The following is a 106618-nucleotide window of genomic DNA, read 5'->3' on the forward strand; positions in this document are numbered from 1 at the left end:
AACTTAGCTGGGTTTCAATTTCAGGGTCTCTCAGGCTTCAGTCAAGGTGTCAACTGGGGCTGCTGTCATCTCAAGGCTCGACAGGGGAAGGATCTGCTTCCAAGCTCACTCACATGGGTGTTGGCAAGATTCAGTTCCTTGTGGGCTGTTGGACTCAGGGCCTCAGTTCCTCACTGGCTGTTAGTTGGAGGCTGCCCTCAGTTTCTTGTCACGTGGGCCTTTCCATAGGGCAGCTCACAACATGGCAGCTTGCTTCATCAGACCAGTCAAGTGAGATGAGACACAGAAAGAATTGCATGAGTCCGAGATGGAAGTCACTGTTTATGACCTAATCTCTGAAGTGACATCCCATCACTGTTGCAATATTCTACCCATTAGGGGTAAGTCACTAGGTCCCAGCCACTCTTGAGGCAAGGGGATTATATAAGGGTGTGAATACCAGGAGGTGAAGATCATTGGTGCCATCTTGGAAACTGACTAGTTTATTCTCTGGCCCCCAGGGGTTTATGACTCTTGGTTTCAGCTCAGGCCATAATCTCGCGTTTGTGAGATGAAGCCCTGCATCAGCCTCTGTGCTGACAGCATGGAGCCTGCTTGGGATTCCCTCTCTCTCTGTCCCTCCCCTACTCTCTCTAGCCTCCTCCTCAAAAATAAACTTATTTTAAAAAGAAGTATGATCTCAGTCATGTGGAATTTAAGAAACAAATGAGCAAAGAAAGAGACAAACCAAGAAACAGACTCGACTATAGACAACAAGCCGATGGTTACCAGAGGGGAGGTGGGTGAGGGGATGGAAAAAATAGAAAAGTTTGATCCTACCAAAACCAGATAAAAGACATCACAAGAAAAGAAAATTACAGACCAATCTCCCTTATAGATGCAAGAATTCTCAACAAAATACTAGCAAACCAAACCCAACAGCATGTAAAAAGATTAAGGGCACCTGGGTGGCTCAGTTGGCTAAGCATCCAAGTCTTGATTTTGGCTCAAGTCATGATGAGATCAAGCCCCATGTTGGGCTCCACACTGATAGCGTGGAGCCTGCTTGGGATTCTCTCTCCCTTTCTCTCTGCCTCTCCCCTGCTTGCATTCTCTCTGTCTCTTTCAAAACAAATAAACATTAAAAAACAAGATTTACACTATAATCAAGTGGGATTTGTCCCAGGGATGCAAGAGTGGTTCAATGTCAGAAAACTGACATTGTTAGTTAGTCCATGGCCATACAACCCTGAACGTGCCCGATCTTGTCTGATCTCGGAAGTTAAGCAGGGTCGGGCCTGGTTAGTACTTGGATGGGAGAAAACTGATTAAAGTTATACGTTACACTGATAGAACAAGGAAAACCCTACATGATCATCTCGATGCAGAAAAGGCACAGAGCTAATAGAGCAAAGTTGCAGGGTACAAGATCAGCACATAAAAATCAGTTGTGCTTTTATACATTAGCAATGAACAATCCAAAAATGATGTTAAGAAAGCAATTCCACTTAGAATAGCATCTAAAGGAAATACCTAAACATAAATGTAACCAGGGAGGCCAAAGACTTGTATATTGAAAACTAGAACACGAACTGTGAGATCATGACCTGAGCCAAAATCAAGAGTCGAATGCTTAACTGACTGAGCCACCCAGTCATCCCTCCATTTTTCATCATAGCCCAAAATGGAAAGAAACCAAACGTCCATAACTGACGAATGGATAAATCAAATGTATATGCATACAATGGAGTATTATGTGGCAATAAAAATGAGTGGGGTACTGAGCCATGCTACATTACATATGGATGAACCTTGAAAACATTTTGCTAGGGGGCACCTCGGTTGAGTGTCCTGACTCTTCATTTCGGCTCAGGTCATGATCTCGTGGTCTGTGGGATCCAGTCCCGCACTGAGCTCCACGCTAACGGTGCAGAGCCTGCTTGGGATTCTCTCTCTCTCCCTCTGCCCCCGCCCCCCCGCTTGTACATGCTCTCCCTCAAAAAGAAGGAAAACATTTCATAAAAGAGAGAATCTAGACACAGAAGATACTTATTGCATGATTTCATTTCTATGAAATGTCCAGAATAGGCAAATACATAGAAACATAAAATAGATTAGGGGTTACCAAGGGAGGTGTGTGGGGGAGGGGTTGGAGGGAAATGGGGAAGGACTGCTAATGGGTACAGGTTTTCTTTTTGAGGTGATGAAAATATTTTATACTTATATTGTGATAATGTCAAACAACTGTGAATATGCTGAAAGACACTGAATTGTACCCTTTAAATGTGTGAATTGTATGATATGTGAATTACATTTCAATAAAGGTGTTATATATATTATCTACATTTTAGAAGTGATTGTATCTCTTTTTTTAATTTTTTTTTTTAAATTTATTTCTGAGAGGCAGCATGAGCAGGGGAGGGTCAGAGAGAAAGGGAGACACAGAATCTGAAACAGGCTCCAGGCTCTAAGCTAGCTGTCAGCACAGAGCCCGATGCGGGGCTCGAACCCATGAACTGTGAGATCATGACCTGAGCCGAAGTTGGATGCTTAACCGACTGAGCCACCCAGGTGCCCCTAGAAGTAATTGTATCTCAGTAAAGCTGCTATATATAAACATATTGCCGATATACAAAATATATCACCTATCTATCTTCTATTTATCTATCAATCATCATCTATCTATCATGTATCTATCTAAACATATTACAGCCTCTTTGGAGAAATGGTTGATTCCAGGGCTGGGAACAGAGAATGAAGGGCTTAAAAATGAAATAAACATCAGAAGCACAAAGAAGCCAACTTGAAAGATCTCCTAATGTCTAAATCTGGGACAATTTGAACAACACAATAAATAATGGGTGAATGAATTATAATCCATAAAATAAAATAAAATTTCATGGGGCACCTGGGTGGCTTAGTCGGTTGGACATCTGATTCTTGATTTCAGCTCCAGATCATGATCTCGTGGTTCATGAGTTCGAGCCCTGAGCTGGGTTCTGTGCTGACAGGAGGGAGGCTGCTTGGGATTTTCTCTCTCCCTCTCTCTGCCCCTCCCCACCCCTGCTCATGCACACTCTCTCTCAAAATAAATAAACATTTAAAAAATTAAATTCATGAGTCCATATAGAAATATACAAATGAATGAATAAATCAGTGAATGAATAAATAAATAGGGGAGAAGGCAAAGTCTTCATCACAGAACTCTAATAAAATCTTCATAAATGTAGAAGGAATGATTGAAATAGAAAATCACTATTGAACCAACACAATAACAATTGTAGCAGGCACGAATCATCAGTGGATGCTAAAATTAGTGGGTGAAAGCTTGACGAAAAATAAGATATGTGGATAAATACTTTGAGTATCTCCTCACAAGTTAGTTACTATTTTTTTTTTACGGTGGCGAACACCACCTTATCAAGTGATAAAGGTTAACATCACTAAAAATAAGACATATAGACATCATATACCCTCTGTTCTGGTGGACTAAAACCATCATGGCTGGTGTGAGGGAGACGAGAGAGAAGAGAGCTATCGTGTAGGAGGACTCTCACTAGCACTAACAGAATCACTGCTATCTATTGACTCAATGGAATCTTTTTCTGCATGGGAGCCATTGTATATATCCACACAGGTGTTGCCTACAGTACAGTATTAATAAGCTCTTGTCATAGACTGGATTTAATGTAACTGGCAATAAGGCAGCAGGGGAATGGGTCTATATGTGCAGGCAGCCTGACCTAGAATGAAGCAAAGCATTCCTAAGCTTATTCATATGGAAAAGCAAAGGACTGTCCATAGGTGCTTTGAAGTGACAAAAAATACACTAGTGCCAGTTGCGGGCACCTTCCAGTGTTCTGAAAAATCGCTGATTTCTGGCAAACACCGCAGCCTGAGACCGAGCATTTGAGCATGGGAGATGATCATCCACAATCCCACAGAGAGAGAGAAGAACCATTGACTCGGTTGTGATCATATGACATTCGGCGTAGCGTACTACTATTGCAAGACATCACTCGTTTATTAAGTCAAAATTTATTAGAAATATTTGCTTATCTTGCAGAACACTTGCGGAATAAGCTGCTCGCAATCCAGAGTTTTACTGCACACACAAACACAACAGTATACTTTACCAGAACACATACAAATAAAAGGTTATACACTAAAACATTAGCTTGATTCTCTGAGAATGGCGAATGGGAAAAAGGAGGAATCGAACATTCAATTTATCAGGAGAGGAAACTTAACTGAGACCCTAGCGGCTTTTCTAGAGGGGGTGGGATTAGATTTGGACCTTGCAGGATGGATGCAGGGACTTAGGAGAGTTAGGGGGTGGCCTGAAGTCACGATAGTGGCAAAATGTAGGAGATGGAGCTAGATGGGACTGGGAGGTGGTGCCAAGAGCCTGCCTTGGTCTGAGAGGAAAGACCAGGTGCAGAGGGATCGGGAGTTGAGGCTAGTTACAGTGGGGCTCAAGCTCTGGAGATGCCTTCAGGGCCAGTCCCATCTCTGGCCATGTCATCTCCTCAACTACTGCCAGGAGGCGCTGCTGGCATTGAACGCTTTCCTGCCCTCTACCTGGTAATCAGGTCTCATTCTCTTCTAAACATCTCCCTTCTAGGCCTTTCCTGCCCCCCTCCTGCCTCCCCCAGATAATGGCATCCACTGTGCTGGCCTGTGATCAGTTCCAGACAGCGGGGATAGGAAAAAGGCCAGGCCTTTCTCCTAGACTAGGGATTAGGGTCAAGCCGGACCAGGGGCTGGGGCTTCCATTACTCCTTGATTCCCCTAACTATAGACTTCAGTGTCCTCGGCTGGGCTGGTCCTGGTGCGTGACTTATGGTGGTCATCTGTCCAACCTGTAGCGTGGCCTGGACAGCCCCAATATAGGCTCCTCTCACAACCAAGCATTGGAGATGAACAGTTGAGGCCCAAAAGGAGCATAGAGGGGCCCAGAAAGAGCAGGCATCATAAGGGGTTACAGGAGCAGCCACCCACCCAGGGGCTGCTGAACTGCCTGAGTGCAAATCTTACCTCCATTGATTACTGGCAGTGGGGGTTTTGTTTTGTTTTGTTTTGTTTTGCAAATCACTTAATCTCTTATAGTCTCAGTTCCCACATGTTTATATTGAAGAAGAAGAATGGACTATGAGTACCTACCACAGAGGGTTATTGTCAGAATTAAATGAGATTATGTATCTAGTGTCTGACATAAAGTAAGGCCTCAATAAATGATAGCTGCCATTATTATTATTACACGTTCTCAGTCCTGGTCCTTGGGCTTTCATAGCTGGAGTGAGACATCACCCTGGCTGTGGCTATGGCCCCAACTCAGAGGAGGTACGGGGTACTGAGAAAGGGATGGGAAGTGGGCTTGATGAAAACTTGTACTCCTTTGTATTTATTTTATATAGTTATGATAAAAAGAAAATACACAGTATGGGAGGAGATAGTAAATCTTTAACATATATCACTAAGTATTTTCATATTTTTAATGATATAATGAAGCCTCTTCTGTGAATATACAGTTTACATAAAGTTTTATGCTGGAATATATACATAATTCCTCATCAGGACTTTTCACTTAACATTTTTTTTTAATGTTTATTATTTTTGAGAAAGACAGAGAGACAGAGAGTAAACAGGGGAGGGACAGAAAGAGAGGAGACACAGAATCTGAAGCAGGCTCCAGGCTCTGAGCTGCCAGCAAAGAGCCCGACGTGGAGCTCAAACTCATGAACTGTGAGATCATCACCTGAGCCAAAGTCATGACACTCACCTGAATGAGCCACCCAGGCACCCCTCATCAGGACTTTTTACTAATGACCTCTTCAAAATCTTGATTGTTACTATTAATGAGAAACACTTTTTTTTTTTTCCTCAAGTAGGTATGGCTAGTTGGAAATGGAAAGGAGACTTCCTCCCCGCCCCCCATTAACCAGAATTTCTATTTCATCCTTGAAATCATTTAAATCCAGTTGAATATTTTAATAGTTTTTAATACAGCTTGAAGTCCAGATTGTGATGACTCCAGCTTTGGTCTTCCATTTCAACATGACTTTGGCTATTCGGGGTCTTTTCTGGTTCCATACAAATTTCAGGATTGTTTGTTCTAGCTCTGTGAAGAATGCTGGTGGTAATTTGATAGGGATTGCACTGAATGTGTAGATTGCTTCGGGTAGTATCGACATTTTAACAATATTTGTTCTTCCTCTATTTTCTTTCATAGTTTATTGTCAAGTTGGATTCCATATAACACCCAGTGCTCATCCCATCAAGTGCCCTCCTCAATATTTGTTCTTCCGATCTATGAGCATGGAATGTTTTTCCATTTGTGTCTTCTTCAATTTCTTTCATAAGCTTTCTATGGTTTTCAGCATAGGTTTATTCCTAGGTATCTCTTGATATTAGTTTTATAACTTTTTAAACATTTCTTTATTTTTGAGAGGCAGTGCAAGACAGAGTGCAAGCAGGGGAGGGACAAGGAGAGAGGGGAAACACAGAATCCGAAGCAGGCTCCATGCTTTGAGCTGTCAGCACAGAACCCAACATGGGGCTCGAACTCATGGACTGCAAGATCATGACCTGACCTGAAGTCAGACATTCAACTGATTGAGCCACCCAGGCCCCCCTATGATATTAGTTTTAAAATAATGATTGTTTTCTTCAAGTTATTCACAGATGTTACTCTAATTCTTTTATTTTGTTTTTTTTATGATTCAAATTATAAAAGCAACATTACCAGGGAATGATTTTTTTAAGCTCACTTATCTAATGTTGAATTTTTGCTTTGAACTCTCAAATCTTTGTCAGTGCACATTCATCTATTTTCACATGGTCCTTCCACATTTCTATAAAGTATATTCAGGGACCCAAAAAAGTCAGCTAATTGTTCTACCGATATACCACGTAAGAATTTTTCATGGATAAAAACCTCAATTTTTATTTTTGCTCACAAACTTTTGAAAATATTCTTCCTTTGGATCAGCTCACACATTTGTGAGACAGCAAAGAGGGATGTTCTGATCCTTGGTCTTAAAACAAAGGTGAAAACAGGTGCGATGTTAGTGCCTTGTATTTAATTAGACTTACGCGAATAATACCATTTCCCATGGAAATCAGATCAAAAGGCAAACTCTTACAGATGAGGGCTTTTCTGTATAAGACAATAAAACAATATATTACTAGAATCTCAGGGTTTTCAGAACAAACTCTAGATGCAAAGCCTTTACATCTTCTTATCACTGTGGTCTCACTCACTACACCAATTTATTTATTTCAAAATATTCATAAAAATGCAATGCACGATCCTGGATTGGTCCTTTTGCTATAAATTATAGGACATTATTGGGAAAATTGATTAAATATGAGGATTAGGTGGTAGTGACTAACATTAATTTCATGACACTGACAGGTGTATTGTGATTATGTAGGAAAATGTCCTTATTTGCAGAAAATCACACTAACATATTCAGAAGTGATGGATCTGCAACTTGCTTTCAAGTGGTTCAGGAAAAGAAGTTCTCTATACTGTTCTTACAACTCCTCTTTAACTCTGCGATTGTTCCAAAATAAAAAAATAATTCGTGAAATATTTGCTTGACTATTTTAACCTGGAATCATTTGCTTGACATTGCTGCTTCTCTCAATAATTTTCCATGCAAAGCAGGCAACTGGGCTGAGGAATGAGGGTTTCTTGGGCACCCAAATCCAAACTTGAGATGATCCCCGTGACTGAAACATCATACATGGGCACAGAGTTGGTCTTGAAAATATGTTGACATTGCAGCCTTTACTCCCAAAGTTGTTCATTAGGATACTGTGATGATTAATTTCATGTGTCAACTTTGCCGGACCATGGGTTGCCCAGATATTTGGTCAAACATTAATCCGTGTGTATTTTGGATGAGGTTAACCTTTATTTAAAAAAAAATTTTTTTTTAATGTTTTATTTATTTCTGAGAGAGAGAGAGAGAGGGAGAGAGGGAGAGCGTGAGCAGGGAAGGGTCAGAGAGAGAGAGGGAAACACAGAATCTGAAGCAGGCTCCAGGCTCTGAGCTAGCTGTCAGCACAGAGCCTGACGCGGGGCTCAAACCCACCAACAGTGAGATCATGACCCGAGCCCAAGTCGGGTGCTTAACCGACTGAGCCACCCAGGTGCCCTGAGGTTAACCTTTAAATCAGCAATCAGTAGACTGAGTGAGGCAGATTGATCTCCTGAATGTGTGTGGGCCTCATCCAGTCCGTTGAAGGCCTGAATAGAACAAAAAGGCTGACTCTCCCCAGAGTAAGGGAGAATTCTTTCGGCCTGACTGCCTTTGAACCAAGATGTCAGCTTTTTCCTGTCTTCAGACTCAAATGAAACAATGACTCTTCCTGGGTGTGTTGGCCTCTGGGCTAGAGCTACACCATCAGTTCTCCAGGGTCTCCCCTTGCCAGCTCATCCTGTAGATCTGTAGATCTTCAGGCTTGTCAGCCTCTATAAGCATAAAAATAAACCAATTCCTTATCATAAATCTCTTTATATTTGCATCCTCTTGGTTCTCTTTCTCTGGAAGACCCTGACCAATACAGATTTTGGTACGGAAAGTGGCTAGAGGAACAGAATATTAAGGATGAGTGTTTTGAATGGATTCTGGGGTTTCTGTGTGGTGGGGTCCCCTCTCTAAGGAAAGAAAAAAACCCCTCAAGGCAACCTGGTTACACACGTATGTGACAACATCCCTCACGATCCTGTAACATGAGATCACTTAATTAGACTGCATGTTTGTATGTTACCATATATAGGCGACAAAGAAGTGGAAAATATATTTAAAAAACTATGCCACATGATGTTCGGGGCTCAGTTCTTCTGATACAAACCCAACTGAGCGGTGCCAGGAATAAAGTTGCTTCCTGGAAAGAAAAGCCTCGGTGTCACGACTCTCTGTGCGAGAATCCTGCGACATCTGGAATTGAATCTCTAATACGATTATATTTAAATCTTTTGATTTAAAAATTTTTAATGTTTTATTTATGTTTTTAAAGAGAAACAGAGTGTGAGCAGGGCAGGAGAAGAGAGAGAAGGAGACACAGAACCTTAAGTAGGATGCAGGCTCTAAGCTGTCAGCACAGAACCCGATTCCAGGCTTGACCCATGAGCCGTGAGATCATGACCTGAGCCGAAATCGGACACTTAACCAAATGAGCCACCCAGGCACTCCTAAATGTTTTGGTTTTCTTAACGTTTCATTTATTTTTTGAGAGAGACAGAATATGAGGGGCGGGTGGGTGGGCAGTGACACAGAATCCATGAAGCAGGCTCTAGGCTCCAAGCTGTCAGCACAGAGCCTGACCCATGATCATGACCTGAGCCAAAGTTGGATGCTTAACCAACTGAGCTGCCCAAGTGCCCCTAATCTGATTATATTTAAAGACGCTAATGACTTTATCACAGTGCTAAAGAGAGAACTGATAGTTCATGGCATGAATTTATAGAGATACACAAAATATCATCATGTAATATTCCTATCAACCACTTAAAAGAAGCAAGGATCTGGATGAGTGTGTATATACTTTTTAAACATTTTTAACTTTCTTTTTGGTCAAATTAACAAATATAATAAGATTGGCTGATTGCTCCTAATGTTGCTGGACAAAGTAGGAGGGGAGGGGAGGATGAGCTAAAGGATTTGAATTCTCCCCGTAAGAGTCACATAAATGACCTGAAAGCCTCTATGTGTGCCCTAGAGACCTTTATCTCCTGTAGCCGTGGGGCTGAGATAATTGAAAATAAATCCCAGAACCTCATTCTACACCTGGTTGAAGTATAACACAACTGAACTCATAGCCTCACAGGTTGTCTACTGTTACACATTTTTTAAAGTTTATTTTTATGTTTGAGAGAAAGACAGGAGAGGGGCAGAAAGAGAAGGAGAGAGAGAATCCCGAGCAGGCTCCGCACTGTCAGCATGGAGCCTGATGTGGGACTTGAACTCACAAACCATGAGATCATGACCTGAGCCAAAACCAAGAGTCAGATGCTTAACCAACTGAACCACCCCTAGGGTGTCTACTGTTAAAGTGAAAACATTGATGGGAGAAGGAATAGGATCCTGGAATTTGGAATGGTGAGGCCAAGTCTCCTTGAGGAACACTGCCAAAAATTTATATTGCTGATCTTTCTCTTAGCCTTCCCCAAAGGGACCTACAGCCTTTTACCAGGATAACAGCACTGGGTAAAAGAAAATAATAAGATCTTTGGGGGATTACTGGACACTAGCTCTAAACTGACACTGATTCCGGGAGATCCAAAATGTCACTGTGACGCTTACTTGGCAGGGAAGATACCATGATCACCAAAATGTCACTGTGACCCACCCCCCACCCCAGTCTGAATAGGAGCTTATGGAAGTCAGGTGACCAGTGGGGTTTTATTCAGTTCCATCTCACAATGGGCCTAGTGGGTTCCCAAATCCATCTTGTGGCTATTTTCCCAGTCTGGAATCCATAAGTGGAATCTATATACTCAGCTGCTGAATACATAACCTGGGGAGTGGTGGGGGGGGGGTTCTTATAGTGGGAAAGGCCAAGTGGAAACCACTGGAACTGTACCTACCTAGGAATAGAGTAAATCTAAAGCAGAACTGCATCCCTAGAGGGACTGCAGAGACAAATGCCATCATCAAGGGCTAGAAAGATGCAAGGGTGGTGATTCCCACCACTTCCCCATTCAGTTCTCCTACTTGGCTTACACAGAAGACAGATGGATCTTGGGGAATGACAGTGGATTATAGTAAGCTTAACCAGATGGTGACTCCAATTGCAGCTGCTGTACCAGGTGCAGAGTCATTGCTTGAGCAAATTAACACACCCCTTGGTTTCCCCTGGTACCTGGTGCACAACTATTGATCTGCAAAATTCTTTTTCTCCCTCCATACCTGATAATACAGAGCACCCAAAGTAGTTTGCTTTCAGCAATGCATCTTTACTGTCCGCCCTTAGGGGTGCATCAACTCCCCAGCCCTATGTCATAATTTAGTTCACATATATCTTTATTACCTTTCCTTTCCATGAGATACCACACTGGTGTATTGCATTGATGACATTTTGCTGCCCGGATCTACTGAGCAAGAAGTAGCATCCCCTCTAGACTCACTGGTGAGACACACGGTGTCAGAAAGAATTAAATCCATCCAACAAAAATTCAGGGGCCTCCTGCCTCGGTGAAATTTCTGGGGATGAGGTGTTATGGGGCAGGTTGAGATAGCCCTCCCAAGGTAGACAGATAAGTTGTTGCATCTGGTCCCTCCTAGAAGTAAAAATGAGACACAATGCTTAGTGGATCTCTTTGGATTTTGGAGGCCACATATTCCTCATTTGGGTGTCTTATTCTGGCTCATTTACTGAGTGACCATAGAAATTGCTCATTTGTAGTGGGGCTCAGAACAAGACGAGGTTCTGTAACTGGTCCAGGCTGCTGTGCCAAGCTCTGTCACTTGGGCCATATGACCCAGCAGATCCAAGGGTACTTGGTGTCAGTGGCATACAGGGATGCTGTTTGGAGTTTGGGGTAGGCTCCTGTAGATGAGCTGCAGTGCAGGCTCTTAGGATTTTGGAGCAAAGCCCTGCCATCCTCTGTGGATAATGACTGTCCTTTTGAGAAACCGCTCTTGGCCTGCTACTATGGGCCACCAAGCTACCATGTGACCTGAGCTGCCCATCATGAACTGGGTGTTATCTGACCCAACATGATGGGAAAATTGGTGACAAGGAAATTGGGGGAAGAAGTATGTGGAAAGACCTCTCTGAATGGGCAAAAAACATGAAGATCGTTGTGTTTCATGTGAATGCTCACTGGAAGGTGACCTCAGCAGAGGAGAACTTTAATAATCAAGTGGATACGATGACCCATTCTGTGGATATCAGCCTCCTTCCCCAAGCACCCCTGTCACCCAATGGGCTCATGAACAAAATGGCCATGGTGGCAAGGATGGAGGTGTGCACAGGCTCTGAAACATGGGTTTCTACTTATCAAGGCCAACCTGGGTATGGCCACCCCTGAGTGCCCAACCTGCAAGTAGCAGGGGCCAGCACTGAGTCCCTGATACGGCACAATTCTCCAGGGTGATCAGCCAGTGACCTGGTGGCAGATTGATTACATTGGACCCCTTCCATTAGGAAAGAGGTAAGATTTTGTTGTTACTGGAATAGACACTCTGGATGCAGGGCTGCCTTCCCTATACTTAATGCTTCTGCCAAAACCACTATCTGTGGACTTACAGAATGCCTCATCCACCTTCAGGGTATTCTACACAGCATTGGTTCTGATCAAAGAACTCACAGTGCAGCAACGGGCCCATGCTCATGGAATTCACTGTTCTTACCATGTTCCCTACCATCCTAAAGCAGCTGGCTTCCTGGAACAGTGGAATGGCCTTTTGAAGACTCAGTTGCAGGGCCAGTTAGATGACAATACTTTGCGGGGCCGGAGCAAGGTTCTCCAGAAGGCTGCATGTGCTGAATTAGCATCGGTGTGTGTGGCTATTTCTCCCATAGCCAAAACTCAGGGGTCCGGGAATCAAGGGCTGTAAATAGAGTGGAGCCACTAAGTATTACACCTAGTGACTCACTGGCAAAGTTTTTCCTTCCTGTTCCGGTGACCTTACTCTCTGCTGGCCTAGAGGCCTTAGTTCCAAAGGGAGGGATGCTTCCACCAGGAGATACCACAATGATTCCATGAAACTGGAAGTTAGGTCGGCCCCCCAGCCACTTTGGGCTCCTCCTGCCTCTGAATCAATAGGCAAAGAAGGGAGTTACTGTGTTCGCTGGGGTGACTGATCCTGTCTGCCAAGGGGAAATTGGTCTGCTGTTGCACAATGGTAGTAAGGAATAGTGTGTCGGTATATGGATGATCCCTTAGGGCATCTCTTAGTGACACCATGCCCTGTGATTAAGGTCAATGGAAAAGTACAACGTGATCCAGGCAGGACTACTAATGGCCCAGACCCTTCAAGAATGAAGGTTTCAGTTACCCCACCAGTAAAGAACTACGACCAGCTAAGGTGCTTCTTAAAGGTAAAGGAAATACAGAATGGGTAGTGGAAGAAGGGGTTATAAATACAACGACCATGTTACCATTTACAGAAAGGAGGGCTGTAACTGTCGTGACTATTTTCTCCTTATTTTGATATGAATATATTTGCGTGTGTGTATGTGTGTGTGTAATGTTTATCCCGTAGCCTATATCTATCTATCTATCTATCTATCTATCTATCTATCTATCTATCTATCTACCTAATCTTTGTTTTTTCCCTCCTTTATCCCCTTATCATGTAACATAAGATGTACTGACTTTATATCATAGTATTTAAGTTTTGTTAACTTTACATCACAGTATTCAAGTTATGGAATATCAAAGAGAAAAGTAAACATCAAAGATTTTTACCTTCTCTTCTGGGGAAGGGGTTAGTGCGTTTTTGGTTGTATGCAGGATAGTTGTATCATGTTAGGTGGAAGTTTGACCTTGTTATTGTCTCATTTGGAGATTAAGTATAGTTTAGGGAGATTCGTATGAGTGTCAAGTTGATGGGGGTAAACTTGTGATGGTTAATTTAATGTGTCAACTTGATTGAGCCACAGACTATCAGTTATTTGGCCAAACAATATTCTGGGTGTTACTGTTAAGAGTGCTTTAGGATGGTATTAATATTCAAGTTGGTAGTCTGAGTAAAGTAGTTTGCTCTCTGTAATGTGGGTGGGACTCATACAAATTCACTGAAGGCCTGAGTTGAACAACAACAACAACAAAAAAGGCAGACCTTCCACCAGAGTAAGGAAGAATTCTTTCTGCCTTACTACCTTTGAACTGGGACATCAGCTTTTTCCTGCCCTTTGAATCATTTCCTTATTTGAAAAGAAATAGCAGCTCTTTATGGGTCTTGAGCCTGTCAGCCTTGGGACAGGAAATACACCATCAATTCTCCTGGGTCTTCTGCTCACCCCACAGATCTAGGGACTTGTCAGCCTCCATGATTGCATGAGCAAATTCCTTATAATAAATCTATCACTTCTTTTTTCCTCTCTCTCTCTCTCTTTCTCCCTCCCTCTCATGTATATAGGTTCTGTTTCTCTGGAGAACTCTAATACAGATTTGGAAATAAGTATTTGTATAAATTAAATCTATTTGTATGTTACGGTCTCAAAAATGGTTTTTAATATCAGGATGCATTTAAAATGCTTTAAAATAAATTTCACTGAAAATTTAAAAATTCACATGTGGTGGGGCGCCTGGGTGGCTCAGTCGGTTAAGTGTCCAACTTCGGCTCAGGTCATGATCTCACCGTTCGTGGGTTCAAGTCCCGTGTTGGGCTCTGTGCTGATAGCTACCTCAGAGCCTGGAGCCTACTTCAGATCCTGTGTCTCCCTCTCTCTCTGACCCTCCCCTGCTCACACTGTGTCTCTCTCTCTCAGAAATAAATAAAACATTAATTTTTTTTTTAAATTCACATGTGGTACATAAAATATTAATTGTTGGTTAATTTCATAATGAAAACTCTAAAAATTCTAAATATTCAGGGCGCCTGGGTGGCTCAGTATGTTAGGCATCTGATTTCGGCTCAGGTCATGATCTCACAGCTCGTGGGTTCGAGTCTCGCATAGGGCTGTGTGCTGACAGCTCAGAGCCTGGAGCCTGCTTCGGATCCTGTGTCTCCCTCTCTCTCCGCCCTACCTCCAATCGCCCTCTGTCTCTGTCTCTCAAAAATGAATAAACGTTTTTAAAAGATTTTTAATTCTAAATATTCAAAATAAATGTTACTTATGCTCATATATGAACATATTTTGAATAAGAGATTTTTCTTTGAAGCTGCAAGGGCTTATAATCAGCCCACTCTAATGAACTGACTTAATTAAATAATTCCACTATTATGTTTTCATATTTTTTGTAAAAGGAAATAATTCAGAATGCAATTCCATCAAAATTCAGCATATGGTCAATTATTAACATAAAAATCCAATAATACAGAAAGATGAGGAAAAAGAGAAAGCTGGGAGACAGAGTTACAAAGAGAAAGTAGAGAAGGAAGGAAGGAAGGAAGGAAGGAAGGAAGGAAGGGAGGGAGGAAGGGAGGAAGGAGAAAGAAAAAACAGGGAAATAACAACTTAGAAAATAAACAAACTTGGGGCACCTGGGTGGCTCAGTCGGTTAAGCATCTCACTTTGGCTCAGGTCATGATCTCATCATTCCAGAGTTCAAGCCCCACGTTGGGGCTCTGTGCTGACAGCTCAGAGCCTGGAGCCTGTTTCAGATTCTGTGTCTCCCTCTCTCTCTGTCCCTCCCCATTAACCCTCTGTTTCTCTCTCTCTCAAAAATAAATAAAAACACTTTTTAAAAACTTAAAACATTTTATAAAATAAACAAACATAATTATGTTCCTTTAGCAGCACCTAACAATACATGCTGGTGATTCTGATAACAAAGACAGAACGTATATAGCTTCTGTGCTCCTCGAAAAAATTGTTAAAAACAACAGATTGCATCTCATAAAATTTTAAATATTATACATATACACACACAAAACAGGAGCAAAGTGAAAATCAGATCAAATGGAACAGCTCCCAGAGGTCAGGGGAGAGCTACTGTGTGTAACCTGTACTGAGCTGCACATCAAGTCTTTTGTGTCAGCATAATACCCATGGGATCTAGAGATCCTGTTGAATACTGTACTGTTCAAATATAGTTTCAAATTAATAAAAACTATTTTAAAAGGGGTTTTAAAAAGTTGTAAATGTATGTTGGAGATATTTTTAAAACATTTGTCATTATTTTTTTTTTTTTTAAGTTGACTTATTTATTTGGAGAGAGACAGACAGTGCACGAGCAGGGGGAGGGGCAGAGAGAGAGAGAGAGAGACAGACAGACAGACAGACAGACAGAGATAGGAGAGCCAAGCAGGCCCCGCAGGGTCAGCACAGAGCCCGTTGAGGGGCTCGAATTCAAGAAACTGTGAGATCATGACCTGAGCCGGAATCAAAAGTCAGACACTTGACCAACTGAGTCACCCAGGTGCCCCCAAACACTTATCATTACTTTAAAAATTACAGCTATCAAGGGACACCTGGGTGGCCCAGTCAGTCGAGCGTTCGACTCTTGATTTTGGCTCAGGTCATGATCCCAGGGTCATGGGATCCAGCTCTACATTGGGTTCCGAGCTGAGTGTGGAGTCTGCTTGGGGTTCTCTCTCCCTCTCTCTCTCTCTCTCTCTCTCTCTCTCTCACTCCTTTGTCCTTCCCCCCTCTCAAAACCGTTAAAAAATTACAATCAACACTACTATCAAAAAATTACTATCAATAACTCCTACCTCTGGAACCAATTTGCAGCACTGTAGGGTAGGTACCTGGGCACATGGGTTAGAAAACTTCACTTTAATCAGTGAGGGCTTGTATTTTTGCCCTTAGAAGCTTTGTGTTTTGCCTTTTCTTTTTGGGTTTAATGCTGTGATGAACACCTTTACGTATGTCCCTTCATACATCTATATCTTTCACTGGGATTTCTACCCATGGGCAGAATTGCCAGTTCATATTAGAATATGCATATTTCACTTGACAAAGTACTGCCAGACAAGCCCTTCAGAATGGCTGCCCAAGTCCACACTCCCCCAGACAGCCACACAGGTGGGTTTGTATGTCCTCACATCCACACCAGCACTTGTCATTATCCTGCTAATTTTGGCAGTTTCATAGATGTAAAGTCCTATCTCTCTGTTATTATTTTAATTTCCCAGATTTTCGGTGATCCCGAATACCTCAAGATATGCTGTTGGCATTTCAAATGTCTTCATCTGCAAATTGCCTATTCTATACATTGCTCAATTTTATACTGATGGTCGTGTTCTCTTCTTGTTGATTCACAGGAGGTCTTTGTATATTCTGGATATTAAATCCCTGGTTGGTTTAGACATTGCAAATATCCTCTTCCAACCTGTAGATGATCTTTTGCCTTTGTCCACAATGTCTCTCATCAAGCACGGATCCTTAATTTTGATGCAATCAAATTAATCAACTTTTTACTATATAGGTTAGAGTCTTGAAGTTTCATCTCAGAAGTTATTCCAAACCTTTACGTCACAAAAATATCCTCCTACAATTTCTTCTATTAACATTAGAGTTTTATCTTTCACATTTAAGTCCTCTATCTGGAGTACATTTTTGTTTGTGGCAGGAAGAAGGGATATGGTTTTATTTTTCTACATGTCATGAGCCAGAGTTTTCAACATCATCAACCAAACAACTGTCTTCTCTCCATTGATATTTTTTATACACTAGGTTCCTTTATATACACAGATCTGTATCTATTTTGTTCTATTGATCTACTTTTCTGTTTTTGTGCTGGTGATACACTGTTTATATTGCTAAATTCAAAGAAACAAGAAAGAAATTGTAAGAAGGCAGAAATAAATGAAATAGAGAACAAAGGACAGTCGTGAAAATCGGCCCAACCAAAACTGGTCTTTAACAGTCTTCCAATACTTGTCACCTCCAGATTTTATGTTATTATTTTCACTTACTCAGAAGTTTTCATTTCATTTTATAATAGAACAAAACCCTTATGTTTAAATTTTAAAAAATGAAGAGACTATTAAGGGAGACAGACCTCTGGCAAGAGTGCTTAAGAAAAAAAAAGAGAAAATTTAAAAACAAAGATACAGAATAAAAAGGGGGCAATAACTGTGGCCAAAGCAGATTATTTTCAAAAAGAAGTATGAATGATATGCCAATGAATTTGAAAACCTAGATGAAAAGGATACACCCTTAGAAAACTAGAGTATCCTGGGGCACCTGGGTGGCTCAGTCAGTTAAGCATCCGACTTTGGCTCAGGTCATGATCTCGCCCTTTAGGAGTTCAAGCCTGGCATCAGGCTGTCGGGCTGTCGGCTGTGGGCCGTCCGCGTGGAGCCCGCTTCAGATCTTCTGACTCCCTCTCTCTCTTCCCCTATCCTACTAATGTGCACTCTCTCTCTCTCTCTCTCTCAAAAATAAACATTTAAAATAAATAAAACTTTAAAAAATTAGAAAACTAGAATATGCTAAAATTGACACAAAAACAGAGGTCTTGAATAGTCCAGTGAGTATTAAACAAACAGAAATGGTAGCCAAAGAACTCTTCTTCAAAACCCTAGCTGGTTTGTAGGTGAGTTGTAGCAAACTTTTGAGTTTCTGATCTTATGCATAACAAAAGGGTGCAACATATCCATTTTACTTTTTGAGCCTACTGTAACCTAGATTGCAAAACCAGGTAAGGAGAACCCAAGAAAAGAAAATCCTAGGGCTATTTCATTTATAAAACAAAAATCCCAAATAAAATATTGGCTAACAGATATTAACAGTATATTCAAAAGCACAGATGATGACCAGGGCAAAGTTGACCTCAGGAATATAAAGACATTATGGTTCAACATCAGAAGTCACTGTATAAAAAAAAAAAAGTCACTGTATAAATGGTCTAAAGGAGAACAGTCATAAATTAGCTCAACTGATGCAGAGCAAGTATGTGATATATTCCTTTTATGTTGAAGTTAGTGCATTAGCTTTATTTTTAAAAATTTTTTAAAGTCTATTTATTTATTTTGAGAGAGACAGAGACAGTACAAGTGGGGGAGGGACATAGAAAGAGAGAGAATCCCAAGCAGACTCCCTGCTGTTAGCACAGAGCCCAACGTGGGGCTTGAACCCATGAAACGATGAAACCATGACTTGAGCTGAAACCAAGAGTCGGATGCTTAATGGACTGAGCCACCCAGGCTCCCCGCATTAGCTTGATTTTTATGAATTGTGTGTGTGTGTGTGTGTGTGTGTGTGTGTGTGTGTGTGTGTTCCATTACTATTGAATTCCATTTCAGGATAGTAAAAGGCATACTGAGGCTTATGTGTTGAGACTTACTGCTCTCAGGTGCCACTGAGGCATACTGAGCACCAACAGAAACAGTGTCTAGTTCCCTTAGAGATAGTGAGTGGGGCCTCGGAAGGGACAGTCCAAGTTATCTGTTGCTGATGGTAGGTGAAGGCACAATTTGGGGGAATTGGGGTGTTCTGAGACAGAGAAACAAAGCGTTGGTCAGATAAACCTCAAAGAAACCTGAACTGGAGTCATGGTGGATGAATGGTGGGTTCAGCACTCTGGGATGGAAGAGGTGACACATTCATTGATGTGGTGTGGGTCCTGATCATGGTGGCAGACCTGTCTGCTCTTAGAAATAAATTTGCCTTGCTCAGGGCACCTGAGTGCCTCAGTCAAACGTCCGACTTTGGATTGGGTCATGATTTCACGGTTTGTGGGTTCGAGCCCCGCGTTGGGCTCTGTGCTGACAGCTCAGAGCCTGGAGCCTGTTTCAGACTCTGCGTCTCTCCCTCTCTCTGACCCTCCCCTGCTTGCACTCTGTCTCTCTCAAAAATAATAAACATTAAAAATTTTAACTAAAAAAAGAAAGAAATTTGCCTTTCTTACCAGGATAGGGCCATGGCATAGATTCTGAGGTGGCATTAAGATGCCCTGTTTGAGAAACACATGGGTAACAGGATCGCTTCCCTCTCATGCCAGTTCTGAAAGTGGGCACTGGGACAAAAAGGTGGCAACATGTGCTGTGTAATTTTGACTTTAATGGGAGTGTCCCAAGCAGCTGTCGTCCCTTGTTAAGATCAGCTGTCCATAAGCTGACTGGGACTTCTGCAAGGACCCAACATAGCAAGTCAGCTATTGTGGGTCAGACCAAGTCATTACAGATCGCAGGGGAGGTGATATAACCAGTGGAGAGCAATTTCCTCTACCTTTTGGACTTGAATATTGAATGTGATAAAAGCTGGGCCTTATTAAATCTAGTCTAAAACCAATAGGTCAAATCACATGAATACCCAAAGGATTATTATAATCAAGTAAATGGTTTCATTCCCGCCAACAGTGCATGAGGGTACCTTTTTCTCCAAAACCTCACCAACACTTCTTATTTCTTAACTTTTTGATTCCAGCCATTCTGACAGGTTTGAGGTGATATCATCTCATTTTGGTTTGGATTTCCATTCCCCTGATGTTGAGTGATGTTGAGCATCTTTCCATGTTGGCCATCTAGATATCTATTCAAGTCCTCTGCCCATTTTTTTTTAAAAATATTTTTATCTATTTCTAGGAGAGAGAGAGAGAAACAGCGTGAGCAGGGGAGGGACAGAGAGAGAGGGAGACACAGACTCTGAAAGAGGCTCCAGGCTCTGAGCTGGCAGTCAGCACAGAGCCCGACGCGGGGCTCGAACCCACGAACCGCGAGATCATGACCTAAGCGAAAGTCGGACGCTTAACCGACTAAGCCACCCAGGCGCCCCCCTCTGCCCATTTTTTAATCAGATTGTGGTTTTGTGTGTGTGTTGAGTTGTAGAAGTTCTTTATATACTTTGGATATTAACCACTTATCAGATATATCATTTGTAAATATCTTTTCCCATTTGGTAGGTTGCCTTGTCATTTTGTTGATGGCTTCCTTTGCTGTACAAAAGCTTTTTATTCTGGTGTAGTACCAGGAGTTTATATTTGCTTTTGTTCTCCTTGCCTCAGGAGACATACCTAGAAAAATGTTCAAACAGCTGATCTCAAAGAGATTACTGCCTGGGTTTTCTTCTAGAAGTTTTATGGTTTGGGGGCTCACATTTAGGTCTTTAATCCATTTTGAGTTTATTTTTGTGTATGGTATAAGAAAGTGGTCTGATTTTATTCTTTTGCATGTAGCTGTCCAGTTTCTCCAGCACCATTAAAGAGACTATATATTCTCTATTGTATATATTTGCCTCCTTTGTTGTAGATTAATTGACCATATAAACATGGGTTTATTTCTGAGCTCTCCATTCTGTTCCATGACTTCTCTACTTCCAATCTTCCCATGACCTGTTCCCAACAAGAGTTGATGACAGCAAATAACTTCTTTGGGTGGAACGCGTGTACACACCAGACCAGGTTGCTGCACTTGGAGGGGTGTGTGCAAGAGCTTTGGTGGCAGGTGATCAAATTAGCCAAGTACAAATACTCCAAGCCAGGCTCACCTGGACATTCTGTCTTCAGGTTAACAGAGAACAGGTGGGGCTATCTCCTCCTTCCAGAAGCGCAGATACTCAACGATGAATCCTATGGGAGTGGGTGACTGAAAGCAAAGGAATATAGTTCTTTTTTCTTCTTTTGTGTTTTATTTATCCTCTATTATCCACTCTCCCACTCCTCTTCCTACCCTGCCAAACAGACATCTCTTTGGATGTGTTTAACTTATATCCTTGTTTGTGTATGTTTCTGTAAGACATATATTTGGTGTGTATGTGCATGCATTTGTAACTTATGTGAACAGTGTTTATTATATGGCTTTTTCCCTTCAGTGCTATGTGCTGAAGATCATCAGTGTTGCTCTGTGTATATCTAACTCACTGTATATCTAACTCACTGATCTAACTGCTGAAAGGCTGACTGTGGGGTGCCTCTCTTGCTATTTCCCTGTGCACCCCAGAATGCACCCAGAATGCCTCCAACTCCTGGTGATGGACACCCAGAATGCCTCCAACTCCCTACTGTTGCAAACCACACCATAATGAACATTCTCCTACATTACCCTTTATGGGTCTGTGTGAGAATTTCTTCAGAGAGTCCATAGGGATAATGAATTCAACTATGTACTGACACATTCAGCCCTGGGATGGTTGGTAAAGTCTCCACTACCATCAGAAGTGCATGAGGGACCCTATGTCCCTGCATTCCCGCCACAAGATTTGGCATGATTCAACTTTTTATTTTTATTTATTTATTTTTTTGAGAGAGCATGTGCGCAGAAGTGGGGGAGGGCAGAGGGAGAGGGAGAGAGAAAATCTTTTTTTTTTTTTAATAGTTTATTGTCAAGTTGGTTTCCATATAACACCCAGTGCTCATCCCCACAAGGGCTCTCCTCCATGCCTATCACACCCCCTTCCTCTCCCCTCCCACCCCATCTGCCCTCAGTTTGTTCTGGCGTTCAAGAGTCTCTCATGGTTTGCCTCCCTCCCTCTCCCCCATTATTTTTCCCTTTCTTTGGGAGAGAGAGAATCTTAAGCAGGCTCCACACCCAGTGCAGAGCCTGACTCAGGGCTTGATCCCATGACTGTAAGATCATGACCTGAGCCAAAATCAAGAGTTGGACACTTAAGCGGCTGAGCCACCCAGGTGCCCCATGATTCAACTTTTTTTTAAAATATTTTTTTTATTTATTTCTAGGAGAGAGAGAGAGAGAGAGAGAGAGAGAGAGAGACAGCGTGAGCAGGGGAGGGTCAGAGAGAAAGGGAGATACAGACTCCGAAATAGGCTCTAGGCCCTGAGCTGGCAGTCAGCACAGAGCCCGACGCGGGGCTCGAACCCACGAACCGCGAGATCATGACCTAAGCGAAAGTCGAACTCTTAACCGACTAAGCCACCCAGGCGCCCCATGATTCAACTTTTTAAAATGTTGCCCTCTGGGCCCCTGGGTCGCTCAGTCGGTTAAGTGTCTGACTTCGGCTCAGGTCATGATCTCATGGTTCATGAGTTCGAACCCCCCGCATTGGGCTCTGTGCTGACAGCTCAGAGCCTGGAGCTTGCTTCAGATTCTGTATCTCCCTCTCTCTCTGCCCCTACCCTGTTCATGTCCTGTCTGTTTCTGTCTCAAAAATAAATAAAAACATTTTAAAAATTATTTTAATAATAAAAATGTTGCCTACCTATGAGATCTAAAGTGAAATCTCATCATAGTTGTATTTTGCATTTCTCTGACAGTAATGCATTTGAGGATCTTTTCTTATGCCTGTTAGCTTTTGGGGTTTTCAACTTCAGGAAATTGCTTGTTCGTATCCTTTGTAGACCTGTTTGTGGAGGCCTCTCCACTATTTTCCTTTCTATGTGGGCTCCATTGATTGTCCTAATCCAAGGCTTCTGTACTTTGTATCAGGCACTACAGTGCCTTAGTACTTCCATGTGAATTTTCGGATCAGCTTGTCAAGTTCTGCAAAAAAGTCTGCTGTGATTTTTTTTTACTTAAAATTTTTTTTAATGTTTTATTTATTTTTGAGAGAGATATAGAGACAGCATGAGCAGAGGAAGGTCAGAGAGAGAGGGAGACACAGAATCCGAAGACAGGCTCCAGGCTCTGAGCTAGCTGCCAGCACAAAGCCCAATGTGGGGCTCGAACCCATGAACATGAGATCATGACCTGAGCCAAAGTTGGATGCTCAACTAACTGAACCACCCAAGCATCCCTCATCTTTATTAAAAAAACAAAAAAAAACACTTTTTTTCTGTTTAACAGTATTAATTTTTTTTCTTTTTTTTCAAGACCAAATGACTTACAGAAAATAAAACATTTTACTTGAAAACATCAAAGTGCTTTCAAGAAAATGAATGTAGAAGTTCTTATAGTCTCTTCTGTGATTAGTGGTTCCTGACTACTTTCTTTTTTAAAAATATAGTTCATTGTCAAATTGGCTAACATACAGTGTGTAAAGTGTGTTTATTTTTGAGAGAAGGGAGGAGGTGCATAGAGAGAGGGAAATAGAAGATCTGAGGCAGGCTCTGCACTGACCCACCTAGGCACCCGAATCATTTCATCATTTAAAAAATTTTTAACGTTTATTCAGTTTTTTGGAGAGACAGAGTGTGAGCAGGGGAGGGGCAGAGAGAGAGGAAGACACAGAATCTGAAGCAGGCTCCAAGCTCTGAACAGATCAGCCAGCACACAGCCCAACGCAGGGCTTGTACTCATGAACCACAAGATCATGACCTGAGCCCAACTCGGGCGCCTGAGCCACCCAGGTGCCCCAATCATTTCATCTTTAAATACAGTTTTACTTCCTCCATTTCAATCTGGGTGCCTTTTATTTCTTTTCATTGCGCTGGTGACAAGCTCTGGTACAATGTTGAATAGAAGTAGTGAGAATGGACATCCCTGTCTTATTTCTGATCTTGGGGGAAAAACATTCAGTCTTTCACCACTAAATATGAAGTTAGCTGTGGGTTTTTTTTTTTAAGATGCCCTATATCAGACGGAGGAAGTTCCTTTCTAGTCCTAGTTTGCCAAGTAGTTCTTTTCTTTTTTAATCAGAGGATATTGAATTTTGTCAAATGCTTTTCTGCATTTATTGCAGTGATCCTATGGGTTTTTCTTTTTTTGGTTTGTTGATGTGGTGAATCGCACTGATTAATTTTCTAACGTTAAACCAACCCTGTATTCCTGAGTTAAGCCCCACTTGGTCATGACAGCTTCTCTTTTTAATATGTTGTACAATTTGATCTGACAAAGTTTTGTTTAAAATTTTTGCATCTTTTGAACTTTCACTTTTGACACCATTTCCTCAAATGTGCCTTGCCGTCAAGTAGTTATCTTCAGTATGACCCCCTCCTCCTGTCCATATCCTCCAGACTGTGTCTGGGATGGTTACTAAGGCTGAAACTTTTCCCAAACTCAGAAAGAGCCCAAGAAAATTTAAAACAGGGGTTGAAAGCATTTCTGACGTGGTAAGTCCTACCTCTGAGAGCATGAATCAACTCCAGGTGGCAGGCTTGCACCTCAGCAGATGCAGCCTGAAGAGCTATCACACCCTTTAAAGGCTCTCAGTACCTGACAGGTGTGTTCTGAAGAGAAAAGCGCTATTAAATGCTTAGGAAATCCCTGGCCCTGAATTAACCCCTCACTGTCACCGTTCCCTCTTTGGTATTGCTCTGCACGGAGGAAATAGCCAGTACAGGTCAACTCTCAAGAGGGATCCACCCTTAAACACTGCTTCCCGTTTTCCCACTGAAGAATCCTATCCTGTTCTCATACCCTAAGGGGCCCAAATAACTGCTTCAGATTTCTGACTTTGTATTTTTTTATGAATGACTTTTGTTTCCAAGATATTGGGAGAACACACAGGACAGGATACACTCTGTGCATTCCTTGTTCCACCACAGAAACTCTTCTCCCTGCAATCCCTTCATGCACAAAAGTAACAATGGTAATAGTAGCAAACACAGAGAGTACTTACTATGTGCCAGACACTATTCTAAGTGGACTTATTTAATACCTTCAATCACCATATGAAATAGGTACTATTATTATCCCCATTTTTACAGGTGAAACTAAAAAAGTAGAAGTTAAGTGACTTAGGGCACCTGGGGGGCTCAGTCAGTCGAGCATCTGCCTTTGGCTCAGGTCATGATCTCACAGTTCGTGAGCTCAAGCCCTGTATTGGACTCACTGCTGTCAGTGCAGAGCCCGCTTCAGATCCTCTGTCCCCCCTCTCGCCCCTCCCCCACTTGCATTCTTTCTCTCTCTCTCTCTCTGTCTCTCTCTCTCTCTCTCTCAAAAATAAACATTTTAGGGGAAAAAAAAGAGAAGTTAAGTTACTTGCCCAGCTATGAGCTGACAGATCTGGAATTTGAGTCCAGGCAGTCTGGCTCCAGAATCCACTGCACTAGTATGCTCTCACGTGACAGAACTGTGATGCTGTTCCATACTTGTCCACTAGCAGAGGGGCCCCTCTCCACCTTCCCACCCCTACTATCTGTACAAACTCTAAGACTTCAGAATATGTCACATCTTTGGTGTATGTGGTGCCTCTGGCCAAATGTGACATCGGGGAGAGTTTCCCACTGCCACGGACACCCAACCATACTTATTTGGAAACAAAAACTAGGACTGAGGATGGAGGAATTAATGTCCTCAGAATGACAATGAAAAATATTGCATTCATGAAGCAAGATCCAGAAGCTATAAAAAGGAACGTGCATTCCCTAGGTATTCTCAGACCCCAGAACACTGCATATCTCAGCAAATATGCAATGAACATTTGTCAGAGGACCAAAACCATCAGGAACAAAACAGGACTACCTGCTATTACCATAATCCTCAATGTTGTCTTGGAAGTTATAAAAGAACAGTAGGACAAAACAGTGAGGTAACTGGTATAACACTGGAAAAGCAGAGATTAAAAAAAAATTGCTGCTGATATGATTTAATGCCCAGGAAACCCAAAAGGTTCTGATAAGAAAAATGCAATAGAATGAATACATTCATAAGAGGGCTTATAAGTCAAATGTACAGAAGTCAATAACCGTCCTGTATTTTAAAAATTTCCTAGAAAAAGAAATGGGGGAATTTTTTCCATTCATTAAAAAAAAAAAAAGGAACATTCAGAGAATCGAGAACAACAACAAAAGGCCCTTAGAATCAAGCAATAACCAAAGAAGGATCTTCAAAGCAGCCAGAGAAAAGGGACACAAAAAAACAAAAAGCAATTAGACAACAGCAGGCTTCTCAACAGCAATAATGGAAACCAGAAGACAGTGCCGTATATCTTCTAAGTGTTTAGAGGAAAAAAAGTGTAATTTAGAATTGAGTACTCAGCAAACCTATCTTTCAAGAAGAATAAAGTAAAATAAGGGCATTTGCAGATAAATGTAGTTAGAGAGAGTGTACTGTGAGATTTTTCGCTCAAGGATCTTCTAAAGCATGTATTTCAAGAAGATGGAAAACCATTCCCCAAAAGGAGGGCTGAGGTATGAGAAGGAAGCTGACCAAATAAAATAGTAAACGAGTATTTAAATGTAAGCAGGCACTATCTGCATCAAATATTATTCGTGTCTATTCTTTTATATTGAATGACTTCCTTAGAAAAGAAAGAACTAAAATAGTGAACAGCAATAGCATGTGACTTGGGAGACAATGCTTTACAAAGTGTCTGTACTGTTTGGGTGGGGAATTATGATCGTGTTTAACTTTAGACTTTAGATTAAATATGTATAGTAAAAATTTAAGACAAACCACTAACAAAATCTTGGAGGGACCAATCAAGAAAAAAAGAGAAAAGGCACAAGTAAGTAATACAAGCAATGTAAAAGAGCAGAAGTCAAAAAATAAGAGAATACGGTGAATTTTATAACTTAGATGAATTGGGACCAATTTCTAGAAAACTCATTTATTTACTGGCTGAGCCCACTATAACCTTAACCAGGCAAATGCAGTAGGTGACCAAAGATGCAAAAATCCTAAGCAATTTATCAGCAAACCAAATCCAGGATGATTAAAAAAGGTTTAATATAACATGAAAGTGTTGGGTCTAATTCCAGGAATGCAAGAGCAGTTTATCATTAGAAAGTCTCATAACGAAGTGTGCCTGTGACCCTCATGGGGAAGCTCAGTCCTCTTCATCAGCCCCGGAGAGAGGGGGAGGCTGAGGAAGGGGAAAATCTCCTAGGGATGGGGTCTTTGAAGAGGGCAGCCTGGGGAGAGGCCTGGAGCCTATGAGAGCATATTACACACTGCTAGAATAATATATACACACAACAGCTCTGAAGCAGGGGACTTAACCTCATTTTACAAATGTAAAAACTAAGGCTAAAAAAGGTTAGGAAACTTGGCCAAGGTCACAATGCTAGTTCTAACACCCACAAAAACTGTCCAAGGTAGGCACTGGACTCATTTTGCAGATGAGGGAACTGATGCTTAGTTGGATCAATGTAGGTCAAACAACCAAGATGTGGGGGTTCAGGGCTTTGAAACTGGGCCTGCCAGATTCCACAGCCCCCTTGTCCTAGATTATTGCAGGTGTGAATGAAGCTTGAGAGGAGATGAATCACAATGCCTGAAGATAAAACTCCTGGAGAGATAAGGGTCTCTACATCATGGTTGGTGTCAGGAGCCAGAAAAGCTCCTCTCCACAAGGAGATCCCCACACACAGGGCTGAGGGAGACTCTGACATCTCCAGGAGAGTGAGAATGACCCCAACCCCAGGGACGTCTAAGGGAAGTAGGTCACATGAATATCATGGTCTAGATAAGGAAGCCAGGGACATTGGAAACTGGTGTGGACAAGCTCATGGACAGTCATGTCTGACCAACTTTTCATTACTTAAGAGTTCTAACACATTGGCATGTTGGGGGGGGGTTGCCCACAAACTCCTCACATCTGGGTTTTGGTGTTGGAGTAACTTAGGAGGATCTCATAGGAAGGCAGGTGAATAGTAAGTGAGGTTAGGCAAGTTAGTATACATCATCCGCCTTCCTATCTTCTGGCCTTTGCTCATGCTGTACTCTTTGCCTGGACTGACTTCCTCTTCCTTTGTTAGTCATTCAGAAAATTCCTACTCATATTTTTAAAGCCCAGCTCATATGCCATCTCTTCTAAGGAATCTTCCCTGGTCCCCTGACCTGGGTTCTGCGTTCCTCAGAGGCTCTTGCAGTCTGTTGTATCCACTGTACTAACCACACTGAATTATGGTTCTTGCCCGGGAACACACCTTGTTCATCTCTGGGTCCTCAGTCGTATAGCAGGATGCTTGACACAGAGTAGGAAGTCAGTCAATTTTGCTCAACTAAACTTATAACTAATTAGACAGTTTTCCACTGGTAATGATTGGTCTGGGGAGGGAAATCTCTAGCGGGGTGCTGCAGAGCCCTGTGTATAATGATGGCATTTGGATGAAATCAGTGGGTGACAAAAAACTAAGGGAGTATGTTGCACATTAGACAACAGAATTAGCATCCCAACACTCTTGGGCAAGTAGATACACTGGAGCTACCGTGGTCCCCAAGGAGTTTAGGAGAAAAGTCGGGACTAAAACCTCACAACCAATTGCAGCCTTGACAATGGAGAAAAGGTTTTTTGAGCTGAAACTTACCTCCCCATGTAGTCCACCATTATAACAGTACTTACTAGATGCCAGGCTTCGTACCAGCTTCTGTACCACCTCCAACCAAAAAGAAGTCCAATGGGGGTGATTTTCTTGGCCTGAGACCAAGAAACAGTTACTTACAGAGCAAGAGAAAGGGGGATCCTAGTTGGGATCACAAGGCCAAGCGAGAGCTGAGGCTTTGGTTTTTACCAAAAGACAGGCATGACCACATAGGAGTTTGAGGGCTGTTTGAAAAAGAGGCAGGTCTGGGACGCCTGGGTGTCTCAGTCGGTTAAGCATCTGACTCTTGATTTCACCTCAGCACATGATCTCATGGTTCGTGGGTTCAAGCCCCGTGTTGGGCTCTGTGCTGACAGCTCGGAGCCTGGAGCCTGCTTCGGATTCTGTGTCTCCCACTCTCTCTGACCCTCCCCTGCTCGTGCTCTCTCTCTCTCTCTCAAAACTGAATAAACGTAAAAAATTTAAAAATAAATAAGTGATAAACAAACAAACATAAAAAGAGGCAGGTCCACCTTCAGGAGCCCCAGGGCATATACCAAGTCACAGAGAACATGGGTCTTTGTCACCACCCTACCAACTGTGAACCTGCTTCTTGAAAGAACCCAGGAGCTATCCTCACTGCTTCTTCATAGCCCTCACCCTTCTGAACAATGACATACACGCTCCTTGGCATGGCATGAAAGGCCTTCATGCCTAGCCTAGTTCTCAATGTATTTCTCTGTCATCCACATTAATTAATACAGTTTGTTCCATAAATATTTATTGAGGGTCTACTAAATATTACTATGCACTGTTATTCTTAGCACTGGGAATACAACAGTGAACAAAACAAAGTCCCTGCTTTATGGAGCTTACAGTCTACTGAGAAGAGGCAAACACTAATCACAATAAATAGATATAAAATATATCAGGTGGTAGTCAGTGTTTTGTACAAAAACATACGACATCAAGTAGAGTTAGAAAACACTAGTGAATGGGACTAGTTTGGTCGCGCTGGTCAGGGAATGCTTCTCTAGGGCGGTGACATCTGAGCACACTGGAAGTGGGTGGGAAACTCACGAGATTATCTGGAAAGAAGAGTGTTCCAGGCACTGAGAACAGCAGGTACAAAGGCTCTGAAAGGGGAGGGTACCTGACATGTTTGAGGAACATGAAGACCAGAGTGGCTGGAAAAGAGTGAGTAATTGGAAGATTAATAGGATATGAGGTTAGAAAGAAGATGGGGACCAGATTTTGTAGACTTTTGGGCCATCATGAGGGCTTCGAGTTTTATTCTGAGGGAGCTGGGAGCCACGGTAGAATTTCTAACAGAGAGACATGATCTGATATGGATTTAAAAGGAATTTCAAAGAATTAATAATAGGTATGGTAACACTAGGCAAAAGAAAAAAAACCAGACAATTACTAGGAAAACAACAAAGGATGTCTAAGAGTGTGGTTTGGATGTGGACAGTAATTACAATGTCATACTTATGTCAACAGTGATTGTTGTATAATATATATAAGATGTTTTTTAAAATAACAGATGCGGCCACAAAGATGAGCAAGCAAAAAGAGACTATGAGGGATGACTAGGCAGATTAGAAAGCAAACTATATACAGCTTGTACAAATGAAATACACCAAGCAAAATAAAAAAACTCAGTAGATGAATTAACCAGTAGATCAGATATAGCTGAAGAGGGAATCAGTAAACTTAAAGATAAATATGAAGAAACTGCCCAGAATGAAGCGCAGGAAGACAAGGAAATAGAAAATATCAATGAGACGAGATGACATATGGAAGATATAATGAAGCCCAAAATATGACTACTGGAGTCTGAGAAAGAAAATACAGAAAGAATGGAAGAAAGGCAATATTTTAAAAGATAATGGCTGAGGATTTTCTAAAATTATAAAAAACATGAATCCAAAAGCATGAAGCACACTTCCAAAGTAGAATAAAAAAGAAATACATGCCTAGACATGTTAGACTGAAACTGCATAATCCCCTGCACATCCCCCTCTGAGAGAGACAGAGACAGAGAGAGACAGAGAGAATTTCTTAAAAGTGGCCAGAGTAGAAGAAAAACAATAACACCTACCAAAAATAGCAATTAGACTGACAGCAAACTTCTAAATACCTATAACAAGTTGTCTTTTAAGCATGAGGATAAATTACAGACATTTGCATATAACAACAAACACCCGGGAGAATTTAATACCACAAGACCTGTACTGAGAGAGCATGTAAACATTGTACTTATGACAAATGATCCCAGAATGATGGTCTGAGATGCAAGAATGTATGCATGTAAATCCAAACATATATTGTCTATATAAAATAATACGACGATGTGTAATTTGCAAGGTTAGCAAAAAAAAAAAAAAAAAGGAACAAACTAATATACTCAAGACAATAGCATGTGGCAAAGAGGGGATGGAAAAGGTGTGAGGTTCCTGCATTCTTCAAGAAAGAAGTAAAAATGCGATTTAACTTTAGGCCTTATAAGTTACACATGCATGGGAACAGTTCAAGGATAACCACAGAAAGAAGCGGAAAAAAAAAAAAACAGGGAAAAAACCCCCAATATGTAAATCCCAAACATTAGAAGACAAAACTGAATAAGAAAGCAAATAAATAAATCTCAAAACTAAAGAAAACAGGCAAGAGATAAATGAAGCATAGAAAAGGCGTGGTAGGAAACAGAAATAAAAAAGTACAAACAAGTCCAAATATATCATAGAAAATGCAAACAGAGTAAACTTGCCCATTAAAAGAGAACATCAGATTAGAATTTTTAAAGGGTCCAGCTATATGCCATTTTCAAGAGATACAATTAAAGCATAAGGGCATGACAATGTTGAAAAAGAACAGGATGGACAACTGTGTGCCACACAAACCCAAACAAGAAGAAAAGCGCGTGTTAATGTAAGATAAGATAGACTTCAAAAATGCATTATCGAGAATAGAGAGGGTCATTACATGTTTACCAGGAATGTATAACAATTCTTCATTTGAATATTCCTAATAAAATATCTTCAAAATATATAAAATTTTTAAAAAGAACTATAAGGAGAAGCAGACGATAAATCTACCACCATAGTTGAAAATTAACACACTTCTTACAATTACTGGCATAGCATGACCAAAAAATCAGTGTCGATATAGAAACTTTGAACAATACAATTAACAAACTTCATAATAGACATATGCAGAACTCTGTGTTCAACAATTAGAGAACATACATCTTATAAAGCACATAGGAAACATTCAAAAATATTGATCATATACTAAGCCATAAAACAAGTCTCAATAAATTTCAAAGAGTTGTTATCACACAGACCACATACTCAGACTATAATGCAATTAAGATAGATTCAATAACAAAGAGATACAATAAAAATTCCCACACTTTTAGAAATTTGTAAACACACTTCTATAGAACTCACCAAATAAGTAACCACGATGGAAATGCTGAAGTACTGGAAACCGAACAATAACGAAATACGACATGTCTCAATGTGTAGAAAAGTAGTATTTGGAAGGAAATTTCTATCCTTAAATGCACACGTTATGAAACGAGAAAGGCTGACAATGAATGAGCTCCATGTCCAACGTAAGAAATCAGAAAAAGAACAACAGAATAAATCCAAAAAATGTGGAGGGAAGGAGATCAAAAAAGATGAGAGCAGAAATTAAAGAAATAGAAAACAAAGACACGATAGAGAGGAGCAGCAGGGCCAAAAGCTGGTTCTTTGAAAAGACTAATAAAATAGACAAACCTCTGGTGAGATTGATTAAGAAAAACAGGGAGAAGGCACAAATAACCAATATCAGCAATGAAAAAGGAGACATGATTACAGATTATATTCAGCAGGGAATCTTTCAAAAGGGGACTTTATGCCAATAAATTTGAGAATGCAGATAAAATGGACCAATTCCTAGAAGTCAATAACTTATCAAAATGGACTCAAGAAGGAAAACGAAATCCTGAATAGCCCTCTAATGGCTGACAGAACTGAAGAAGTAATTAAAACGCTTCCTACCAATAAACAAACAAAAGAACAAAAAAAAAGAGGCAGAATTTTCCAGCTGATATATGGATTACAGGTAGGTGAAAAGCTATTGAGCCCCTCAGCCCTGGAGGTGTCCACGTAGGACTTAAGGCAGTGGAGACCCCAGGCAGGCCACTTCTCTCTATGGGCTGCCTCCTGGGGAGATCCTTACAGGACGGCTCTCTGTGAAGTGGGGCCTGGAAAATCCCTCTACAGTCCCTGAAGGTAGGGAGCACGAGTGAGTAACATCCAGCACTCAGTTAATGCTCTGTGGTCAATGTGCTAATAAGCAAGGCCAAGGAGGAGCTCTCTCACTTGGACAGCCTCTTCGGCAGCCAGCTTCTGTAGTCTTCTGCTCACTGAGGACAAGGGGCCTGTGGAGCGGCTGGAGGAGTCTGCGTTCCAGTTGCCAAGAAACACCACACACAGCCCAAGTTGTGACTGGTTGGTGTGGGGTTGGGTGCAGGGAGGCCAAGCAGGGGCTTCTGGAGGGTGGGTAGCTCCAGGCAGAAGCCCTGAAACTGTGTCTTCACGAATAACAGAAACTTCTATCCGTTTGCAGCTGATGAGCCCTTTTAATGGTGTCCAAGCTAGCTGCAGGGTGATGGTTCTAACAGTGATGCGTGTTCTGCAAATAAGAGCTTCATCATTATTTTGAAATAATTAATATGAAAGAGGTCAATTGGATTTGAAATCGAATCACATTATCTCAAGAACTGTGAACAACAGATTTGTCAGGAGAACAACAACAACAAAAAAGCTGTTAGGTATCATTTCAGTTGTTAAACATTTTTGAACAAGTTAAAAATTGGTTTTAAATGCTTTATCACTTAGTTGTACAAGGAAAGATTTTTGTTGATGGGGACTGTTAAGAATTTGAAGAACGTATCATTAAATCAGGATTTGTGTTTAGCCATTTCAAGCATAAAACCAGATATAAAATATACATGGCATGGAAGCAGATTTCAGCCTTCTCATTTACATTTCTGAAAAGATTTTATTTAGAAATTTAAGGGGTGCCTGGGTGGCTCAGTCGGTTGGGTGTCCAACTTTGGCTCAGGTCATGATCTCATGGTTTGTGAGTTCAAGCCCTGCATCAGGCTCTGTGCTAGTATCTTGGAGCCCGGAGCCTGCTTCGGATTTCTGTGTCTCCCTCTCTCTCTGCTCCTCCCCCACTCATGTCAGTCTCTCTCTCTCTCTCTCTCTCTCTCTCTCTTTCTCTCTCTCTCTCTCTCAAAAATAAACATTAAAAAATTTTTAAAGAAATTTAATATTAATTCAATGGTAGAAAGCAAAATACCAGACCAAAATGGTTTTACTGGAGGCTTCTACCAAACAGATCATTCCCAAGTCATATAGCATCTTCCAGAATATTGTCAGAGAGACTGCTAACTCATTCTATGATACCAGCAGAACTTGAGGCCAAAAGCCAATTATGACAGCATGAGAAAGGAAAATTAAAGACCAATTTTACTCTGTGTATAAAAGGGAAAAGATCATGACCAAGTTGTGTTTATACCAGAAATGCAAAGGTAGTCTAATATGAGGAAAATCTATAAACATCATTTACCCCACTATCACATTACTGACAAAAAAAACCATAATCATCCTATAAAGTAGAAAAGGTATTTGATTAAAAAAAAATTCAACACCCTTTCATGATTTAAAAACAATAATAAAAATTTAGCATAGTGAAACAGGTGGGCACTTGCTTTAATCTGATAAAACCTGGAGAAATCTACAGTAAATAGCATTCTTAAAAGGGAAAAAAAGTTAGTGGGGTTTCCTTTAAAATACCCAACAAGACAAGGGTGGCCACTACCGTTTTTTTTCCTCTCAAATACAATACTGGAGGTTCTGTCCATCTCAGTAATACAAGAAGGATAAATTAAAGGCATAAAGATTGGAAAGGAAAAAACAAAACAGTCATTATTGTTAGCTGATATTGTTGTCCACATAGACAATACAAAAGAACATACAGACAGCTTAAAAGAAACAAGGGATCCTTGAGAAATGGTCAATGCTAGGGATGGGGCAGAAAAGTCTTCAGATGAGTAGGGGACACCTTGTAGTGCCAAAGCCAGAAAGGCAGTGCTTAAAAAAAAAAAAAAAGATGGAGGTATGTCAAAGGGACACAGGAGCCAACCTGAAGGAGCTCCCAGGGGCCAAAGATCCCAGGGCCACTTTGGAGCAACAAGACAAATGACAAAGTACTGGATTCATAATTCAAACTATTAAATAAATAGGCATGAGTTCTTACTGATACAAACAGGTGACTGGATAAACGAGTGAATGGATAGGTAAATAAAGAAAGAAGAAGAAATAAATAGTTTTTACAGAAGAATTCCAAATGATACATGTAAATACAACCCCTTCCAGAGGTAGAGCTTAAATCCTCTCCCTCTCCTTGAAGATGGGCTAGATTCTTCTAAAGAACAGAAAGTAAAAGGGGAAAAGTAACAACTGTGCAATGGAGAGACTGGGCAAATACTACCTTAACCAAGTGATTAAGGTCAACATCAGTGATGTCATGGGGATATCACATACCTCGGATATAATGTGATGAGAAGGGCACTTCAACTATACAGAACGCCTTCCAAAAACAACCCCAGACTAACTATGCGGAAAACTTCAGACAAATCCAAACTGAGGGACATTCTATAATATGCCTCAAAACTTTTAAGGGCATGAAAAACATGGAAAGACTGAGAAACTGTCACAGGCCAGAGGACAATAAAGAGAGAGAACAACTAAACGCAATGTGGTATTTTGAACTGCATCTTAGAACAGAAGAAAGACATTAGTGGGAAAACTGATAAATCCATATAAAGTCTGAAGTTTAGTTAATAGTAATATATCAATATGACTTTCTCAGTTTTGACAAATATACCATGGTGAGGAGTACACAGGGACTCTCCATACTATCTCTTTATTTACTCTTCTCTAACTATAAAATTATTTGAAAATAAAAAGTTTGCTTAAAAATATAAGTTCAGCAATAACATTAATATTAATACAAAACCAACTTCATTTCTATACACTTGCAAATGAGATAAAATATGTTAAATAACAAGATCTCCCTTACATAAATATCAAAGAAAACCATAAATATCAAAGAATAAGTCTGACACAAGATATGCAAGCCCTTATGCAGAAATTAGAAAACTATACCAAAAGACATTCAAGAATTTATTTAAAATGAAAGGGTATATATCATGTTCAAACCTAGGAAGACTCAACATCATAAATATATTCAGTTTCCTTTAAACTGATCTATAGAGTCATTGCAATTTTGATACCTTGTAGAACATGACAAGACGATTCTGAAATGTGTTTGAAATAACAAAGGACTAAGAATATGTGATATTCCTGAAGAAGAATGAGATGGGGAAGATTTAGCTGTACCCATTATCAAGATTCTTTATGAAACTAAAGTAATTAAAGTAGTGTAAAGTGATTAAAGTGGTGTCATACTGATTCAGGGACAAAAAGTTGGCCAACAACAGAGATTTGAGAAACAGACCAATACAGACATGGAATTTAGGTGTATGACAGGGGTGGCGCTTCAGATCATCAGGCTATCCATAGGAAAATAATGAAACTGACTCCCTACCTCATTACCTTCTACCACACAAAAAGTCAACTCCATTCAGATTAAAGACTTAAGTAGGAAAAATAAGCTTTTTTAAAAGTTCATTTATTTATTTTGAGGGAGACAGAGACAGTGTGAGTGGGGGAGGGGCAGAGAGAGAGAGGGAGAGAGAGAGAATCCCAAGCAGGCTCTGCACTATCAGCACAGAGCCCCATGAGGGGCTCAAACTCACGAAACCTTGAGATCATGACCTGAGCCGAAACCAAGAGTCAGACACTTAACTGACTGAGCCACCCCGGCGCCCCAGGAAAAATAAACTTTTAAACTTTTATTTGAAGAAAACAAAGAATATCTTTATGACCACAGCTCAGAAAAGACAACACAAAAAAGTGTGCTGGCTAGAAAAGATTGAATTGTTCAACTAAAATTCAATTCAATTCAGGACTTCCTGCTCATGCAAAGACACCATAAGGAAAAAAAAAAGCCACAAACTGAGAAAATATATTCAACACATATAATTGGCAAATGATGAGTATCCAAATAATTAAATAACTCCTACAAATCAGTAAAACTGATATAAATCCCAATTTTAAAAATGGACAAAAGATGTTAACAGTCATTTCACGGAATAAACATGAATGGCCAATAAAGTGAAAAAAGTAAGTCACAGAAGACTTGTATGACACTATTTTTACAAAGCTCAAAACCAGTATGATGCTATTTTAAAAAGCTCAAAACCAAGCAAATAAATAATGTATTGGTTAAGCATTTCCACAAATACGAAAAAAATATATCAATTTTTTTTACTGTTTATTTTGAGAGAGAGGGAGAGAGCATAAGAGGGGGAAGGGCAGAGAAAGAGAGAGAGAGAATCTCCAGCAGGCTCTGCACTATCAGCACAGACCCGGACATGGGGCTCGAACTCATGAAACCGTGAGATCATGACCTGAGCAGAGATCAAGAGTTGGATGCTTAACCGACTGAGCAACCCAGGCGCCCCAAAAAATATATCAAAAAAAGCAAGGGAATGTTAAACACAAGACTTAAGAAATGGTAATTTCTGGTGGGGGGGATGGTAGGAAATAGGACAGAAAAAGACACAGAGATAGATGCTATCATTAATGTTGCTCTTGCATGGAGTTGTGACTTCTTCAGTTTTCATTATTATATTTCTTTATAACTCATATATATAATTTGTATTATATATCCAATATTTTCATATGAACAAAAAGAGAATAGAAAAATAGGATGAAGTGAGGAATGAAAGCTCTTTTGGAGAGTTGTGTTGTTAGGGGAATAGAGAAAGTCATAGTTGCACAGGATGTGCGATGAATAAGGTTTTAGATGTTTTTTTAAAGACAGGAGCAATAGGAGATAACGGAATGACAGAATAAGGGCTTTGGTGAACTAGCTTTCCCTTTAAAACAATAAAATTATGGGCAAACCAACTAAAATCAACCATTTCAAAACTTGCAATTAACCAAAGACACAGAATGAAGTGAAAATCATCGATCCAAGAAAAACTACTGAATCTTGGTAAGACAACGGGTTCTGTGACATTTTAACTTGTAATTAATTCCCATCCTTCCTTCCCTCTCTAGCTCAGTAGAATAGCAGGCAAAGGTTGACTAAATTGCAGACAACAGAGAGGCCTCACTGCTTTGGCCAGGAATGTAAAAGGAAATCTTAGAGAATGGGATGACCATAGGAAACTTTGAAAAGCTCTGATATATTCCCAGGTATCTAAAGGGCTGTGCACATATTCAAGGCTGTGCAAATGCCCAAAAAAGAGCTGGAAGAGGAGACACCCCAAGTCACTCACTTCTGGCTGTCTGTAAGGCCTTATACAAGAAGAATGTGAAAGCTAAGGCTGCTTGTAAGTTGGTTAGTTTGAAGTATGCCTTCTCACACAGATCCCCTTATCAAAGGGTGGAAGACAAACAGACAAGGCATTTAAGGAAACCCAACCAATCACTGGCTGACCACCCAAGTATACTTACCCAGGTGTGATCTCCTAGGAATCCAGGTTTTAAAATAAGAACAAGAACCATTTAACCTTTGAAAAATAAGCTAACAGAGAACTCAGGGGCCGCATAGTGCAAAGAATATAGAATCCACAGAATTAGCCAAGAAAAGTAACTAATCAAATAAACAGTAATGAGAAAAATAACCACCACCACCACCACCCCACACACACACACACACACACACACACACACACACACACATCCCAGAAAAACAAATCTTGAAGGTAGGAGAAGTTGATACCAGAGTTGTTATAATAGAGTATCTAAAATGCCCAGTTTTGAGGGCACCTGTCTGGCTCAGTCAGAAGAGGATGTGACTCTTGATCTGGGGGTTGTGAGTTCAAGCCCCATGTTGGGTATAGAGATCACTTAAATAAATAAAATCTTTTTAAAAATGCCCAGTTTTGGGGGCACCTGGGTGGCTCAGTTAGTTAAACATCTGACTTCAGCTCAGGTCATGATCTCATAGTTCATAAGTTTGAGCCCTGCATCAGGCTCTGTGCTGACAGCTTGGAGCCTGGAGCCTGCTTTGGATTCTGTGTCTCCCTCTCTCTCTGCCCCTCCCCTGCTTGTGCTCTCGCTCTCTCTCTCTCTCAAAAAATAAATAAATAAACTTAAAATAAATAAAAAATAAAAATGCCCAGTTTTTGACAAAAAATTATGAGATATGCAAAGAAACAGTAAAGTATGTTACATGTACCAAAAAAAAAAAAAAAAAAAAGGCAGCCCACAGAACTTGTCCCTGACGGAGTCCACGTTTGAAACTTAATATACAAAGATTTTAAATTATTACTATAAGTATTTTCAAAGAAATAAAAGAAAGCATATCCACAGAATTAAGGAAAAGTATGCAAATAATGTCTCACGAAACAGAGCATACCAATAAAGACATGGAAATCATTTAAAACATCAAATAGAAAATTTGGAGCTGAAAAGTATAGTAACTGAAATGAAAAACTGTCTTAGAGGGGCTCAACAACATATCTGAGCTGGCAGAAGAGAGAAAGGGTAAAGCTGGTGATAGTTCAATAGAAATTATCTAGTCTGAAAAGCAGAAACAAAAAGGAACCAAGAAAAAGAAAAACAGCTTGCACAAACCCTCAGGACACCACCAAAAGTATCAACATATATATAATGGGAGTACCAAACAAGCAAGAGGAAGAGAAAGGGGCCAAAACATTACCAGCTTGATGAAAAATATTAATCTGTACACTTAAGTAAATGCAAGTAGAACAAACTCAAAGAGATCCACACCTAGACACATCATAGTGTAACTGATGAAAGCAAATACTAAAAGAAAATCTTGAATGCAGCAAGAGAAAAATGACTTATTGTATATAAGGGACCCTCAATAAGATTAACAGCTGACTTCTCATCAGAAACCATGGAGGCCAGAAGACAGTATGATGGCATCTTCAAAATATTTACAGAAAAAGGGGCGCCTGGGTGGGTCAGTTGGCTAAGCGTCAGACTTCGGCTCAGGTCATGATCTCGCGGTTCATGGGTTTGAGCCGCTCGTCGGACTCTGTGCTGACAGCTAGCTCAGAGCCTTGAGCCTGCTTCCGATTCTGTATCTCCCAATCTCTCTGACCCTACCCTGCTCACACTGTCTCTCTCTCTCTCAGAAATAAATAAAACACTTAAAATTTTTTAAAAAAATATTTGCAGAAAAAGACTGTCAAGTGAGAATTCTCTATCTAGCTAAACTGCACTTTGAACATGAAAGAGAAGTTAAGATAAACAAAAACTGAAAGAATTTGTTGCTAGCCAACTTATCCTACAAGAAACCCTACTCTCAGCCTTAAATTAAGGGACACTGAATGGTAACTTGAAATAGGTATTATGAAAGAAAGTATTTTTGTTTGTAACACATATTCTCCTACCTGTTTTAAAAGACAACTGTTGTAAAGTAATAATAATAAAACTGTGTTGATGGGCTTATAGTGTTAAGAAGTAATTGGTATGATGATAACACTACAAAGAAGGAAAAGAGGGAACAGAGGCATATTGGAACAAAGTTACTATTGAAATTAAATTAGAATGAATTCACAGTAGATTGTTTCTAGTTAAGATGTTAATTGTAATCCCCAGGGCAACTATTAAAAATCTAACTAAAAATATATGGTTAACAAGGAAATTAAAAAGCTAAAGTAGAAAATATCTACTTAACACAAAAGAAGAGAGGAACTGAAAAACAAAGGAACAGAAAAGACAAATGACATACAAAAAGCATATATTAATCCTTCACAAACTCTTCCAAAAATAGAGGAGGAAACACACTTCCCAACTCATTCTGTATAGCCAGTATCACCCTGATACCAAAACCAGACAAAGACATCACAAGAAAACTACATACCAATATATCATATGAATACAGATGTAAAAATCCTCAACAAAACACTAGGAAACCAATTCCAGCAATGTATAAAAAGTATAATATAACATGACCAAGGAGGACTTATTTCAGAAATGCAAAGTTGGTTTATCATTTGAAAATTAATCAATGTAATACACTATATAAATAGAATAAAGCATCAACTTCAGATGATCATCTCAAAAGATGCAGAAAAGGCATCTGACAAAATCCAGCACCTATTCATGGCAAAAATACTCCGAGAACTAGGAAGAGTAGAGAACTTCCTCAGTTTGATAAAGGGTATCTATAGAAAACCCACAGTTAACATCACACTTAATGGAGAAAGACTCAATACCTTCCTCCTAAGATCAGGAACAAGCCAAGAATGTCTGCTCTCATCACTTCTAGTCAACATTGTACTAGAAGATCTAGTCAGGGCAATCAGTCAAGAAAAAGAAATGAAAAGCATCCAGATTAGAAAAGAAAAGTAAAGCTATATTTGCAGATGACATGATCTTGTACATAGAAAGCCCTAGGGAATCCATTAAATAAACATTTGAACTAATTAAGTTCAGGAATGTGACAGGATAGAAGAAGATCAAGAAACAAAACTCAAGTGTGTTTCTATGTACTAGTAATGAACACTCTGGAAGTGAAGTTAGGAAAATAATCCCATTTATAATAGCAGTAAAAAGAATAAAATACCTAGGAATATATTTAACCAAAGAAGTGTAAGACATGTACACTGAAAACTACAAAACACTTCTGAAAAAAACTAAAGAACTAAATGGAAAGACATCTCATGTTCATGGATTAGAAGGGTTAATGTTGTTAGATAACAATACTTCCTAAAGGGATATATAGATTCAATATAATCCCAATAAAAATACCAGCTGTTTTTCTACAGAAATTGGCAAAATGATCTAAAAATTCATATGGAAATGCAAGGGACTTAGAATAGTCAAAACAGTCTCGCAAAAGAAAAACAAAGTTGGAGGACTCCCATTTCCTGATTTCAAAACTTACAACATAGTGATCAAGATGGTGTGGTCTGGCATAGTGACAGACATACAGATCAATGAGGTAGAATTAAGAATCCAGAAAATTATTCTTTACATTTAGGATTTATGGTCAGTTGACCTTTGACAAGGTTTCCAAGATAATTCAAAGGGGGGGGGGAAATACTCTTTTCAAAAAAAGGTGCTAGAACAACTAAACATCCATATTCAGTAGAATGAAATTTGGACTCCTGCTTCCCACCATATACAAAAATGAACTCAAAATGAATCATTGACCTAAATGTAAGAGCTAAAATCATACAATTCCTGTAAGACAAAGCGAGAAGAACTCTTTGTGACCTCGGGTTAGGGAATGTTTTCTTGGATATGATGCAAAATGCTCAAGTGTCAAAAAATTGATCAATTGGACTTTCCCCAAATTAAAAATTTTTGTGCATCAAAGTACACCATCAAGAAAGTAAAAGACAACTCACACAATGGAGGAAATATCTGCAATTCATGTATCTGATAAGAGACCTGTATCCAGAACATATAAAGAATACGTACAGCTCAACAGTAAGACAATCTAACTTTAAATGGGCTAAGGATAAGTGTCCATCAACGGACGGGTGGATCAAGACGACGTGGTTTATCTATACGATGGAATACTACATGGCAATGAGAAAGAATGCAATCTGGCCATGTGTAGCAACATGGATGGACCTTGAGGGTATTATGCTGAGTGAAATAGGTCAGGCAGAGAGGGACAAATACCATATGTTTGCACGTATAGGAGGATTAGGAGGAACTTAACGGAGGACCGTGGGGGAGAAGAAGGGGGGAAACGAGGGGAGAGGGAGGGAGGCAAACNGGGGGAAATAGTGGGGGAGGGGGAGAGAGGCAAACCACGAGAGACTCTTGAATGCTGAGAACAAACTGAGGACTGATGGGTGTGGGGGGAAAGGGGGGAGATGGGCATGGAGGAGGGCACTTGTGGGAATGAGCACTGGGTGTTATATGGAAACCAACTTGACAATAAACTATTTGTAAAATAAATAAATAATAAATGGGCTAAGGATTTGAATAGACATTTCTTGAAAGGAGATACAAAACAGCCAATAAACACATGAAAAGATGTTCGACATCATTAGCTATTAGGGAAATGCAAACCAAAACCACAATGAAGCACCCCTTCATATTTAGTAGGATAACTATAATAAAAAAGACAGACAGTAAAAAATGTCAGTGAGTATATGGAGAAATTGGAATATAAAATGGTACAGCCTCTTTTGCAAACAGCTCCTCAAAAAGTTACAAATGTAGATTTGCCGTATGACCAAGTTATTCCACTTCCTAGGTATCTACCCAAGGGAAAAGCAAACACACACCCACGCAAAAACTTGTGCACAAATGTTCAGAGCAGTATTATTCATAATACCAAACACGAACACCACTGAAATGTCCATCAGCTGACAAACAGATAGGACAAACAAAATGTGGCCTAGTTCATCACATGGAATATTATTTGGCAGTGAAAAGGAATGCTACATCAACAACATGGATGAACCTCTAAACCATTATGCTAAATGAAAGAAGCCAGTCAGAAAGACCAATGTACTGTATGATCACATTTATATAAAATGTCTAGACTAATCAATAGATAGAGACAGAAAGTAGATTAGTGGTTACCTATGACTGAGGGGAGGGGAGTAATGGGGAGGGGCTGTTAATGAGTATGAAGCTTCTTTTGGGGGCGGATAAAACTGTTCTAAAGTTGATTGCAGTGATGGTTACACAACTCTGAATATACTAAAAAACAAGAGCACCCTTTAAAAGACTGAATTTTATTGTATTAGATATGCCTCAATAAAGCTGTACAAAAATATGGGAGCAATAACAGAATGTCTGTGTGTGCTAATGATCCTGTAGAGAGGGGGAACTTGCTGGAACAATGTCTTCGAGTGAAGGGACCAGAGTCTGATGACAGCAGGGCCAGTTTATCCATAATAACAGAGAAGAAGGCAGACTATGTGAGTACAGGTGCTGTTTGGTGGTTAGATGTGGTGATGGGAATCTGTGCAGGTTTTATTCTGATGGTTTTAATTCTTGAGGCAAATGGAAAGCTCGAGCACAGGCTGGAAGGGGAGATATCAGGAGATTTGAGGAGAAAGAAGATACAAAATAGTCAACAATGAAGGTAGGAGAGCAAATGACCCAGGGGAGTGCAGTGGAGCAAGCAGAAAGTTGGAGTTAAACTGGTCTGGAGTTTTGCCCTGTAGATTATGCTAAAGTACAAACAGGGCAAAGGAAGTGAGGATGTATGCAGGGCTACGGTTATTGAGATGGACCATGGAATCTTAGCTGATTAAAGGGAGGGCATGGGAACACGGAGGAAGTAATGGGTAGTGAAAGCGTTCAGTCTTAGTGGTGTGGAGGGGTTGTTGGAGTTGCGGACCTAGAGGGAGTAAACTAGAAGGATAAGAAATGCTGGCTGGATGGCAGGATGCCTGAAACAAGAGTACAGAGGTCATGCAGTGATAGGTACGGATAAGAAGAAGGGTAAGACGGGGCACCTGGGTGGCTCAGTCGGTTAAGCGTCCAACTTCAGCTCTGGTCATGATCTCATGGCTTGTGGGTTCGAACTCTGCGTTGGGCTCTGTGCTGACAGCCAGCTCAGAGCCTGGAGCCTGCTTCAGATTCTGTGTCTCCCTCTCTCTCTGAGCCTCCCCCCCCCCCAATCACTCTGTCTCTCTCAGAAATAAACAAAACATTAAAAAAAATTTTTTTTTTCAGAAATAAGAAGGGTAAGACTACTGAAGAAGGTGGCTGAGGTGGGGTTGAAAGGCAAGAGCATTATAAGAAAGCGGATCAAGGAAGTGAGACAAGAACGTTGGAAAGATTATCAATGCAGATATTAAAATCACCAAGTAGGACTGGGGTAGTGTTAAAGAGTGACAGCAAGCTAGTGGCTAAATTCTAGAAATGAGGTATGATGGGGGCAGGTACGAGTGTATCCCTATACCTGACTATAACACAGATGGGTGGGTAATGGTTTAGTCTGATGACTTGAAATTTAAAACAAGGTGGTTGATATTTACATAATCATAAAGTATTTCCCCACAGACCACTTACAAAGGAAAAAAGAGCAACTAAAATGGAGAAACCTGGCAGACACCACCTTAAACAAATAGCCAAAGTGTACAAAACCAGTATTGGACAAACTGACATCATGTGCCTTCTGACATAAAACATTGAAGACACATCTTTTGTTAGGTATTCAGCCTAAGGAGGACATAACAACTAAATGCAATGTGAGATCCTGGATTAGATCCTGGAAGAGAAAAATTGCATTAGTGGAAAAACTGATGCAATCTGAATAAATTCTATACTTTCATTAATAGTATTTTACCAATGTTAATTCCCTAATTTTGATAATTGAACTATAGTTGCATAATTTATTAATACTTAAGGAATCTGCGTGAAGGATAGGTGAGAATTCTTTGTACCACTTTTATGACTTTTAAAGTCTGAAGTTATTTAAAAATAAAATTTTTTAATGCCAAAAAAAAAAAAAGGTTTTTTGAGGAGGAGAGAAAGAAAGTGTCTGGAAGATCAATTAGAGTGAGGACACCTACCTTCACCTGCAGGCCTCCTGTCAAGAGTATATATGAGGGGGTTGCTGGGGAGCAGAGTGCTCAGGGGAAAGCCAATTTCTATTCAAGCAGGGGGCAGACAGTCAAGGGATGTTCGGGGGAATTTTTGATTATCATAGTAACTGGAGATCACTAGTAACATTTAGTAGGCATGGACCTGGATACCCAGTATCCTGCAGTGAAGAAGACAGCTTCATATAGCAAAGAGTTATACTGCATCCCATGCAACTTTAGACTATCCCATCAGACGATCACGTAGCTGAAAAATCCATTCACTGCATTCATTTATGCATTCAACAAACATTTATTAAGAGAGCCTCTTGGGGCACCTGGGTGGCTCAGTCAACTTCAGACTTCAGCTCAGGTCATGATCTCACAGTTCGTGGGTTGGAGCCCTGCGACCGGCTCTGCGCTGACAGCTCAAAGCCTGGAGCCAGCTTTGGATTTTGTGCCTCCCTCTCTCTCTGCGCCCCACCCCCCACATACTTGTGCGCGCTCTCTCTCGCTCTCTCTCTCTCTCTCAAAACTAAATAAACATTAAAAAAATTTAAGAAGGGGCACCTGGGTGGCTCAGTCAGTTAAGCGTCAGACTTCAGCTCAGGTTATGATCTTGCGGTGGGTGAGTTGGAGCCCCACGTTGGGCTCTGTCCTGACAGCTCAGAGCCTGGAGCCCGTTTCAGATTCTGTGTCTTCTCTCTCTCTCTCTCTCTCTCTCTCCCCCCTCCCCCGCTCACACTCTGTCTCCCTCTCCTTCAAAAACAAATAAAACATTGAAAACATTTTTAATTAAAAAAAGAGACCCTATTATGTACTAAACACTGTTTTAGGTAATAGAGATATATCAAGGCATGAAAAAGACAAAAATCTCTGCCCTTCTAGAGCTTACAATACAGTAGGAAAGTTAAATAATTAGTGACAAATGCAACAAAGGTGTAGTTTATATACTATAGAAGAGGGTGAGGAGCACTATGGAAAAAAATAGAGTGGGGTACATGCTAGGGGAGAGCTATGATTTTAAAGAGGATGGTCAAGCTAAGCCTCACTGAGTAAGGGACATCTGAGAAGAGGTCTGAAGGAAGTGAGGGCACGAGCCTTGTACATATTTGGGGGAAAAGCACTCTAGCTCTAGGGGATGGTCCAATACAAACCCCTGAGGTGGAGGTGTGCTTACTATGTTATGTGCTTACTATGTTCAGGTAGCATAAAAGAGGCCAGTATGTGTGGGATAGAGGGAATAAGTGGTAGGAGAGAGTGTCAGAAAGGTTATGGGGGCCAGACCATGTAATATGTACTGACTTTTCCAGAAATTCAACAAACCATACAAATTGAGGGAGGGCTGCACTTTGTTTTGTTTAAAACTTTATGAAGAATAACAATTCTTTATATTCATGAACAATGGCTTGGAAAAGCACATCATCTTATCCACCCATGGTTTCTGAGTCAGCAATCAACACACATGTAAGTGTCACATCCCCAGGTGCAAGTATTATTACCGGCAAGACCATCCATTATGTCTTCCAGTGAAATTATATGCCAGCCTTTACATATTGAAATACATATTATTTTATTATAAATTACTCTTCCTTTACTTCTCCATTATATTACAGTTAGGACATTACGTTGGTTTGGGGGGAATTATGTATGTAGACAGATTCTATTACCTATGAACTTCATTTCAGAATAAAGGGGCATTTCAAAATATAAATTATAAAAACTGGAGCGTTGATTCCAATAGGTATGAGAACCACTAAGGCATGGCAAGAAAATGAAGGGACTATTCAGAAGCCAGCATGAGAATGGAGATTTTGCTGGTGACTGACAGCAAGTTCCAGAAGGCTTGGTTAAAGGATTTCAGGATGGGGACAGAAAAGAGGGCATCCAGGGCTGTGTGGAGATATAACTAGGAGAAGCCTGATCTTCTTGTGGTGACCAACATGATAAAGGATAAAGGGCCTGGTTCACTTTTGCATCTAAGTTGCTTCCAACCCTGCAGGTCTCTGCCTGTTTAACACAATAGACTGGGAGAATAAAGAGGAGTCTCTCCTCAGTGAGGCCAGAAGCAGGCCAAGACCCAGCTCCATTTGTTTTAATTTATTTTAATTTATTATTCATTTATTTATTTTTACCCACAGAACAGTCCAGAACCCCGGCTAAGCTCATAACTGCTCTCAGGCCAAACTCATTGCTATAAACAATGCACCTCTAACCTGCTTAGAGATGGGAAAGAGACAGATACAAAGATGAAAAACAGTAACACAGAAAGACAGAAGCATTCAGAAAGAAGAATCATGGGGGTAGGGTCAGAGACAGGTAGGGAGAAAACAAAGTCAAAGACCAAGAGAGATCATATATTTTTTTTTCATTCACGACAGTCATAATTTATTGGAAATTTTCTAGGGGCCAGGCACTGGGCAAAGTGATTCACATGTATCGTCTCAGGTGTAGATTATTGGACTCCCATTTGACAGATGAGGAAACTGAGGCCTATTTGGGTGATGTAGATGGCTCAAGGTATCATGGCTAGTTTTGACTAGTAGAGTCAGGGTTCAGCCTTCTAGGTCTGGGTTGTCTAGCATGTCTCAGAGAAGGAGACAGGCAGAAACATAGAGACGTACAGACAGTAAGATGGAGGTGGGGAGGGAGAGGAGCGGCAGAGAGATGGAGACTTCAGACACGCACGCAGACGATCACGTGAGCTGAAGACCTGCACAGAACCATTTCCCAAGAGACAGGGGTGGGGGGTGGAGAGTGGGCACGGGCGATGAGCTCCGCAGGGTACTCACCTGGTTGCTGTCTGGGGCTGAAGGGGCACTCGCCCTCCCTTTGCTACCCGCACGATCCTCCGCAACCCGCTGACCTACGGTTAAGAGGCCGCCCAGGTAAAAGCTCGCCCAGACCCCACCCCTCTTGCGCTCCAGCCCGGCCTCGTTCCCTCACACCCCCCATCCCCGTCTTAACAGCGTCTCACCAGACACCTCCTGCCGTCCGTGCCGCCGCTGCCGAGCGCGAGCAGATTCGAGGGACCGAAGGCTAGATCTAGTGAACACACTGGAAGCGTCCCTCCCGCCGGCTGGAGAAGAAGCGGGTTCCGAGGCCTCCACAGCTACTGACCGCTCTCGGGCTCCCATTGGAGGAGTGCCCTCCTGCCTTCCCTGGGATTGGCTGGAGATGGAAACACTTTAGTTTTAGCCCCCAGGCCGGGATCCAGGCCGAAGAAAACTCCGCCCCCTTTGGGGTCTTTGATTGGTTTATGAGCCAAGCCCACCCTTTAATAGGATTGGCCAGGAGAGAGGACTTGTCGTTGCCCGTTGCCAGTCTGTTTGACAGGGCTTCGGGAATTAGTTGGGAACACGCAGACTCGAAGCCCAAAGCGAGGCTGGGCGTCAGTCAAGTAGATTCTCGGCTCCTTGACATCTTACTCTCCGTGAGCCATCTTGCCTAAGCCAACGTTCTGCTAAGAGACACGACTTTACCCCACTTGCAGGGATTTCTGATCCAGGTTTCTTTTGCTCAAAATGAACACACTACCTAATTTCATCCATGGAAGATGAGGTGGTTATGGGGCTCTGGCCAGTCACCCGCCAGCTCCTGCTGCTTACTAGGACATTGGTCAAGTGACAACCTCACTAGGAGCCTGTTTAACCATCTGTGAAATGGGAAGATAATTTTGAAATCTTTCCTAACAATGCTGTTGTGCGGATTGAGAGGACACAAATTAATTGCCTGGAACATATATAGTTAAGGTCTCCCCTCCTAATTCTTGCTTTTTCCATTGTTTCAGACTGAAGGAACTATGGCCCCAGAGACGTAAACTGATTGGCTTGAGGTCACACAGCAACAAGACCCTGAATAAACCCAGGTTCTGTTTACTCAGGGAGGAGAGACAGGAAGGACATCTCTGTTATCAGGGATTCTTAATTGGGGTTGATGGACCTTCAATCCAGTCCCGGGACAGGGTTTTGAGGGGCCCATGAATTTGGATGAAAAAAGTATACATCTTTATTTTCGCTCTAATTGAAATTTGGCATTTTTTTCAGTAAAGAATGTAAAATAGTAGTAGTACTTGTGATTCTGTCACCAAGAGAAATCACAGAGATTTTCATATTACATTATAGATGTTGCAGATCTCTTGAAATATCGTGTAATCTCATCTATATTCTAAATTCATGATAGGGGCGCCTGAGTGGCTCAGTCCATTAAGCTTCCAACTCCTGATTTCAGCTCAGGTAATGATCTCATGATATGTGAGACTGAGCCTTTCATTGGGCTCTGCACTGAAAGTGTGGAGGCTGCTTGGGATTCTCTCTCTCTCTAAACAAACAAACAAACAAACAAACAAACATTTTAAAAAATCATGACAGTCATTTGGCCCTCCACTACGACTTATGATTTAAGGGATTAGTGAGGAGCACATATATTACCATAGCACATATATGCTTTTTCCATATTTTAATAACTATAGTTCAATATAATTAGTTTCTTTTGTAACTCTGGGTATTTTATTTTATGCATCTAAAAGATACTGTTTTTGTTTTGTTTTGTTTAAGAAGAAAAAAATAAAGGCCCATAGGCTTCACCAGATCACCAAACAGGTCCATGGCACAAACTTGTCTTAAACTCTGGGATCCATGAAGACAGACTTAGTTTATCATGTTTCCTTATTGTATCCCTATCACTCAGTTTAGTATTAGACACACAGTAAGTATTCAATCAATATTTACTGAATGAATAGGATTCATCCCGAATCATCCTCCATACCTCCAACCAAGGGAACCATTACTGGCACCCTTGGTCACCTGAGAAGGAGGGATATTCCTGAATCTAGTTTTGTCCCTGCCCATCTGCTTTTGTTCACAGAAGTAGATGGAACTTTAAAGTTCTGGTCCCAGGAGATTCTGGGAACCTCACCCCCAGGAACATAGCCCTCTGCCGCAGAGGAGTGGGGTAAGCTATGAAGGATACAAAGACAAGTAGCTTCAGCATGGGAACAGGCCCTGGGGCACACTGGGTCCATGACTCCTTGTCCTCCACCTGGTCCTCTTCCTGGTTTCTGTTTAGGCTTCCAGCACATGGGGCCCGTCTTCTCTGGTCTTCAGCAAAGACTATATTTTGGAGTTGGATGTGACCTTAAAGACCTTCAAGAACAGCTCTCCCTTTTGGAGGCCCAAACTGGGCAGGACCTGAAGTCACACCACACACTGAGGAGTGAGGACGTGGAAAAGATGTCACTCTAGGCAAAGAACATCCTCTCCTCCCATGCCTTAACCCAAAACATAAGCACCCTAGCCAACTATATTAGAATCCCAGAACTGGCTTCTAACTGTCCCTGCAGCCAGAGGCCTTCTCTGACAGGGTGGGTGAAGAAGAGCCTCAAACGCCAGGATGAGAGGCTGGGGATTTGATTAGGGGAGCAGAGAGGAATCAGGGAAGAGCATGATGAGAGCCAGGCTTCAGAGGCCTGCTTTAGGGCTGGACTCCATCTTGGGGTTCTGGGAAGGCTGCCTCTCTAGGGTTGATATCCCAGCATGCTTGACCTGAGTTTGCAGAAGGGAAAACTCAGACCCTCTAGCGAGGGTGATGGAATCACATTGTGAAGCAGAGCACACTGAGGGAAAGCTACCCAGGCCGTCTGTCTCTCAGACTGGCCTCTTCCTGGCCCACTCCAGGCCCTTTGCCCTTGCTGTTTCCCCCCTCCTTCACCACCTGATAATTGGGACTGGCCCCTGATACTGCACAGAGGTACCTTTTTCCTCCGCATAAGATGCCTTCTACTCGGGATCCTGCACTCTCAGCTCTGGCCCTCAGGCAAGATGTTCCTCTTTCTGGGCCAGAGTCCCTTCTACCCACCTCTGACAATGCGGTCCCAGGTCAGAACCACAGGTATCAAAGCCTTCATGCTCTCCCCCAAACACTTATCAGAATCATGGAGTATGTCCAAGATCTGGTGTTCCAATTATTTCACAGAGGTGGGACAAGGGAGGGAAGGGGCCTTGCCAAAGGTCCCACAACAACCTGGCAGTCATCCCTGACTCCTCTTTTCCCATATCCCAAGCCCACTGATTCCATCATCTTAAAAGCTCTCATATAATAGAGAGGTCTTTTGTGCTGGAGAATTTTAATTAATTTATGTAGATACTTCCCCCTCAAGGAGATGGAGCTTAACTTCCCACTCCCTAGGCATGAGCTACACTTAGTGGCTTCCTTCCAAAAAGCACATAGGGAAAGAACATAGTACATAGAAAGAGGGATGGGGGGAGGGGAGGAGTAACTTTACAGTGGAAAAACCTGACATACCCCACTACTTCAGCCAGGTGATCAGAGTTAACATCAACAATGTAAGACATAGTGATAGTATGTACCCTTGATATGATGAGACTGGCATTTTCTTTCTGTGGTCTTCCTTGCCTAAACCCATAACCCCAATCTAATCATGAGAAAAAAACATCAGACAAATCCCAATTGAGGGACATTCTACAAAATACCTGACCAGTATTCCTCAAATGTTGATGACTCCAGGTCATCAAAAACAGGGAAATTCTGAGAAACAGTGACAGCCAGGAGGAGCCTGTGGAAACATGATGACTAAATTTAATACGTTATTTTGGATGGCATCCTGTAACAGAAAACTTACATTAAAAACTAAGTAAATCTGAATAAAATACGGACTTTAGTTAATAATACTGTATTGATACTGGTTCATTAACTGTGATAAATGTACCATACTAATGTTAAGATGTTAACAACGGGAGAAACTGGCTGTGGGGTATACCAGCACTCTCTATATTATCTTTGCAATAATTCTATAAATCTAAAGCTGTTTTAAGATTTTATTTTTCTAAGTAATCTCTACACTAAAGGTGGGGCTGGAACTCACAATCCTGAGATCCAAGAGACTGAACCAGCCAGGTGCCTCCAAATCTGAAACTTCTAAAGGAAAAATTTTATTTTAAAAACCTTCCATATCTGCCCATTAAGCCAATCTCACCTGAGGAAGAGCGTCAACTTCTCAGGGCTCTGCTCTCCCTCCCTCCAAACCATTCTCCTGGCAGCCAGCAGAGGGCATCCGCTAAAATTCAAATCAGACTGTATCCAAAGCCTCCCATTAAACAGGGGCGTTGCATGGAAAATTCGGGAGGTATATTGCCGGAGACCAACCTGGATATTTGTATAAGTTATTATTATGAGGCACAAAGAATCTGGAGGCATTTCTGGTGTCCGCTGAAATAAAGTTTACCGTATCCAAAATTTGAAACAACTCGGCCTTTCCTGAGGTCTCCCAGATAGTCAGCCTGAGACACCCAACTGCCGACCCCTCCCCTCTCAGTCACACAGCTACATAGTCATCTCCCTTTGCTTTCCCCTTATCCCTATGCACTCTTCCGCTCAAGCCATATTTTCTTGCCTTCTCTTCCAGGCCCAGTTCCAGGGACCCTGCACCCTCTCCCTAATACGAGAGCGCATCCCTGTATTAGGATGTAATGTCTCGACAGATTGCCATTTTTTTTAACTACATGCAAATGAGAAAAAAAATGGATTCCAATGGCTCCCCACGCCCAGTTCACACTAGGCCCGAGGAAAGGTTTGACGCATGATTAATAAAAAGATGAATCACTAACAAATGGATATTCCAGGGCGCAGGGCGTTTCTGTGCGCCTGCGTGAAACGGGACGGCGTGGGAAGCTGTTTGCTACCTGGCTGGTCCACTGGAGCCGCCCATGGGGGGGTGGGGCTTCTTCAGCCTTGCCCTGCCATTGGCCAGGATGGTCCGCATTGGCCTGACGCAACACCTCTGCGGTCCTGCAGAGCTCGCCCCCAGAAAACCGAACACCCCCTCCCACCGCCACCACCATCTTGCAGGCCAGTGCGTAGAAAGGAATGGCGTTTTGAGGGCCTGTGTGGGACTGGAGACTGGCTCCTGGGGATAGCTCGCCAAGCGGGACAAAAGACTGGAAGCAGCACTTTGGATTTGCTCAGTTTTATTAGGATTACCAAGGTTCACAAGGAACAAGGAGGGGCTTCTGGGGGGGGAGGGGGACAGGAGTACCGCAATGACAAGCGGCCTTGCATAGACACCAAGGCGGGCTAGCGGGCACAGCGTGGGGAGGGGGCGAGGGACGGAGGGAAAGAGAGACTTGGGAGATCAGGGTGGCTGTAGAGCCCCCCAAGGCCACAGCGGCCCTCCCTGCTTCGGGATCAAGGGTGTCCACTCCACACAGCACGAGGAGGGGGATAGAGGGGCCCTGACCAAGGCATCACAATAAATACTTTAGCAGCACACAGAAGCCTGCGGAGGAGGAGGGCCAAAAGGAAGGGGGAACTCCCCCTTTCCCTCCCCTCAAAATAAGAACTCTGCAATTACTAAACCATAAAAATAAACTTTAAACCCGTGTACGAAGTCGGTCACCCCCCAGAAGTGCAATATGGGGCCGCGCGGCCCTAGCTGAGGGGGAGGGCAAATGGGGCAGGGGGAGAGGGATACAGAGAGGCAACCCCTGCAAGGGTAAAATGTTTATCCAGTTTTGCCCCTCTTCCCCGGGTTGGCCCAAACATTTTGGACCTGAAGCACCTCCTCCATGTCGGAGTCTTCAGAGTCTTCCCCTCCTTCGGAGTCGTCTTCGATCCCTTCTTCCTCCTCCTCCTCCTCCTCCTCTTCTTCCTCCTCCTCCTCTTCCTCGCTGTCACTCTCCTCTCCTTCTTGCTCGCTGTCTGTACAGGGTAAGAGACACGAGGGGTAAGGAGGGGAAAACAGGGTGGTTAGATGAGCAGGTAGATAATTACTCTTTTTTGTTTGTTTGTTTAAACAATAGAAATTTATCTTCTCAGTTCTGGAAGCTGGAGGGTGGCACCCTTATCAAGTGAACAGAGCCTGCAGCCAGGGCTTTGGGGGCCTGGGACCACTCACAAAGCACCTCTGCTTGGAAAAAGTGTGTGTGTGTGTGTGTGTGTGTGTGTGTGTGTGTGTTATCTCAAGCAAGCCCAGAAGAAGCGGGGGGGGGGGGGGGGGAAATCCCTGCCTCTGGCTTATCAAAATTGATACCATCTCTGAAAGTAGCGTTTTCTCCCCATGTAATATGTCAATGCATGTGTCTTCTGAGCTCTGACCTCAGCTGAATAAACCTTCTGTTCCTTCCCAGGCAGCTCCCCCTCTTCTCCCCAGTCTGATACAAACAGGCCACAGTCTGTCTTCTTTAGTCCAATTCCCTACCCCCACTCCCACCCTAGGGCTGGGCAGATAGTTCTTCCTCCCCTTCTCTGAAAGACGATGCCATCCAGTGGCAACTCCCTCAGTTTCCCTACTCTAACTGAATGTATGTCTAGAATGAATCTACATTGTATGCCTCCTTCTTTGCCCCTGCCCTCAATGGAGATTTGCCAGAGACCCCATGGCCTAAACCCCCAGAAGTGATAGGTCTTCCAGCTCCTTCTACCTCCCCCAGGGGCCTGCTTCTCCAAGGTCTGCCTGCCCACAGCCAGGCTCAAACATCTCCCTTGCCTGCCCTCTGCCAACCCCTTCTTAGCCAAGGTTTGACTCTATTGCCTTGCCCCTTGCTCATTCCCTCTTCCTACCCCATGGTGCCCACATCAATCCACTGAAACTACTCTTGCCAAGGTCACACAGATGACCTATTCAGTGCCAAACCCAGTCTTCATTTTACCTGACCTTTCACCAGCACTGGACACTGCTGACAATCCCCTCCATGCCCAGTTCTCTTCCTAATTCAACCCTCTCAGAGCCTCAGTTTCCTAATCTGTAAAACGGTGATAATAGTACCTACCTCATAAGAGTTGCTGTGAGGATTAAATGAGTTAATAAAATAAGTAAATCACTAGAATTGTCCCTGGCACATAGTAAACACTTCATTAACGTTAACTGGCCACAGAATCCGGGGCTAGGATTCTTTTCTGGCTTGTTACTCCCTTTATTTATAACTTCTGACTTCCCAAATAACCTGACTGGGATACTACCTGTACTTACAGTCCAACAGGCCTTTCCAACTCCATGTTTCTCCCTGCATTTCATCAATCCTGCCAGTATGTTGCTCCCATTCCTAAGAAATGGCACCTCCATTTGCCAGTCATCCAGGACAGACCAAACCTGGGAGTCACCTTAAATAGTGCCTTCTCCCTCAACCCCCAACACGCAAACCTTTCTCAGCATTTCCTAAAATGCATGTTTTGCCGAGCAGTAAACAGTGGCTTCTGTGGTTAAGAAGTCTGGGAAATGCTGGGTTCCACAATGTTTAAGTAGGTTTCTTACAGCAGGACTTTTCAGAGCCTTTAAGGTGCTAATGTACCCTGTCCCTCTACCTGCAGATATTAATGTATACAGTATTGTCCCCAACATACCTGACTACTGGACCTTTTTGTGAGAAGCAGCTTTCAGGACTGGTGAAGGATCCTCAGAAGACAAACAAGCCTGGGAGTTCCCTGAAGGCCAGGGCTGGGTACACAGTGTGCGGAATTGTAGTATGTTTGCCACTTTCCCCCTCTTTGTGTGTGTGAACTTAGCCTTCTCAATTTTCTACCCACCTTCTCCTATCTCTTCATTCATTATTTGTCTTTTGCTCTGCTGCAACCTATCTACCCACCAGCTAGAACTGAAATTTGTTTCTTTGGTTCTGTTACAATTGTAAGTTAAAGGTTCCTTGGCCTTGCTTTGTTTAAAAAGTTGCACAAAATACTTTTTCTTTTCTCCACGAGAATAGACTGTACTCACCCCTTGATATTCTGACCCGGGCCAGCTTTTCTCTGGGAAGAGAAAAGAGGGAAGAAAAGAGGGGGCTCTAGGCTCACCTTCCTCACTGCCCTCATCTTCTTCCTCCACTGAGGATTCTTCAGAGATGTTCTCCACTTCATCCTCATAGTAATCCTGGTTGTCGATGTTATCCTGATCCTTATCAGGATCATCACTGTCATTCTTGTAATCTTCGATGTCTCTGTCATCATCATCGCTGCCTTCATTATCACCTTCATTGCCATCATCATCATCGCTGCCTTCATTGTCACCTTCATTGCCATCATTATCTTCATCATCACTGCCCTCGTTGTCTCCTTCGTTGTCACTGTCGCTGCTGTCCTGGTTGTCGCCACTGCTGCCATGGTTGCCACCTTTGGAGTTCTCGTCACCATTGGGGTTCTCGTCACCATCGGGATTCTCATCGTTGTCATCAGTATTTTCTTCATTGTCATCAGGGTTCTCTTCGTTGTCATCAGTGTTGTCTTCAGGGTTCTCACTGTTGTCGTCAGGGTTCTCGTCGTCAGGGTTCTCATTGTTGTCATCGGCACTCTCGTTGTTGTCAGCGGTCTCATTGTCATCAGAGCTCTCATTATTATCAGTGGTCTCGTGGTCATCGGGGCTCTCATTGTTGTCGGTGGTCTCATTGTCAGGGCTCTCATTGTGGTCAGGGCTCTCACTGTCACAGAGGCTCTCGCTAATGTCGGTTATCTCGTTGTCAGTGGTCTCAAAGCAGTCAGTAGTCTCCATGAAGTCAGAGATCTTGATGTCATGAATGGTCTCATTGTCGGTGATGCCATCACTGTCTGAAGTCTCACTGATAATGTCTTCCATTATGTGATAGTCGTCAGAGTCTTCCATGATCACCACTTCATACTTGTCCCTGTTTTTACTGTGGGGAAGCCTGGGGTTGAGTACAAGATTGGTGGGAGGCAGGGCAGACTTAGACTAAAAGGTGCTAAGTAACTGGGGAGGCAGTAGGCTACAAGGAATCCCAGGGAGGAGGTTAGGGTGGGGAGAGTCCCATCTCTGCTCCTGCCTGCACGACTACTTACGGGCATCATTCTCCACTTGTAAAACATATTGGATTGAATTCTCTCAAAGGTCCCTTTGGCCCTATAAATTCTGTGTAACACTAGCCTAATCTTTGTCCCATCCCATCCCCAACAAACCACCTCTCGGCCACCAACCCCCCCATCACCTTTCTTCTTTTTCTTGCTTCTTTCTGTTTGCCCTGTAGCCTCCTTCTCCCATCATGTAGTAGCGCAGAGGGTTAACCCACAGGTCATTTTTAATAATCTGTTGAAAGAGAGGAGGGGGGGAAGGGGAACAGAGTTATGAATATAAGCCCCAGAGCCTACTCCCAATTCCCCGAGCATCCAGAAGCAAGCCTAGCAAGGCTTTCTCTGGCAATGCCAGGAGGGGCCTCACCTCAGCAATCCTGTCAGCCTCTGGGAGGCTGTGGTTTGAGAACCAGCTGAAGAAGCTGTGGCTAGTGTCCTGGTTCCTGTGCCTGCGGGCCTGGGGTTCCTGGCCCCGGTGCCAGCGGATTGGAGTTGAGTGAGACACCAGCCGGCCTGGGAGGAAAGGAGGCTGTGGAGAGGGCACTGGACAAAGACAGATGGGAGTGCAGGGTGATGATTTTCCCTAGGACTGCCTCTTACCAGAGCGGCTACGCTGGAACTCCTTGACAATCACCATGTTTGTGAAGTAGGGGTTTGTCTGAAAGTACAGCTTCATCTTGTAGCCCATGGAGATATGTCTGAGATCCTGCACCTGCTCAGGGTAGAGGTAATGTTGGAATCCCCACCACACCAGGGCCCCTCCCTCCCCAACCCCCTCACCTCCAAGTGCCAGATTCCTTGCCCGATCCTAGTAAAGAACATGTCTTTGGTCTGACCTGCAGATTGGTCAAGTAGCGGAAAATGTCTTCATCACGTCGGTTGATCAAGATTGAAATTTTGGGGTGGTTGAGGAACTGATGGAGGGAGCAGTTTAGGTCAAGGAGTGACTGTTCAATGAGAGAAGGAGGGAGGGAAGGCCAGGCAGGGCAGAGCAAAAGAGAGGCTGGAGCAGAATTCCTTCTGTGTTCATGTGATGTGTGTGGAACAAGTGGGTCATGGGACATGACCCATACTTTTCCTCCTATGATACTATGTGGTGAGAACCTATGTTTATGCAATGTCAAACCTCTGTATTACGTTGGTTCATATTTGCTGTGTGTCTGGGTGCTAAGGGTCTATGTCCATGTGATGTTGTATCCCTGGGTGCTGTGAATTTGTATTCACAAGATACTGTGGGTCTGGGAGCTGAAGCCCTGTGCCCAAGTGGTGTCATATCTGGGTGTTGAAGGCCTGTAGTCACGATGTTGCTTATTGGGTGTTATGGGTCTGTGTCCACATGATATTGGGTATCTGAGTCTGAAGGTTTGCATCCAAGTGATGCTGCGTGTCTGGGTGCTGAGGACCAATAAGTCACGTGATGCTATGTGTCTGCATGCTGAGGACCTGTGGCCACATAATACTGTGTGCCTGAGTGCTGAGAGCCTGGGATCATGTGATACTTTGTATGAGAGTGTCAAGGGCTTCTATCCACGTAATTCCGTTACAAAGTTAAACCCATGTGTTCCTAACATGTTGCATGTATGTACCTATGTGCCCCAGAGATAAGCTTTTCTCCAGTAGTAAATGAGATTTTTATTCTTCTATCCTTCATTTAACTCCTTGATCTCCACTTCTAGGTACTCCTTGTCCTGACCCTTTAGGGGCTCTAGCCTCCTTCTCCCCAGCCCCCTAGTATCTAAGCAGAGACCTAGGCTTGAAGAGCCACCTGTGACTTGGGCAGCCTTTTTGGGCAATTTCTCTGCTGTGTGCCCTTCCTCTCCCTCTTCACCATCTGAGCCAGTTTATCTTCTGTGTGTCCCTCCTCCCTCCTTTCACCATCTCAGGTCCAATTTTTCTGCTGTGTGCCCCCTCTACCACCCTCCTCATTTCACTGTCAGTGATCCATTTTTTTTAAAAAAAATATTATGCTTCTCTTCTTTTCTCTTTCCCGTCCATGGTCCAGTTTTTATGTTGTGTGCCTCTCTCCCCCCTTCATTATCTCTAGTCCAGCTTCTCTGATGTTTTGCCATTCTCCTTCCATTCCTCCTCCACCAAACCTAGGCGTTTTTCCAATAGAGATCCACTCCCACACAAATTCACCCTTTCTGTACCTCCCTCACCCCCCCCTTTTTTTTTATCATGGGCTCTTGGCCCATGAATTTAGATGACAAGGATACTGCTTTGACCCAGAAGCCTGGGATATGCTGGATGATGAGGTCCCTGCGCTCCAGGAAGGGTCTTCGCATCTGGATGAACTTGCGCTTCAGACGGAGGAAGGCCTTGCCTGCCTTGATGTTCACCGCCTCCAGGTCCAGTTGAATGTTTTCCAGTGCCTGCAGGATGCACTCTATCTTCTCGGCGTTTTTCTTGCTTTCCTTCTTCACCTTCCTCTGCTTCCTCTTCCTCCTCCTCCTCCGCTTCCTCACACTTTCCTTTTCATCCTCATCGTCATCTTCCACTAGGATGATAGCCTCTTCCTTCCCCCCTGGACCGGTTAACCTCTGGTACCCCCATTGCCCTGCGCTACAGGTTTCCAGGGCCTTCTCTCCAGCAAAACTGCCGGGCTCCACAACCTGAAAGTCAATCTCCACACTTCCCCCAGAAGCCTCCGAAGGAGAGAATGTTTCTAGGCTCTCCGTGGGAGGGGGCGCCTCCCCATACCCTGACTCCATCTCAGGCTCCCAGCCGGGACCCCCAGCACCCAGGGTGAAGTACGCGCGGATCCCTCCCTCCTCGAGAATGACATAGGGCGGCGGCGGAGGCAGAGCGGGGCCCAGCCCCACCCCCCTCATGTCAGCCAGCACCTGTGCAGCCTCGGTTTCCTCCTGGAGCCTCGGGCGCTGCTCGGGTGGAGGCAGGGGCAGTCGCAGGAGCGGCGGGGGAGGCGGAGGCGGCGGCGGCGGCAGCTGCTCGTGCTGAGCGGGCTCGGAGCTGCTCAGACGACGGGCCTTGGCCGGAGGCCCCTCATCCGGGCGGTCCATGGCGACCCGAGCTCGCAGCTCAGGGGATCGCACTCGCCCCTTCGCTCTCGGCCAAATCGCCGCCGCCTGTCACACCTGAAGCGGAGCCGCAGCACCTCACGCGACCAGCTCTCCCCACAGCCTCGCTCTGGCGTTCCCTCCCACAGCGCCAGCCCTACTCCCTCCGCGCCAAGCGCCCAGGCCCCGCCCTCTCCGTGATGTCAGAGGCCCGTTCGGCCTCGCCAGTGGCTGCCAGCCGCGGCCGCGGCCCTCTCTCTCCCTCGACCTCTGCCCACTCTCACGCAATCCGCTTGCCAACACCGCACCTCATCTCTTTCCGATTGGCTCCCCTCCGGGCCCACCAATCACCGGGCTGACTCCCCCAGCGACGAGAGGGAAACTGCAGGGCGATTGGCTGCAAGGGAAGCCAAGGGGGGAAAGAAGCCCCTCTCCCTCACCCCTCCAGCATATTATCCAATGGGAAAAGTACCAGTGGCTCTGAAGACCCAAAAACAAAACAAAAAACAAACGCAGGCACCGAGAAGGATGTGCTCAGATAAAATTGGAAGAGCCTCGCTATCGTTTTCTCTCTTCTCGGCCCTCCCCTCAGTAACTACGCACTTCTTAAATCTGCTCCTTTCCCTGTCCCCAGCGTTTGATCCAGTGGCGAACTCTGCTGTGACCCCACCGGGGACTAGGGTTGCCCAGAAGAAGCCTGGCATTTCGAAACCTAGGGCCTTTGGTTTCGAGCCAGATTTTGACGTGGCGTTTTCCATCTCTGCAAAATGGCTCTAGAAATAATAATCACACACAAAAAGTAACTTCCTCTGCGTCATTAACATGATTGTGATTCCGTTCATCCGCTAGAGTTTTCTAGGATTTTCTCTTTATCTGCTCAATATTTACCCTCCTTCGGATCCTTTCCTCTCCCTTTCCCCAGTGTATGCTTTTTAAAATTGTATTCTGGATTTTGGGGGGGCCAGATGGATGGTCTTTCGTGAGGTAGGGTGGTGAGTTCTGGCTTTGGTCTGGGATTCGCATCAGGGGCCTACTCTTCATTTTGTAACCCTAACCAAATCACTGCCTTTTTCTGAGCTTCAGTTTCCTCTCCTCTAAATTAGGGACCCTTAAGACATGTAGGAAACTGCCCATTGCAGCCTTTCTGTGGTAGCAGAAAATTGGAGGCAACCTGGAGACCCATCACCAGGGGAATGGATAAGAAAAATGTGATATATGTAGAAGATGGACCACTAGAATGAATTAGATTTACGTACAGCAGCAAGGCTGGATCTCTAAAAAACAGAATGTTGAGTGAAAAACGAAACAACAGGATTTAAAGTACAATACTGTTTATGTAAATTAAAACACATAACAATACCATATATTTTTCACAGATACAGATATATGTAAATAAACACATAAACGGTGAATTGGAAGGACATACATTAAATACACGAAAGTGGGTGCCCATGTGGGAGGGGGGAATTGGATCAGGGATGGGTGATGAAAGGACGAAACAAAACAAAAGAATAAAAGGGACTCACATGGACCAAGGATGATACAGTGTGCCAAGAACTGAGGAGTACGGTCAACTCAATTCTGTGCACCTGAGAGAATAAGTAAATAAAGTAATTGAGTGCCTAGGGAGCAGGCTAGCTGGGTAGACTCCCGGGCTTGGCTTTGTTCCCCTCGTAACATCCCTCCTCTGAATTTAGTCAAAGCTTACCAAAGCCTCAGCTGTATACAGTGGACTCTTCAAAGGGGCTTCCATCCCAGACTCAGCAGTCCGTCCAGAAGCCATTACTTTGTAGGGGGCATTTTCTAACCCCATTACTTCACCCTCAAGCATAATCCCCAATTCCCAGTCCCTATTCTCCGTTGCGGTCCACTTTCAGGAACACTTCATTTGTGTTTTGAAGAGGAGACTGACAGAGGAGTTGGGATGGTACCTGGGGGTTCCAGGCTTTGGGAAGAGATGGGGTTCTCAAGTATCCTGCCCCCACCCATGTTCAGAACCTGGGCCAATGGGGCAGATTTTATGAAATGGGAGTCTACCCTCTTGCTGCATACATATGTACGGTTTTTAAATTCTATTCTCCGACCACTCAACCTCCTGCTGCAGGGACATACTCTAGTCTGTCTCTTTTCAATTAGGTGCATACGTGTATGTGTGTGTGTGTGTGCGCGCGCGCGCGCGCTGTATGTCTCCACATCCAGGTATTTGCACATGTGTGCACCAGGCAGTGCTGCCTCCCCACACAGAGTCACACACAGTCGATCATATCTCCCCACATGTGGTCATGCAGACAGGACACACACACACACACACACACACACACACACACACACAGAGTCAGAAAGAGAAAACATCCAATATAGCATTGTTCTTTTCAGTTTTCCATTTACAAAATCCAATGGTGAATCCAGGCGGTTAGAAAAAAGAAATGGAGGAAAACCCTCCAGAATGTACCCTATCTACTCCACCCTTGTGGTCCCCCCACCCCACTCCCTGGGAAAGGCACACCCATCACTATCACTGAGAGAACAGGCACCCCCCCCTCCAGCCTCTCAGCCACTCTGGCCTGCCTTTCCAGGGCCACTCCACAGCCAGGCTTATTAATGTCTCTCCTGCCTAGAGTGCCCTCCCCATTCCTCTTGGGTCAAGGCTTCCCCAGTCCTGGGACTGTCTTGGGGGGTAGAGAGGGAGCTTAGGACAAGGGCTTCTATCCGAAAGGGAAAGGGGTGTAGATAAATACAGATCTCCCCCTCCCCCAGGAAACGAGAGGGGGACAAAGAATCTGGGCAAGACCAGGCAAAGGAATGCCAGCTTGGCTCACCAGTCCATAAGAACTGGCCATGATGTGAGTCCAGGGTGGACTCTGCCCTGGGAGGGAGGCTTGGGCTCTCCCACCTGAAGAATCTGGCTGTAGTCTGCTCCACTTTAGGTGGAGGGAAAGAAGGGGAGAAGGGATGTTCAGGGGAAGGAAGTTGGGGGCTGAGGGTCCAGAAGGCCAAGGGCTACCAAGAGGGGCTTGAGGCCCCTGAGGCTTGAAGGGGACAAAAAGAGGTCAGAGAGTAATGGACTCAAGTCCACAGTGCCTTAGAGCTTATACCACTATGTATTATGCCAAGGCCACCCCCCAACTTTTCGTCTTCAGGACAATAGTATGAACCCAGGAGACAATTCTGGGGTTGAGTTCTGCTCTGACCCCAGACACTGGTTTCCAGTTAGTCTGGGGAGTTTGGCTTTCTCCCTACAGTTCCCTGGGGGGAATGCTCCTGCCCATATGGCACCCACATCAGCCCTAGTGGGGCTGGAGTGGATTTCCATCCTCAGGAAGAAGAGTTGGGGGCTGGGGATCCAGGAGGCAGCTTGAAAGAATGCAGCCAAGCTCAGGTCTCTTCAGCTCGAGGCATGCAGCTGACATCCCATTCTTCACCTAGCCTGAGCCCATTCCAAGGGTCCTTCCCCTCCCCTCCTGGTTTCTTGAACAAGAAACACTTAGGAGGTTTGGACATGGTGGGGAGGGAGAGGAAACTAGGCTTGGGACCAGGGTTAGCTTAAAACAACATTGCACACAACATCGCAATTAAACATCCCTGCTCCCTGGGGACCCAGCACCCCCTTTGATCCCTGTTGTCAGCAGATGAATTTCTCCTTAAAATCCAGGTCTTGCTAAAGGACTTGGAAGGAGAAGGTGCATGGGAGCAGAGGGGGCAATAAGAGCTCTGGAAGTCTATTTTACAGGACAAATGTCCCCCTTCTGGACAAAGTCAGGAGGAGAGACATTAAAGCAAGAAAGCCTGTCTCCTCAGCTGTTAGTAGAAAAACCTGCATTTTCAGTCTTATTTTCTTTCTTGAATTGTCACTTCGGAGAGAGAGAGGAAGAGAGAAGAAGAAGAAGAAGAAGAGGAGGAGGGGGAGGAGCAAGAAGAAGAAGAAGAAGAAAGAGAGAGAGGAAAGGAGAGAGATTGTGGAAATGGAAGAGGAGGCGGCGGAGACAGGCCCCATAGAACTAGAAACGCCTCTCTCCCAGTCCCCCACCCCAGTCTCCAACCCTGGGGAGGTGTTGGCAAAGGTGCCTAGATTCCAAGTAGTTTGAGGGGCTGGGGCTGGAGCTCAGAAAGAAAAGCTCCTGCATGGGGCCCACCCTTCCCTTATTGTTGGCCCCAGCAAGGTAGCCATGACCTTCTCCCTGCCTGACTGCCTACCGGCCTGTTTCACATGACACAGTAGGGTTCTCTGGGAGCCGGGGCACCTCCTGTGCCCCAGCAGGGGGCGTGAGTCCTCAGGCACTTCTTGAGGTCCTTGTTGAGCAGGAAGCAGACGATTGGGTTGACGGCAGCCTGGGCGAAGCTCATCCAAACAGCAGTGGCCAGGTAACGGTGGGGCACGGCACAGGCTTTCACAAACACTCGCCAGTAGCAGGCCACGATGTAGGGTGACCAGAGGAGCAAGAAGAGCAGTGTGATTGCGTAGAACATACGGCCCAGCTGCTTTTCACCCTTGACCTCGTCCATGCCCAGTAGCCGCCGGCTGGCTGCGTGCCCATTCTGCCTGATACCCAGCAGGGTTGGTGGCATGGGCCCACGGCCAAAGCCAGCGATCCAGTTGGCAGCAGCCTGGCCGGTAGCCCCAGGACCATGGAATGTCCAGTTCTGGCTGATGGCTGGCACCATCTGCACTGGCTTCATCTTGCGGTGACGATACTCGAAGAGGAGCAGCTTGCCATAGACAGCATGTGTGGCTGCCATGAGCACAGCCAACATAAGCATGAAGCCCAGCGTGTCATTGGCCTTGAAGTAGCGATGCTCAAAGATGCACTGATCCTCCTCACGGATAAATTTGTAGGTGCCCACATCAAAGACGGGTGGGAAGGCCATGGCCACAGACAGGGTCCAGGCCATGCAGATGACAGCTGCGCATGTCCAGAGTGTCATGCGCTTGGCGTAGAAGCGGTGGTGGGCGATGGCCATGTAGCGGGTGACGCTGATGCAGAACAGCATGAAGGCCGCATGGAAGCAAAAGAGCACGGCCATAAAGGCCACGATCTTGCAGCTGAGTGCACTGAAGGTCCATGAGGAGCCGTGGCGCACAGAAGCCAGCACAAAGGGGAAGCAGACGGCAGAGCGTATGCCGTCGGCCAGGCACAGGTCCAGCAGAAAGTAATAAGGAGCCTTGTGCAGGGCACGCTCCTTGAGCACCAGCAGGGACAAGATGGCATTGCCCGCCAGGCTTACACACATGATCAGTCCCAACAGCACCAGCTTCACATAAGCTGATGCTGATGGCGGGGACAGTGCGCCGCTCACCTCTTCCGGCTCTCCAGTAGTGTTGGCCATACTGAGGGGGCAGGGGCTGCTCCCAACCTTACGGGATCAGCCAGTCCGGTATTCGATGGGCCCTGGGGGACTCCATCAGTTGTCCTGCTGGGCTGCACCTGCAAATGGGGATAATGGGGGAGAGACAGACAGAGACAGAAAGATGAGGGCAGGAGAGAGATAGAGAGAAAAACGCAGAGGCACAGAGACAGAGCAAGAAAGGATAGAACAAAGAGAAAATGGTGACAAAGATATAAATAGATACAAATTGAGACAGCAATGGGAGGGTGAGAGTGAGAAGAGATAAGAAGAAACAGGACCAGAGAGACAGGGAGAGAGGAGGGAGAGGAGAGATAGAGATAGAAATGGGGGGAGAGAGAGAGAGAACAAAAAAAGAGACAGTGAGAAACCAGTGGAAAGGAAAGGTGAGGAAGAAACAGAAAGGGCAGCGTTAGTGGGTCTACATGGCCCCCACGCTTACTCCCCGGCTGGTGTCAGGTCCTGCCCCTGGCCCACTGCTGCTCCTACCCCCTCCTTGCTGGGTGAGGGGGTGCTTCACCTGTCCGGCTGTCCTCGGTTACCTGTTTCTTCCATTGGTGGTTCTGTGGGGTGGGGGTGTTGGTGCAGCTCTTCTCCCCCTTTGCAAAGACCTAAGGTTATGTTCTCCAAACTGTTTTTGACCTCTACCCATAGTAAGACATACATTTTACATTACAACCAGGTACACATACACATGTGTGCACACAGATCTGAACTAAAAGTTTCAAAAAACGGTATTGATCCTGTGTGTCATGTACCCTATTAGTTCTTTTCTATTTCATGACTTTTTGTGAATGTTGGTAGCCACGCATTAAACAGGTTTTCTTATTCACGATCAGGAATGTGCTTAGCATGCTCAAAGAAGGGTGGGAAGTCCAGATTGTGAGTCTAAAGATGTGGGTATGCTTGTGTACTTTCATTCATTGAAAAATGATTTATTGAGTAGCTACTGTGTGTCAGGCACTGGAGGTACAGCTGTGAGCCAGATAGACAAAGGTCCCTGCCCTAATGAAGCTGATATTCTAGATAATACATAAATGAACTATAGTAGGTCAGATGATGATAAGTTCCTTACAAGAAAGGAGGGAAAGGGGATAGAAAGTGCTAGGGGTGGGGGAGGTATACTTTTGGATGAAATGGACAGCAAAGGCTTCACGGAGGTATCATCTAAGCAAAGACTTAAAGGAGGTGAGAGAGTAAGCCATGTGGGTATTGGACGGAAGAGAAGTCCAGGCAGAGGGAACAGCCAGTGCAACACCCTGAAGTTGGACTACATGTGGTGTATTTGGGGAAGGGCAAGGGGGCCACTGTGCTTGGAACAGAGTGAGCAATCAGAAAGTAGTGGGAGGTGAGGTCAGAAAGGTGGTGAGGCCAGATCATGTAGGTCATGGTGAGGACCTTGCCTTTTACTCTGAGTGAGATGGGGGCCATGGGAAGAGAAGCGAGGTCTGATCTGATTCGGGATCGCGCAGCATCCCCCTTGCTGCTGTGAGGAGCACAGACCATGTGGAGCAAAGGGGGAACTGAGGAGACTGCACAGGAGGCTCCTGCAGTATTCAGGTGAGAAATGATAGCACTACACGCCCCTTGCCCTGCTTTATTTTTCTTCCTAGAATTTATCTCTTCTGGTGCACTATATAATTTACTTTCAAAATTCGGTTTATTGTCTGCCTCTCCCTGTTAGAAGAAAAACTCCACAAGGGCAGGGATTATAGACTCACATGCTCTTCTCTAGATGAGCAGTGCATAGCATATGGTAGACCTTCAATTAAAGGTTGTCAAATCACTTAATTGTTTGAGGGACTAAATAGGCTGGTGGCTCAAGGAGGGCTGCCTGGAGGCACCCAGGTAGGATTTGGTGAAAGAGCAGCCTGGCCAATACAGGAGTGGGAGGGCATGGGCAAAGCTTGGTGGGGGGTGGACAGGACGACTCCTGGTGTGTGCAAGCTGCGGGCAGGGGGAGAGGGAGAGTGATAAGTGAATATGGTAGGTTCCAGAGGGAAAGCAGCAAGGTATCCTGGGCAGAAGCTGGAGAAGCTCAGAACTACTGTTGGGGCTGAGATGGGTTGGAGGTTGGGGGTTACGGGCTGTATGGAGCCTCTCTACCCTCCCCTTCCAGGAAAAAGGTCACCCCTCTGTACTGTTTCCGAGTTGGCTCCAACCTGGCCTGCCACAGCCACCTCGGGACAAGTTTTTTTTTGACGGCACCCCGAGGTCTCAGACATGGTACCAGTAGGCCATGAGAAAGTGCCAGGACAGGGGCTTGGGAGAAGTTATCAAGGCCTGATAGCTCCCACAGAACTGTGGACAGGCTGACAACTGTGTGTGTGTGTGTGTGTGTGTGTGTGTCTGTAAATGTGCACACACACACAGACACACACACACACACTCCTTAGCCTTGAGGGGAAGCAGGGGGAAAGCATTAGAGACGGAGATTGAATGTAGAAGAGAGTCAGAGACACATAGAGAGTGACAGAGATGAGAGGTTTGTGTGTGTGAGAGAGACAGAGACATAGGAAGGAGAAGGGGAGAAATAAACAGAGAAATGGGAGGGAGACTTACACACCAACAGGAAGAGATAGAAATAGAGACAGAAAGGGGAAGAAGAGTGAGAAAAAAGAGACAGAGACACACACAGAAACAGAGATAATACGAGAGACAAAAAGTAAGAGAAAAAGAGACCGAGAGAGAGAAGGAGGGAAAGAGAGAAAGATAGAAAAGTGAAACAGACAAAAGGAGAGAGGGAAGGAGGGAGGGAGAAAGAGAGAGAGGAGAGGGATAATGCCAGGAAAGAAAGAGAGAACAATATAGAGATTTAGAAACCGGGGTTGAGACAGAGGCAGAGATAGAGATAGAAGCAGAAACAAAGATGGACATAGAGAGAGGGAGACACAGAGAAACACACTAAGATCCAGAAGGTGGATACTTTGTAGTCCAGAGTCTCAGCGAAAACAAAAACAAATGCTAAAATGAAACAACACAAAACAATAGCAGCAAACAAACAAAACTCTGGTGTTGCCTAGTAAGCTGGGGCGATTCTATAGGTGAGGAGAGGTTTCTTCTGAGCAGACTGGCAGCCACAGCCTGGACCCATCCTAGGCTAAAATCAGTGCATGCACATAACACATACGCACCTGCTCATGCCCAGATACTCTCAGAAAGATACACAGACACCTACACACACCCTCACACAGACACCTAGCCTACTGCTATGGAGACCTACGGACAGCAGCCAGCTTACACATAGGGACCTTGCCTCGCGTGCACGTGCACACAGTACATCTTGTATGAGGCCTCCTTCCCACAGGCACTGAATACCCTGTCTAAACACCAGCGCTTCCCATAAGTGTCCAGCAACTGACGAATGGATCAAAAAGATATGGTTTATCTATATGATGGAATACTACATGGCAATGAGAAAGAATGAAATCTGGCCATGTGTAGCAACGTGGATGGGACTTGAGGATGTTATGCTGAGCGAAATAAGTCAGGCAGAGAAGGACAGATACCATATGTTTGCACGTATAGGTGGATTAGGAGGAACTTAACAGAGGACCATGGGGGGACGATAGGGGGAAAATAGGGAGAGGGAGGGAGGCAAACCATGAGAGACTCTTGAATGCTGAGAACAAACTGAGGGCTGATGCGGGTGAGGGAGAGGGGAAGGGGGGTGATGGGCATGGGGAAGGGCACTTGTTGGGATGAGCACTGGGTGTTATACGGAAACCAACTTGACAATAAACGAAGGAAAAAAAAATTGAACACAGTGCTTCCTCTTCAACAAAGGCATTACTGCCCCCTAGGGGACATTTTGGAAATTTGTAAGAGCATTTTTGGTGGCCACAATGCTGATGTGTAGCATGTGCTTCCAATATTTTGGGGTCCAGGGCAAGGATGCTGGCCATCCAGCGATCTCTGGGTCAGTCCCACACAGCCAACATATGTCCTAAATGCCCTAGGACTTTGGACTTGTAATGAATTGAACCTTGAATCTAATTGTATTTCACATATAAATACAAAATTCCCCCTAATTTAATATACCCTAAATTCTCCAGGAATATAGCTGTCAAGTAAATCCAGAGGTGATTGCACTTTCTTTTGGGGAGCACTTTCTTTGAGTTGTTCACTATTTCAGGAAATCTCACACCTAGGCCTTTGCCTGTCATTTTCTTGCACTTTTGGCACGGCGCAGCCTCTGAGTTTTCCCCTCCCAAATCCATGTTCACTCATAAGACGGTACAAGCCTCTAACTACCCTATAGAATTTCCTGGGGAGTGCCATGCCCAAACATTTACACATTGAAATACAAATTATTTTCTTATAAATCACGTTCCTTTTACTTATTTATTTGTATTAGAGTTAATACAATATGTATATTGCATAAAATACTATATGGATTTTCTTTTGAAATTTTATGTGCAGAGAGACTATATTATCTAAGAACTTCACGTCCTTATAGTAAGGGGGTGTTATGTGTTACATAAAAGAGGGTTTAGGTATGAGAGGGCTGAGAATTGCTCATATACACAGACACACTCATACACATACACACACACACACACACACATGTGCAATGGCCCATAAACCCACAATTATAACTCCCCTAACACACACACACACACACACACACACAGATGAACACTCAAATCCTGACAGATAGCTACATGTATGCAAACCCACTCACACATTGTTCAAATCCTCTCACACACTCAAGCTTTTGTGACACAGGCATGTATACAGTGGCATACCTATATCACCACATACAAACAGTTACACATGTTAACATTCAAAGTCACTTACATATGCCACCATACTCACATGCACTTGAACCCTCCCACATGCATATACACACAAACACACAAAGACATGTACACACAGACAGAATCCCCCTTAGATATCCACAGAAATATCTGCATAGAGAAAGAAATAGACAAGCAAAAAACTGTTCACATATACACACTTGTACATACCCTAACACACTCTAACACACAGAGGCCTACTGATCCAAACCCTTTCACACAGATTAGGCATATTCACCGAAACAGACATGTATATCCTGGCACATGTACAAACAGATACCCATTCATGTACACACTCCCTTATGCAGAAAAGTATACCAGTTCCCCCCTCCCCCCCACATACACCTTTTTGCAAGATGAAGTACAGCCAACCACAACGAGAAAAACCACCTGTACATAGAAACACACCCTTGCACACACAGAGATGTGTACACACACAAACATGCTCACATTACTTGATATACACACCCTGCAACAGATATACACCCAGAGACAAACCCACACATGTGCACAGACCAGCCAACTCCTTCAGGCACAGGTGGAAACATTAGCAGAGCTGCTTGGCTGCTGGGTACCTGCCACAGCAGGGAGCCAGAGCAAGAAGCCCTGAAGGGGTTCAAAGGGAGGTTGTAAATGTTTGGATTGCTTCCTGTTGAAACATCCCAGATAATCTGATTATTACTTTGATTGCCACTCTGGTTCATCAGTGAGGTTTTTTGGTTTGGCCAATACATGTACAACATTTGTTTTTCTTTTTAATTTGACCACATTTATTTTTCCACAACTTTTTTTCTATATGACTGTTGCTGTTGTTATTATTATATAGTATTAGGTATTCCTAAAGGGAATATAATTGTTTTGTTAATTGCCTTGATTGCTGCTTCTTCATAAAATTTTTTTCCTTTCTAGAACATTTCAGATATAAAAACGGAGAAAGAATCCTGCAACAAACTTCAGTGCACCCATTGCCCAGATTCACCAATGATCAACTCTTAGGGTCTTGTTTTGCTATAATCTCATCCATTTCCAGAGTATCCTGAAGTATATCTATTATACCATTCATCCATAAGTATTTCTAAAAGGACTCTTTTAAAAACATTACAACAACATAATTTAAAAAAATTTTTATTACCTCTTGGTTTATTTACTGACTTACTTGAGACTGGTTTTTAATATTAAAAATTAGCCAAGTTTGATTTTTCATGCGATTTTATAATTAATTATTACCTTTTGCTTTTAGGTAAAAGTATTTGTCAATAAATGAATAAAGTCAGGCTGTATTTGAGTTGAATTGATTCTTTAAAGGGAAAGAAAGGCCTTTAAGGCTTTGTTTCCAGAGTGCTTCTCTCTAAACAACACAAAAGACCTCAAATTTCTCTTAGAAATAGGTTTTCATCTTCTTGATCCATTCATCAATGAAATCTGGCCATGTGTAGCAACATGGATGGACCTTGTGGGTGTTATGCTGAGCGAAATAAGTCAGGCAGAGAAGGACAAATATCATATGTTTGCACGTATAGGAGGATTAGGAGGAACTTGACGGAGGAACAAGGGGGAGAAGAAGGGGGGAAATGGTGGGGGAAAGGGAGAGAGGCAAACCATGAGAGACTCTTGAATGCTGACAAAAACTGAGGACTGATGGATGTGGGGGGGAGGGGGGATGGGCATGGAGGAGGGCACTTGTGGGGATGAGCACTGAGTGTTATGTGGAAACTAATTTGACAATAAACTATTTGTAAAAAAAAAAAAAAAAAGAAATAGGTTTTCAGAAGTCACAAAGATCTGCTGGCCCCTTCAATACTTCATATTCAAATAGATTCAATTTTTAAGATATTTCTTTTTCCATCAAAATGGACTTTTTGATTAAAGCTGGAAAACCAGGAGACTCACAAGACAAACACAGTCTCCTCTTGAAAAAATCTAGGTCTCCTCTCGAAAAAATCTGTCCCTAATTTAAGCAGTTTAATGTGGATTATCTCAAATTTGAATTCAGCTGCCAAATAAGCCCTCTCTTCCTAAGCCTGAATGTCTGATTTGCGTGGGAAAGTTATCAAAAGAAACTTCATTTCCCAGTAGGCTATGTCGGTCAACCGGCCACAAAACACTATCACACAGAGAAATATTTGGAGTTTTTAAAGCATCTCAAAGTGCAAATTAAGAAACCTGGCTCTTTTATGAGATGGTTAGAACATCCTTAGATAGAGCTCAACCAGCTAGTGACAGGGTTGCATGATTAACCAGTAAAGCTAAGATGCCTCTCGCAGTAGAATCTCACATGTTAGCAATCTGCCAGAAAATTGTCCACACCATATTAGAGACCAATGAGGTAAAAAGAATAGAAAAGTGGTCACTTTCGATGATCGCTATTAGGAGATATAGTGATGGTGGGTCAAAGAACATTGAAATGACACTAACCCAGAAGGTTGTTGAATCAAAAGGGTTTTTCATTTTATATTGGTGAGTCTCTAGATGTTGATTAATTGTGCCCAGTTCACAGTACCAGTCAGAAAGACTGAAGAGAAATGCAAGAAGCATCAAAATAAACTAAGGTTGAAATATTCAAAGTGATATATGAATATTTTGAAATATCGTGGAAAGTCTACATTAGTCTGTAAATGGATGCTGCTGAGATGGCATGAAATTTACATCGGGAATTTGCTATGAAAATGCCAAGATTTGGGGCGCCTGGGTGGCTTAGTCGGTTAAGCGTCCGACTTTCGCTTAGGTCATGATCTCGCGGTTCGTGGGTTCGAGCCCCGCGTAGGGCTCTGTGCTGCCAGCTCAGAGCCTGGAGCCTGTTTCAGTCTGTGACTCCCTCTCTCTCTCTGACCCTCCCCTCCTCACGCTGTCTCTCTCTCTCTCTCTCTCTCTCGCTCCTAGAAATAAATAAAACATAAAAGAAAAAGAAAATGCCAAGATTCGGACACCAAGGAGCACTCACCTATCAAAGTTTGCCTGTAGGTCTGATTTCCACAGTAAATGATACTAGGTAGATTCTATTAAATCCAAAGGACTACCCACCTGTGTGTTTGGTTTCTGTGAAGCTTTGATTTCAGTACATTTTTCTATACTGTTCTAAACCTAAATGTATAAGGATTTTGTAAAAGATTTATGAGCTAAAAGAAAATTTTCAGCATCTTTTTGTGAATGATTCTCATTTGCCTATTTGATGCTTACTTGTTTCAACAAATGGCTCTTAGAGTACATGAATAAAATTACATCAAAAAACTTTGAAATACTCAAAAATATATGAAGGCATACTGTCAAGGTTTATGGATTCGAAGACAAACTTCAAATTAGAAGAAGTGGGGTCATGAATGGTTCCCTGGGTGATAATTTAGTTGGTGTTATTAAGTTGAATATTAAAAAAGACTTATTAAGATGAGTAAAGCAATGTCTGTGTCTCCTTAGGGTAAAAGCTTCATCAATTATTTTGAAATACTCAAAATGAAAATTTTTTTGTTGGATTCAAAATTCATGTGCATTTGTGTGTGTGTGTGTGTGTGTGTGTGTGTGTGTGTGTGTGTGTTTATTTTAGAAAGAGAGCACACGCAAGTGGGGGAGAGGAGCAAAGGGAGAGGGAGAAAATCTTAAGCAGGCTCTATGCTCAACATGGAGCCCAATGTGGGGCTCCATCCCACGACTCTGGGATCATGACCTAAGCTGAAATCAAGAATCAGATGCTTAGGAGCGCCTGGGTGGCTCAGTAGGTTGAATGACCCACTCTTGATTTTGTCTCAGGTGGTGATTTCAAGGTTCCTGGGATTGAGCCCCCCCCCCCCCCCCCCCCCCCCCCCGAGGCTCCTGGGGATTCTCTCTAACTCTGTCCTCCCTCCACTATGCACTGGAGCACTTTCTCACTCACTCTCTCTCAAATTAAATAAACTTAAAAAAAAAAAAAAAGAGTCAGATGCTCAACCAACCGAGCCACCCAGGCGCCCCTAATGTGCATTCGTTACAAGATTTTCAACATCATATTTGATTGAAAGAAAAGAAAGAGGTGTTAGATTTAAAGAAGTATCTTACCTTTGAAGCACAAAATTCAAAGACTGAATTATCCAAGTTCTGATTATTGAGGAGAAAGAGGCTTTAACCAGTAAAAAAACAAAAAACAAAAAACTCTGATCACTTGCTGCCACCTACCCATTCAAGCAATTTCCTGTTGATGGTGACTACCAAGAGACAAAAGAGATCATTACCCATTACAGCAGAGAACCTGGGTAACCTGGGTAACCTGGGTCTCTGCCCAGCCATGGTAAAAACAAGTGAGTTAGAAAAGGGAGGTGAAACAGAGAGGCACAAACACGCAGTTGCACTAATAACAAGTTGCTGCATTTCTTAAGAAAGGTTGCTATGGTGTGAAAGCTTCAGAGAAACCAAAATGGTATCTGATGACCTCAAAGCTGATGCCTTGATGACCCGCAGAATCATGCAGCTATGTTTCATACACTCAGGCTAATTACTGAGGATATTAGGGCAAACTGTGCCTGCACAGCCTCCATGGAATGATCTTACCTTCAGCAACAGGCTTTCTAAGAACATGAAATGGCAGATCATGATATAAGTTTATATCCGTGTCAAAACTACTAACAGTTACTTGTTTCGTTTGTTTTGTTTGTATGTTTACCAAGAAACACAATTACTTGATGTAGAAGACCTAGGCTCAGCACAAAGTGATTTACCAAATCATAATGAAAACGTCCATAAATAAGTCAGATTACCATAAAATAAATAAAGGGAGTCATGATCAAAGGCTCAGAGGTGGGCATGAATGTTGACCACTACAAATCTGCATGAGTGAATAAAAGTTATGTTTCCAGAAGTGAGCTCAAGTGTGCTACAAAAAAATCCTGAAAAGATGTCATTTGAAGTCAATATTTAATAACTCCCCTAAAACTGTGCATTTTTGTTATTCTCATCACAATTTGTGTACTATAAAGAAAATCTACAGAATTTCTTTTCACCAAACCCCAGTACCCCTAAATCCTCTTCAGTTTATTCCAATGTTTCATATGGATGGTCCCCTTCTCCATGTGCCAGCTTGGCCATGCCCTAAGACATTCACATCTAGTCACACTGCATAGACACACTAGCACACATGGACAGATATGTGCACACAGGTGCATGTGTACATGGAGATTCAAATTTGCACTCGCATCCAGACTTACACCAGCTGATAAGCACAATCAGGTGCATGTGTATGTGTACACACACACACCTCCTCTTCTACACAGAAAGTTAGGCATGTGTGTAAGTACCTACCTACCAGCAAATTACGCAAAGATATAAAAAACACACACAAACATACACGTGCACACACACACAGATAACCACCCTTCAATAGAAATAGAGGCCTAGGCAGAGAAAAATTCACCATACAAATGGGCACATGCAGACACATATACATACAAACCAAATCATAAGGACCTACATATTTTCAGACACAATCATGCATATGCATAGATATAAGAACTGACATTCAGAGACAGGCTAAGTCCTATTCACAGCCTATAAATCCAGGCCCTCCCCTACCCCAGACTCTTACATTACGAGATTGAAATCCACTGTTTTATACAAACCTTGCCCTGGTACACATACATTACACACATGGTAGAGACACTCTCACACATACAGGCACATCGCTCAGATTCACTGCTACACACACAGAGGAAGGCATATACAGAGCAATGCAGACTCACACACACATAGCCATGTAGCCACCAATGCTTATAAACACAGACAGACACAAACCCTCAGATGCACACACGCATTCACACCTATGCATTCACTTATACAACACAAATATATACATCTTAGTACATGGCCATATGGGCACAAATCTTTTATACACACACATCATCACATATAAACCTGCATACTAACCTTCCTATATGTATAGGCACAACAGAGATTCACATGCACACCTTTACATCCTGACTACTACAGACCTATTTACGTATTCAGATAAAAACACACACAGGGCGCCTGAGTGGTGCAGTCGGTTAAGCATCCCACTTTGGCTCAGGTCATGATCTCATAGTTTGTGAGTTCAAGCCCTGCATCGGGCTCTGTGCTGACGGTGTGGAGCCTACTTGGGATTGTCGCTCTCTCTCTCTCTCTCTCTCTCTCTCTCCCCCCCTCCCCCACTTGTGCTTTCTCTGTCTCTCAAAATAAATAAACTTTAAAACACACACAAGCGCGGGCGTGCTCATATATGCAGCATACCAGCAGTGCAGGTAATACCTGCACTCACATGGACACACATCATCACAGATACAGATGTGTGCATTCATACACCTAGATGTACACTGGGAAATACATATGCATGGCCAAACCCCCTCCCTTGACCTCTTAGACACACACTTCCTTTCTCATACGCTTATGGTTTTATATATACATTGGGACACATACAAGTATGAAGCCAGTTTTACATAGAAACACATTCTCACATACACACAGAATCTGCTCACTCTCTTACACATACACATGGACACAGATAATGTAGGAAATATGCACATAGAAACTACTCCATTGCACTTGCCGATGGACACATACTATTACTTACACATCAGGCACATACAATAATTCTAGTACTAGGTAACACCTGATATGGCACAGAGGACTCATTATGTGCCAGGCACTGTCCTAAGCACTTTCCAAATATTAACTCATCTATGAGATCCTCACCCTATGAGATAGATAGTATTATTACCTCTACTTTACAAATATGAAACTGGGGCTTAGTTGAGATTAGGTGACTTGCCCAAAGCCCCACAGCTAATAAATGACAGAACTAGGATGCAAATCCAGAGCCTAGCTCCAGAGACCTTGCAGAGCTAACTGACTCACAGGGAGAAACACACTCACCTCACACACACATACAGATACACACCACTCTAGCACAAACACATGTACACACAAGCCATGTACCAACATACATAGGTACCAATAGCCACACACATGTAAGCACATACGTGCTCACATTTACAAACACTCTACCAGAGGCAAATGTGTCCCTGGGAAAGATATACACATTCCCACACACACCCACAATCACACACCCCACCCAGACACACCCACACTATCAAACACACAAAACACCCAGTTATACCACCTACACACCATCTGGACAAATCCACACTCACATGCAGATATACCCACATTCTCAGATATGTTCCCCACCCAAATACACCTAAATACTCTCACACACACTATCCAGATATACCCACATGCCCACAGCCCCACCCAGTGTCACACACCCCACTCAGATTTACCTATATCCTCTTTCACACACCACCCAGATATACCCTGTCTCTCATACACCAGCCAGAGAGAAGCCCACACTCCTTTACTTAGATACACACACAATTACACCCCAACCCAGATAGGTGCACATTCTCTTTCATATAAACACCATTCAGACACACCCACGTTCACTCACATACCCCATACTGATACAGCCACATTCTTTCACACACATCCTATCTAAACACACCCATCCTCATACACACACACCTCAAATACACCTACATCCAGAGGCGCTCCACCCAGCTACAGCCATACTTCTGCAAACTCCCAACTCCGTACACCCACATTCTCATCTGCAACATTCAAATATACTCAAATCCATAGAAGCTCCCAACCTAGAGGCCTCATATTTGACCCAGGCAAACCTACAATCTCTTTCACACATGGTATCAAGACATAGGCCCACAATGATACAAAAACCATTCAAAGACACTACACTTACACACAGCCAACCCAGATACTCACACTCACAAGTTCGCAGCCTAAGTACGTTCACACACACAGCGCCTACACATTATCCAGAGACACCTGCTCACACACAAATCCTATACTCCTATACATATACACCCATTATTTTCTCATGTTCTCTCTCTCCCTCTCTCCCTCCCTCCCTCCCTCCCTCCCCTCTCTCTCCCTCTCTCTCACACACACACACACACCAAAAACAGTCCCACTCACAAAGCCCCACCCAGATACATCCACCCCTTGATACATATATATACACCATCCAGATTCATCCCAAATGGACCATCAAGATTCTCACTCTCTCTCTCTCTCACTCTCTCTCTCTCTCACACACACACACACACACAATCAACTAGATACATTCCACTACTATCTAGATACACCTGCATTCACACACACACACACACACACACACACACCCCACCCAGATATATCCAACTCTTACACATGCCATCCAGGTATACCATCCCAGACAACTCCACTACCCAGATACATCCACACTTTCATCCTCTCCACACCAGTCAGATGCACTCACACTCCAAACACACTTTCCACCCAGATATGCCCCCAAACTCTCTTACACAACCCCATCCAGTTATACACACACTCACATACATGTCCAAGTACATACATAACCAAATACACAACCAAAGCTCTTACAACACACCATCTAGATGTACTATGCACTCTACCACCTAAATACATCTGTGCTTTCACCCACCCACCATTTAGATACACTCATATTCAAACACACTCTACCCACACTATACTCACACACTGTCTAATACAGACCCCAGATGTACCACTACACTCTCTCTCATACACCATCCAGATATATCCACACCTCACACACACAACATCCAGATACACCCATTCGCACTCCCCAACTCAGGTAAACCCAAACACTTACAACTCATCCAGATACACCTACACATTCCTCCCACCAGATACTTCCATGCAGTCACACCCTCACTATATTCAGAAACACCTGTATTCTCTTTTACACGTACACACAATCCAGATTTCCCTCTTTTAATCACCATCATCCAGAATATCCAAACTCCACACATATACACATATCTCATCCACATACTCTCCCACACACCAACGATAGATACCTCCCAATTATACATATACTCACATACACCCCCATCATCACTCAGATGTGCCCAAATTCTTTCTCTCACACACACATACACACCATCTAGATATATTCCATTGCACACTTCCATTGCCTAATAGACTTGTATGCTCACTCACCTACACACTATCCAGATATACCTATACTTAAATGATCCTACCCCAATACACCCATACTCCCTCATGCACACACTACCCAGAAACACCCACACTCTCACAGATACAGCTACACTATAAAACACGTACATAATCCAAACACCTCCTCACTCTCTCTTTCACCAGCCAGATACACCCATACACACATACTCCTCAAAAACACACATCCTCACATATATTCCACTCTCATTCATACCATACCCAATACATATCATACCATCCCCATACCCAGACTCTCACTGATACCATCCTCCACCCAAACAGGCTGATGTTCTCATAGCACTTCACAAACACACCATTTACATACACCTGCACTCATACTCACCCCTCCCAAATACAGCCAATGTCTCACATACATATCTTACCCAGAAGCACCCAGAGTCTCTTACATACACACAATGCAGATCCCTTCTCTCCCTCTCTCTTTTCATTCTCTTACCAAATATACCACCTTCTACACACACACACACCACTCTACCCAGATATAGCTTTACTCATACATACACATTGACATCTAGATTTCTGCCTTGACGGGATAATTTGGGTGCTCTCTATGAAAACCATTTACCAACCTTAGACAATACACTACACCCACATTTTGTCCTGGGCCTTCAATGGTGGGGGGATGGGAAGAGAGATCTTTGTGTTTCAAGAAATTCTTTTCTAAAAGGTCACAAGGTCCCCTTCCCTAAGAGGACTTCAGTCCCTAAGAGGACATCAGCCATGATTAGTTCCCATTTCTTGAGTGTGAATGACAGGAATTATCCTGAGACACCCCCCCCCAAAAAGCCCAGCATATGGTCAAGGCCAAAGAGGCCCCAGAAGAGGGTCATGGATTGCTCAGATGTTAAAGCTTGCCATCCTGTAGGATGTCTACACAGAGCCAGCTATGGTCTAGCAGGGTGCCATTGGTTCTCAGACATGCACATAAACACATGCTGGGGTGTACACACAGCATCACACAGACTCTTAAGTACCCTCCTTTATCACTTTTTCAGTAATTAGGCTTATCAGGGTAGGCCCAAGGCCAAATCTCTCTGACACACACATACCATCAGACAGGCACATGCACAAATACCTACACTTAGGCACACTCACATTGCACTTAGTCCTACATGTGCATTTCCACTTACCATCAAACACAGGCATACATGCATGGCATACACTCCCGTGACATAATGCCCATGAAGGACATACATTCACTCACAAACACAGGTACACACACAGGCATACTTCCACATGTCCACAGATGGATAGACTCTACATCACACCCAAAGAGACAATGAACAAACATGACACACAGAGGTGAGCTCCCAAATGTATACACACACACACACAACCAGACATGACCACATAAACATTTTCATACACACTCACATGTGGGTGTACTCACACACAAAACACCCAGATGTGCACATGCTTGTCAGTGAGATGATGTATTCATATACAGACATTCTAACACACATAGACATATACACACAACAGGGCATGTGTGCCTGTGACCATATTCACATACACATAGATATGTACATCATTCATTCCTATATGCACACAACCAGACATGGAGACACAAATGTACTTACAAAACACACTCACACAATCACAATAAGATATGCACACCATGTACATTCCCACATGTTCATACACCCTTATGAGAAGCTATGCAAACAAAAGAACATTCATTTATACTTATATTCTCAGAAAGACTTGCACAAAAAGGTTTGTTCACACACACACGGAAGAACAGTCATATATTCTCACATACTTGTACATCTGCACAAGAAGAATTGATAATACTTTTCACACACACACTCAAACACACTTAGAGACCAAAAGTGGCATGCACATACATTCACTTACACTGTTCTAGAATACATGTTCCAGAATAAACACAAATACACATATACAAATAACTGGAACTACACAAAGTGGTACATTCATATACTTGTACATTCAGACTGGCACACACAGGCATATTCACACATACATATTTAGATGTGTGTGAACACATGGGCAAATATACAGATGTGTTCACTCAAATGCACACACAGTCATATGTTCACACCTGCTACCATATACTCACATATACACTCACAGTCACTCACAGGCATATCCATACTCACACATTCACTTACACTCAGAAATTCAAACAAAACACATATTGAAATATATGCATCAAATATTATGAAATGTAGTTACTCATGCATACCACAATCAGACTTGCACTCACATATAACAGTGTACCCACAAACACAATTAGACACGTACACAAATACATTCATTCACCTATGCACATAGCCATTTGCGCATATTATATACAGGCACAGACAACCCTCCAAAAGCCATACCCATATACATGATCAAATGTGTACACGTGGGCAAACCCCAAAATATATCTTCATGCACAAAACATGTATTCATACACTCCCCTCTACCCACACAATTAGTTCTTATACTCGTGTGACCATCTACATTAACAGTTTCCTAATCAGATGTGGACCCACAGGTCTGTCTACAGACAATATATACTTAAAACACATATACACAGACATACACATAATTTAAAATGCTGAAGAATCCACATGGGCATCAATACACTCATACATATACATGACAGACACACCCACACAGAAGCATGTTCACACACATACCCTCCCCTACATGCATGGACACACACTCACAAACACACCATTTAGATATACCTGCATTCATGCACACATAGGTGCACATGAATATACACAGATACAGCTAGACATTCACCCAACTGGGTATGCATACTTGAGCATTCTGAAACCCTCATACTTATATGTATACATGCATAGCATACATTCCCATGACAGTCTCTCCCCCCAGGGGAGCACAGACTTTTGCTTGCTCACCACTGAAGATATTGTTGTGATTCCCAGTTGGGAATAGAACATAATTAGACATGTACATTCAAGGATAAATTGACACCACAAATATACACAACTAGCCATTCAACAGGCCTGTTGGCTCACAGAAACACAATCTCACTCAGCCTCAAAATCGAACATGCCCATTTGCTCACCCAGACATGCAAAGTCATACCCATTCCCTTGTACACACACAAGGCTACCCATTCATTCACACACTTGCACACACCATCATGTGACCTGCTCACATACAGGCTCATATACATCCACAAACACATAGACACACAGACTCACACAGTTACATATATATACCCACTCTCAGGTCCAGATGCCTCTAAACCACAGACTGGGTCCTCTCTCTTCCACACCAAATGCTTCTTCAGAAAAGTCTACTCCATACCCCAAAGCCCCACCTCTCCCTACCCTCACCATGAGATCTTCTGGGTCTCAGATTTTCTCCTCCTCCTCCTACCCCTCCCCAGGCCTTAAAGACCTTCCTCCAGCCACCCACCCCTCACTCAATGTCCCACCACATCTCCATGCCCAGAAGCCAGTCAGCAGACCCCACTGTCCCCCACCCCAGTCCAGGCTCTAGGTTAGCAAATCCCTGGGACCCGTCCCCCATCAGACTGGCTGCTGCATGGGCCACACCCCAGCTCTACCCGAAGCCCTGTGATCTCAGAAGCTTCAGCCTTGTTTCCAGGCCCTGCCAACCACTGACCACAGGCCAAACTCTTGCCAAGTCTACCCTCAACAGGGAGACGCCTACATCACCAGGGCCAGGAATGCTGCAGGCTGCAAGCCAGGCCTCCGCTAGCTCATGGGGGCTCAAGCCTCTGTGTGTGTGTGTGTGTGTGTGTGTGTGTGTGTGTGTGTGCATGCACAGACAGGGGCAAGTGCAGGGAAAGGAGACTGGAATGGAGTGGGGGTGGGAGGCTCTGCCCATAGCCACGAGTCATCACTCTCTACAAAGGAAGACTGAGAACACTGAGCTGCTCCTGCCTCTCCTCCACCCCCCAACCCCCATTCGCCTACCTGCTGTCCTCCCTAGATCTCTGCCAAGGCCCTGGAGGAGAGGGGCCGGTCCCTCCTCCAAATAATCGATAATAATATTAATCATGAATAATCAGCAATATTGACCATGAGCTTTGCTGATACTGCTTCAGGGCCACTTCTATGCACATCCTTTATTTGTTTGCACGACCTCATTTAGTCACTACACACACATCCATGATGGGAGGGCTACCAGTCTCTTTGACAGATGGGAAAACTGAGGTTCAATAAGTGGCACACTCTCACTAAAGTTGCAGAGCTAGTAGTTGGGGGAAGTGTCCCTGGAGAATCCATGTCCTTCATGCACTAGGCTTCCCTGCCCCTCCAAACATAGAGACCACTGGCCACTGTGCACAAGGCCATAAGATCTGGGGGTCCCAGATACAACATGGGCATCTGAAGCAGAGATAGCCTTGGATGGAGGTTGGGACCCACACTGGGGTCCCTGCAGGTTGTGTGGCATGGTCCTTGCCCTCACAGAGCCACCAGGCAGCCTTGGGCCTGGACATGTTTCCCACCCCCACTTCACTTTCCCTACCAGTTGGGAATCACAGCAATATCTTCAGTGGTGAGCAAGCAAAAGTCTGTGCTACCTGTGGGGAGAGACTGGGGAAAGTAGAAAGGAAGGAAAGCAGGGAGAGAGGAAAGAAGGAAAGGAGGAGTGGGGGGTGGTCTGGGCTGGGTTCAGCTTCTCTGTCATGTCTACCCACCTGCCTGCTCACACACACAGACAGAAACACACACACTCTGCATGCAGGCCAAGGAACCTGGAGGAGAGTGGAGGAGGAGGGAGAGGGAGAGGGAGAGGAGGCAGCCGCAGGAGGCTGAGCCTGCCCAGGGTGCAGGCATCCAGGAGAGCACTGCCAGGCTCCCGGGCATGTCTTCCACAGCTAGCACACAACGGGACATTAACACAGCCTCATGCCCCAAAGCGACCATCATGATAAAAACAGATCCTGTGTGGGGAGTGGGGAAACAGGTGGTAGTTCCCTTTCTCATGGGACATTTGGGATTGGGGAAGGTGGAAATGGCTAGAGGACTCTCCAGGCTTGGGTGCCCAAGCAGTCCTTGTGATAGAACAGGGATGGGGGCAGGGTAGACACACTAACAGAGTCAGAGGGAGAGACAGAGAGCATGGCAGTGATGGAGACTCTGAAATATGTGTGGGGAGACAGAAGAGAAGTCTCAGCCCCCCATCCTTGCCAGAGGGATGCTGACTACTTACCTGGGCTCTCTCAGCAGGGCTGTCTTGGAATCCAGGGAGGGGACTCAAGCTGTCTCACCCAGGATAAATCACAGCCCAGGCCACATTGTGGGACCTTCAGTGATGTGGCGGCCAGTGACACTCCTGCTTCTGTTGCTGTGGATACAGCAGCTGGGCTGGTCTAAAACGCAGACATCAGGGGAAGCAAGCACCGAAGGGGTGCACTGGGCAGGGCTGGGGGCATTAAGGAATACCAAGTGGGCAGCACACAGCCTTGGGGTGCCCAGCTAGCTGTCAGGTGAGGGTCCAGGCAGGTGCTTCCCCCACTACACACTCGCACCCCCATCTTCACGCCACCTCCAAGCTGGGAGGGGGGCCAGCGCTGGCCCCTGCTACCCGTCTGCCCGCCTTGCTGCCGGTCCCTCCCTCCCCCCCGCCCCGTCTGCCTGCTGGCTGCCGCCTTTTGTCCTCAGAAGACACGGTCCCCGGTCCCCGCGGGGCCTCTGCCAAGCCTCTAGCAGATGCTCAGGGGCCGGGGCTCCTCTCAGGGAGCACTCTGGCCATGGCCTGGGAGAGCCCCAGATTGGGGGGCTCTCGTCCAGGCTCACCCCGCTCCCCAGGCCTGGCGGGGATGGGGAAGAGGTGCAGGTCCACAGCCAGAGGCAGCAGCAGAGGTGGTGTTGGGGAGGGGATGGACGCCAGAAAGAGGGGGTGGGGTGGAGAGAGAGGCTGGCCTGATAGCTGTGTCCCGGGTTTTAGATCCGGGTTGAGGAGGGTGGCTCAGAGCATCCGAGGGGGGGGGGGTCCTGATGCAAAACGGAGACACCGCGGCCCTGCCGGAGGGACGCTCCTGGCCTGGGAACCACCCCAGCTCATACAAATCCGGGTCCCAAGATGTTAGGGACACCCGGCCTGGATGGGGCAACAGTGGGGAGCTCAGGGCTTTAAACCGGACCCTATCTGGCCGGTCTGTCCCCCCTTTTCTCGATTTGCACGGTCCCTGCCTCAGAGGCGGGCGGGGGAGGAAGGCAGGCAGGGAGGGAGCGGGAGAGAAGGAGGGAGGCTGAGAGACTCCCAGCCGCCAGCCTGGTCCTCCCCGGGGCGGGGCGGGGCGCGGTGGGGGCTGGCAGGGATTGGGAGCTGCCGGCTGCCTGGCCGGCCGACTGGGTGGGGATGCTGGCGTGGCGACTGTGCTGCCCGGACAATAGCTGGCTGGGGAAGTCACACTCTGGCTTTTCGGAGATGCTTGAGGGAGGCACGCGTGGATGTGGGGAGAGGCGGCCAAGGGGCTGTTGAGAGAGCAACTCACCTGGGCTACAAGTGCAGAGGAGGCAAGGGTAGGGGTCCGGGGTCGGATCTGGGCTGAGAGGTCCTGGGGAAGTTTCTCGAAAGCTTTGGGATGGGGGTGGGAGCGGGGGATGCTTAGAGCTCTGCAAGGTAGAGCTCATAACCTCATTTAGAATGGGTTCTATGGGGATTTTCCCAGCAAGGCCTGTGGGCTGGTAGGGGGAGAGAGGAAGGGACCTACTCAGCTCTGAACAGCCCCTCTCAGGACACCTCCCGTGTCACCCCTACTTTCTCTGTGCCAGTAGACAGGCACACACTCATACTTAAGGCTGTGCTCCAGGACAGCAAAACAGGACAGGTGAGGAAAAACCTTAGTAGGCAGAGATCTGAGGACAAGGAAAAAATATTTCTGTCCTGAATGGATTCAACCGGGGCCAAATGATGCTTTAGTGGTTCGCTAATCCATAGCATTCCAAAACTCTGATTCTCTTGATATAAGCAATTTTCTTTTATTTGTTTCCTTCTCTCATCCATTGGCTCACCATTTCTTAAACATGGTTTTGTGCTAAGCCCTGTGTTGGGCACTGGAGATTCAGGTGGCTCAGACTTCCTCCCTGCCCTTAGGAAACCCTTGCTGTGCTACCAGACTGTGGTCCTGCAACCCACTCACATCTGTCCCCGGAGAGCTTGTGAAATGTGGGTCTCCAGACCTACTTCCCAGAAATACTAATCCAGGAGGTTTGAGATGAGGCTCCAAAATCTGTATTTTGACAAGGCCCTCAGGTGGTTATTTTTATGCCTACTGAAGTTTGGACACAGTGCTTTGCAGAGGGAGAAAAGCCCATGATTCAAGGATAAATTCAAAGTGGAAATTAGAATATATTTTGAACTGACTGATAATGGAAATATTACATTTGAAATCCTGTGGGGTGTTGCTAAGGCCATGTGCTTAAAACTGGAGAGCTTTAAATTATATATTATTTTTTAAAAGGTGCCAAATCCATCTCAAAAAACTAGAAAAAGGAATTGAAAGGAAGTAGAAGGAGAGAACTAACAGATAAGAGTAGAAATCGATGAAATAGAAAACAGAACTCTAACAGAGAGGATCAACAAAGGTAAAAGTTGGTTCTTTGAAAAAACTAGAAAAATGATAAATTGCTAACACTGATCTGGAAAAAATATATAGAAGGCACATATATTGTGTGTATATTTACATATATTGAATGTAAATAATCCCATAACTATTAAATAACTGAATTTATAATTAAAAAGCCTACTACAATCTTCAGACCCAGAGACTGTCAATGGTGAATTCTACAAAATATTTAAAGACAAAATGCACCAACTTTCTAATTTTACACAAATTCCTTCAGGGAATTGAGGAAAAATTGTATGATCATTTCAATAGATGCCAAAAAAGCATCGTGACAAAGTTTACCAAGAATATAAGGAAAATGCTTTACTTGAATACATGTCATCTACAAAAAACCTATAGCAAATACCACACTTAATGGGAGATGTTGAATGCTTTCCATCTAAGATTGGGAATGAGACAAGGATGCCCACCATAACTACTTTTATTCAAATTGTACTGGAGTCCTGGTTAGCGCACTAAAGCAAAACAAATACATACATACATATGGATTAGAAAGGAAGATATGAACGTACAACTTCATTAGTCAAGAAAATATGAAACAAATCAGCTCACTAAAATGATTAAAAAGAAAAAGACAATACTGAATGTTGCTAAGAATGTGGAGTGCTCAGAATTCTCGTTCAATGTTGATGAGAGTATAAATTGATATAGTCACTTTGGAAACTGCTTAGCAATATCCACTGAAGGTGATCATATGCACACACCATAACCCAGCAATCCTTTTAGGTATATGCCCAACAGAAATGCTTATATGTGTTTACCAAAAGACATACACAATAATGTTCCTAAAAGCACTATTTGTAATAGTCCAAACTGGAAATGACTCAAATGCTAACAACAGAAAAATGAGAAATGAATTGTAGCATATTCACACAATGGAATACTACACACCAATAAGAAAGAAATGCCCCACATCTACATACATAATGGATGAATTCTACAAACATTATGCTGAGCAGAATAAACTACACGCAAAGGAGCACCTGCTGTATGATTCCATGTAGCTAAAGTCCTACAACAGGTGAAACTAATCTATGGTGATAGACGTCAGACTCGAGATTGTCTTTCAGGTCTGAGTAGGAGGCCTGAGGAGACTTCTAGAGTGCTAGGAACGTTGTGTTTCTTGATTTCCATGCTGATTACATGGGTGGTTACTCAGGAACAATTCACTGAGAGCTGTGCATTTATGCCTCTTTGTACTTTTCTTTACCTGTGTTATACTTGAAGACAAAAAAGTTTTTAAAAATGAAAAAGTAAAATAAGCAGTCAGATTGTTTCAGCCTAATGAGGGGCAAAGGTGGGAACTGGGAGCTGTGGGAGCTCAAGGGAATCAGGGGCAGTGTGGGGAGAGCTGCTAATACCCAAGTTAAGTGTGGGAGAAGTGAAAGTGAGTTGGAAGAAATGTAAGAAACAATACAGTGCAGTGGCTAAGAGCACTTACTCTGGCTCTAGGCTGCTTGGATTTGAATCCATGCCTCTTACCCTTCTTGCACCTCAAATTCCTTATCTGTTTAATAGGGTCATAATGGTGCTTACAGCATAGGGTTGTGAGGATAAATGAGGTAATATTTGTAAAGTGTTATAATAATGCCACGACATATAATTAGTACCATGCACATCCTGATTAAATAAAAAAAAGGGGTGCCTAGGTAAGAGAAACAGACTGTACAAAAGTTTGGGGGTCCCAGAAGGCAAGATGTGCTTGGAGCATAGTGAAAGCAATTTGCTGTGGCCCTGGTGAGGGATGTTACTCTGGCACAGGCCAGATCCTGAATGCCAGACTGAGGATCTCAGACTTTCTCTCACTTTCTCTCTCTTTTTTTCAGTAGGCTTCACACCAAGTGTGGAACCCAACATGGGGCTTGAACTCATAACCCTGAGATCAAGACCTGAGCTGAGATCAAGAGCTGGTCTCTTAACCAACTGAGCCACCCAGGCACTTACAGCCACACTCTCACATGTTGAGTCAACTCCAACATACTAGGAATAGAAGAACTCTGCTTTCCTTCTGCCTGTGCCCCTCTGTTTACCTCCTGAGCAGGTGGAGAGATAAACACATTTTTAGAGAATTTTAGAAGTTTCCTTTTTTCCTCTTGTTCTTTTCTCTGAAATGACAGGTCTCCACCACCAGGTGGGCAAAAACACCTTAGTGGGGCTGCTGTGTTCTTCTTAATGGGTCCAGTCTGTATTGAATTGGGAGAAAGAGAGTCATGTTTTACACTCAGCTATGCTTTAAAAAGTTTAACATTTTTAAGTGTGAGATATAATGTATAGATAGAAATGTACATAAGATTTATGCATGCAAATTAACAAATAGTTATAAAGTGAACACAGCTCAGCTCAAGAAATAGAATATTAACGGTATCCAGAAGCCCCTAACATTAATGATTCTCCTATTTTAAAGAACCAAAAACACATTGCTATCATAAGGAACGTTCTACTTGGTGTCCAAACAGCTGGGAATGGTTTGGTACATTTCTCACTCATGTTTAACTGTCCTAGTTACTGAATCTAAACAAGACTTGTATCCCAGACTTGAATAAAAATGCTTCTTTCCAATTTAGTCTACAATTTTTCTTAGTCAGGGCTCTCATTCATTCCCAACAAACTTTAATTTTTAATGAACATTTCAAATATATAAAGCAGAGAGTAGCACGAGTGTACACATACACTCACCACAAAGATTGGACAATGAATAAGATTCTGCCATATTTTTCTATCTTTTCCATTCTTTCTTCTTTTTGAAGTATTTCAAAGCAAATCCCAGGTATCACATCACATTCCTATATGCTTCAGTACACATTTTTCAAAAGGACATAACTTAAAAACCGCTATCCCATCATTACATTTAAGCATAGCAACAATTCCTTGTTAATGTCTAGTAATAAGCAAGTCCACAATTACCCAATTGTCTTCATGATGAAATGTCTTTTTACAGCGGGCTTGTTCTAATCAGAATACACTGCACTGTCTGATGTGTCTCTTGAGGGTCCCTTAATCTAGAACAGGTCCTCTCTTCCTGCTTTTTTGTGTGTCATGCTCTTGACTTGTTGCAGTTGTGCTATAGATGGATTCATCTTCTGATTTTATCTCTTTGCTTATTGTGGTGTCATTTAACCTGTTCTTTACTCTTCATTTTTCCTGGATATGGAAGTTAGTTCTGAGGATTCTCTTGTGTTCAGGTTATTTATTATTATTATTATTATTATTATTGCAAGAACACTTCATAGGTGGTGCTGTGAGATTCATATTTCATCACACCAGGAAGCATATAATATGTAGTGGTCCTACTTTTAATGATAGTAAGTCTCATCAGTGGGTTATGGTGGTAATAACCTGATCTCTTCATGGAAAATTTCCCCATCAATCGTATATCTAATAATCTCATCTGTTGATTATTGTTGCCCGAATCAGTAATTTTTCTAAAACTTTTCTAAAATTCTATCAATTTTCTACATTCTTATATAAGTAAACACTTTCCTTCATCAACTTGGGCTACTGTGTTATCTAAAATACAGTTAAGATAAATATGTAATTCTGTCATTACCGATGCCAGTTTGAAAGTAATTGATGCTCTATGGTCCCAATGGTTCAAATGAGGTTTTTTGTTTAGATTGTTTCTTTGTTTTTGCTTCTTCTTGTTTTTAGTGTCACTGTGAACCCATGGATTTTTAAAAATATATTTAGTGTGTTTCAATTCATTGTAATCATTATTCTGTTTGATGTTCAAATTACCTCTCATTTGGCCAGTCGGAACCCCTCCAAGTTTGTTCCTGTGCTTTTTTTGACTTGACATTAGTAGTTTTTTTATTGTTTTCTTGGTTTCTAGTATTAAAAGATGTCTCAGGCTCATATTGAATATTTCCTGCTCCAGACCTGGAATATGTTATGTTATGTTATGTTATGTTATTATGTTATGTTATATTAATAATACACTTTGCATTTCCCCCTTTCTTTACACAAAGGGCACAGCTTGGATATACTGTTTTACACCTTCTGCAGACACCTCTTGAGTGGTTATTATATTCCCAGCACTGGGCTGAGGAACTCAGGCAAGAGCAATTCCACTTATCACCATGTTCTTGTGCATTTTTCGGTATTACAGTTAATTAGGGCTGCTGCTGTTATCTCTGTCACTCAGGAGACAACGCTCCTGGGTGCCACCTCAGTGTGACTTATTTATCTTTAACTATCTTGCAGTAAGCACTGACAGTGACAAACACTTGTTCCTCAGCATGTCAAAACAATAAACATATTTTTAATTATACAAGTTATGCATGAGAACACACACATTGTGAGACGCTTGAACAACACCGAAGTGTAAGAAATAACAAGCCATTGTTTGCCCTCACGCTCACCCAATCCCACTACATTTGCCTGAAATAATTATTCTGATGGTAGTTGCCAAATGGTGATTTTTCTGATTCCATTATTCCTTCTACCTTTATCAATTCACACCCTACAATAAGGAAGAGCTTCCTCTTCTCCTCCACTTATTTATTCGTTCATTTAGTTCTGTTATATGGATTTGTGGATTCTCATTTTATTGAATAGGTTATACATTGCAGTATTCATTATTTATTTTGATGCTCAAATTAACCCAGAATTTGACTGGGGGGGGTGTCTTTTCAAGCTTGCTTTTGTGTCCTTTTGATATGCCCGTAATTCTTTGAACACTTTCTTATTTTCTGGAACAGCAAGATGCTCCAGATTCATCTTGTACTTTTCCTGCCCCAGCTCTGGAATCAGCCATTTCTCCAAGATTTCAGCCTTGGTTCCTCTTTGTAGAGATACCAAGATATGGGTACTAGGTGTACTCACTGCTTCTAGGCCATTTCAGGGGACAGAACTAGTATAGAAATGTATATATATATACATATATACATATCTATGTGTGAATGTATGTATATATAGAAATATATGTATGTATATATAGATACACATTATCTATCTATCTATCATCTATCTATCTATCTATCTATCTATCTATCTATCTATCTATGCAGTCTCTGTTATCATCTTAAAAATCATGAGTTCATCCTGGCACTCCAATTCCAATCTCAAACCACAGGGTTCATTCTGGCCTCCTCCTTTTCTATATTTCTAACTCCCTTCTCTAACAGTGAGAAACCTGGTTCTCATTATCCACATTGTATTTGCTTACTTGTTCAATTTTAGGAAACACACTCAGTAGTTTCAGAACTGCCAGACCACACCACTGTGAAAACTAAAGCTACTAAGGCTCAATATTTGTTTACAGTTATTTTCTGTTTTCCTCTTCAGTGTAGTTATATTATTCATTTGAAATAGGCTCATTTGTTTCTGTTTGTATTCCATTTTGCTTTCCCCCAATCATTGTTAGTTGGCTGACTAAAACAGTAAAATGATTTTAAAAGTCAAAACTATACCAAAAAAAACAAAAAACCAAAGAAGTGGATATAATTCCCATCCCTATACCCTGTTCCCATTCTCCAATCCTTTTCATCACATTACCATTCATCTCCTGAGGGTAATAAATCCTACTAGTTTCTGGTTTACCCTGTTTCTTTTTGCACAAATAACACCGTATTTTTCATTTCTACTTCTTTCTTACACAAAATATAACATACTATAGATACTCTCTTGCACTTTGCTTTTTTTTTTTTTGCACTATTTGCTTTACAATACATCCTGAAAATGTATATACTTATAAAAACATTTTAGTGGTAAAATATAATACAGGAAAGCACATAAAACATACATTCATTTTTAAAAGAATAATTATATAAGCACCACACAGGTTCAGAAATAGACATTGTCAGGGGCACCTGGGTGGTTCAGTCAGTTAAACGTCCGACTCTTGATTTCAGCTCAGGTCATGATCTCATGGCTCGTGAGTTCCAGCCCCACATTGGGCTCTGTGCTGACAGCTCAGAGCCTGAAGCCTGCTTTGGATTCTGTGTCTGCCTCTCTCTCTCTCTCTGTCTGTCCCCTGTTTGCACTCTGTCTCTTTCTCTAAAAAATAAACAAACATTTAAAAATTAAAAAAAAAAAAAGAAAGAAATAGACACTGTCAGCACCCTAGAAGTCCTCTGGGTGACTTTTGCCAATCATGGCTCCCTCTCCCTCATCCTGAATGTTATGGTATTTACTTCCTAGCTTTTCTTTTTTTCTTTATTTATTTATTGACACATAATTGACATATAGTTTCTTTGTTTTTCTTTACAGTTAATTTTGCCTTTACTTGAGGATAACACAAACACACAAAGTGCACAAAAATTATGGACAACTTGATGAGTTTTCACAAAATGAATATATCCAAATCAAGAAACAGATCATGACCCCAGAAGCCCCAACTGTGTCCCCTCCCAGTCACTTTCTGCCTCAAGGTGGGCACTACTTTGACTTCTAAGAACATGGTTTACTTTCACTCTTTACATAAGTGGAAAGCTAATAGAGTGTATGCTTCTTTTATTTAATTATGTTTATGAGATTATCCACTCCATTGTCTGAAGATAGTTCATTCTTATTGCTGAATAACATCCCATTGTATGACTACACCACAATTTTAAAAATGTTTCACATTGGGGCACCTGGGTGGTTCAGTCAGTTAAGCGTCCGACTTCAGCTCAGGTCATGATCTCACAGCTCGTGGGTTCGAGCCCCGCGTTGGGCTCTGTGCTGACAGCCAGCTCAGAGCCAGCAGCCTGCTTCAGATTCTGCACCTCCCTCTCTCTATGACCCTCCCCTGCTCACGTTCTCTCTCTCTCTCTCTCAGAAATAAATAAAATATTTTAAAAAATGTTTCACTGACATTGTTGGGAACTTGAGTTGTGTATACATAGCTCCTAAAAGAAAGAAAAAACAACTTGAAGATCACATCTCTATAGGTGAGACAGACAAATGAGGCAGAGTTCCAGAACAAGCTCTCCACAAGAGTTATACGTGTGGAGGTATGGATAGATGAACTTTGAGATGTTGGAGGTAAGTTTTGAAGGATGAGAAGATAGGATCTCTCTAAAAAGATATAGGGAGAGAGATAGAGACAGAAAGAGACAGGGAGCTTCCGGGAAGAGGGAGAGCATGGTGAGGATCTGGGAACTGGTAGCATCTGGGGAAGGCTGAGTCAGAAGGAGCTGCATTTAGAAGTGGAAGGGAGAACCAAGGTGGCAGGGTAGACTGGTAAGGCAAAGGATATGTCACAAAAGTCCTAGGGTACTAGGTTAAGAAGATGAGACTTTATCCCTTAGGGGATTGGAATGCTACTGAAAGATTGTTTTCGCTCCTCCTCATTCATTTTTTCCCTTTATTTTTATAGCAGGAGCAACATATGGCCTATTCTGCAGTTTATCCTTTTTTAATTTTTTAATGTTTTTTTAATTTATTTCTGGGAAAGAGAGACAGCATGAGCAGGGGAGTTTCAGAGAGAGAGGGAGGCACAGAATCTGAAGCAAGCCCCAGGCTCTGAGCTGGCTGTCAGCACAGAGCCCGACGCAGGGCTCGAACCCACAAACCGTGAGATCATGACCTGAGCTGAAGTCGGACGCTTAACTGACTGAGCCACCCAGGCACCCTTCCTATTCTGCAGTTTAGAAGGGTCTCTCTGGCCATGGCAGGAATGATGGTTTGGAGGGGGAAGAGCAGGAGGCAAGGAGACATATTGGTGGTTAAGAGTGAAAGTTCTGGAATCAGGCTTCCAAGTTTCCACTTCCAAGTTTCCAAATCAGCCCAGTTCTCTCTCCTGATCTCCAGACTCTCATATCCAACTTTCCACTCAACATGTCCATTTGATTGTCTGCTAGGCATTTTCAAACTCAACACAACCAACAATGAACTCTTGATCTTACCCCTACAACAGGCTCCTCTTGCAGTTTTGTTCTTATCACATTGGCAATTCCATATTTCTGGTTGCTCAGGCCACATTCTTAGAGTTATTCTTTACTCCTCTCTCTTCCATACCCCACATCCAATCCATCCTGAGGTCTACTAACCTATTCATTTGCATTTCCTAGATTTCATATAAATGGAATCATACAATATGTCAATATGTTTGCTGCTGCTGCTGCTTCTTCTTCTTCTTCTTCTTTTGGTCTGGCTTCTTTCACTCAAAATAATTAGTTTGAGATTCATCCTTGAGGTTGCGTGTGTCAATAGTTCATTCCTTTTAGTGCTGAGTAGTATTGCATTGTATTTATATATGACGATTTCTTTATCCACTCACCCGTTGATGGGCATTTGTGTCATTTCTGGTTTTTGTCTATTACAAATAAAGCTGATAGGAAGATTTGTGCACACGTCTTTGTATGGACATATGCTTTCATTTCTTCTGGGTAAATACATAGGACTGAGTATTAATGTTTAATTTTGTAAATTAAGGTGTATGTTTAATTTTGTAAGAAACAGTTAAACCGTTTTCCAAAGGGTTTGTACCATTTCATTCCCATCACCTGTGTATGAGACTTCCAGTTCCTTCGTATCCTTGCCAAACTTTTATGGTCAGTCTTTCAAATTTTAGCCATTTTATTTATTTTTTCTTTTTTTAAATGTTTTTTATTTATTTCTGAGAGAGAGAGAGAGAGAGAGAGAGAGAGAGAGAGAGTGAGCAGGGGAGGGTCAGAGAGAGAAGGAGACACAGAATCCGAAACAGGCTCCAGGCTCTGAGCTGGCTGTTAGCACAGAGCCCGACGCAGGGCTTGAACCCGCAAACCATGAGATCATGACCTGAGCTGAAGTCGGATACTTAACCAACTGAGCCACCCAGGTGCCCCAAATTTTAACCATTTTAATAAGTGCATTGTAATACCATATCATAGTTTTGATTGCATTTTCCTAATGATTAATGACGTTGAGCATTTTCTCATGCATGTATTTGTCATCTGTACATTTTCTTTAGTGAAATGTCTATTCAGATCTTTTGCCCATTAAAAACATTGAGCTCCTTGATTCCTTATTATTGAGTTTTTCAGAGTTTTTTACATACTCTGGATACAAGTTCTTTATTACATATGTACTTTACAAAAATTTTTCTCCCAGTCTGTGGCTTGCCTTTAAATTTCATAACAGTTTCTTTTTGAAGAAAAAATTTCTAGTTTTGATGAAGTCCAACTTATCAATACTTATTTTATATCCATGCTTTTTGAGTCCTAGTTAGGAAATATTACTAAACCAAAGATGACTAAGATTTCCTTCTATGTTTTCTTTAATAAATTTTTATAGGGTTTTTTTTTGTTTTACATTTAGTTATATGGGTTGCATTCATTTTAGTATATGTTGTAAGGTAATTCTCAAAGTTTTTTTTTTTTTTTTTTGCATATGGCTGTCCAATTCTTCAAGAACCGTTTATTGAAAGTATTATTCTTCCTCTTATTGAATTGCATTTATACTTTTGTGGAAGATTAATTAACCATATATATGACCTATTTCTTGACTCTTTTTCACTGATCTTTTCACCAATACCATATTGTCTTCATTACTATAGCTTGAAATCAGGTAGTGTAAGTCCTCTAACTTTGTTCTTTAAAAAATTATTTTGGCTATCCTAGATCTTTTGCATTTTCATATGAATTTTGGAATTGGTTTGTCAATTTATGCATCTTAGCAATATTGAGTCTTCCAGTCTGTGATCATAGGATATCTTTCTATTTATTTAGACTTTATTTTTTTTTTTAATTTATTTCTAGGAGAGAGAGAGAGAGAGACAGCGTGAGCAGGGGAGGGTCAGAGAGAGAGGGAGTCACAGACTCTGAAACAGGCTCCAGGCTCTGAGCTGGCAGTCAGCACAAGGCCCGACGCGGGGCTCGAACCCACGAACCGCAAGATCATGACCCAAGCGAAAGTCGGATGCTTAACCGACTAAGCCACCCAGGCGCCCCTAGATTTTCTTTAATTGCTCTTAGTAACATTGTATTATTTTTGGTGCATAAGCCTTGCACATTTAGGTCAAATTTAATCTCTAAGTAGTGTGTATATTGTAATGCTATTATAAATGCTATTTCAAATTCCAATTGTTAATTGCTAGTATATAGACATGTAGTTGAGTTTGAATATTGACCTTTTATCTTGCAAACTTGCTAAATTCATTTGGTAGAGGTTTTTTTTTAATTTTTAAATTTTTTAATGTTTTATTTATTTATTTATTTCTGAGAGAGAGAGAGATAGCATGAACAGGGGAGGGTCAGAGAGAAAGGGAGACACAGAATCTGAAACAAGCTCCAAGCTCTGAGCTAGTTGTCAGCACAAAGCCTGACGCGGGGCTCGAACCCACAAACCATGAGATCATGACCTGAGCTGAAGTCGGACACTTAAGCAACTGAGCCACCCAGGCGCCCCTTTTTAAAAGATGTTTAATGTTTATTTTTGAGAAAGAGACAGAGACAGAGCACAAATGGGAGAGGGGCAGAGAGAGAGAGGGGGAGACACAGAATCCGAAGCAGGCTCCAGGCTCTGAGCTGTCGGCACATAGCCCAACACAAAGCTCAAACTCACAGACCACAAGATCATGACCTGAACTGAAGTTGGAGGCTTAATCTACTGAGCTGCCCAGGTGCCCCCTTAATAGTTTTTTATTGGATGCCAGGCATTGTGAATTTTACCTGTGGGGTTCTGGTTTTTTATAATATTAGTATTAATTCCTAAAAGTGATTTTGAGCTTTGGGATGCAGTTAGGTTACCTGGAAACCATTTTATCCTTTTAAGGCTTGCTTTTAAGCATTATTATATGTGACCAGAACAGCCTTTACTCCATGGTAAATTTTCCCATCTACTGCGGTAACAACTAGCTGCGAGATCTACCCAACACCCTGCATATTTTGAGGTTTTCTCACCTCTGGCAGGTTCGAAGATGAACTATTTCCATCTCTCTGTGAACTCTGGGGTTGTTCCATTCATTCTTTTTTGGTGGTACTTTTCCCTCACTTGGGTAATTTCCTCACACATATGAACTGATCAGAATTCAGCTGGAGACTCCAGGGGAGCCCTATGCAGATCTCCAGAGCATGCACACACTCTCTCCCTCTCTCTCTGTCTCCCCCTGTCTCTTTCTCTCTCTCTCTCTCTCTTCAGTTCCCCTCACCACCCCATGCAGCTCTCATTTCTCTGTTACTCTACTCTCAGAATTTTCCTTGTCTTAACCTCTCTGAATTCTCAACTGTTTCCTCAACTCTGGGAGACCATAAGCCTCTTTTTGGGTTTCCGCTCCCTGCACTGATGCCTGAAAACCCTCTCCAGGCAGTAAGATGGGAGAAATTATACTACTCACCTCATTTCCCCCCTTCTCTCAGGTATCAGTGACCTGAACTGCCTGTTCAGATCCAAGAACTGTCTGTTCCAGTTTTTTTAGTTATTTTAAGTGAAAGGATAAATCCAGACCTGTTTTTCCATCATGGCCAGATCCAAATCCTAAGTCAGTCTTTTAAAAAAAAATTATTTATTTCTTCTTGAGAGAGAGGTGGGGGAGGGACAGAGAATGCCAAGCAGTCACTGTGCTGACAGCAGGGCTCAAACGCATGTACGCTGAGATCACGACCTGAGCCAAAATCAAGAGTCAGATGCTTAAATGAATGAGCCACCCAGGCGCCCCCAAATTCTAAGTCAGTCTTGAATTAATCCTTGAATTAATTCAGTCATGAATGCTGTGTTACTAGGTTTGGCTATCTGTCTCATATGACATGTGTGTGTCCTGTGATGAAGAGGTTCAAGGAAACTCCCAAAGTTATGTTAGTATAAGGGCATAACAGTTGTTGCTATCCTAAAAATTACCACTATTTATGATAATAAGAATATTAGAGAATTGTGTGTAAAGTGTGTGGCATGTGGGCACCATTAAAAAACATCTGCTAGTAGAGGCAGAGGGAATACTGTTTTAGGTCAATACACCCAGAGTCACAAGGTACAGACTTTGCCGTGGACTAGCAAGGGTATCTAACCTGTTGGTACATCAGTCTCCTTATCCACTGGTCTATTAGTAGAAGCTGGGTGAATGTGGGCTACTGCACCCATTCAAAGGGGAGAGTGCCAGGAAGGAAGCTGTGAAGGCTCAGCTGGGTCCAGGGGCAGAGGGTCCATAGAATATGGGATCTCAGCATGTCCCACCCAGCAGTGTAGGGAGAAGTGGATCCTGCTTGCATCAGCCCTGGACATATCCTGCAAGTGGCTAAGAGGTACCTTGAAAACAAGCAGCTCACTGAGACTGAGAGTACTCTAGATATCTAGTATTTCCACTTCATGTTGTGGGGACCATATTTGTTGCAGGGTCTTTGCTCAGCTTTGACTACCTTTATGATGACAGCAGCTACTGCTGTCACTGACACTACTGTGGAATAAGGCACAGCCAGGGTTATGGGCAGGAGCTGTGGGGCCAGACATACCTGGGAATGGACGCTAGTATCTCCCCTCCTGGCTCTGGTGAGCTTGAGTAAGACAGTTAGCTGATACATAGTTTACATTACTCATCTGTAAAACAGTGATTAATAATAATAACCACCTCCCAAAGATGTTACGGCTACTAACGTAGTTAACTGATGGTTAAAATAGGCCATCTCTGGAAAGAATAATGACAAAAACAATAATGATGCTGGCTAGTGTTTATCACAAATTTATTCTGCATCAGGCGCTATGAAAACTCCTGGTGGGAGGGATTTATGGTGGGAGTAATAAACTCCTCAGAAGTGCTCCAGTGGGTGTCCTTATGGGTGTTCGCCTCTGGCTGCATTGTCCAGCAACTCCTCCGATCATGCTCCTCCAGTCCCCCTAAGGGTCTCATCTCAATGCTCACAGACCCAGCCCTGCACAGTGTCATCCCAACTCCTGATGGGACGCTCACCCCAGCTCCACATCTCAGAAAATCTTCCCTTGACCCCCAGCCCGGGGGGATTGCCCTGGACCCCGCAATCTGGGGCTGGAGCCTCACCCGGATCCTGGAGAATTTTCAGTTCCACCCTAACAGGGACATTATTACAGCCCCCTGCGTGGTGGCAGGAAGGCCTCTGTCCTTCACGATGTTGTGCATTTGAAGGGAGCAGGAAAGGCCCTGGGTGGGTCCTCTGAGGCGGAGTTGGGGTGCTGGTTGATAGGACAAAAACAGGAGCGACAGGGTGTGACTGAGCCCCTGTGACTAGGGCTGGGGGAGGGGGCTATAGAGGCTCCCTGGGGAGAAGAGGACACCTGGTGGCTGCCAAGGGGAGCAGGGAAATTGTAGGAGAGAGAAGGGGTGAAGCAGCTGCCACAGGAGCAGGGGTGTGGGGAAAGGACAGGGATGATCAGAGGGATTTAAGGGGGTTGCCTGAGGCGGGGATACAGTACCCTCTCTCGGGGATACAGTATCCCACAGTGGGCGCTGAGAGATGGCAGAGTTGATGGAATCCACGACCTCCATTTGTGGATCTGGGATTCACCCTAACACCCCAAGGGGCAGGATGCAGAAGTCACTAGACCAGATGTGACCACGGGGGTCTGACGGTGGTCATTCCCAGGATCCATCCCTGAGACGTCGCTCTCAGAACCCTTCAGTTTCAGAGACCTCCCCATCCCTGAGGTGAACCTGCCTTCCTGATGACAGGGTGGTGACTGCAGACAGCGAGGGCTGCAAGAGCCCAGGCCTCTCCCCCTTAGGGCTGATGGAACGGAGACTCACTGTCACTGCCCACACAGCAGCCCTGAGCTAAAGATTAGTGGCTCTGTGTCACAGGGTGCAGCCTGCAGGCTCTGTGAGTGGGTGTGTGAGGCTGCTGGGCTGAAAGGGAGCTATTACCTCCACTAGGAATCCTCTCAGCCAGAAGAAAAAAAATAAAAAAAAAAAAAAAATTGAGCTGTATGTGGTTGGGGTCTAGGATGAGAGGCATAGGAATGATTTATGAGACTCTATCCCAGGGTATGAGGTCTCTGAACTCTTTGGGGGAGTCTCTGTCCAGAGGGTGGGTCTCAGACATGTTCATGTATCTGCATCTGAGAATGATTTTGGGAGGAAGGCAGGACGTACCTTACTCTCACAGGGCTTAGCACTAGGCCTGGGATTTCACATTTGCTGTGCTTCCCCCCATGCCTGCCATGCTGGGGATGAGAGCTTAGGGCCCCCATCCTCAGGGAGGGCCTTTCCTCAGTCATACACAGCCCCTAGGAGCCCATGGTAACAATACAGACTAAACGAATACCTGCCAGCATTACTCCCATCCTTGCTAGGGGCCAACCACTGTGACAAACCTACGGACATGAAGTAACTCAGCTAATGCGCCCAAACTCCAAGGAGAAGGTCGCTATTTGCAGGTGAGGAGCCTGAGGCCCAGTGAGGAAGGGCAACCTCAGCTTATGAGGAGGGAGGAACTGGATGTAACTCTAGCTTTTTGAAGGAGGCAGGGGAGAAGACAGCACAGCAAGGCCAGGTGGGGGCTGAGCAGGAAGGGCAAAGCTGAGGTTAGTGCACAATCCCAAGCGCCCTATAACGGATTCACTTTCGGGATGTCTGTACCTCTCTGGCGCTCTCTCACACACCCTGTTCCCGGGCACAATCCTTGATGCACAAACGTAGAGGTGGTGGTAGAAGGTAGAGAGGTGAGGGAAGTACCCCAGATGCACCAGTTTTCACAAAGCCTCAAGCAAGCCTACAGATTCCTGCCTCCATTTACTTCCTGGCCGCAGTTTTGGGCACTGAGATCGGCAGGAGGGCAGTCAAGGGCCCCTTGGAGATGGCCCCTTCCCTAACAGAAACAAAGATCCTGCTACCCCTCTGACTGATTACTGACAGTCGGTCACAGAGGCCTGACTGACTCACAGCAGGCCTCTGACACCATCCCGGTGCTCTACCCCTCCTGCCTCTATTCCCCTACTAGACCTATTCTGCGTTGCCCACGGAGGCACAAGCCAGCACAACGCACACCATATAAAAATCACTTTTAACAATCCCTATTACAATGGCGGCCACTGGCGGGAGGTAAATTTCAGCTCAGGAAGACTTTCTCCCTGGTCCAACACTGCAGTGAGCTGGGGTCGCGCCAGGGCTTTGCCCTCCTTCCCCTTGGGTCCAGCCTGGAATGGTCCATGGGATTCTGCATCGAGCAGCCATTCCAGGTTCGCACCACGAAGGGGCGCGCAAGAGGGAACAGTAAGCGACAATGGACACACCTCCCGGGGCCACGGAGGGAGGACCGTCCACTCCGGTAAGTACCACTAGGGAGGGGAGGGGACTCCGATTTTGGAAGAATCCATTGTGTATGCGGCAACATTGAGGGTCTACTTACTCAGCGTGTGGCATCAGCCACAGGTGGCAGCCAAGAGGCTAATGGAGCCGCCGGGTCCTTCCCCGCTCCCTCCACCCCGTCCTCCCTGCCCACGTGTGCTGCAGTGGACACCGAGTCTCAGGCCGCTGACTTCATTTGCACTTCGCGGACTCCACCCCTCCGTTTCTACATGGTCACGTCCACCTGGGCGGCAACAAGGTGAGAGATTGGCTGTCCGATGTAGGGGGCGTGGTCAGAGGCGTTCTCGGCGATGATTGGTCCGGGAGAGATTGCCAGAGTTAGCCCTTCCGGGGCGCGAGATGGCTCCGGATAAACTCCCTACTGCCCGCCCCGGCCTCGGCCTGCCCAGTTCCCATTGGCCATCTGGCGGGGACAGGCACAACGGGGCAGGAGCTCTGGGTGAGGGAGTGTATGTTTGTGTGGCTGTGGGTGCGTTTGTTGGTGTGTGTGGCTTTTCAGAGGGTAGAATATTTCTCCGCGTTGAACTGCTCACCGACTGACTGCCCCGAAGGGCTGAAGATGCTGCCCGAGTCGGCGGCGAGGTTCGGCGCAACAGCTGGCTGGTAGCCAGAGCCTGGCGCTGGACGCGCGCCGTGACTGCTGTCTTCACGTGAGCTCTTTCAGTCTTGTTCAGCCCTAACTCACCCACAAGCTTAGTCCGGCACATTTGGCACGGCGCCATCCGTCCCACAGATGCAGTCAGTTAAGGTCCAGGGCGAGGTCTGGACGCCTGTTTGACGTCCCTGCCGGGGAAGGAGAGTGTGTTAGGCAGTTCGGGCATGTGTATGGCTAGAGAGGACATCACAGATACAGTTAGGGTACATTTGATGCTTTTGAGCATCAAAGGGGATTGTAGGGGAATGGGACATTTTGTCTGAGTAGATTTTGTAGCGACCGGATGAAGACTTTTAGGCCGTGCGTGTCTGTAGGGGGGGGGGGGGGGGAGCAGGTGCATTTTCTGAGCTTTTTGCACATTTGTGCTCGTAGGGTTGAGAACTCTTATATTGGCGTCTGCATGCCAGGGTGTGAGGCCTCTGAGCTGTTTGTGATTCTGTGTTTCAAGTTGTGATATCTCTGAGCTGCGTTGGGTGGAAGGCATTGTCTTATGCTGTAAAGGATCTGCGCTGTTTGGGAGCCTGTGTCCAAGGTGGAGGTTCTCTGCTTTCTCTGGGGATTATGTCTTAAGGTTATGTGATGTTTCTGAATTATTTGAACTTCTGTCTTTCCACTTTTTATTTTGAGGTCCTTGTAATAGCTTGGAAGGTGTCTTCAGGGTTTGGGAGTCTTCTCTAGGATGTGAGGTATCTGAGCAGAACTATTTTAATGTTTCCTGGAGTGAACACGTTGGTCTGTTGGCGGGGAGCAGGAGTTGTTTCAAGTATACGGTCTCTGCTGGGTTTTTGTTTTTGGTTTTTGTTTTTGTTTTGTATTCTGTGACTCAAGTTGCAAGCTCTTTGTGCAGAGAGTTTTGGAATCTTTTTTAGGGTGTGTTCAGTGATCTATTTTTGGTGTCTCTGGGTATCTGAGCTGTTTGGGGTCTGTGTTTCAGAAGTAAAACCTTTTACCTTTGTGGTTGTGAGATCTCTTTCCAGGAACCGAGGAGTTTGGAAGCTGGCAGGTATGATTCCAAAGCCCGGGCCCCCAAATCCTGATTGTGTGTCATCGGGAAAGTCACTTGTGTCCTGAAGCCTAAATCTGTAGTAGCATCAATAAAAGGGGGCCAGTGCCTGTCTTGGAGGGTACCTGTGCAGCTTAGAAGTGTGTGTAAAGATCCTGACTCCCAGCCATCCTTGCACAGAATTTTCTGATCGCCTGCTGTGTGCCTGAGTACTTTCCTTAGGAGTTGGGAATACAACACAGGATGAAACTGACAAAGTCTCTCGTTCCCTACAGCTAGCCAGTAAATGTATTGACATATATTGACTGTCGGAGGATGGCAAGTGCTACTTAGAAAGAGAAAGCGGTGGGGGGGGCACCTGGGTGGCTTAGTCGGTTAAACGTCCGACTTTCGCTTAGGTCATGATCTCGCTGTTCGTGGGTTCGGCCCCGCGTCGGGCTCTGTGCTGACTGCCAGCTCAGAGCCTGGAGCCTATTTCAGATTCTGTGTCTCCCTCTCTCTCTGACCCTCCCCTGCTCACGCTGTCTCTCTCTCTCTCCTAGAAATAAATAAAAAATATTAAAAAAACAAAAAAGAAAGAAAGAAAGAGAAGGCGGGGTTGTAGGAAGGAGTATGTGGGGATCATGTTGGTATTTATGGTGATCAGGGAAACATTACCTCAGAAGCTAAAGACTGACCAGATTCCTGAGGAGGTGAAGGAACAGGCCGTGGACTACCTGCATTGTTAGAACACTGCAGGCAGAAGGTAGAGCAGGTGCAACAGTGCTGAGGGGAAATCCACCGAGTCTGTTCCTGGACATCAGGGAGTCCTGGAATGCTGGCAAAAGCCCTCATCACTGATTTGACACATAGAATTCAGCGAAAGGTGTCTGGTGTTGCTGTCTGTTTCTCCCACAACCGGTGAGGGAGGAGGTCTTCATCCCCATTTTACAAAGGACCCAAGGCTCCAAGAAGTGCACAGAATCTTCTCTCCTGCTTACACCTGAAATTGCTGAAAGAGGGGTGAACCTTGTGCTCCATCATGGGAGACTTGAGAGACGAGAGACTTGAGTGTCAGGGCTGCAGGACCCACACTGTCCACATTGCATGTCAGCCAGCCAGCAGATATAAACGATCATATGGGAATCATGCCCCTCATTACATTTCTACACTTGACGGAGGTCCAGACTGAGAAAAAACTGGGGCAGGAATGGGAAGCTGGAGAGCAGTGAGGGAAAAAACCACACCGGTTTCATGATATTGTCTGGATTTGCTCCATGTCACCTTAATTAATTGATTGTATTGAGATATATTCACCTCTCCCCCTCCCCTACTCTCCTTTCCCTTCCATTTTTGTGCCTGAGCAGTTCAGCCCTAACGCCTTTAGGTGCTACAGAGCAAGGCGAGTGTGTGCGCGTAGGGGCATCCCACGCTTGGAGTCAGAGCCCAGGCACAGTGAGAAGGGCCTCCACACATAGGGGCAGGCAGCGCTGGGGACAGAGCCCAAGATGGTAAGGAGGATGTCCCTGGCGTTGGGTGGGGAGAAGGCTAACTGGCTCAAGGGTTCAAACTTGAGTGGAGCGTGGAGGTCCAGGTCAGGGATTGGTTCAGCAGAGCATGTGAGGGCGGGCCTCTGGTGTGCAGATGGGATGGCTTACATACTTTGGGATTCATCAACTCAATAAATGTGGAAGACACGACTCTCACTTTTGGAAAAGGGAGTTTCAAATATAGAAAGGAAGAAAAGAAATTCTAAGGTGTTACATTGGGATTGGAAGTCTCCATGTGAGCCCATGCTTTACAGTATGTATGCGTGCATATATGCATAGATTGATAGATACAGATGTACATATGTATGCGTGTATGTTTGCATGTGTACATACATGCATTCCAAACTTTCTGGAGACCACACATCCCAATAGTAATAAGTACACCTAGCCCCCGGGTCCTGACTTCTAAATATTATTCTCCATTCAATGATGGGTTCCCAGACTGGGAGAGGGAAAGGATAAATGAGCCTGGCTCAACTTATGGCAGCAGTGATAAAGGACACTTCAAGGAAACTTGTGGTATCAGAATAACGGACAGTTCAAAGAGTGATTGGGTGATGTCAGAAGGACACAGAAAATGACCTGAAGGGACTCCCCCTGGACATACTGGAGATGATTTTCTTTTTTCAGCTTTCGTAAGATACTGTTAATGTGCCACATGTAAGTGGAAGATGTACAAGGTGATGATTTAAATGTGTGTGTGTGTGTGTGTATTGAAATGCTCACTACATAAGGTCAGTTAACACTATGTCCTTTCACATAATTACCATTTTTTTTGTGGAGTAACAATTAAATCTACTCCCTTACCTTTAAATATATGATATAGTATTGTTAATGATAGTCACCATGCTATACATTGATCCCCATAACTTATTCTTATTGCTGCAGTTTTGTACCCAAGGCCACCATCTTCCCCAACTCCTGGCAAACACCATTCTAATCTCTATTTCTGTGAGTTTGGCTTTTTAAATTTGCACATATATGAGAACATACAGTATTTGTTTTTCCCTGTCTTCTTTTACTATAAAGCATTCAGAGCCCATCTGTGTAGTTGCAAAAGACAGGATTTTCTTTTTTATGGCCAAATAATATCCCATGGTATATCTACAGCACATTTTCTTGATCCATTCATCCCTCCACGGACACTTACATTGTTTCCATATCTTGGTCTTTGCTGCATAGTAAATCATAAAATCGGTGTTACCCCCTCAGATTTTGTTTTTCAGTTTCAGAACTATTTGACTATTCTAGTTCCTTTGCCTTTCCACATAAACTTCATAATCAGTCTATATGCCCAAAAAGTCCTACTGGGATTTTTGAT

At 43.6% G+C, this 106618-nt stretch overlaps 3 protein-coding genes across 3 annotated transcripts; all 3 read right to left on the reverse strand.

Annotated features, from left to right (window-relative positions):
* Positions 1 to 32681: 32681 nt before the first annotated feature.
* Positions 32682 to 53170, reverse strand: LOC120222971. The gene is made up of 4 exons (XM_039221016.1): positions 53012 to 53170; positions 48289 to 48390; positions 48104 to 48177; positions 32682 to 33322 (listed from the first exon to the last, which is right to left on the reverse strand). The coding sequence occupies exons 1-4, from the start codon at positions 53168 to 53170 to the stop codon at positions 32977 to 32979; spliced, it is 681 nt and encodes a 226-aa protein (XP_039076947.1). The 3' UTR covers positions 32682 to 32976.
* A 109-nt stretch (positions 53171 to 53279) lies between these two features.
* TSPYL2 (TSPY like 2) lies at positions 53280 to 60282 on the reverse strand. Its single transcript, XM_039221014.1, has 7 exons — positions 59336 to 60282; positions 57956 to 58033; positions 57720 to 57831; positions 57487 to 57632; positions 57257 to 57354; positions 56115 to 56947; positions 53280 to 54026 (listed from the first exon to the last, which is right to left on the reverse strand). Exons 1-7 carry the CDS (start codon positions 60137 to 60139, stop codon positions 53830 to 53832), a joined length of 2268 nt encoding a protein of 755 aa, XP_039076945.1. The 5' UTR covers positions 60140 to 60282; the 3' UTR covers positions 53280 to 53829.
* Positions 60283 to 64074: 3792 nt separating this feature from the next.
* On the reverse strand, positions 64075 to 84547 carry GPR173 (G protein-coupled receptor 173). The gene is made up of 2 exons (XM_039221006.1): positions 84520 to 84547; positions 64075 to 65559 (listed from the first exon to the last, which is right to left on the reverse strand). The coding sequence occupies exon 2, from the start codon at positions 65459 to 65461 to the stop codon at positions 64340 to 64342; it is 1122 nt and encodes a 373-aa protein (XP_039076937.1). The 5' UTR covers positions 65462 to 65559; positions 84520 to 84547; the 3' UTR covers positions 64075 to 64339.
* Positions 84548 to 106618: the final 22071 nt, after the last annotated feature.

The sequence above is a fragment of the Hyaena hyaena genome, unplaced genomic scaffold (genome assembly GCF_003009895.1).
Source record: "Hyaena hyaena isolate Hyena2069 unplaced genomic scaffold, ASM300989v1 scaffold_932, whole genome shotgun sequence".
Classification (NCBI taxonomy): domain Eukaryota; kingdom Metazoa; phylum Chordata; class Mammalia; order Carnivora; family Hyaenidae; genus Hyaena; species Hyaena hyaena.

Coding starts and splice junctions, on each gene's coding strand:
- TSPYL2 (XM_039221014.1), bottom strand. CDS start 60,139: ATGGACCGCCCGGATGAGGGGCCTCCGGCCAAGGCCCGTCGTCTGAGC. Junction 58,034..59,335: donor CAGGCTTCTGGGTCAAAGCA/GTATCCTTGTCA, acceptor TCCCTCCATCAG/TTCCTCAACCACCCCAAAAT. Junction 57,832..57,955: donor GCTACTTGACCAATCTGCAG/GTCAGACCAAAG, acceptor TACCCTGAGCAG/GTGCAGGATCTCAGACATAT.
- LOC120222971 (XM_039221016.1), bottom strand. CDS start 53,170: ATGGTGGTGGCGGTGGGAGGGGGTGTTCGGTTTTCTGGGGGCGAGCTC. Junction 48,391..53,011: donor GGCTCCAGTGGACCAGCCAG/GTAGCAAACAGC, acceptor CTTCTTCTCCAG/CCGGCGGGAGGGACGCTTCC. Junction 48,178..48,288: donor CGGACGGCAGGAGGTGTCTG/GTGAGACGCTGT, acceptor TCTTAACCGTAG/GTCAGCGGGTTGCGGAGGAT.
- GPR173 (XM_039221006.1), bottom strand. CDS start 65,461: ATGGCCAACACTACTGGAGAGCCGGAAGAGGTGAGCGGCGCACTGTCC.